General features: G+C 44.2%; 1 protein-coding gene across 2 annotated transcripts; it reads right to left on the minus strand.

Annotated features, from left to right (window-relative positions):
- Positions 1 to 51,787: 51,787 nt before the first annotated feature.
- Positions 51,788 to 107,739, minus strand: LOC122554857 (lipase member H-like). Of its 2 annotated transcripts, XM_087992450.1 has the most exons (10): positions 107,560 to 107,734; positions 101,594 to 101,967; positions 94,604 to 94,712; positions 88,429 to 88,530; positions 81,491 to 81,580; positions 77,493 to 77,648; positions 68,497 to 68,586; positions 65,484 to 65,595; positions 53,128 to 53,301; positions 51,788 to 52,040 (listed from the first exon to the last, which is right to left on the minus strand). In XM_087992450.1, exons 1-10 carry the CDS (start codon positions 107,606 to 107,608, stop codon positions 51,953 to 51,955), a joined length of 1,344 nt encoding a protein of 447 aa, XP_087848576.1. In that variant the 5' UTR covers positions 107,609 to 107,734; the 3' UTR covers positions 51,788 to 51,952. The 2 variants fall into 2 exon arrangements, with proteins under 2 accessions (XP_087848576.1, XP_087848577.1); XM_087992451.1 differs by lacking the exon at positions 53,128 to 53,301 and having other exon boundaries at positions 107,560 to 107,739.
- Between the last annotated feature and the right edge of the window lie 15,792 nt (positions 107,740 to 123,531).

Here is a 123,531-nt window from a genome sequence, read left to right on the forward strand (position 1 = left end):
TGCAGCAAGATCTGGACGATATCCAGACTTGGGCTGTCAAGTAACAAGAAACATTGTGAAGCAATGATCAGTGCCATCAAGACACATTATAACCGAACATTCAATAGTATCACTGAATCCTGACTGTTAAGATTCTGAGGCTTCGTATTGACAAGAAACTGAACTGAACTAGACCTATAAATACAGTGGCTACAAGAGTAGGTGAGAGACTAGGAATATTGCAGCAAGTAACTCACCTTCTGACTCCCCAAATTCTGTCCACCATCTTCAAGACACACGTCAGGAGTGTGATGGAATACTCCCCACTTGCCTGGATGGGTGCAGCTCCAACAACACTCAGGAAGCTTGACACCATCCAGGATAAAGCAGTCCACTGAATTGGCACTATATTCCCCAAATATCCACTTCCTCCACAATCGACTCTCAGTATGTACTATCTACAAGATACACTGCAGAACTCCTTCTGTATCACCTACCAAATCCACAACCACTTCCATCGAGAAGGACAAGGACAGCAGATACATGGGAACACCACCAACTGCAAGTTCCCCTCCAAGCTATTCACCATCCTGACTTGGAAACATATCGCCATTCCTTAACTGTCGCTGGGTCAAAATCCTGGAATTCCCCCCCCCCCCCTAAGGATGTATGGACTGCAGCGGTTCAAGAAGGCAGCTCCCAACTCAAGGGCAACCAGTGATGGACCAGGGATGCCCATGTCCCCTGGGTGAATAAAATAAATTGCTAATCTTCTTGTTTCAATCAATTTTATTACTCTATGACCTCATGGAGCTGGATTCACTTGAAGTCCAATTAAAACCACATCAAAAATGTGGGAAAAGGTCCCACACAATTCACTCACTTGCAAACAAATATCTATGCAACCTTTACTGTACTAGTACCTGAGAGTGTTTGGTGCGGACAGTATGATGTAATGTGTCTGATTTATATATGTTTTAATGTCGTTTATTTTGATTTTTAAATTCTGAACTAGTCGTCTATGTGTGTCTGAAGAGTTTTAATGTTTATCTTGCAACTATTTCTGTAACCATGGTGATTTCTGGAAAATCTGGCCCCATATGTTTGGTTTATTTAAGTGTTAGATGTAAATAGTTCGGTTTATTCTATTTAATCTTTATTTCTTGTACGTAATAACCATATACTTTATTATTAAAAGTGAGTCTGCAGCATTGTGTGGTTGTGTTTCAGTGAAAGACCACCTCATTAAACCCCAAAATAATGATCTATCAAACCAGATTTCATTCTGGGATCTGCCATGTCCAGTAATAACATCAGTGGGATGATAACAACTGTTTAGTAGTACCTTTACTCTGTATCTAACCCAATGCTGTCCCTTTCCTGGGAGTATTTGATGGGGACAGTATAGAGGGAGCTTTACTCTGTATCTAACCCCATGCTGTTCCTGTCCTGGGAATGTTTGATAGGGGAGAGTGTGAAGGGAGCTTTACTCTGTATCTAACCCCATGCTGGCCCTGTCCTAGGAGTGTTTGAGAGAGAAATGTCAGGCCTTCAGAAGAATTGTATTCAGCAGCAATGATATTTCTCATGATGGGTAATGCAGAATGGATTTTAAAATAAACAACAGCAGTAAAATATCAGAGTTATTTGGTGAAGACTAGAAGCAGAGAGTGAATGGATGGAAAGATGACTTCTGAAATTCGATGGGAACATTGGAGGTCAGATTGTGATATTAAAGTGAGTGGGTGGGATTGAGGGACACAACAAGAAAGTGTGAGAGCGGGATTGAGGGATATGGAGAGGAAGTGGGATTGAGGATTACAAAGAGAAGATGGAAATAGGGGATTGAGAAGTATGGGGAGAATGTGGGAAAGTGAGATTGACAGACTTGCAAAGAGGTGGTTGCGTAGGGTTAATTGAGGAAACAAAACTAGTATTATTGGGTTAAGGGTGTTTTTCTATTCTGAGATATTGACTTGCTTTTGAAATTAACTCTGAATGGACTAGGTCCTGCTGCTTGCCTGTGCCTATAAAATGAGATGGTGGAGTCATACACTGTGAGATCATTGCTTTCTCACAGACATCTCTAGAATTATAGATGCTGTGGGTCAGACTAATACCCTCTAATCCAATAAGTGGCGTTCGACTGACATCACAGACCACAAGAGTGAAACTGGAGTGGTTTATGGATGGCATCTGAACATTCTCATTAAATTATAGCCTCTTACTCTCTCTGAACAATCTCTATGTTTTTTTTTCTAAGATGTACTAAGCTCTCAATAAAATGAAAACTATGTTAACAGCAGTTAAAAGCCAACCCCAAATTACATTGAATGAAAAATAAACCTGTCATGTCCAACAAGGCAGGATTCTCTTCTCACTTTTCCTGGAATGCTAAGCCATCCTCTGACATCTTTCAGCTTTGACAGGGCAGTAAAGGATCTTGACTTCCTCACTCCCTCTTATCGTGTAGCCAAGGCAGTGGGTTATGGTGTGCTATTTGACTGAGGGATGGAGACAGACTGAAGCTCATGATTACCTTGAGCATCTCACTGATACGCAGAAGAACACACAAGATTGAGGAGGTCATTCAGCCCCTCTAGCCTGTTCCATCATTTGATAAGATCATGGCTGGTCTCACTGAGGCCTCAACTCCACTTTCCTGACTGCCAACCATTATGCCCCTTGAATCCAAAACCAACTCCTGCCTCACAGCGCCAGGGACCCGGGTTCAATTCCAATCACAGGCAACTGTCTGTATGGAGTTTGCAGATTCTCCCCGTGTCTGTGTGGGTTTCCTCCGGGTGCTCCGGGTGCTCTGGTTTCCTGCCACAGTCCAAAGATGTGCAGGTTAGGTTGATTGGCCGTGGGAAACTGCCCATATTGTCCAGGGATACGTGGGCTCAGTAGGTTAGCCATAGGAAATGATTGATTGTAGGGTGGGTCCGGCCGGGATGCTTTTCAAAGGGTCAGGATGGGCTCAATGGGCTGAATGGCCTGCTTCCACACTGTAAGGATTCTATGATGATGGACAACTTCTGTCTACCGAAAGAACCCTTCTCAAAGAAATCACTCGATCAAGAGAAGGACAATGGAAGCATTTCATAGACTCCCTGAACGTTTCCCTCAAGAAATGCAGCACAAGGCGTCAATGCCTGGGAGACCTTCGTCAGAAGGGAACTCTGGTAGGAAGGGATACAATTCTCCCAAAACACCCATCGGCACGAGGAAGAATGGAAAAGCTTCCAGGAAAAGGAATGTCAGTGATCTCAAGGCCAAGGTCCAACTCCATCTCTTGGAAAGACATGCCAAAAGTGTGTTGGGAGATGTGGCTCTAGGATCCAGCTCATCAAGGACCCAAAAAACCGGTGACCAGTGACACGGAATTTCCTGGATGGACAAACATACTCACTAGTGATTGCCAGCAATGGCGATGATAACACTTGAATAACTAACATGCAGCCTGATTAAATCTGGCATGATTGCCTGTCATTCCAAAACCCTTTGAGGCAAAGAAAATACTTTTTGATAGCTGATATCGTCATAAGGATTCTGGGTAATCCAAGATGGAGGACGGGAAAAATTTCTGGCTGTAACAACTGCTCCTTTTTTGAGGTATTTTAGGTGCTGGAGGTGATTTCCTCGAATACCAGGAGCAGCAATTACTGTTTTATATGCTGTTGTATTGTTTTGGAACTTTGGAAAAAAAAAGTCAAAATAACAGCAGTTTTAAAAGGGAGAAGAGCAGACAAAGGAAGCACATGGTGAGGACAGTGCAGGGGAGAGAGAGAGAGAGACAGAGACCCTGCAATTACCGCCTTTGCTGTTTTTGAATTAATGTATCGCTGGATATCGGAGTGTGTCTGGGAAAATTAACAAACAGTGAAATTCACAACTAATCTTGGAGGAACTGTTGGGCAAAGTTCACAGCACAGAATCAGATAAGTTAATTGTTGTTTTAAGTGTGGCCAACAGAGAATCTGCAGTAGTGAGTAGAATGGGTTCTTTCTTGATTATATGTTTTTGGAGATGTCTCTTGATTAAACTTAAAATATAAGCCATAACTATTAATTTAACCTGGGGCAGTGTTTGTAGAGGAATACGACAGTGTTAATTTCTGAGTCTGTAGATTGTGAAGGAGCAAAAATGGCCTTTGCAGTGATATGTACTTCTTGTCAGATGTGGGAGTTTAAAGAGAGTTTAAGGGTTACTGCGGACTATATCTGCCATAAATGCTGTTGGCTGCGAATCTTATCAGATCGAATGGATCGGTTGGAGAGACAGTTAGAAGCGATGAGGAATTTGCAACAGCAACAGTATGTGATGGATGGCAGTTATCGGAAGGGGGGAAAGTCTCAGATACAGTCACATAGATGGGTTAACCCCAGGAAGGGTAAGAGAGTAGGCAGTTAGTGCAGGAGTCTTTTATGGATATACCCATTTCAAACAAGTATGCTGTTTTGGAAAATGGAGGGGGTGATGGATTCTCAGGGGAACGTAGCACAAACAGCCAAGTTTCTGGTATTGAGACTGGCTCTAATGCAATGAGGGGTATGTCGGGTTCCAAGAGATCAATTGTGTTAGGGGATTCTCTAGTCCGAGATACAGACAGGTGTTTCTGTGGCCAGCAGCGAAAAAACAAAATGGTATGTTGCTTCCCTGGTGCCAGGATCAAGGATGTCTCAGAGAGGGTGCAGAATGTTCTCAAGGGGGAGAGGGGCCAGCAAGAGGTCATTGTCCACATTGGAACCAACAGCATAGGAAGGGAAAAGGTTGAGATTCTGAAGGGAGATTACAGAGAGTTAGGCAGAATTTTAAAAAGGAGGTCCTCGAGAGTAGTAATATCTGGATTATGCAAGAACTTTCAAAAGCTGATTGGGAGCAGATGTTCGCAGGTAAAGGGACAGCTGAAAAATGGGGAGCCTTCAGAAATGAGATAGCGAGAATCCAGAGAAAGTATATTCCTATTAGGGTGAAAGTGAAGGCTGGTAGGTATAGGGAATGCTGGATGACTAAAGAAATTGAGGGTTTGGTTAAGAAAAAGAAGGAAGCATTGTCAGGTATAGACAGGATAGATCGAGTGAATCCTTAGAAGAGTATAAAGGCAGTAGGAGTATACTTAAGAGGGAAATCAGGAGGGCAAAAAGGGGACATGAGATAGCTTTGGTAAATAGAATTAAGGAGAATCCAAAGAGTTTTTACAAACACATTAAGGACAAAAGGGTAACTCGGGAGAGAATAGGGCCCCTCAAAGATCAGCAAAGCAGCCTTTGTGTGGAGCCTCAGAAAATGGGGGAGATACTAAATGAATATTTCGCATCAGTATTTACTGTGGAAAAGGATATGGAAGATATAGACTTTAGGGAGATAGATGGTGACACCTTGCAAAATGTCCATATTACAGAGGAGGAAGTGCTGGATGTCTTGAAATGAGTAAAGGTGGATAAATCCCCAGGACCTGATCAGATGTACCCTAGAACTCTGTGGGAAGCTAGAGAAGTGTTTGCTGGGCCTCTTGTTGAGATATTTGTATCATCGATAGTCACAGGTGGGGTGCTGGAAGACAGGAGGTTGGCTAACATAGTGCCACTGTTTAAGAAGGGCGGTAAGGACAAGCCAGGGAACTACAGACCAGTGAGCCTGACATCGGTGGTGGGCAAGTTGTTGGAGGGAATCCTGAAGGACAGGATGTACATGTATTTGGAAAGGCAAGGACTGATTAGGGATAGTTATCATGGCTTTGTGCGTGGGAAATCATGTCTCACAAACTTGATTGAGGTTTTTGAGGAAATAACAAAGAGGATTGATGAGGGCAGAGTGGTAGATGTGATCTATATGGACTTCAGTAAGGCGCTCGACAAGATTCCCCATGGGAGACTGATTAGCAAGGTTAGATCTCACGGAATACAGGGAACTAGTCATTTGGATACAGAACTGGCTCAAAGGTAGAAGACAGAGGGTGGTGATGGAGGGTTGTTTTTCAGACTGGAGGCCTGTGACCAGTGGAGTGCCACAAGGATCAGTGCTGGGTCCTTTATTTTTTGTCATTTACATAAATGATTTGGATGCGAGCATAAGAGGTACAGTTAGTAGTATGTTTGCAGATGACACCAAAATTGGAGGTGTAGTGGACAGCAAAAAGGGTTACCTCAGATTACAACAGGATCTTGATCAGATGGGCCAATGGGCTGAGAAGTGGCAGATGGAATTTAATTCAGATAAATGTGAGGCGCTGCATTTTGGGAAAGCAAATCTTAGCAGGACTTATCCACTTAATGGTAAGGTCCTAAGGAGTGTTGCTGAACAAAGAGAGCTTGGAGTGCAGGTTCATGGCTCCTTGAAAGTGGAGTCGCAGGTAGATAGGATAGTGAAGAAGACCTTTGGTATGCTTTCCTGTATTGGTCAGAGTATTGAGTATAGGAGTTGGGAGGTAATGTTGCAGCTGTACAGGACATTGGTTAGGCCACTGTTGGAATATTGCGTATAATTCTGGTCTCCTTCCTATTGTGAAACTTGAAAGGGTTTAGAAAAGATTTACAAAGATGTTGCCAGGGTTAGAGGATTTGAGCTACAGGGAGAGGCTGAACAGGCTGGGTCTGTTTTCCCTGGAGCATCGGAGGCTGAGGGGTGACCTTATAGAGGTTCACAAAATTCTGAGGGACATAGATAGGGTAAATAGACAAAGTCTTTTCCCTGGGGTATGGGAGTGCAGAACTAGAGGGCATAGGTTTAGAGTGAGAGGGGAAAGATATAAAAGAGACCTACGGGGCAATTTTTTTCACATAGAGGGTGATACGTGTATGGAATGAGCTGCCAGAGGAAGTGGTGGAGGCTGGTACAATTGCAACATTTAAGAGGCTTCTGGGTGGGTATATGAATAGGAAGGGTTTGGAGGGATATGGGCTGAGTGCTGGCAGGTGGGACTAAATTGGGTTGGGATATCTGGTTGGCATGGACGGGTTGGACCGAAGGATCTGTTTCCATGCTGGACATCTCTATGACTCTATACTGTAGAAAGTGCAGCAGTGAGATGCTGAGCTGCGAGATCCCTCAAGTAGGAACGTGGTGCCAGTTTATATTACCTGCCTTTGTTGAGATTACGGGCCAGGCCAGACCCTCTTGAAACATTTCAAGAAGTTAGCCTGGTCCCTAACTTTTCTAGTTTTTTTGAGTCGGTGTACAATGGATGTCCCAACCACTCAGTTTTAAACAAAGCCAAATTTATTTATAGACTGAAACACAAATGTAACAGAACTGAATTTAGAATAACATAACCTGTCTGAAAATCCACTCCACTCCATCGCAACTTAATGATGCTGTTCCAAATACTTGCAACATCCCCATAACCACCTCCTTGGCGATAAAAGATAAAATCAAATGCAGGTTCTGACAGGAGAGATGTCAGAGAGAGAGAGAGAGAGAAAGAGGCGTTGAGGTGGAAGTGGTCAGAGAGAGGAGCAGTTCCTCTGGGTTCCCAGCTGAAACCTGACCAGCAGAGGTAAACAAAACAGCTTACTAAATCCAAACCAAACCAAACCCTTCATTGGGAGAACTAGCCACTCCCCTTTCATTGTAGAAGTGTTTTAAAAGAAACACTTAAAAGCTATTTCAAATCGACATTTCCAGACGTCCTGGAACCTCTGCATTTACGGTCCCTTTGGAAAAAATACCAAGTACAACATAACCTTGTTAAAGAAGCAGCATCATCACAAGATGTAGAGAGAGCAGTTCATATGGATGATAATGTATAGCTGTTTGTGCTGTCAAATTAATGTGGTTGTCTATATCCATGCAACACGGGCAAGACCTCCTTGTGCATATTTGAAATGATTCCTTGGGATCTTTAATGCCCATGTCAAAGGGACGTAGAGCCTTACCGAGATGGTTCTTCCCAAAGGCCAAGCCTTTGACAATACAGAGTGATGGCACTGTAAAGGCAGGTCTCGGGAGTGTGACATCTAAAACCCATACCGTGAACAATCCCACTAAAACATATTACCCATTTAATCATCCTCTTTTGGTGGAATCTTGCTGTGTACTAAAGGTCCATCGCATTTCCTGCATTGTATCAGAGAATGCACTTCACAAAGTGCCCCGTAAGTGTCTGGACACTCCCATGAATGGCAGAAGCTATGATTTGAGCTAATTGACTGGGCAATGGCCTGTTAAATCTGGCTCGGCATTCCCAGCAGGAATGGGTCTTTCCCCCATCCTCCCAGTCCTCGTCTCTACTGCCTTCCACCCAATCACAGCCCTACACTTTGATTCTTCCCCTTGTCAATGTCTCTCCCCGTGTAAAGTCTTTTCCATGTGACCTGGCCTGGGGGTTTGCCAACTCTTTCAGCTTTTTTTTTTCAGATGTCAAGCATCTGCTGTATTTTGCTTTCGGACATCTCATTCTTTCTCCATTCTGTGGTTCACAGTTTCCTGTCAGATATGTTCCATATTCTACACAACAATAACTATGCACAGGGATTCGAGCCAGATATTTACAATTAAATATAATTGCAAATGATTGACTTTAACGACAAATATTTAGAAATCCCTGGAATTTGTCTTGTTGCAAGAGTCGACTTAAAGGGCAGGGTGGCAGTTACATCTGTACTCACAATCTTCAGCTACTGACACACAACAGGGCAGGACAGTGCAATGAGAATGTATGTACGTGGCTGTGATCACCCTGTCGTAAGCCAGTACAGGTAGAGCTGCGATTGGACAGCTGTCATCCAGGGGATGTGTCCTTATTATAGGGGTTACTGGTTAGGCCGGAATTTATTGTTGTCATCCATATTGCTGTAGGTCTACAGTTACATGTTGGCCAGACCAGTTAAAGACGACAGATTTCCTCCCCTACAGAGTATTGGAAACAGAGAAACATCAAAAACAGGAGCAGTAGTAGGCCCTTCGGACCTTCGAGCCTGCTCCACCACTCAGTACGATCATAGATGGTCACCCAACTCAGTCCCCTGTTCCTGCTTTCTCCCCCATACCCTTTAATTCATTTCGTCCTAAGAACCAGATCAAATTCCTTCTTGACAATATCCACATTTTGACCTTAACTAGTTTCCATGTTAGAGAATTCCGCAGAGGGTGCTCAAGGTGATGTTTTCCCCTCTTGTGGCAATCCAGAAAAATAGGTCATAGTTTTAGGATAATAGAACATAGAACATTACAGTGCAGTACAGGCCCTTCGGCCCTCGATGTAAGGGTTAGCAGATTTAAAGCAGAGATGAGGAGAAATTGTTTCTCTCAGCAAGTCGTGTGTCTGTGGAATTCACTCCCCCCAGAGCGCGGTGGATACTGGGACATTGAATAAATTTAAGGAGAAGTCAGACAGATTTTTAATCAATAGCAGTTTGAAGGGTTATGGAGAGCAGACAGGAAAGTGGAATTGAGGCCATGATGAGATTAGCCACGATTGCATTAAATGGCAGAACAGGTGGAGGGGCCGAATGGCCTACTCCTGATCCTAGCTCTGATCCTGTTCTCCATCCCACCCCCCAGCTCCCCCAGTTCCCCGATAAAGCAAGGACAGACAGAAGGAGTGGCAAGTCGGATTTTTGCTAAGATACCTCCCACTAGAACACCATTGCAAGTCAGAATCAAAGCTCATGAAATGTAGAATGACTATTTTGGCAGCTATGTCAGGGGGTCCTCATTACACGTTGGAGCCAGCCACAGCAGAAAGAGGGCAGTATAGACAAAAAAACGATTACTGGTGTAGCTTACAGAATATCAGCATAAGTATTAATCTTGGAGTAGGGACAAAAAAACGAGTGAGTGGATTGGGCCACCTGCAATGCACAGCGTCTGATGTTTAATTCCATTTAAAGACACGCAGTAAGGCTTTTCAATTAGCGATGGGAAATAAATATTGACTCCCCCCCCCACCACCAACCCACCAACCGCTTCATGCTCTGTCGGTGTGCCATAACATATCCAAACAGATAAATAACTGAGCCAGCAACATCCACTACTCATCAACAACTTTGAAAAGTCTGATTGGGTCCCTGCACAGAATTGAGACATGCTTTAATCAACATTTTGAGGTAGGTTACAACGCACTCCTGGGGTACATGGGGCTTGAACCAGGGCTTTCTGTCTCAGAGGTAGGAGCACGACGAGTCACACCAAATCTCTGATTTTAACCATTAAACTATATCTCCTCCAAGTCTCTGATTTTTGTTGCACTACCTCTTCCTCAATTCTCTTTGTCCCAATGACATTGACCACAATTCCCTGCTTGTACCGAATACCCCACATCTCACCAGTTCCCTCTTTCTCTCTGTTATATTGCTTTTCCTCCAGTTCTCTGATTCCGAATAATGGCTCTGCTCATTATACTACATTACCATAAATTCTCTGGTTCTGCTATTGTCCTGCATCTCCCCTATTCTATGATTCTACCCATTATACTGTTGTCCATTATACTCCATCTTCCCCCTTCTCTGACTGCACCTGTTAAACGATATCTCCCCCAAATCTCTGAGTCTATCCATTGTACTACATCTCACACATTTCCTGATCTTACCCGTTATACTGGGTGCAATCACGGTTGGATCAGTGGTTAGCACTGCTGCCTCACAGCACCAGGGTCCCAGGTTCAATTCCAGCCTCAGGCGACTGTCTCTGTGGAGTTTGCACATTCTTCCCATATCTGCATGGGTTTGCTCCAGTTTCCTCCCACAGTCCAAAAGATGTGTAGGTCAGATGAATTGGCCATGCTAAATTGTTTGGTGCATTAGTCAGAGGGAAATGTGTCTGGATGGGTTACTCTTCAAAGGGTCGGTGTTGGGCTGAAGGGCCTGTTTCCACACTGTAGGCAATCTTATCTAATTCTATCCATATTCTCTGATTCTACTCTTTATCATACAATTCTCTAACTCTGCCCATGACACACACCATCCCCACCCCACTCCCAAGTTCTCTGAGTCTACTGGTTACCCTCCATCTTGCTCAATCCTCTGATTTTACCCATTATTCTAAATCTCCCCAAATCTGATTATACTAGTTATCCTACATCTCCTTGAACGCTCGGATTCGACCCATTAAACTAACTCTCCCTCATTCTCAGATTCTCCATCATTGTAAGCTCCTGAGCGTCTTCTCTAACCCTGCCTACCTGCCTCCCAAACTCATTTCCTCTAAGCACTGTTTAAAATCTAAAACTTTGGCAAAATGCCTGCTGCACAATCGATTTCAGAGGCTCAGTTGTCAGTTTTATTTGTTACGGTTGCTGTGAACATCCCTGGGATATTTTACTGCTTTGTAAATGCTGCACAAATGCTTGTTGTTCAGCCAGTAGAAAATATGAACAGATATTTCCGTCATCAGCACAGGTAACTGTAACCTTGATGGAAACAGAAAAGAATTGATTAAACAACCCTGGACCTTGTTAGTAATAAAGTTTTCAGAAATCCCTGTGTAAATAGGCAATGAAAGCCAGCAGTAACACCAACTGATTTACTTGGAGTCTTGTTGTAGATGAGGTCAAGGAAAGTGAAGCTGACGGGGAGAAATGATTTGTAGAAGGAGAGGACAACCAGGGAACAGAGTCAATGCTGGATGGTGGAGAGAACGGATTGAACTGCATCATCTGAGAAATTCCTGGGAAAGTTTCCACCTACATACAGTGTGCACTCACACAAAGTTATTCGCACACTAACCCTCACATATACACACACTAACCCTAACACATACACACACACTAACCGTCACATATACACACGCACTCACACTCACATATACACACGCACTAACCCTCACATATACACACACACAAGCCCTCACATAAACCACACACTAACCCTCACATATACACATGCACTAACCCTCACATATACACATGCACTAACCTTCACTTATACACAAACACTGACCCTCACTTATACACATACACTAATCCTCACTTATACACACTCACTAACCCTCACATACACACACACTAACTCTCACATATACACACACACTAATCCTCACACACAAACACACTAACCCTCACATATACACACACACTAACCTTCACTTATACACACACACTAATCCTCACTTATACGCGCAGACTAACCCTCACATAAACACTCACTAACCCTCACTTACACACACTCACTAACCCTCACATATACACACACTAAACCTCACTTATACACAAACACTAACTCTCGCATATACACACACTAATCCTCACTTATACACACACTCTAACCCTCACAAGCACACATAGTAACACTCATATACACACACACTAACTCTCACTTATACACAAACACTAACCCTCACATATACATACACATTAATCCTTACTTATACACACACACTAACCCTCAGAAACACCCACACTAATCTCCAAATATACACACACTAATCCTCACTTATACACACACACTGACCCTCACATATAAACAAACGCATCCTCACATATACACACACTAACCCTCACATATCCACACACTCATCCTCACATATACAAACACACTAACCCTCACATATACACACACACTAACCCTCACATATACACACAGTCATTCTCACATATACTCACACACTAATCCTCACATATACACACACACTACTCCTCACTTAGACACAAAACCTAACACTCACATACACACACTGACCCTCACAAATGCACAAAGTCATCCTCACAAATACACACACACTAACCCTCACATATATACACACATTAACCCTCACATGCACACACACAATAACCCTCACATATACACACACTCATCCTCACATATACACGCACACAAACCCTCACTTATACACACACAATAATCCTCAGTTATACACACACTAACCCTCACAAATACACACACTAGGTCTCACTTATACACACACACTAACCCTCACATATACACACACTAACCCTCACATATACACACACACTAACCCTCACTTATACACACACAATAATCCTCAGTTATACACACACTAACCCTCACAAATACACACACTAGGTCTCACTTATACACACACACTAACCCTCACATATACACACACTAACCCTCACATATACACACACACTAAACCTCACATATACACACACTCATCCTCACATATACACACACAATAATCCTCACTTATACACACACACTAACCCTCACATATACGCACACACTAACCCTCACAAATAGACACACACTAATCCTCACTTATATGCGCACACTAATCCTCACATACACACACACACTAACCCTAACTTATACACATTCACTAACCCTCACATATACACAAACACACTAATCCTCAATTACACACACACACTAACCCTCACATACACACAAATTAACCCTCACTTATACACACACACTAACTCTCACATATACACACACACTAATCCTCACATATACACACACACTAACCCTCACATACACACACACTAACCCTCACACATACACACAGACTAACCCTCACATATACACACACACTAACCCTCACATATACAAACACTCATCCTCACATATACACACACATACTAACCCTCACATATACACACACACTAATCCTCACACACACACACTAACCCTCACTTATACACACACACTAACCCTCACTTATACACACATACTATTCCTCACACACACACACATACTAACCCTCACATATACACACACACTAACCCTCACATACACACAAATTAACCCTCACTTATACACACACACTAACTCTCACATATACACACACACTAATCCTCACATATACACACACACTAACCCTCACATACACACACACTAACCCTCACATATACACACAGACTAACCCTCACATATACACACACACACTAACCCTCGCATACACACTCACTAACCCTCACATATACACACACACACTAACCCTCACATACACACAAATTAACCCTCACTTATACACACACACTAACTCTCACATATACACACACACTAATCCTCACATATACACAGACACTAACCCTCACATACACACACACACCAACCCTCACATATACACACACACCAATCCTCACATATACACACACTAACTCTCACATATACACACACCCATTCTCACATATACACAAACACTAACCCTCACATATACACACACTCATCCTCATATTTACACACACACTAACCCTCACATATACATACACTAATCCTCACATGTACACGCACACTAACCCTCACTTATCCACACACAATAAACCCTCACATATACACACACTAACCCTCACAAATACACACACTAACCCTCACTTATACATACACACTAACCCTCACATATACACACACTAACCCTCACATATACACACACACTAATCCTCACTTATACACACACACTAACCCTCACTTATACACACACACTAATCCTCACATATACGCACACACTACTCCTCACTTATGCACAAAAACTAACACTCACATACACACACACTAACCCTCACATATACACACAGTCATCCTCACATATACGCACACACACTAACCCTCACATATACACACACATTAACCCTCACATACACACACATACTAACCCTCACATATACACGCACACTAACCCTCACTTATACACACACATTAACTCTCACATATACACACACTAACCCTCACAAATACACACACTAACCCTCACCTATACACACATACTAATCCGCACTTGTACACACACTAACACTCACATACACACACAGTAATACTCACATACACACACACTAATCCACACTTACACAGACACACTAACCCTCACATATACACACACTAACCCTCAATTATACACACACACTACCTCTCACATTTACACGCACACTAACCCTCACTGGTACATACACACTAACCCTCAATTATACACACACACCAACTCACACATATACACAAACGCTAACCCTCATTGATACACACACACTAACCCTCACTTATACACAGATACTATTGCTCACATACACACACACACTAACCCTAACTTATACACACTCACTAACCCTCACATATACACACACACTAATCCTCACACACACACTAACCCTCACTTATACACACACACTAACCCTCACTTATACACACATACTATTCCTCACATATACACACACTAACCCTCAATGATATACACACACAACTAATCCTCACTTATACACACACATTAACCCTCACATATACACACACTAACCCTCAATTATACACACACACTAGTCCTCACACATACACACACACACTAACCCTCACTGATACACACACACTTACCCTCAGAAACACCCACACTAATCCTCAAATATACACACACACTAATCCTCACCTTTATATACACACACAATAACCCTCATATAAACACACTAACCTTCATATACACACAAACTAACCCTCACATATACACACACACTAACCCTCGCATACACACACACTAATCCTCACTTATGCACACACACTAACCCTCACATATATACACACACACAAAGCCTCGCATACACACACACTAACCCGCACATATACACTCACACAAATCCTCACTTATACACACACACTAACCTTCACTTATACACACACACTAATCTTCACATATACACACACACACTACTCCTCACTTATATACAAAACCTAACACTCACATACACACACACTAACTCTCACATATGCACAAAGTCATCCTCATATATAACACACACACTAACCCTCACATATACACACACATTAACCCTCACATATACACACACTAACCCTCACATATACACACACATTAACCCTCACATACACACACAATAACCCTCACATATACACAAAGTCATCCTCATATATACACACACATTAACCCTCACATATACACATACTAACCCTCACAAATACACGCACACTAACCCTCACTTACACACACACAATAATCCTCACATATATTCACACTAACCCTCACAAATACACACACACTAATCCGTACTTGTCCACACACAGTAACACTCACATACACACATAGCAACACTCACATACACACACACTAACCCTCATTTATACACACACACTAACCCTCACATATACACACACAATAATCCTCATATATACACACACTAATCCTCACATATACACACACACTAACCCTCACATATACGCACACACTAACCCTCACAAATACACACACACTAATCCTCACTTATATGCGCACACTAACCCTCACATACACACACACTAACCCTAACTTATACACATTCACTAACCCTCACATATACACACACACTAATCCTCAATTACACACACATACTAACCCACACATACACACAAATTAACCCTCACTTATACACACACACTAACTCTCACATATACACACACACTAATCCTCACATATACACACACACTAATCCTCACACACACACTAACTCTCACTTATACACACACACTAACCCTCACTTATACACGCATACTATTCCTCACATATACACACACACTAACCCTCAATGATAGACACACACAACTAATCCTCACTTATACACACACATTAACCCTCACATATACACACACTAACCCTCAATTATACACACACACTAGTCCTCACATATACACACACACTAACCCTCACTGATACACACACACTTACCCTCAGAAACACCCACACTAATCCTCAAATATACACACACTAATCCTCACTTATACACACACACAATAACCCTCATATACACACACACTAACCTTCATATACACACAAACTAACCCTCACATATACACACACACTAATCCTCACTTATACACACATACTAACCCTCACATATATACACACACACTAACCCTCGCATACACACACACTAACCCGCACATATACACTCACACAAAACCTCACTTATACACACACACTAACCTTCACTTATACACACACACTAATCTTCACATACACATACACACTAATCCTCACATATACACACACACTAACCCTCACATATACACACACACTAACCCTCACATATACAAACACTCATCCTCACATATACACACACATACTAACCCTCACATATACACACATACTAACCCTCACTTATACACACACACTAATCCTCACACACACACACTAACCCACACTTATACACACACACTAACCCTCACTTATACACACATACTATTCCTCACATATACACACACACTAACCCTCAATGATACACACACAACTAATCCTCACTTATACACACACATTAGCCCTCACATACACACACACTAACCCTCACTGATATACACACACACTTACCCTCAGAAACACCCACACTAATCCTCAAATATACACACACACTAATCCACACTTATACACACACACAATAGCCCTCATATACACACACACTAACCTTCATATACACACAAACTAACCCTCACATATACACACACACTAACCCTCGCATACACACACACTAACCCTCACATATACACACACACTAATCCTCACTTATACACACACACTAACCCTCACTTATACACACGCACTAATCCTCACTTATACACACACACAATAACCCTCACATACACATACACTAACGCTCATATACACACACACACTAACCCTCACATATATACACACACCCTAACCCTCGCATACACACACACTAACCCGCACATATACACTCACACAAATCCTCACTTATACACACACACTAACCTTCACTTATACACACACACTAATCTTCACATATACACACACACTACTCCTCACTTATATACAAAACCTAACACTCACATACACACACACTAACTCTCACATATGCATAAAGTCATCCTCACATATACACACACTAACCCTCACATATATACACACATTAACCCCCACATACACACACAATAACCCTCACATATACACACACATTAACCCTCACATACACACACAATAACCCTCACATATACACAAAGTCATCCTCATATATACACACACACTAACCCTCACATACACACACACATTAACCCTCACATATACACACACTCATCCTCACATTTACACACACACTAACCCTCACATATACACATACTAACCCTCACAAATACACGCACACTAACCCTCACTTACACACACACAATAATCCTCACATATACACACACTAACCCTCACAAATACACACACACTAATCCGTACTTGTACACACACACTAACACTCACATACACATATAGCAACACTCACATACACACACACTAACCCTCATTTATACACACACACTAACCCTTACATATACACACACTAACCCTCACATATACACACACACTAACCCTAACTTATACACACACACTAACCCTCACTTATACACACACAATAATCCTCACATATACGCACACACTGACCCTCACAAATAGACACACACTAATCCTCACTTATATGCGCACACTAATCCTCACATACACACACACACTAACCCTAACTTATACACACTCACTAACCCTCACATATACACACACTAACCCTCAATTATACACACACACTAGTCCTCACATATGCACACACACTAACCCTCACTGATACACACACACTTACCCTCAGAAACACCCACACTAATCCTCAAATATACACACACACTAATCCTCACTTATACACACACACAATAACCCTCATATACACACACACTAACCTTCATATACACACAAACTAACCCTCACATATACACACATACTAACCCTCACATATACAAACACTCATCCTCACATATACACACACATACTAACCCTCACATATACACACACACTAATCCTCACACACAAACACACACTAACCCTAACTTATACACACTCACTAACCCTCACATATACACACACACACTAATCCTCAATTACACACACACACTAACCCTCACATACACACAATTAACCCTCACTTATACACACACACTAACTCTCACATATACACACACACTAATCCTCACATATACACACACACTAACCCTCACATACACACACTAACCCTCACATATACACACAGACTAACCCTCACATATACACACACACACTAACCCTCGCATACACACACACTAACCCTCACATATACAAACACTCATCCTCACACATACACACACATACTAACCATCACATATACACACATACTAACCCTCACATATACACACACACTAATCCTCACACACACACTAACCCTCACTTATACACACACACTAACCCTCACTTATACACACATACTATTCCTCACATATACACACACACTAACCCTCAATGATAGACACACACAACTAATCCTCACTTATACACACACATTAACCCTCACATATACACACACTAACCCTCAATTATACACACACACTAGTCCTCACACATACACACACACACTAACCCTCACTGATACACACACACGTACCCTCAGAAACACCCACACTACTCCTCAAATATACACACACACTAATCCTCACCTTTATATACACACACAATAACCCTCATATAAACACACTAACCTTCATATACACACAAACTAACCCTCACATATACACACACACTAACCCTCGCATACACACACACTAATCCTCACTTATACACACACACTAACCCTCACATATATACACACACACAAACCCTCGCATACACACACACTAACCCGCACATATACACTCACACAAATCCTCACTTATACACACACACTAACCTTCACTTATACACACACACTAATCTTCACATATACACACACACTACTCCTCACTTATATACAAAACCTAACACTCACATACACACACACTAACTCTCACATATGCATAAAGTCATCCTCACATATACACACACTAACCCTCACATATACACACACATTAACCCTCACATACACACACAATAACCCTCACATGTACACAAAGTCATCCTCATATATACACACACACTAACCCTCACATATACACACACATTAACCCTCACATATACACACACTCATCCTCACATTTACACACACACTAACCCTCACTTATACACATACTAACCCTCACAAATACACGCACACTAATCCGTACTTGTACACACACACTAACACTCACATACACACATAGCAACACTCACATACACACACACTAACCCTCATTTATACACACACACTAACCCTCACATATACACACACTAACCCTCACATATACACACACACTAAACCTCACATATACACACACTCATTGTCACATATACACACACAATAATCCTCACATATACACACACTTACCCTCACATATACATACACACTAACCTTCACTTATACACACACAAACCCTCACAAATACACACACACTAACCCTCACAAATACACACACACTAATCCTCACTTATACACGCACACTAACCCTCACATACACACACACTAACCCTCACTTATACACACTCACTAACCCTCACATACACTAACCCTCACATATATACACACACACTAACACTCACTTATACACACACTAATCCTCACATATACACACACACTAACCCTCAATGATACACACACAACTAATCCTCACTTATACACACACATTAACCCTCACATATACACACACTAACCCTCAATTATACACACACCAACACTCACATATACACACACACTAACCCTCACATATACACACACACTAACCCTCACTTATACATACACTAATCCTCACATATACACACACACTAACCCTCAATGATACACAAACGACTAATCCTCACTTATACACACACACTAACCCCCCACATATACACACACTAACCCTCAATTATACATACACACCAACTCTCACATATACACACACACTAACCCTCGCATATACACACACATTAATCTTCACTTATACACACACTAACCCTCACATACACACACACACTAACCCTCAGAAACATCCACACTAATCCTCAAATATACACACACAGTAATATTCACTTATACACACACACAATAACCCTCACATACACAAACACTAATCCTCACTTAAACACACACTAACCCTCACATACACACACAGTAACACTCATATATACACACACACTATCCCTCACTTATACACAAACACAAACCCTCACATATACATACACACTAATCCTCACTTATATACACACACTAAACCTCACATACACACAGTAACACTCATATACACACACACTAATCCTCACTTATACACACACACTAACCCTCAGAAACACCCACACTAATCCTCAAATATACACACACTTATCCTCACTTATACACACACACCAACCCTCACATATACACACACACCAACCCTCACATATACACACACTAACTCTCACATATACGCACACCCATTCTCACATATACACAAACACTAACCCTCACATATACACACACTCATCCTCATATTTACACACACACTAACCCTCACATATACATACACTAACCCTCACATATACACGCACACTAACCCTCACTTATCCACACACAATAAACCCTCACATATACACACACTAACCCTCACTTATACACACACACTAACCCTCACATATACACACACTAACCCTCACATATACACACACACTAATCCTCATTTATACACACACACTAACCCTCACTTATACACACACACTAACTCTCACATATACGCACACCCATTCTCACATATACACAAACACTAACCCTCACATATACACACACTCATCCTCATATTTACACACACACTAACCCTCACATATACATACACTAACCCTCACATATACACGCACACTAACCCTCACTTATCCACACACAATAAACCCTCACATATACACACACTAACCCTCACTTATACACACACACTAACCCTCACATATACACACACTAACCCTCACATATACACACACACTAATCCTCATTTATACACACACACTAACCCTCACTTATACACACACACTAATCCTCACATATACGCACACACTACTCCTCACTTATGCACAAAAACTAACACTCACATATACACACACTAACCCTCACATATACACACAGTCATCCTCACATATACACACACACACTAACCCTCACATATACACACACATTAACCCTCACATACACACACATACTAACCCTCACATATACACGCACACTAACCCTCACTTATACACACACATACTAACCCTCACATATACACGCACACTAACCCTCACTTATACACACACATTAACTCTCACATATACACACACTAACCCTCACAAATACACACACTAACCCTCACCTATACACACACACTAATCCGCACTTGTACACACACTAACACTCACATACACACACAGTAATACTCACATACACACACACTAATCCACACTTACACAGACACACTAACCCTCAGTTATACACACACACCACCTCTCACATTTACACGCACACTAACCCTCACTGGTACATACACACTAACCCTCAATTATACACACACACCAACTCTCACATATACACAAACGCTAACCCTCACTGATACACACACACTAAACCTCACATATACACACACAGTTACCCTTACATACACACACACTAACCCTCATATACACACACACTAACCCTCACTGATACACACACACTAAACCTCACATATACACATACACTTACCCTTACATATACACACACACTAATCCTCACTTATACACACACAATAACCCTCATATACACACACACTAACCTTCATATACACACACACTAACCCTCACATATACACACACACTAACCCTCGCATACACACACACCAACCCTCACATATACACACACACTAATCCTCACTTATACACACACACTAATCCTCACATACACGCACACACTATTCCTCACTTATGCACAAAAACTAACACTCACATACACACACACTAACCCTCACATATACACAGTCATCCTCACATATACACACACTAACCCTCACGTATACACACACAATAACCCTCACATATACACACACTCATCCTCACATTTACACACACACTAACCCTCACATACACACACACTAACCCTCACATATACACACATACTAACCCTCACATATACACACACATTAACCCTCACATAAACACACACTAACCCTCACAAATACACACACTAACCTTCACCTATACACACACACTAATCCGCACTTGTACACACACAATAACCCTCATATACACACACACTAACCTTCATATACACACACACTAACACTCACATACACATACAGTAATACTCATATACACACACACTAATCCACACTTACACACTTACACACTAACCCTCACTTATACACACACTAACCCTCAATTATACACACACACCAACTCTCACATTTACACGCACACTAACCCTCACTGACACACACACACTAAACCTCACATATACACACACACTAACTGTCACATATACACACACACTTACCCTTACATACACACACACTAACCCTCAAAGACACACACTAACCCTTACATACACACACTAACCCTCATATACACACACACAAATCCTCACATATGCACACACACTAATCCTCCCACATACACACACACTAACCCTCACATATACACAGACACTATCCCTCATATACACACACAGTAACCCTAACATATACACACACACTAACCCTCACAAACACACACACTAACCCTCACTTATATGCACACACTAACCCTCACATATATACACACACCAACCCTGACATTCACACATCCACTAGCCCTCACATATACACACACACTAACCCTCACATATACTTACACACTAATCCTCTCTAGTACACACACACTAACCCTCACAAACACACACACTGGCCTTCATATATACACACCCCCAATCCTCACATATACACACACACACTAACAATCACATACACACACACTAACCCGCACATACACACACACTAACCCTCACATATGCACACTCCAAAACTGACATACACACACCCACTAACCCTCACATATACACACACAAAAACCCTCACATATACACACTAACCCACACATATACGCGTAACTGATCCTCACATATACACACTATCCCTTACTTATACACACAAACTAATCCTCACATATACACACACTAGCCCTCACATATAGACACACTAACCCTCACTTCTACACACACTAACCCTCACATATACACACACTAACCCTCACTGATACACACACACTATTCCTCACATATACACACACTAACCCTCACTTGTACACATACTCTAACCCTCATATATACACACACTAACCCTCACTTATACACACACACTATTCCTCACATATACACACACTAACCCTCACATATACACACACATTAACCCTCACATACACACACACTAACCCTCACATATACACACACACATCCTCACATTTACACACACACTAACCCTCACATATACACGCACTAACCCTCACATATATACGCACACTAACTCTCACTTATACACACACAATAATCCTCACATATACACACACTAACCCTCACAAATACACACACTAACCCTCACCTATACACACACACTAATCCGCACTTGTACACACACACTAACACACACAGTAACACTCACATACACACACACTAATCCTCACTTATACACACACACTACCCTCACATATACACACGCTAACCCTCAATTATACACACACACCAACTCTCACATATACACACACACTAACCCTCACTGATACACACACACTAAACCTCACATATACACATACACTTACCCTTACATATACACACTCACTAACCCTCACATATACACACACTAACCCTCACATATACACACACTAACCCTTACAAAAACACACACACTAACCCACACTTATACACGCACACTAACCCTCACATACACATACACACACACACTAACCCTCACTGATAGACACACAATCTAACCCTCACATATGCACTCACACTAATCCTCACATACACACACGCTAACCCTTACATATACAAACACTCATCCTCACATATACACACACATACTAACCCTCACATATACACACATACTAACCCTCACATATACACACACACTAATCTTCACACACACACACTAACCCTCACATATACACACACTAACCTTCACCTATACACACACACTAATCCGCACTTGTACACACACTAACACTCACATACACACACAGTAATACTCACATAGACACACACTAATCCACACTTAAACACACACACTAACCCTCATATATACACACACTAACCCTCAATTATACACACACACCACCTCTCACATTTACACGCACACTAACCCTCACTGACACACACACACTAAACCTCACATATAACATACACTAACTGTCACATATACACACACACTTACCCTTACATACACACACACTAACCCTCATATAACACACACATTAACCCTCACATACACACACTAACCCACATATACACACACACAAATCCGCACATATACACACACACTAATCCTCCCTCATACACACACTAACCCTCACATATACACAGACACTATCCCTCATATACACACACACTAACCCTCACATATACACACACACTAACCCTCACTGACACACACACTAAACCTCACATATAACATACACTAACTGTCACATATACACACACACTTACCCTTACATACACACACTAACCCTCATATAACACACACATTAACCCTCACATACACACACTAACCCACATATACACACACACAAATCCTCACATATACACACACACACTAATCCTCCCTCATACACACACTAACCCTCACATATACACAGACACTATCCCTCATATACACACACACTAACCCTCACATATACACACACATTAACCCTCACATACACACACACTAACGCTCACTTATATACACACACTAACCCTCACATATACACACACACCAACCCTGACATTCACACATCCACTAGCCCTCACATATACACACACACTAACCCACACATATACTAACACACTAATCCTCTCTTATACACACACACTAACCCGCACATACACACACACTAACCCTTATATATGCACACACACGAACCCTCACATATTCACATACACTACCCCTCACATCCACACAAACTAACCCTCATATACACACGCACTATCCCTCACATATACACACTCCCCAACTCTCACATACACACACACTAACCCTCACATATACACACACACTAATCCTCACTTATACACACACACCAACCCTCACATATTAATCCTCACTTATACACGCGCACTAACCCTCACATATACACAATCACTAATCCTCATTTATATACACACACAGTATCCCTCACATATATACACACTAATTCTCACTTATTCACACACACTAACCCTCACATAGACACACACTTACACTAACTTATTCACACACACTAACCATCACATATACACACACACTAACCATCACATATACACACACACACTAGCCCTCACATATATGCACACACAGGAATACTCACATGCACACACACCAACCCTGACTTATGCACTCACACTAACCCTCACATATACACAGACTAATCCTCACTTGTACACGCACACTAACCCTCACTTATACACACACCATAATCCTCACATATACACACACTAACCCTCATAAATACACACACTAACTCTCACTTATACACACACACTCACCCTCACATATACACACACTAATCATCACTTATACACACACTAACACCTATATACACACACACTAACCATCACATATACACACACACTAATCCTCACTTATACACACACACTAACCCTTACATATGCACACACACACTAACCCTCATATACACACACACTAACCCTCACATACACACACACTAACCCTCACATATTCACACACACCAGTCCTCACATATACACACACACTAATCCCCACTTATACACACACAGTAACCCTCACAGACACACACACTAAACCTCATACACACACACACTAACCATCACATATACACATACACTAACCCTCACATCCACAAACACCCTCATATACACACACACTAACCCTCACATATACGCATACACTAACCCTCACATCCACATACACTGACCCTCATATACACACGCACTATCCCTCACATATACACACACACCAACTCTCACATATACACACAATAACCCTCACATATACACACACACTAACCCTCACATATACTTACACACTAATCCTCTCTAGTACACACACACTAACCCTCACAAACACACACACTAACCCGCACATACACACACACTCACCCTCACATATACACACTCCAAAACTGACATACACACACCCACTAACCCTCACATATACACACTAACCCACACATATACGCGTAACTGATCCTCACATATACACACACTAACCCTTACTTATACACACACACTAATCCTCACATATACACACACTAGCCCTCACATATAGACACACTAACCCTCACTTCTACACACACTAACCCTCACATATACACACACTAACCCTCACTTATACACACACACTATTCCTCACATATACACACACTAACCCTCACTTATACACACACACTAACACTCACTTATGCATGCACACTAACCCTCACTTGTACACATACTCTAACCCTCATATATACACACACTAACCTTCACTTATACACACACACTATTCCTCACATATACACACACTAACCCTCACATATACACACACTAACCCTCACATATACACACAGTAATTCTCACATATACACACACACTAACCCCCACATATACACACACATTAACCCTCACATACACACACACTAACCCTCACATATACACACACTAACCCTCACAAATACACACAATAACCCTCACCTATACACACACACTAATCCGCACTTGTACACACACACTAACACACAGTAACACTCACATACACATACACTAATCCTCACTTATACACACACACTACCCTCACATATACACACGCTAACCCTCAATTATACACACATACCAACTCCCACATATACACACACACACTAACCCTCACTGATACACACACACTAAACCTCACATATACACATACACTTACCCTTACATGTACACACTCACTAACCCTCACATATACACACACTAACCCTCACATGTACACACACAACAACCCTCGCATTTAAACACACTCATCCTCACTTATACACACACACTAAACCTCACTTATACACACACATTAATCCTTACATATACATACACTGACCCTCACAAATACACACACTAACCCTCACATATATACACACTAACCCTTACAAATACACACACACTAACCCACACTTATACACGCACACTAACCCTCACATACACATACATACACACACTAACCCTCACTGATAGACACACAATCTAACCCTCACATATGCACTCACACTAATCCTCACATACACACACGCTAACCCTTACATATACAAACACTCATCCTCACATATACACACACATACTAACCCTCACATATACACACATACTAACCCTCACATATACACACACACTAATCTTCACACACACACACTAACCCTCACATATACACACACTAACCTTCACCTATACACTCACACTAATCCGCACTGGTACACACACTAACACTCACATACACACACAGTAATACTCACATAGACACACACTAATCCACACTTAAACACACACACTAACCCTCACATATACACACACTAACCCTCATATATACACACACTAACCCTCAATTATACACACACACCACCTCTCACATTTACACGCACACTAACCCTCACTGACACACACACACTAAACCTCACATATAACATACACTAACTGTCACATATACACACACACTTACCCTTACATACACACACACTAACCCTCATATAACACACACATTAACCCTCACATACACACACTAACCCACATATACACACACACAAATCCTCACATATACACACACACAAATCCTCCCTCATACACACACTAACCCTCACACATACACAGACACTATCCCTCATATACACACACACTAACCCTCACATATACACACACACTAACCCTCACTGACACACACACACTAAACCTCACATATAACATACACTAACTGTCACATATACACACACACTTACCCTTACATACACACACACTAACCCTCATATAACACACACATTAACCCTCACATACACAGACTAACCCACATATACACACACACAAATCCTCACATATACACACACACTAATCCTCCCTCATACACACACTAACCCTCACATATACACAGACACTATCCCTCACATGCACACACACTAACCCTCACATATTCACATACACTACCCCTCACATCCACACAAACTAACCCTCATATACACACGCACTATCCCTCACATATACACACTCCCCAACTCTCACATACACACACACTAACCCTCACATATACACACACACTAATCCTCACATACATCCACACATACTAACCCTCACATATTAATCCTCACTTATACACGCGCACTAACCCTCACATATACACACACACTAATCCTCATTTATATGCACACACAGTATCCCTCACATATATACACATACTAACCCTCACTTATACACACACACTAACCCTCACATATACACACACTAATTCTCACTTATTCACACACACTAACCCTCACATACACACACTTACACGAACTTATTCACACACACTAACCATCACATATACACACACACTAACCATCACATATACACACACACACTAGCCCTCACATATATGCACACACAGGAATACTCACATGCACACACACGAACCCTGACTTATGCACTCACACTAACCCTCACATATACACAGACTAATCTTCACTTGTACACGCACACTAACCCTCACTTATACACACACCATAATCCTCACATATACACACACTAACCCTCATAAATACACACACTAACTCTCGCTTATACACACACACTCACCCTCACATATACACACACTAATCCTCACTTATACACACACTAACACTTATATACACACACACTAACCATCACATATACACACACACTAATCCTCACTTATACACACACACTAACCTTTACATATACACACACACACTAACCCTCATATACACACACACTAACCCTCACATACACACACACTAACCCTCACATATTCACACACACCAGTCCTCACATATACACACACACTAATCCCCACTTATACACACACAGTAACGCTCACAGACACACACACTAACCCTCATACACACACACACTAACCATCACATATACACATACACTAACCCTCACATCCACAAACACCCTCATATAAACACACACTAACCCTCACATATACACACACACCAACTCTCACATATACACACAATAACCCTCACACATACACACACACTAATCCTCACATACACACACACTAACCCTCACATATACACACACACTAACCCTCACATACATACACACTAATCCTCACTTATACACACACACTAACCCTCACATATTAATCCTCACTTATACACACACACTAACCCTCACATATACACACACTAATCCTCACTTATACACACACACTAATCCTCATATACACAAATTCTAACCCTCACTTATACACAAACACCAACCCTCACATATACACACACACTAATCCTCACTTATACACACACACTAACCCTCACCTATACACACACTAACACTCATATACACACACATTTACCCTCACATATACACACACACTAACCCTCACATATACACATACACTAACCCTCACATCCACACACAGTAACCCTCACATATACACACACTAATCCACACTTATACACGCACACTAACCCTCACTTATACACACACAATAATCCTCACATATACAAACACTGACCCTCACAAATACACACACTAACTCTCACTTATACAAACACAGTAACCCTCACATATACACACATTAATCCTCACTTATACACACACTAATCCTCACATACACACACACTAACACTCATATACACACACACTTATCCTCACTTATACACACACACTAACCCTCACATATACACACACACACTAACCCTCACATACACACACACTAACCCTCACATATACACACACCGGCCCTCACATATACACAGACACTAATCCCCACTTATACACACACACTAACCCTCACATACACACACACTAACCCTCATATATGCACACACACTAACCCTCACATATTCACATACACTACCCCTCACATCCACACACACTAACCCTCATATACACACGCACTATCCCTCACATATACACACTCCCCAACTCTCACATACACACACACTAACCCTCACATATACACACACCGGCCCTCACATATACACAGACACTAATCCCCACTTATACACACACACTAACCCTCACATACACACACACTAACCCTCATATATGCACACACACTAACCCTCACATATTCACATACACTACCCCTCACATCCACACACACTAACCCTCATATACACACGCACTATCCCTCACATATACACACTCCCCAACTCTCACATACACACACACTAACCTTCACATATACACACACACTAATCCTTACATACACCCACACACACTAACCCTCACATAAACACACACACTAACCCTCACATGCATACACACTAATCCTCACTTATACACGCGCACTAACCCTCACATATACACACACACTAATCCTCATTTATATACACACACAGTATCCCTCACATATATACACACACTAACCCTCACTTATACACACACACTAACCCTCACATATACACACACTAATTCTCACTTATTCACACACACTAACCCTCACATACACACACACTTACACTAACCTATTCACACACACTAACCATCACATATACACACACACTAACCATCACATATACACACACACACTAGCCCTCACATATATGCACACACAGGAATACTCACATGCACACACACTAACCCTGACTTATGCACTCACACTAACCCTCACATATACACTGACTAATCCTCACTTGTACACGCACACTAACCCTCACTTATACACACACAATAATCCTCACATATACACACACTAACCCTCATAAATACACACACTAACTCTCACTTATACACACACACTAACCCTCACACATACACACACTAATCCTCACTTATACACACACTAACACTTATATACACACACACTAACCCTCACGTATACACACACTAATCCTCACTTATACACACACAGTAACCCTCACATACACACACACTAACTCTCATACACACACACACTTAGCCTCAATTATACACACACACTAACCCTCACATATACACACACACTAACCCTCACATATACACACACCGGCCCTCACAAAAACACAGACATTAATCCCCACTTATACACACACACTAACCCTCACATACACACACACTAACCCTCATATATGCACACACACTAACCCTCACATATTCACATACACTACCCCTCACATACACACACACTAACACTCATATACACATACACTAACCATCACATATACACACACACTAAACCTCACTTATACACACACAGTAACCCTCACATACACACACACACTAACAGTCATATACACACACACTTATCCTCACTTATACACACACACTAACCCTCACATATACACACACACACTAACCCTCACATACACACACACTAACCCTCACATATACACACACCGGCCCTCACATATACACAGACACCAATCCCCACTTATACACACACACTAACCCTCACATACACACACACTAACCCTCATATATGCACACACACTAACCCTCACATATTCACATACACTACCCCTCACATCCACACACACTAACCCTCATATACACACGCACTATCCCTCACATATACACACTCCCCAACTCTCACATACACACACACTAACCCTCACATATACACACACACTAATCCTCACATACACCCACACACACTAACCCTCACATATTAATCCTCACTTATACACGCGCACTAACCCTCACATATACACACACACTAATCCTCATTTATATACACACAGTATCCCTCACATATATACACAAAATAACCCTCACTTATACACACACACTAACCCTCACATATACACACACTAATTCTAACTTATTCACACACACTAACCCTCACATACACACACACTTACACTAACTTATTCACACACACTAACCATCACATATACACACACACTAACCATCACAGATACACACACACACTAGCCCTCACATATATGCACACACAGGAATACTCACATGCACACACACTAACCCTGACTTATGCACTCACACTAACCCTCACATATACACAGACTAATCCTCACTTGTACACACACACTAACCCTCACTTATACACACACAATAATCCTCACATATGCACACACTAACCCTCACTTATACACACACTAACTCTCACTTATACACACACACACACCCTCACATATACACACACTAATCATCACTTATACACACACTAACACTTATATACACACACACTAACCATCACATATACACACACACTAATCCTCACTTATACACACACACTAACCCTTACATATACACACACACACTAACCCTCATATACAGACACACTAACCCTCACATACACACACACTAACCCTCACATATTCACACACACCAGTCCTCACATATTCACACACACTAATCCCCACTTATACACCCACAGTAACCCTCACATACACACACACTAACTCTCATACACACACACACTAACCCTCACATATACACATACACTAACCCTTACATCCACAAACACTTACCCTCATATACACACACACTAACCCTCACACATACACACACACACACTAATCCTCACATACACACACACTAACCCTCACATATACACACACACTAACCCTCACATACACACACACTAACCCTCACATATTAATCCTCACTTATACACACACACTAACCCTCACATATACACACACTAATCCTCACTTATACACACACAGTAACCCTCACATACACACACACTAACAGTCATATACACACACACTTAGCCTCACTTATACACACACACTAACCCTCACATATACACACACACACTAACCCTCATATACACACACACTAACCCTCACATATTCACATACACTACCCCTCACATCCACACACACTAACCCTCATATACACACACACATTAACCCTCACATATTCACATACACTAACCCTCACATACACACACACTAACCCTCATATACACACGCACTATCCCTCACATATACACACACCCCAACTCTCACATACACACACACTAACCCTCACATATACACACACACTAACCCTCACATATACACACACCGGCCCTCACATATACACAGACACTAATCCCCACTTATACACACACACTAACCCTCACATACACACACACTAACCCTCATATATGCACACACACTAACCCTCACATATTCACATACACTACCCCTCACATCCACACACACTAACCCTCATATACACACGCACTATCCCTCACACATACACACTCCCCAACTCTCACATACACACACACTAACCCTCACATATACACACACACTAATCCTCACTTATACACACACACTAACCCTCACATATTAATCCTCACTTATACACGCGCACTATCCCTCACATATACACACACACTAATCCTCATTTATATACACACACAGTATCCCTCACATATATACACATACTAACCCTCACTTATACACACACACTAACCCTCACATATACACACACTAATTATCACTTATTCACACACACTAACCCTCACATACACACACACTTACACTAACTTATTCACACACACTAACCATCACATATACACACACACTAACCATCACATATACACACACACTAACCCCCACATATTCACACACACCAGTCCTCACATATACACACACACTAACCCCCACTTATACACACACAGTAACCCTCACATACACACGCACTAACTCTCATACACACACACACACTAACCCTCACATATACACATACACTAACCCTCACATCCACAAACACTTACCCTCATATACACACACACTAACCCTCACACATACACACACACACACTAATCCTCACATACACACACACTAACCCGCACATATACACACACACTAACCCTCACATACATACACACTAATCCTCACTTATACACACACACTAACCCTCACATATTAATCCTCACTTATACACACACTAACCCTCACATATACACACACTAATCCTCACTTATACACACACACTAATCCTCATATACACACATTCTAACCCTCACTTATACACAAACACCAACCCTCACATATACACACACACTAATCCTCACTTATACACACACACTAACCCTCACACATACACACACTAACACTCATATACACACACATTTACCCTCACATATACACACACACTAACCCTCACATCCAGACTAATCCTCACTTGTACACACACACTAACCCTCACTTATACACACACGATAATCCTCACATATACACACACTAACCCTCATAAATACACACACTAACTCTCACTTATACATACACACTAACCCTCACATATACACACACTAATCCTCACTTATACACACACTAACACTTATATACACACACACTAACCATCACATATACACACACACTAATCCTCACTTATACACACACACTAACCCTTACATATACACACACACACTAACCCTCATATACACACACACTAACCCTCACTTATACACACACAATAATCCTCACATATACACACACTAACCCTCATAAATACACACACTAACTCTCACTTATACATACACACTAACCCTCACATATACACACACTAATCCTCACTTATACACACACTAACACTTATATACACACACACTAACCCTCACATATTCACACACATCAGTCCTCACATATACACACACACTAATCCCCACTTATACACACAGAGTAACCCTCACATACACACACACTAACTCTCATACACACACACACTAACCCTCACATATACACATACACTAACCCTCACATCCACAAACACTTACCCTCATATACACACACACTAACCCTCACACATACACACACACACTAATCCTCACATACACACACACTAACCCTCACATATACACACACACTAACCCTCACATACATACACACTAATCCTCACTTATACACACACACTAACCCTCACATATTAATCCTCACTTATACACACACACTAACCCTCACATATACACACACTAATCCTCACTTATACACACACACTAATCCTCATATACACACATTCTAACCCTCACTTATACACAAACACCAACCCTCACATATACACACACACTAATCCTCACTTATACACACACACTAACCCTCACATATACACACACTAACACTCATATACACACACTAACACTCATATACACACACATTTACCCTCACATATACACATACACTAACCCTCACATCCACACACACTAACCCTCACATATACACACACACTTATCCACACTTGTACACACACACTAACCCTCACTTATACACACACAATAATCCTCACATATACAACCACTAGCCCTCACAAATACACACACTAACTCTCACTTATACAAACACAGTAACCCTCACATATACACACATTAATCCTCACTTATACACACACTAATCCTCACATACACACACACTAACACTCATATACACATACACTAACCATCACATATACACACACACTAAACCTCACTTATACACACACAGTAACCCTCACATACACACACACACTAACAGTCATATACACACACACTTATCCTCACTTATACACACACACTAACCCTCACATATACACACACACACTAACCCTCACATACACACACACTAACCCTCACATATACACACACCGGCCCTCACATATACACAGACACCAATCCCCACTTATACACACACACTAACCCTCACATACACACACACTAACCCTCATATATGCACACACACTAACCCTCACATATTCACATACACTACCCCTCACATCCACACACACTAACCCTCATATACACACGCACTATCCCTCACATATACACACTCCCCAACTCTCACATACACACACACTAACCCTCACATATACACACACACTAATCCTCACATACACCCACACACACTAACCCTCACATATACACATACACTAACCCTCACATACATACACACTAATCCTCACTTATACACAAACACCAACCCTCACATATTAATCCTCACTTATACACGCGCACTAACCCTCACATATACACACACACTAATCCTCATTTATATACACACACAGTATCCCTCACATATATACACACACTAACCCTCACTTATACACACACACTAACCCTCACATATACACACACTAATTCTCACTTATTCACACACACTAACCCTCACATACACACACACTTACACTAACCTATTCACACACACTAACCATCACATATACACACACACTAACTATCACATATACACACACACACTAGCCCTCACATATATGCCCACACAGGAATACTCACATGCACACACACTAACCCTGACTTATGCACTCACACTAACCCTCACATATACACAGACTAATCCTCACTTGTACACACACACTAACCCTCACTTATACACACACGATAATCCTCACATATACACACACTAACCCTCATAAATACACAAACTAACTCTCACTTATACATACACACTAACCCTCACATATACACACACTAATCCTCACTTATACACACACTAACACTTATATACACACACACTAGCCATCACATATATACACACACTAATCCTCACTTATACACACACACTAACACTTACATATACACACACACACTAACCCTCATATACACACACACTAACCCTCACATACACACACACTAACCCTCACATATTCACACACACCAGCCCTCACATATACACACACACTAATCCCCACTAAAACACACAGTAACCCTCACATACACACACACTAACCCTCATACACACACACACTAACCCTCACATATACACATACACTAACCCTCACATCCACAAACACTTACCCTCATATACACACACACTAACCCTCACATATATGCATACACTAACCCTCACATCCACATACACTGACCCTCATATACACACGCACTATCCCTCACATATACACACACACCAACTCTCACATATACACACACTAACCCTCACACATACACACACACTAACCCTCACATATATACACACTAATCCTCACTTATACACACACACTAACCCTCACATATTAATCCTCGCTTATACACACACACTAACGCTCACATATACACACACTAATCCTCACTTATACACACACACTAATCCTCATATACACACATTCTAACCCTCACTTATACACAAACACCAACCCTCACATATACACATACACTAATCCTCACTTATACACACACACTAACCCTCACTTATACACACAATAACACTCATATGCACACACATTTACCCTCACATATACACACACACTAACCCTCACATATACACATACACTAACCCTCACATCCACACACAGTTACCCTCACATATACACACACACTAATCCACACTTGTACACGCACACTAACCCTCACTTATACACACACAATTATCCTCACATATACAAACACTAACCCTCACAAATACACACACTAACTCTCACTTATACAAACACAGTAACCCTCACATAGACACACGTTAATCCTCACTTATACAAACACTAATCCTCACTTATACACACACAGTAACCCTCACATGCACACACACACTAACAGTCATATACACACACACTTATCCTCACTTATTCACACACACTAACCCTCACATATACACACACACACTTACCCTCACATACACACACACTAACCCTCACATATACACACACCGGCCCTCACATATACACAGACACTAATCCCCACTTATACACACACACTAACCCTCACATACACACACACTAACCCTCATATATGCACACACACTAACCCTCACATATTCACATACACTACCCCTCACATCCACACACACTAACCCTCATATACACACGCACTATCCCTCACATATACACACTCCCCAACTCTCACATACACACACACTAACCCTCACATATACACACACACTAATCCTCACATACACCCACACACACTAACCCTCACATAAACACACACACTAACCCTCACATGCATACACACTAATCCTCACTTATACACGCGCACTAACCCTCACTTATACACACACTCTAATCCTCATTTATGTACACACACAGTATCCCTCACATATATACACATACTAACCCTCACTTATACACACACACTAACCCTCACATATACACACACTAATTCTCACTTATTCACACACACTAACCCTCACATACACACACACTTACACTAACTTATTCACACACACTAACCATCACATATACACACACACTAACCATCACATATACACACACAGACTAGCCCTCACATATATGCACACACAGGAATACTCACATGCACACACACTAACCCTGACTTATGCACTCACACTAACCCTCACATATACACAGACTAATCCTCACTTGTACACGCACACTAACCCTCACTTATACACACACAATAATCTTCACATATACACACACTAACCCTCATAAGTACACACACTAACTCTCACTTATACACACACACTATCCCTCACATATACACACACACTAATCCTCACTTATACACACACTAACACTTATATACACACACACTAACCATCACATATACACACACTAATCCTCACTTATACACACACAGTAACCCTCACATACACACACTAACAGTCATATACACACACACTTAGCCTCACTTATACACACACACTAACCCTCACATATACACACACACACTAACCCTCATATACACACACACACTAACCCTCACATATTCACATACACTAACCCTCACATACACACACACTAACCCTCATATACACACGCACTATCCCTCACATATACACACACCCCAACTCTCACATACACACACACTAACCCTCACATATACACACACACTAATCCTCACATACACCCACACACACTAACCCTCACATATACACATATACTAACCCTCACATACATACACACTAATCCTCACATACACCCACACACACTAACCCTCACATATTAATCCTCACTTATACACGCGCACTAACCCTCACATATACATACACACTAATCCTCATTTATATACACACAGTATCCCTCACATATATACACACACTAACCCTCACCATTACACACACACTAACCCTCACACATACACACTTACACTAACGTATATACACACACTAACCATCACATATACACACACACACTAGGCCTCACATATATGCACACACAGGAATACTCACATACACACACACACGCTTACCCTGAGTTATGCACTCACACTGACCCTCACATATACACACACAATAATCCTCACATATACACACACTAACCCTCATAGATACACACACTAACTCTCACTTATACACACACACTAACCCTCACATATACACACACTAATCCTCACTTATACAAATACTAACCCTCACATACACACACACTAACACTCATATACACACACACTAACACGCATATACACACACACTTACCCTCACTTATACACACACTAACCCTCACATGTACACACACACTAACCCTTACTTATACACACACAACTGATCCTCACTTATACACACACTAACCCTCACATACACAAACACTAACCCTCACATACATACACACTAATCCTCACTTATACACACACACTAACCCTCACATATTAATCCTTACTTATACACGTGCACTAACCCTCACATATACACACACAGTAATCCTCACTTATATACACACATTATCCCTCACATATATACACACACTAACCCTCACATATACACACTCTTACACTAACTTATACACACACACTAACTTCACATATACACACACACTAACCATCACATATACACACACTAGCCCTCACATATATGCACACACAGGAATACTCACATACACACACACACTAACCCTGATTTATGCACTCACACTAACCCTCACATACACACACACTAATCCTCACTTGTACACGCACACTAACCCTCACTTATACACACACGATAATCCTCACATATACACAGACTAACCCTCACAAATACACACACTAACTCTCACTTATACACACACACTAACTCTCACATATACACACACTAATCCTCACTTATACACACACTAACCCTCACATACACACACACTAACACTCATATACACACACACTAACCATCACATATACACACACACTAATCCTCACTTATACACACACACTAACCCTCACATACACACACACTAACGCTCATATACACACACACTTACCCTCACTTATACACACACACTAACCCTCACACATACACACACATTAATCCTCACATGTACACACACACTAACCCTTACTTATACACACACAACTAATCCTCACTTATACACACACACTAACCCTCACATACACAAACACTAACCCTCACATACACACACACTAACCCTCACATATACACATACACTAACCTTCACATCCACAAACACTGATCCTCATATACACACGCATTATCCGTCACATATACACACACACACAGCAACTCTCACATACACACACACTAGCCCTCACATATACACACACACTAATCCTCACATACATACACACTAATCCTCACTTATACACACGCACTAACCCTCAAATATACACACACACTAATCCTCACGTATATACACACACTAACCCTCACTTATACACACACACACACACTAATCCTCACTTATACACACACTCTAACCCTCACATACACACACACTTACACTAACTTATACACACACACTAACCCTCACTTTTTCACACACACTCGCCCTCACATATATGCACACACAGGAATCCTCACATACACACACACACTAACCCACACTTATACACACACACTAACCCTCACATATACACACACTGTAACCCTCATATACACACACACTAACCCTCTCATACAGATACACACTAATTCTCACATATACACACACACTAATCCTCATATATACACAGACACTAACCCTCACTTATACACACTAAACCTCACATATACACACACACTAACCCTCACATATACACACACACTAATCCTCACTTATACACACACTAACACTTATATACACAAACACTAACCCTCACATATACACACACTAATCCTCACTTATACACACACAGTAACCCTCACATACACACACTAACAGTCATATACACACACACTTAGCCTCACTTAAACACACACACTAACCCTCACATATTCACATACACTAACCCTCACATACACACACACTAACCCTCATATACACACGCACTATCCCTCACATATACACACACCCCAACTCTCACATACACACACACTAACCCTCACATATACACACACACTAATCCTCACATACACCCACACACACTAACCCTCACATATACACATATACTTCACATACATACACACTAATCCTCACATACACCCACACACACTAACCCTCACATATTAATCCTCACTTATACACGCGCACTAACCCTCACATATACACACACACTAATCCTCATTTATATACACACAGTATCCCTCACATATATACACACACTAACCCTCACTTATACACACACACTAACCCTCACACACACACACTTACACTAACGTATACACACACACTAACCATCACATATACACACACGCTAACCATCACATATACACACACACACACTAGGCCTCACATATATGCACACACAGGAATACTCACATACACACACACACGCTAACCCTGACTTCTGCACTCACACTGACCCTCACATATACACACACAATAATCCTCACATATACACACACTAACCCTCATAAATACACACACTAACTCTCACTTATACACACACACTAACCCTCACATATACACACACTAATCCTCACTTATACAAACACTAACCCTCACATACACACACACTAACACTCATATACACACACACTAACACGCATATACACACACACTTACCCTCACTTATACACACTCTAACCCTCACATGTACACACACACTAACCCTTACTTATACACACACAACTGATCCTCATTTATACACACACTAACCCTCACATGCACAAACACTAACCCTCACATACACACACACTAACCATCACATATACACATACACTAATCCTCACATATACACACACACACTAACCCTCACATAAACACATACACTAACCCTCACATACATACACACTAATCCTCACTTATACACACACACTAACCCTCACATATTAATCCTCACTTATACACGTGCACTAACCCTCACATATACACACACATTAATCCTCACTTATATACACACATTATCCCTCACATATATACACACACTAACCCTCACATATACACACTCTTACACTAACTTATACACACACACTAACTTCACATATACACACACACTAACCATCACATATACACACACTAGCCCTCACATATATGCACACACAGGAATACTCACATACACACACACACTAACCCTGATTTATGCACTCACACTAACCCTCACATACACACACACTAATCCTCACTTGTACACGCACACTAACCCTCACTTATACACACACGATAATCCTCACATATACACATACTAACCCTCACAAATACACACACTAACTCTCACTTATACACACACACTAACTCTCACATATACACACACTAATCCTCACTTATACACACACACTAACCCTCACATACACACACACTAACGCTCATATACACACACACTTACCCTCACTTATACACACACACTAACCCTCACACATACACACACATTAACCCTCACATGTACACACACACTAACCCTTACTTATACACACACAACTAATCCTCACTTATACACACACACTAACCCTCACATATACACATACACTAACCTTCACATCCACAAACACTGATCCTCATATACACACGCATTATCCCTCACATATACACACACACACAGCAACTCTCACATACACACACACTAGCCCTCACATATACACACACACTAATCCTCACAGACATACACACTAATCCTCACTTATACACACGCACTAACCCTCAAATATACACACACACTAATCCTCACGTATATACACACACTAACCCTCACTTATACACACACACACACTAATCCTCACTTATACACACACACTAACCCTCACATACACACACACTTACACTAACTTATACACACACACTAACCCTCACTTTTTCACACACACTCGCCCTCACATATATGCACACACAGGAATCCTCACATACACACACACACTAACCCACACTTATACACACACACTAACCCTCACATATACACACACTGTAACCCTCATATACACACACACTAACCCTCTCATACAGATACACACTAATTCTCACATATACACACACACTAATCCTCATATATACACAGACACTAACCCTCACTTATACACACTAAACCTCACATATACACACACACTAACCCTCACATATACACACACACTTATCCTCACATATACACACAAATTAACCCTCACATGCACACACACTAATCCTCACATATACACACACTCATCCACACATATGCACAGACACTAAACCTCACATATTAACTCACACTCATCCACACATAAACAGACACACTCATCCTCACTTACACACACACACTAATCCTCACATATGCACACACATTAACCCTCACATACACACACACACTAATCCTCACGTATACACACACTCATATACACACACACTCTTCCTCACATATACACACACACTAATCCTCACATATACACACACACTAATCCTCACATATACAAGCACACTAATCCTCACATATACACACACACTAATCCTCGCAAATACATGCACATTAATCCTCAGATATACACACACACTCATCCACACATGTACACATACACTCATCCTCACATATACACACACACTAATCCTCACATATACACGCACACTAATCCTCACATATACACGCACACTAATCATCACATATACACACACACTAATCCTCGCATATACATGCACATTAATCCTCAGATATACACACACACTCATCCACACATACATACACACACTACTCCTCGCATAGGCATGCACACTAATCCTCACATATACACACACACTACTCCTCTCACATATGCACACTGACACACTCATCCACACTTACACACTCACACACTCATCTACCCATATACATGCACACTAATCCTCACATACATACACTCATCCACACATATACGCTCACACTAATCCTCACATACTCACACTCATCCAAACATATACACACACACTAATCCTCACATATACACACACACTACTCCTCTCACATATACACACATACTCATCCACACATACACACACACTACTCCTCTCACATATACACACATACTCATCCACACATATACACAGATACTCATCCACACATATGCACACACAATACTCCTCTCACTTATACACTCACTAATCCTCTCACATATACGCTCACACTAATCCACAAATATATACAGTCATACAGTAACCTCCTCACATATATACATACACACACGTGTCAATCCACACATATACAAATGCACGCTCACGTACTAATCTTCACATGTATACACTCACATACTAATTCTCACACGTACATATGAACTAATCCACACAAATTGACTCTCACACACTAATCCCCACATGTACACACTCACACAGGTACCCTATCAATGTACACACTAGTCTTCTCACATGCATACATGCTAATCCTCTCACACATATACATTCCTGCAAAAATGCATGTACACACGTATGTATGTTCAAATGCACACCGTATGCAGACACACACAAATGCACACACATTTACTCACATCTTCATAAACACACTACCCACTCATCTCATCCGTACAGGCAGTCTCTCATGAACACATTACACATACTCTTATACGGTATAGATACGCCCTCTCAGACACAAACTGTTCACACACTGAATCATTCCCACACAGTTGCACTCAAACAACACTGAGCCACACAGACATACACACACTCAGACACATACACACGCAATCACCCAACATACCTCACACACCTACACATACGGTGCACACACTGAACCATTTCACCCTCAAATATACACATTCACACTCTCTCCCCACACACTCAGTCGACACACTCATGTCCGAACCATCTCATAGAGCATACAATTACACAAAGAGACACACAAAATCACACATGTACTTCTACACATGTGTATTTAAACACTCGAACATTGCCTTTTGAAGGATGATCATTCCCTCCATCTGCTTATGGTGATGCATCATTCACCAGTCACATGAGTAAGGTTCCTGAGATCTGCTGTCAGATTCATGCCTGTCTGATGGTCATCCTTTCTGGTGAGCAGACAGGAGATGTCCATCAGGTGGAAACATAGCAAAATGGAAAGTAGGAGAAAGAGTAGGCCATTCAGCCCAATCTGTTGAGCCTTCTCTGCCATTCTACGTGATCATGGCTGATTCTGCATCTCAACACCTGCTGTTTCCCCATACCTCTTGATGCCTTTAGTGTCTAATAATGTCTCAGTGTAACAATACATGTCTCCCACTTGCCAAAGGCAGGCATACCTTGGAGGTTCACACAGCAGCAGAAAATATGACAGGCATGTTGTCCACTGACTGAGCCAGTAGTAATGGCCAGTCCCCAGTTCCCCTTGAGAAGGTGGTGGTGAACAGCCTTTTTGAGCTGCAGCAGTCCATTCGATGTGGGTGCCCCCCAAAAAGCCAACAGAGTGACAGTGAAGGAACGGCAATTTCCAAGTCAGGATGGTGAGTGACTGAAGAGCAACTTGAAGGCAGTGGTGTTCCCATGTATCTGCTCCCCTTGTCCTTCCAGATGGAAGTGGTTGTGACTTTGGAAGGTGGTCTCTGAGGATCTTTGGTGAAGTCCTGCAGTGCATCTTATAGATAGTACACACTGCAGCCACTGAACGTCAGTGATGGAGGGAGTGGATGTTTATGGAGGTGGCACCAATCACATGGCTGCTTTGACCTAGAGGGCAAAAGTGAGGACTGCAGATGCTGGCGATCAGAGTCGAGGTTAGAGTGGCGCTGGAAAAGCACAACAGTTCAGGCAGCATCCGAGGAGCAAGATAATTGACATTTTGGGCAAAAGCCCTTCATCAGCCCTTTCCTGATGAAGGGCTTTTGCCCAAAACATTGATTTTCCTGCTCCTCGGATACTGCCTGACCTGATGTGCTTTTCCAGCACCGCTTTCATTTTATCCTAGAAGGTGTCAAGCTTCTTGAGTGTGGTTGGAGTTGCACGCATCCAAGCAAGTGGGGAGTATTCCATCACACTCTTAACTTGTGTCTTGCAGATGGTAGACAGTCTTTGGGAAATTAGGAGGTGAGTTTACTCATGACAGTATTCCTAGCTTCTGACCTGCTCTTGTAGCTGCAGTATTTATGTGGCAAGTCCAGTTCAGTTTCACCATTGAATGTCAAGTGATTATTAGTTTCTCTGTTGTTGGAGATAATAATTGTCCACAGTTATAGAGTCATAGAGTCATAGAGTCATAGAGTCATAGAGATGTACAGCATAGAAACAGACCCTTCGGTCCAACCCGTCCATGCCAACCAGATATCCCAACCCAATCTAGTCCCACCTGCCAGCACCCAGCCCATTTCCCTCCAAACCCTTCCTATTCATATACCCATCCAATTGCCTCTTAAATGTTTCAGTTGTACCAGCCTCCACCACTTCCTCTGGCAGCTCATTCCATACACGTACCACCCTCTGCATGAAAAAGTTGCCTCTTAGGTGTCTTCTTTATCTTTCCCCTCTCACCCTAAACCTATGCCCTCTCGTTCTGGACTCCCTGACCCCAGCAAAAAAAGACTTTGCCTATTTATCCTATCCATGCCCCTCATAATTTTATAAACCCCTATAAGGTCACCCCTCAGCCTCCAATGCTCCAGGGAAAACAACCGCAGCCTATTGAACCTCTCCCTATAGCTCAAATCCTCCAACCCTGGCAACATCCTTGTAAATCTTTTCTGAACCCTTTCAAGTTTCACAACATCTTTCCGATAGGAAGGAGACCAGAATTGCACGCAATATTCCAACAGTGGCCTAACCAATGTCCTGTACAGCCACAACATGACCTCCCAACTTCTGTACTCAATACTCTGACCAATAAAGGAAAGCATACCAAACACCTTCTTCACTATCCTATCTACCTATGACTCTACTTTCAAGGAGCTCTGAACCTGCACTCCAAGGTGTCTTTGTTCAGCAACACTCCCTAGGACTTACCATTAAGTGTATAAGTCCTGCTAAGATTTGTTTTCCCAAAATGCAGCACATAGCATTTATTTAAATTAAACTCCATCTGCCACTCCTCTGCCCATTGGGCCATCTGATCAAGATCCCGTTGTAATCTGAGGTAACCCTCTTCGCTGTCCACTACACCTCCAATTTTGGTACCACTGTGACCACTGTGTACCCCTGTAATTTTCATTTGTCAGAACAGGTTTGTGTATTGTTCAAACCTTATTGGATTGTCAGTATCTGAGGAGTTGCGAATGGTGTTACATAATGTGCAATCATCAGTGACCATCTTCATTCTGACCTTATGATGGAGAGAAGGTCATTGTTGAAGCAGCTGAATATGGTTGGGCCGAGGACACTATCCTGAGGAACGTCAGCAGAGATGTCTTGGAGCTGAGATGATTGATCTCCAAAGACCACAGCCATCTTTCTATGAGTCAGGTATGACTCCAAATAGTGGAGAGGTTCCCCCCCGATTTTTGTGAACACTAATTGTCCTCGGACTCCTTGATGCCATGGTTGGTAAACTGTGTCCTTGATGTCAAGGGCTCTCACTCTCACCTTATCTCTGGGATTCTGCTCTTTCGTCCATGTTTGAACCAAGGCTGTAACGAGGCCAGGACTGAGTGGCCTTGGTGGAACCCAAACTGAACGTCACTGAGCAGGTTGTTGCTGAGCAGGTGCTGATTGGTAGCGCTGTTGAAAACACCTTCCATCACTCTACTGATTAAGAGTAGACTGCCTTTTATGTATAGGACATATACGGGCAATTTTCTATATTGGAGAAAGTGAGGACTGCAGATGCTGGAGATCAGAGTCGAGAGTGTGGTGCTGGAAAAGCACAGCAGGTCAGGCAGCATCTGAGGAACAGGAGAGTTGAAGTTTTGGGCAAAGGTCCTTCATCAGGAATGTGATGAAGGGCTTATGCCTGAAACATTGATTCTCCTGCCCCTTGGATGCTGCCTGACCTGCTGTGCTTTTCCAGCACCACACTTTTTGGCGACAATTTTCTACATTGTTGAGTAGATGATGGTGTTAGAGCTGTACTGGAGCAGCTTGGCAAGAGGAGTGTCAGGTTCTAGTGCACAAGTCTTCAGTACTGTAGCCAGAATGCTGTCAGAACTCATAGCCCTTGCAGTATCCAGTGCTTCTAACCCTTTCTTGATATTCCACGGCGTGAATCAAATTGGCTGATGACCACTGGAGGAGACTGAGATGGATCATCCACTCAGCACTTCTGGCTGAATTTTGTTGCAGATGCTTCAACTTTATATTTTCCACTTAATTACAGAAGTTTTTACCATTTGTTTTTATGTTTCTTGTAAGTTTTCTCATATATGATGTAGGGGGTTATGGGGGAAGGAACTCTAAGATTGTGACCCAGTGAAAACTACATCGTATGCAAGGTTTAATAATAAACAGCTTGGTGATGGTTGGGTATGCTAATAATTGGCGGAAATGTGGAATTATGACACAAACATTGATGTGGGAGCCAGCTAAGACTCAGGGAATTGGGAGGTTGTGGGTTCAAGACCCAGTCCAGAGCCTTTAGAACAAGATCCAGATTGACCAGCCCAAGGCACTACTGAGGGGGTGCTGCACTGTCAGAGGATCCACCTCGTACACGAGATATTAAACAGACATGCTGCTTGCTCTCTCCACAAGACATGAAATAATTGTTGGTGGGAAGTCCCACTGAGTATTTATCCCTCAATCCATATCATAAGAAAACAGTATTTGGTCTCTGCTGTTTGCAGGAACTATAAAATTCCAGGTTAGCTGCTGTGTTCCCTACATTCCAACAGTGGCTCTAGTTATTTAATTTCCCGCACTGTAAAGTGTTTTGGGATGCCCTGAGATTGTGAAAACTGAATATTCTTTCTCCCAGTTACAGACAGCCTCCATAGTCCAGGGTGCTTGGTATTTATCATGTGCATATACTGCCCCCATGTGGCAATATCAACATCTGGAGCATGATTGATTTTATTCAAATCTTGGTTTGCTCTCCAATGTGTTCCCTCCCCCTGTTATTTAAACACCTTCAAAACCTATAATCCCACACCTCAAAACAGGAGCAGACACATAGGAGCACCACCACCTCCACACACACACACACAGACACGCACGCACACACACACACACAGACACACACACAGACACACATGCACACACAAACACCTGGGACTCCCTTCATCACAGCAACAAACACATCCCATGAAAGAACAAAAATAAAGTTTGGATTCTTAAGGGTGGACCCAGTGCAGGAAAAGCTGTTCCCACCCCGGTTATAATCCCATCCTCTTCCGTTGGGTAGAGGATACAAAGACTTAAATACACATACCAACAGATTCAAGAACAGCTTCTTCCCCCGCTGTCATTATTTCAGGGCAGCACGGTGGCTCAGTGGGTCAGCACTGCTGTCTCACAGTGCCAGGGCGCTGGGTTCGATTCCAGCCTCAGGGTGTGTGTAGCTTGCACCTTTTCACCGTGTCTGTGTGAGCCTCCTCCCGTGGTCTAAAGAGGTGCAGGTTGGGTCAATTGGCCATAGCTGGTGTAGAAAGTTCTAGAAGCATGGATGCTGTTATTGGGGCACAAACCCGATTCTGAGTACCACCCTTCTCTCCCTAATCGACAATTAACTATGAGTATAGGGTGGGGGCTGGGATGCTCTCGGGGGGTCTCTGCGCAGACTTAGTGGGTGAATAGCCTCTTCCTGCACTGTAGAGATTCTATGATTACCAACATGTAGGAGGTAATGGCATTATCACTAGATTATTAGTCCAAAGACCCTGAGAACCTGGGTTCAAATCAATCTGGAATTAAGTGTCTAATGCTCGCTATGAAACTATTATCCTATGTGGTTCACTCATGTCCTTTAGAGAAGGAAATCTGATATCTGGTCAAGGCCTACATGTGACTCCAGACCCTCTAGAATGTGATTGATTCTAAGTACCCTCTGGACCAATAGGAATGGGTAATAAATATTGGCCAAGCCAATGAATTTGTTTTCAAAATGACACAATGTCAGGAAGCCCTTCTTTGCAAAAGGTAGAGTGGGAATCTAGAATTCTTCCTCCAAAGTTAAGCTGGAGATCACAAGGTAATTTTAGAACTGAGGTTGATAAATTTGTGTTAAGTAAGTTATTAGGGCTGGATAGATTGGGACTGTTTTCTCTGGAGTGTCAGAGGCTGAGGGCATGACCTTGTGGAGGTTTGTAAAATCATGAGGGACGTGGATAAGGTCAATAGTCTAGTTTTCTTTCCTCCAGAGTTGTGGAGTCAAAAACTAGAGGGCATAGGTTTAAGGTGGGAGGGGAAAGATTTAAAAGGGACCTAAGGGGCAACGTTTTCACACAGAGGGTGGGGTGTGTATGGAACGAGCTGCCAAAGGAAGTGGTGGAAGCTGGTTAAGAGTGAGCATTTAAAAGACAGTTGGACAGGTACATGGACAGGATGGGTTTGGATGGACACGGGCCAAATCACCACAAAATGCATTTGCATATTGGCCAATCTCCAATTAGTTTCCCGCTTAATATGGAGTCCTATCCACAATCGAGGCACTCTGGTGTCCATTATAAAACTGCTGGACACTCTGAACCACAATCCAGAAAGTTCAGGAAGCACAGCTGCTGCTAATGGGACACAAACTCGATTCTGAGATGTACTCTCCTCTCTCCAATCGAGAACTAACCCTTTCCTGGTCCAAGGCTGATGAGGGCATGTTGCGTTTTTAATTACAGCAAGAGGAAGCAGAATCTGTGGATAAAATTCACATGGCAGCAGGAGTTTAATGATCACCTTACACATCAGAGATAGCGTGTGGGACGGACTGAGGAAGTGCTCCGAGGCAGCACTGCATAGGAGTGAGAGCATTCAACCCATCAAGTCCATGCCGACAAGCACACAGCAAACAATGGAGGCAATACATCCAGTCTACATTTCCGGATCTTGACACTCAATTAGTTGAAACTCCTCCTCCAAGTCCTTATGTAGAGCTATGTCGTATCTGCACAGGTGAGGCCTATGAGTAAAAGAAATTGAGTACGTTTTATTTCAGTTTTTGTTTTTTTTTCCAAGTGTGTTTTTCTTTGAACTATGAACATGGTTACTCTGTCTGGGGATGAGGTCCGCTGAGGACCATTAGAGACTCCCACACAAAGTGACTGTCCTTTAGGAGCCTGTCATTGGGCGAATCTGTCAGTTGGAGGAGACTCACTCTCACCCTCAGGTTCACATACCTCCCCGCAATAGAGTCAGAGAGGCCAACAGCACAGAAAAGGCCCTTCGACCCATTGCATCCCTGCTGGTCAAAAACAACTTACTGTTCTAATCCCATTTTCCTGCATTTGGCCTTGGTATTGCAAGTCCAGCTGGAGTCAGTGGGGGCAGGGCTCTGAGTTGGATGGTCAGCCATGATCATGTTGAATGACAGAGCAGCCTCAAAGGGCTGAATGGCCTACTCCTGCTTCTAGTTTCTGCTTCTGTGTTTGACAATTACTGACACGGCTATGGACTTCCTTCCATCAACACGCAGATGTTCTCTTTCTCTCGTCACACATTCCGTGAGAGAATAGAGAACAAAACCCCACCAGCTAGTGACTAAATATACTGGCTGTGAAAGTGTGTTAGATGTATCAAATCCCTACAGTGTGGAAACAGACTATTCAGCCTAACAAGTCCTTACTGACCCTCCCTTGGGACCCCGCATTTCGCATAACTAATTCACCTGACTCACACATCCCTGGACACTATAGAGCATTTCAGCATGACCAATCTACCTAACCTGCACAGCTTTGGACTCTGGGGAGAATCTTGGGCACTCAGAGGAAGCCCACGCAGACACGGGGAGAATGTGCAAGCTCCACACAGACAGTCGTCCGAGGCGGGAATCAAACCCGGGTCCCTGGCACTGTGAGGCAGCAGTGCTAACCACTGAGCCACCGTGCCACCCAATGCTATCTTGTTTTGCTCTGAAAAGTTATAGAAAAAAATGCAAGCGCTTCCTTTCTCATCTCCATTGGCTCCTCTCTCTCGCTCTCTCTCTCGCTCTCTCGCTGTCTCTGTGTCACTTTGAACTCTGACAATTCCAGCCCTCCCCTGTGACTGACCTGTGGGGATACGTTATTGACCTCAGTTTCATTCGAAGAATTCCCAGTTTTAGTTTGGGTTCCACCACATTGGCCGAACTGAAGGTCAAGGAAACGCTGGAGATGTCTCCTACGTCTTTATCGACGCTGACAAGCAGAGTGACTTCCTTGAACCGCTCAAACAATTTTGCATATCTGCGGAGAAAAACTGGAGTTGGAGCTACTGTGTTGATTGGAAATAAACCAGAGAGCTGTGAAGGTCAAAGTGGGTTGTAAATGAAAAAGGATATCAGGGCATGTCTGACTGAAAACAGGCCAACGTAGCAGCAAACGTACACATTGGGTGCATTAGTAGGCCTTTTGGCCCTTCAAAATTGCGCTTCTGTTTAATAAGCTCATGGTTAATCTGTTTGCGCTCCAACATCCATATCCCACAGCCTTTGATTCTCTACCTAACTGTTCATCTGCCCATCTTCACCTTAAACTACATTCAATGACTATGTCTTTTTGAGGAAGAGAGCTCCAAAACGCCACAACCCTCTGACAGGGACAAACATCTCCTAATCTCTGTCCCAACAATTTTAAATCCTAGTTCAGGACTGACCCACAAGAGGAAGCATCCACTTTGGTACCTCCTCTGCCATAGGAACGTGGTTGAGGCCAAAACCATTGAATGTTTTCTATAAGGAGTTAGATATAGTTCTTTATGGCTAAAGGGATCAAAGGGTATGGAGAGAAAGCAGGAACTGGGGACTGAATTGGATCATCAGCCACGGTCATATTGAAGGGTGGGGCAGGCTCAAAGGGCCGAGTGGCCTACTTCTGCTCCTAGACTCTCTGTTTCTTAGACAATTCAGGATCTTGCATGTGTCAGTCAAGTCACTACACTCTTGTAAACTTAGCGAATGTTGAGAAGATTTGTAGCTCACTTTGAGGTTTTGGATGTAGGTTTGCTCGCTGAGCTGGAAGGTTCATTTCCAGACATTTCGCCACCCTACTAGGTAACATTTTCAGTGGGCCTCCGGGCGAAGCACTGCTGGAAATTCCTGCTTTCGATTTATATGTTTGGGTTTCTTTGGGTTGGTGATGTTATTCCCTGTTGTGAAGTCACTTCCTGTTCCTTTCCTCAGGGGATGGTAGATGGGGCTTAACTCGATGTGTTTATTGATAGAGTTCCGGTTGGAATGCAACGCTTCTGGGAATTCTACTTACTTCATGGGAAATAGGTGTTGCTCGCTAGGTACGCATTTATTATCAATCTGTAGTTGCCCAATCTACTCAACTCTCCTCATGAGAAAATCCCTCAATGAATAAATCTAATGAACCTTCTCTGGACCTCCTCCAATCCGAGTATGTGGTTTGTTAGATAAGGAGACCAAAACTGTTCACTCTCTTCCAACGGTGGTTTAACTCGTGCCTTGTATAGGTTTAGCAAGATCTTCCTATTTTTATACCCCATTCCCTTTAAAATAAACACCAAATTATACATTTACCAGTCTTATGAACCAATGAACTTGGATGCTAGCTTTTTGTAACTCATGTGCACGACTTGCAAATCCCTCTGTTCTAGAGCTTTCTACAAGTCTTTACCAATTTACATAGAACACAGGAATATAAAAATATAGAAACAGGAGGAGATGATTGAGCCTGTCTTGTTGTTCAATAGGTGATTGAACACTTCAGGACCTTTTACAAACATTATCCTCATAACCCATTGGCAATCACAAATGCATCAATCTCTACCCGAAACACTCTGAAAAACTGAATTTCCACAACTCTGTGTGGTAGAGGATTCACAAATATCTGAACAAAAAACATCCTCCCATCTCACACCGAAGTGGCAGACCCTTTTTCCAATATTGTATCCCCTGATTCTAAGGTGCCCAACCAGGAGACACATCCTGCCTGCACCTACCCTATCTAACGATTTAAGCAGTTTTAAAGTTTCAATGAGATCACCTCTCATTCAAAATTCTAGAAATACAGACCAAATTTCCCCAATTTCTCTCCAGGTCCTATTATCTTGGAACAAGCCTGGTGTACCTTCATCGCACTCCCTGCAGAGCAATAATATCTTTCCTATGAAATGGAGATCAAAACCGCACACAATAGTCCAGGTACAGTTTAACCACACTCTTATCCAGTTGAACCAAGACTTCCCTACTCATGTGCTCAAATCCTCTTGCAATAAATGCTAACTTAAGTCACTTGGACCTATAGTTCTGGAAGGTTTCTTGTATCTTTCTCAGTAAAAATAAAGTCATAATTCAGCTTCTCCACCACTTCTCTTTTCCCCATTGTAATTTGACTGTCTGTAATGGACCAAATTTTGCTTTAGCTGGTTCTGAAGAAGCGTCACCAGACTTGAAACATTAGCTCTGCTTTCTTCCCACAGATGCTGCCTGACCTGCTGCGTTTCACCAGCAATTTCTGTTTTTGCTTCAGATCTTCAGCAACCGCCATTCTTAGTTTTATTTTAACTCACTGTTACATCTTTTCCAGGCACGCCCACCTTGATGAATATCTGCTCCTCTCTCTGACAGGATTTCTGTTCTCATCTTTCTGCTTGTTCACTGTTACTTTCATTCTCACTGCTAGTCCGTGACAAAGTCTTTGCCAAAATCACCTTCCAAATCTCTCTCCCCAGGAAATGACACTGGCTCAGACTCATCCCACGTGGATTGGAACTGATCTTTAATCCTCACCTTTCTAATTCACCCAGGATCACAGTTCTGAAGAAGACTCACTGGATCTGAAACGTTGCTTTCTCTCTCCACAGATGTTGTCAGGCCAGCTGTGTTTCTCTAGCAATTTCTATGTTTGCTTTAGCCACATATTTCCTTCCTATGTACCTAGAAAAGCTTTTACGGGTCTGTTGTATTTTTGCTGGATTGCATTAATATTCTAATCTTCTTTCTCTTATGAATTTCTTGAATCTCCTTTGCTGTGTTCTTCAAACCTCCTAATATGCAGATTCATGGTTATTTCTGGTAACTTTATAGGCTTTACTTTTAATCTTACATAAACTTGAACTTCATTTGTTAGATACAGTTGACTGACCTTTCTTGTACTTCAGTACCTTGAAGTTTAGTTGCTGCAAGTCATTAATAGTTATTAAGAGGCTCTCTGTTGCCTATGTGCAGGCCTGCTTTTTGATGCATTTTCCCAAGCCACCTCAGTCAACTTCTGCCTCATATACAATATCCCTTATTCAATTTAATTCCTTTGCTTCAGACAGAATTACATCTACATACAGAATGTAGGTTTCTACAAGATTTTGGTCACTAATCCCTAAAGGTTCGTTTACAACTTTACAGGGAGGTGATGGCCTAGTGGTATTATCGCTGCCTGTTCTGGATGTACCTTTGCTTGCTAAGCTGGAAAATTCATTTTCAGACATTTCGTTACCATACAAGGTAACATCATCATTGAGCCTCTGGTGAAGCATGGGTGTTTGTGACCTGCTTTCTATTTAATGTGTTTTAAGTTTCCTTGTGCCGTTGATGTCATTTCCTGTGGCGATGTCATTTCCTGTGGTGATGTCATTTCCTGTTCTTTTCTCAGAGGGTGGTAAATGGGGTCCAAGTCAGTGTGTTTGTTGATAGAGTTCTGGTTGGAATGCCATGCTTCTGGGAATTCTCATGCATGTCTCTGTTTGGCTTGTCGTAGGAGGGATGTGTTGTCACAGTCGAAGTGATGTCCTTCCTCATCTGCAGGTAAGGATACTGGTGGGAGTGGTCATGTCTTTTTGTGGCTAGTTGATGTTAATGTATCCTGGTGGCTGTTCTGTTAATCCACAAACTAAACTAATGTTCCAGGGACCCAGGTTCAAATTCCACCTTGGCAGATGGTGGAATTTGAAATTGGGGAGGGGAGAACAAAATCTGGAATGAAGAGCCTAATGATGGCTATGAATCCAATGTCAACTGTTGGAAAAACCCATCAAATCTGCCATTCATAGCTGGTCTGGTCTACATGTGACTCCAGACCCACAGCAATGTCAATGACTTTTAACTGCCCTCTGGGCAATTAGGGATGGGAAACAAATGCTGGCCTAGACAGTGACACCTTCATCCCGTGAATAAATAAAAAACACAAGATTGTTAATTAGCTCTTCATCATTACACAATGCCAGATCTAAAATAGCACATCCAGTAGTTGGTTCTTCAACATTTTACTCTAAAAGACATCCTAACATTGTCCAAAAGTTCATATGCCACAGCTTTGGTGTTCAGTTAGTGCACCCAGTCTATCTGAAGACGGAAGTCACCCATGATATCCATGTTGTCCATGCTACATGCTTCTGTCACCTCCTGTTTAATGACATACTACTCACGAGAAACTGCAGGTAGCTTCATTATGGAACTGTCGCACACCTCCCCTTCAATGTACACAAATTCATGTAATCTCTTCAGGGGTTGATCCCAACACTTCTGGTCTGAGAATCACATCAACTCCTCCGAAGACAACGTTCTTCACCAGGGCATGAGTATCCTGTCATAAGGACTTCACAAGATCACCCGACTCAAAGAAACGCTGAAAGCCAAATGCCTCCTTCCAAGGTTTGGGTGTGTTCCTTACACTGAAGAAAAATGTTCCAGATGTCTTATGTCCCCTTTATTTACATTTCTGGCCATTAACACAATCCAAAATGAACTAAAGTCCATCAGCTCGAAACCCATTCAGTCTAAACCAAAACCTCAAAAACTATTTGAAAAGAAATCAAGCTAAAATAAAATAAAGAACTGCAGATGCCGGCATCCTGAAACAAAAACAGAAATTGCTGGAGAACCTCAATAGGGAGGTTTTGTAGAGAGAGAAATAGAGTTAATATTTTGAGTCCAGCGACCCTTCTTCAGAGCATAAAAGAACATCACAACTACAAAAATACTAATGGATAACATTTTTAAAATGAACAGTTAACTTTACACCCATAGAAACTCCATGGGTTACTAACTCAACCCTCAGAAATCCCAACTTAAATAATATCAAAAATACGGAAAGTAATCCCACACTTTACCTCACATTGTACATGCTGTTGCCACATGGGGGCAGTATATGCACATGATAAATACCAAGCACCCTGGACTATGGAGGCTGTCTGTAACTGGGAGAATGAATATTCAGTTTTCACAATCTCAGGGCATCCCAAAACACTTTACAGTGCGGGAAATTAAATAACTGGAGAGGTGTAGCCACTGTTGGAATGTAGGGAACACAGCAGGTAACCTGGAATTTTATAGTTCCTGCAAACAGCAGAGACCAAATACTGTTTTCTTATGATATGGATTGAGGGATAAATACTCAGTGGGACTTCCCACCAGCAATTATGTTATGTCTTGTGGAGAGAGCAAGCAGCATGTCTGTTTAACATCTCGTGTACGAGATGGATCCTCTGACAGTGCAGCACCCCCTCAGTAGTGCCTTGGGCTGGTCAATCTGGATCTTGTTCTGAAGGCTCTGGACTGGGTCTTGAACCCACAACCTCCCAATTCCCTGAGTCTTAGCTGGCTCCCACATCAATGTTTGTGTCATTATTCCACATTTCCACCAATTATTAGCAAAACCACACCCCAACCCCCACCCCCACCCCCACCCCACCAACCATCACCAACCTGTTTATTAAACCTTGCAGGTGATGTAGCTATCACTGGGTCACAATCTTAAAGTTCCTTCCCCCATGACCCCCTACGTCATACGGACTGTCAGTGATTAAACCTTAAGATGCAGGTCAGTAGGTCTAGGGATCTTTCTTCACACCATCCCATTAATTTCTCTGGTACTTGTGAAGAAACAGGAAATATATTTCCATGTCAGGATGGTGAGTGGATTGGGAGACAACATGGAGGCTGACACGTCATCTTCAGGTATGCCTGGTGCTGCCCCTGGCATGTCCTCCTGCACTCACCATTGAACCAGGGTTGATCTGCTGGCTTGTTGGTAATGGTGGAGTGGGGGATATGCCAGGCCCTGAGGTTACAGATTGTGCTGGAGTACAGTTCTGCTGCTGTTGATGGCCAACAGCACCTCATGGATGTCCAGTCTTGAGTTACTAGACTTGTTCAAAGTTTGTCCCATTTAGCACGGTGATCGTGCCACACAACATGATGGAGGGTATTCTTAATGTGAAGGCAGGACTTTGTCCCCACAAGAACTGTCCAATGGTCACTCTTACTGATACTGTCATGGACAGATGCTTCTATAGCCGGCAGATTGCTAAGGACAAGTATGTTTCTCCCTCTTGTTGGCTCCCTCACCACCTCCCCACTGACCCAGTCTAGCAGGGATGTCCTTTAGGACCCGACCAGCTCGATCAGTAATGCAGCTGAACATTGAAATCCGCCACCTAGACTACATTTTGTGCCCTTACCATGCTCAGTCCTTCCTCCAAGAGTTGTTCAACACAGAGGACTACTGATTCATGAACTGAGGGAGGATGGTATGTGGTAATCAGCAGGGGCTTTCCTTACCCACGTTTAACCTAATGCCATGAGACTTCATGGGTGCAGAGTCACTTGTGAGGATTCCCAGGGCAACTCCCTCCCGACTGTATCCCACTGTGCCATCATCTCTGTTGGGTCTGTCCTGCCAATGGGACTGGATATGTTCATGGATGGTGATGGTGGTATCTGGGACATTGCCTGCAAAGTTTGATACCGTGATTATGACTTTTTCAGGCTGTTGCTTGACTAGTCTGTGAGACAGCTCTCCCAATTTTGGCAGTAGCCCCCAGCTGTCTGTACAGAGGATGGTGCAGTATTGGCAGGGCTGTTTGTGCTTTTCTCATTTACTTCAACTATTCAGAAGAGCTGCAGGACGAAGATACTGAGAGTATTCCTCATTGTCACAACAACTTGAGAAGACTGAACGGACCTGAACTCTAATGAAGCACTACTCCTTTAGACAGAGATGAGGAGACTTTGTTTCTCGCAGCAGGTCATGAGCCTTTAGAGCTGCCTTCTTCAAAACATGGTGGAAGAGAGGTACTTGAACAGATTTAAGGTAGATGTAGAGAAATTATTGTCCAGCAACATGGAGGCTGACACGTCATCTTCAGGTATGCCTGGTGCTGCTCCTGGCATGTCCTCCTGCACTCACCATTGAACCAGGGTTGATCTACTGGCTTGTTGGTAATGGTGGAGTGGGGGATATGCCAGGCCCTGAGGTTACAGATTGTGCTGGAGTACAGTTCTGCTGCTGTTGATGGCCAACAGCACCTCATGGATGTCCAGTCTTGAGTTACTAGACTCAGCCTCCATGGGGTGAAAGGTTATCAGGAATAGACATGATTGTGGATTTGAGGTTGCAATCAGATCAGCCATGGTCCTGTTGAATGGCAGAACAGATTCAAGGGGCTGAATGGCCTAGATTTGCTTCTAGGCAAGATTGAGGACTGCAGATGCTGGAGATCAGAGTCTAGATTAGAGTGGTACTGGAAAAGCACAGCAGGTCAGGCAGCATCCGAGGAGCAGGAAAATCAACATTTCGGGCAAAAGCCCTTCATCGATTTTCCTGCTCCTCGGATGCTGCCTGACCTGCTGTGCTTTTCCAGCACCACTCTAATCTAGACTGCATTTGCTTCTAACTCACTTGTTTGACTGTTCATGTGTCTGAAATGATGAAAGCTCTTGATATGCTCAACCTGGGGGAAGATATGACTAGTTGTGGAAGAATCCAACATTTGGGGCCATACATACAGATCGTTCTGCTACAATGTGCGTTTCGGTAACATGAATTTGCTAAAACCCGATCGACAAATTGGAGATTCTGTTTCTAAAGGGCGAGCTTTTAAAACATGTGTTGGCTGTAACACGATTACAACACCAACACTTTAAGTGCTCTTTCTGAAGTGTGATTTTTCTATAATGTGGGGTTGCACAAGAACTAGACAGGAAATAATTAATCTAACCAAGGACTTTAGGGGAAATATCTTCAATGCAGAAATGGATTGGTATCTGGAACTCACCGGCACAGGAGTAATTGAGGTGAATAACAAGTAATGTTTGAAGGGACGCTATGGATAAATAGATGATTGAGAAAGGAATGTTAACTGCATGAGGTGAAATAAGTTGCCAAGAGGCTTCTGTGAAGCATAAATACTAGGATGGACCAGTCGGGCTGAATGGCCTTGTACTATAATGTCATTATCACAAGCGTACAGACTGAGAGATGAAATGGTTGTCTGCACAGCATTCTCTGGTTGAGTGATATTGTGTGTCACAGCAATGTGTTCCTGCAATAACATTACAACATGATTGAGATAATTCATTTGAATGAAATGAGGGACGTAGAACAAAAACAAATGGAAGAGGTGAATCACGATGTGGTATTTGCCTAGAATGCCACTACTGGCACCTCCTGGCAATGACCACCTCTGCCAGTTCAGAACAAGTGTTGTTTGAGATGATTCACTGTCACCAATCCACCTTGTGTATACTCTGTCCAGGGTCTGTCTGTTTATAAGTGAACTGATCACTGAGTAGTCCATGCAGAAGGCGCACTTGTCTGAGTTAAAGGATGGTTAATTGAATCATAGAAAAAGGTGCGCTCTCAATTGTTAATCAGGCATAATTAATAAAGACTCTCAGGAACTAACTCTGCAGGGGAATGGGAACCTAGACTGTAGCTTTAGGGTGCAGGACCTGGAGTGTAGGGAGGTTAGGAACATGGCATCAATCTCAAAGGAGGGTGCCTGTAAACAGGAAAGTGGCTCGAAGTGTGTATACTTCAATGCAAGAAGTATACGAAATAAGGTAGGTGAACTTGCAGCGTGGGTTGGTACCTGGGACTTCGATGTTGTGGCTATTACGGAGACATGGGTAGAACAGGGACAGGATTGGCTGTTGCAGGTTCCAGGGTTTAAATGTTTTAGTAGGGTCAGAGGTGGGGGTAAAAGAGGGGGAGGTGTGGCATTGCTTGTCAAAGATCGTATTACAGCGGTGGAAAGGACGATGGATGAACACTCTCCATCTGAGGTAGTTTGGGCTGAGGTTAGGAATAGGAAAGGTGAGGTCACCCTGTTGGGAGCTTTTTACAGGCCTCCTAATAGTCCTAGAAACATAGAAGAAAGGATTGCGAGGATGATTCAGGAGAAGAGTGAAAGTAATAGGGTGGTTGTTATGGGGAACTTTAACTTTCCTCATATTGATTGGGAGAGCTATAGCTCTAGTTCGTTAGATGGGTCGGTGTTTGTCCAATGTGTGCAGGATGGTTTCCTGACACAATATGTAGATAGGCCAACAAGAGGTGAGGCCATACTGGATTTGGTTCTGGGGAACGAACCAGGACAGGTGTTAGAATTAGAGGTAAGTGAGCACTTTGGGGACAGTGACCACAATTCGGTGACTTTTACTCTAGTGATGGAGAGGGATAAGTGTGCACTGCAGGTCAAGAGTTATAGCTGGGGGCAGGGAAATTATGATGCAGTGAGGCATGACTTAGGATGCGTGGCTTGGAAAAGTAGGCTTCAAGGCAAGGGCGTAATTGATATGTGGAGCTTGTTCAAGGAGCAACTATTGAGTGTCCTTGATAATTATGTACCTGTCAGGCAGGGAGGAAAGGGTCGTGTGAGGGAGCCGTGGTTTAATAAGGAATTGGAATCCCTTGTTAAATGGAAGAGGGTGGCCTATGTAAAGATGAGGCGTGAAGGTTCAATTGGGGCGATTGAGAGTTATAAGGTAGCCGGGAAGGACCTGAAGAGAGAGCTAAGAGCAGCAAGAAGGGGACATGAAAGGTCCTTAGTTGGTAGGATTAGGGAAAACCCTAAGGCTTTCTATAGGTATGTCAGGAATAAAAGAATGACTAGGGTAGGAATAGGTCCAGTCAAGGATAGTAGTGGGAAGTTGCGTGTGGAGGCTGAAGAGATTGGGGAGATACTGAATGAATACTTTTCGTCAGTATTCAATCAGGAACAGGGCATTGTCATCGATGTGAATACTGAGTCACAATTAAGTAGAATGGATGGCTTTGAGGTATGTAGAGAAGAGGTGTTGGAAATCCTGGAAAAGGTGAAAATAGATAAGTCCCCTGGGCCTGATGGCATTTATCCTAGGATTCTCTGGGAAGCAAGGGAGGAGATTGCAGAGCCATTGGCCTTGATTTTTATGTCCTCGTTGTCTACAGGAGTAGTGCCAGAAGACTGGAGGCTAGCAAATGTGGTTCCCTTGTTCAAGAAGGGGAGTAGGGATAACCCTAGTAACTATAGGCCGGTGAGTCTCACTTCTGTTGTGGGCAAAGTCTTAGAGAGAATTGTAAGGGATAGGATTTATGAACATCTGGATAGGAATAATGTGATCAAGGATAGTCAGCATGGTTTTGTGAAGGGCAGGTCGTGCCTCACAAACCTTATTGAATTCTTTGAGAAGGTGACTAAGGAGGTGGACGAGGGTAAAGTGGTAGATGTGGTGTATATGGATTTTAGTAAGGCATTTGATAAGATTCCCCATGGTAGGCTACTTCAAAAAATACGGAGGTATGGCATTGAGGGTGAGTTGGAGGTTTGGATTAGGAATTGGCTGGCTGGAAGAAGACAGAGCGTAGTAGTTGATGGTAAAGGTTCATCTTGGAGTGCCGTTACTAGCGGTGTTCCGCAAGGATCTGTTTTGGGACCATTGCTGTTTGTCATTTTTATAAATGACCTGGAGGAGGGACTAGAAGGTTGGGTGAGCAAGTTTGCGGATGATACGAAAGTCAGAGGAGTTGTTGACAGTGAGGAAGGATGTGTCAGGTTACAGCGGGATATAGATAAGTTGCAGAACTGGGCAGAAAGGTGGCAAATGGAGTTCAATGTAGCTAAGTGTGAGGTGATTCACTTTGGTAAGAGTAACAAAAAGATGGGGTACTGGGCTAACGGTCGGATACTTGGTAGTGTGGATGAGCAGAGGGATCTTGGTGTCCATATACACAGATCTTTGAAAGTTGCCACCCAGGTAAATAGTGCGGTGAAGAAGGCATATGGCGTACTGGCTTTTATTGGTAGAGGAATTGAGTTCCGGAGTCCTGAGGTCATGTTGCAGTTGTATAAGACTCTGGTGCGGCCACATCTGGAGTATTGTGTGCAGTTTTGGTCGCCATACTATAGGAAGGATGTGGAGGCACTGGAACGGGTGCAGAGGAGGTTTACCAGGATGTTGCCTGGTATGGTAGGAAGATCGTATGAGGAAAGGCTGAGGCACCTGGGGTTGTTTTCATTGGAGAAAAGAAGGTTTAGGGGTGACTTGATAGAGGTGTACAAGATGATTAGGGGTTTAGATAGGGTTGACAGTGAGAATCTTTTTCCACATATGGAGTCAGCTATTACGAGGGGGCATAGCTTTAAATTAAGGGGGGGTAGGTATAGGACAGATGTTAGGGGTACGTTCTTTACTCAGCGAGTCGTGAGTTCATGGAATGCCCTGCCAGTAGTAGTGGTGGACTCTCCCTCTTTATGGGCATTTAAGCGGGCATTGGATAGGCATATGGAGGATAGTGGGCTAGTGTAGGTTAGGTGGGCTTGGATCGGTGCAATATCGAGGGCCAAAGGGTCTGTACTGCGCTGTATTCTTCTATGTTCTATGTTCTATGTAACTGTACAGAACACATCTGTGCCCTACAAAGGCTAGTAGAACTCCTGCTATTGTGTAAAACAGTATTTGAAAGGTTTAATCTACTGTGGGCCAGGCATTGGAAAATGGGATCAGAATAATTAGGTTGACTGGGGCAGATGTGTTGAGCCAAAGGGTATTTTTCTGTGCTATAGATCTCTATGACTCTATAACATAAACTCCACCAAAATAATATAAAGGACTGTTCCTGGATCAAGACCCAAACCAGAGTTGTGTATGTGTGCATTCTACTGGTGTTCCATGTGTTTGCCAGAGAACGTATAATGCTCAGGAACTGTTCTTAATGTTCACAGCTTGTCGCTAAAGTAACAATGTGCACTTGTTCTTAGGTTCAGCCACAGGCCTCACAAGAGACATTCATATATTTCAGTCATAATGTAACTAGTGACTAAGTAATATGCAATAAATGTGTTTATTGCTGATCAGGATTGATCAGATCTGAAGTGTGTAAGTGGGCATCCTTTCCCACATGGTATCAGGAGCTGAGACTTACACCAACGAGAAGAATTGGGAACAGCGAATCTACCCAAAGCATCTGAGCTGCTCCCAACAGAAACCAACATCAATGAGATTCTGGTAAAGCTGGTATTCAAGTTTACAAGACCCATCTGCACCCAATGGCAGTCGGTACCATCATCAGATTGGGTGGAACTGTTACAATTTTGACATTAACCCTTTCAGAACCATGACCTTCACAGGCCTTGCCTCAGGGGAACCTTCCTGTATGGTGGAGTTTTCGAAGTGGACTGTATCATTTTTGCTGGTCATACTCACTGATTGGCTTCTGCTTTCACTACGTCCCCATTCAGTCCAGTCATTCCAACTGTGATGTAACCTCTCCGAGTATTTCTGTTCCAGGTGATGATATCCAGAAGATAATAGTACACTGCACGAGGAACATAGAGCATCTCAAAGCACAGTTTCTGTCAACATATTACAAAAGGGATATTGAGGCACTGGTGCTGGTACACACATTGAGTTACAAGAAAGGCACCAGAACTGAGAGCTTATAACAGTCAGGGAAGCACCCAGAAGGGGTGACTTGATCATTTTATTTCTACAAAAGGATTAGATTAGATCCCTACAGTGTGGAAGTAGGCCCTTCGGCCTAACAGGTCCACACACACCTTCCGAAGAGCAACCCACCCAGACCCATTCCCCTCTGACCAATGCAATTTCCCATGGCCAATTCACTTGACGTGCACATCTTTGGACTGTGGGAGGAACCCAGAGCACCCAGAGGAAACCCCCGCAGAACGTGCAAACTCCACATGGGCAGTTGCCCGAGGTGGGAATTGAACCCAGATCCCTGGCGTTGTGAGGCAGCAGTGCTAACCACTGATCCACGGTGCCGCCCATGGTAAAGGTTCACTATGATGGATGGAGAGGTGTCTACTTCCGGGAGAATCTAAAACTCTGATCACAAATGTAGGAAATCCAAATGGGGAATTCAGGAGAAACTTCCTTCCCCTGAGAGCTAGCAACAGCACAGCCAATCATGCCGACTATACTATGGTACAGGCAGAGTCTTGTTCAGGGCACTCAACCTATTTAATTTATTTAAATATGGGGAGGGGTCAGCAGGTTTCTGCATGTGCTTGTCTCTGGTATACTGAGATCAGCTTGGGGCTGGAGGGGAGATGCTAGAATCATAGAATAGAATCATTGAATCCTTGAATGGAAGCAGGTCATTAGGCTCATCAAATCCACACCAACCCATGGAAGAGAATCCCACCTAGACCCATAGATTCCATCCCTATAACCCTGCAGTTCTCATGGCTAACCCACCTAGCCTACGCATCCCTGGACAAAGTTAAAAATCACACAACACCAGGTTAATTTTTCCAAATAAATCTGTTGGAGTATAACCTGGTGCTGTGTGATTTTTAACTTTGTCCACCCCAGTCCAACACCGCACCATCCCTAGACACCGTGGGATAACTTAGCATGGCCAATTGGACTGTGGGAGGAAACTGGAGCACCCGGAGGAAACCGGGTAACAGGGAGAATGTGCAAACTCCACACAGACAGTCACCCGAGGATGGATGCGAGCTGGGCTGTCTGGTGCTGTGAGGTAGCAGTGCTAACAACTGAGCCACTGTACCACTCCCTGATCTAGTGTACACATCCCTTCCTCCCCTCCACCTACTGCTAACACATCCCAGGTACACACATCAATTCACACAATAGTGTAGGGTCTTAGCAGATTAGTCCATTGATAAATCCTGACCAATGGAAATCTGGCAGTGGAAGATAGTGTTACCTTACATTTCAATTGGTCATTCACTGGTTTATACTGAGATTAGATTCCCTACAGTATGGAAACAGGTCCTTCAACCCTACAGTCCATACCGACCCTCTGACGAATAAACCATCCAGACCCATTCCACTACCCTAGATTTAACTCTGACTAATGCACCTAACACTATGGGCAATTTAGCATGGCCAATTTACCTGACCAGCACAGCTTTTGAATGGTGGGAAGAAACTGGAGTACCTTGAGGAAACCCACGCAGACACTGGGAGAATGTGCAAACTCGCCCGAGGCTGGAATCGAACCTTGTCTCTGGTGCTGTAAGGCAGCAGTGCTACCAACTGAGCCACTGTGCCGCCCTCAAAATGAGTCAGTGTCACGGTCTGCAGGTTTGAAAAGGGCTGGTGTCTCTTTGGGGAACTAGCCTGGCATCCAATCAAGTGTAGATGCTCGGAGAAAGAGCAAGCCATTCGACCCCTTCAGACCTGCTTCAGCATTTAATATGACTGTAGCCCAGTGTCCACACTCCTGCCATTTCACTCACCTGCCAGCTCACCAACACTCCACCTCATCCACTGACAATATAACTGACCTGTTGCCTGCCCACCACCCACATCACCACTTTACCCCCACTCCACTCCCATTGCCATTGACTCCCTTTATCTAAGTCTGCATTAAAATTTTTCAATGACCCCTACCCCCATTGTTTTCAGGGGAAGAAACTTCCAAAGATTAACCACATGGAAAAAGATCATTCTTATCTCCTTCTTAAGTGGGGGGGGAAGCTTCATTTTTAAACGGTGTCACTTATTCTAGTCTCTCCCACAAAAGGAAATACCTTTTCCAAATCCACCCTTAGCAAGCCCCCTCAGGAACTTAAGGTTTTAATAAGACCACCTCTCATTTTTCTCAACTCCAACGAGTCTTGGTCAATCTTTCCTCACAATTTAACATCGTCACCTCCCTCCAAACCCTCCCATCCCAGGTCATGTGAAGCTTCTCTGAAGTATTTCTCATTCATTTACATTCTTTATGCAAAGAAACTAAAATTATAGACAGCATCCCTGATGTTTCCTCAACAGTGTTCTGTACAACTAGTTAACAACAAACCCTTATTTTTATATTCCATTCCCATTTCCAGTAAACGCAATTACTCCAAAGCCTTTCTAATAATTTGCTGGAGCTGCATATTAACCTTTTATGATTCATGTACTAGGGGTATGGGATTGAGAGATATAGGGCCAAAGTGGGGAGGTGGGATTGAGAGATATGGGGGGAAGGTGGGGAGGTGGGATTGAGGGATATGGAGAGAAGGTGGGGAGGTGGGATTGAGGAATATGGAGAGAAGGTGGGGAGGTGGGATTGAGGAATACAGGAGAAGGTGGGTAATTGTGATTTAGAGAAATAGGGAAAAGTTAGGATTAGTTTGTCCAGGGAAAGGAGAACAGTTGATGGGCCATTTTCTGTTTCTCAAAATCTTTGAGTTGTAAAATCCTCACAGTATAAAACATGTATTAACAAAATAAGACTTACTGCAAAATGGATGTTCAGTGGAGGTTTGAAAGAACACCTTATTTGGAAACTTCATTAAATGGTTGTTTTTCCACTTGTCAATGTGATAACCTAGAATGAAATGTGAAGAGATTGAACCTTGAGCATTAATGAAGGACATCTGAGAAAATAATGACAAACACCAAAGTGTTATAGTCATCACAATGCATGGGATGGATGGAATCAGATTCCAGGATGCCTGCAAGTGTCACCTGGAGGAAGTTACACCTGAATTGTTTTACACAGAACGAGAGGGTGGAATTGATACTAGGGTCTGCACCTCAGGAGGAACAATCATCAAAGGGATTCCCCTTTTCCTCAACGGTGCACCACACCCTCCAAAGGCCTTTGATGCCTGGCCTTTCCAGGGATGCAGGGCATAGCATCCCCTAGAGAGCTCCACTGTAACAGACTAACGTTGAGGACATGTATCTTCTAATGTGTGAGTGAGTGAGTAGGTGAAGTGTCAATTTGGGTGAGATATGTCTATCAGTGTGTGTGTGTGTGTTTTGGTGAGTAGGGAGTAGGAGATAATTTGATGAAGTGTTATGTGCCCAGAGCGGTAGATTTGATTTGATTTAATTTATTATTAAATGTACCAAGATACACTGAAAAGTATAGCAGTGCATGTTAACCAGACAAATCATACCTTACATAAGTACATCAGGCTAATAGAACACATTGCAGAGTATGATGTTACAGCTACAGAGAAGATGCAAAGAAAGACGAACTCTAACATACGAGAGGTTCATTCATAAGTCTGATAACAGCAGGGAAGAAGCTGTTCTTAAATCTGTTGTTGCAATAGTTGAGGTAGGTGGTATGCAAAGTGGTAAATGGCAGGTGGGTAGGGACATGTGGGTGAAATTGAAGGTAGGCGAGGTGGAAGTTTGATGAGTTGGTAAGTGAATAAGTGGCAGGTGGGTGAGGTATTAGGGGGTGAGGTGCCAGGTGGGTGTGGTGTCAGGTGGGTGAGGAGTTGGGCTGAGGTGTGAGGTGGGTGGGGTGTGAGGTGGGTGGGGTGTGAGGTGGGTGAGGTGTGAGGTGGGTGAGGTAACAGGTGGGTGAGGTATCAGGGATGAGGTGTGAGGTAGGTGAGGTGTCAGCTGGGTGAGATGTAAGGGGGTGAGGTGTCAGATGTGTGAGATATCAGGTGGGTGAGGTGTCAGGTGGGTGAGGTGTCAGGGGTGAGGTATGAGGTGGGTGAGGTGTATGGGGGTGAGGTGTGAGGTGGGTGAGGTGTCAGAGGGTGAGGTGTCAGGGATGAGGTGTCAGGTGGGTAAGGTGTGAGGTGGGTGAGGTGTAAGGGGATGAGGTGTCAGGTGGGTGAGGTGTCAGGTGGGTGAGGTGTCAGAGGGTGAGGTGTCTAGTAGTGATGTGTCAGGGGTGAGGTGTCAGGGGGTGAGGTGTCAGGTGGGTGAGGTGTGAGGTGGGTGAGGTGTCAGGGAATGAGGTGTCAGGGAGTGAGGTGTCAGGTGGGTGAGGTGTCAGGGGTTGAGATGTCAGGGGGTGAGGTGTCAGGGGGTGAGGTGTCAGAGGGTGAGGTGTCAGAGGGTGAGGTGTCAGAGGGTGAGGTGTCAGAGGGTGAGGCGTCAGGGGTGAGGTGTCAGGTGGGTAAGGTGTCAGGTGGGTGAGGTGTAAGGGAATGAGGTGTCAGCTGGGTGATGTGTCAGGGGGTGAGGTGTCAGGTGGGTGAGGTGTAAGGGGATGAGGTGTCAGGTGGGTGAGTTGTCAGGTGGGTAAGGTGTCAGGGGGTGAGGTGTCAGGTGGGTGAGGTGTAAGGAGATGAGGCGTCTAGTGGTGATGTGTCAGGGGTGAGGTGTGAGGTGGGTGAGTGTCGGGGTGAGGTGTGAGGTGGGTGAGGTGTGAGGTGGGTGAGGTGTGAGGTGGGTGAGGTGTCAGGTGGGTGAGGTGTCAGGTGGGTGAGGTGTAAGGGGGTGAGGTGTCAGTGAGTGAGGTATCAATGGGTGAGGTGTAAGGGGGTGAGGTGATAGTGGGTAAGGTGTCAGGGGTGAGGTTAAGGGGTGAGGTTAAGGGGTGAGGTTAAGGGGGTGAGGAGTAAGGGGGTGAGGTGCCAGGTGGGGAAGGTGTCGGGGGAGAGATGTGAGGTGGGTGAGGTGTCAGAGGGTGAGGTGTCAGGGGGTGAGGTGTCAGGGGGTGAGGTGTCAGAGGGTGAGGTGTCAGAGGGTGAGGTGTCAGAGGGTGAGGTGTGAGGTGGGTGAGGTGTCAGGGGGTGAGGTGTCAGGCGGGTGAGGTGTAAGGGGGTGAGGTGTGAGGTGGGTGAGGTGTCAGGGAGTGAGGTGTGAGGTGGGTGAGGTGTCAGAGGGTGAGGTGTCAGGTGGGTGAGGTGTCAGGTGGGTGAGGTGTCAGTGGGTGCGGTGTCAGTGGGTGCGGTGTCAGTGGGTGAGGTGAGAATGGGTAAGGTATCAGGGGTGACGTTAAGGGGGTTTGGTGTAAGGGGATGAGATGTCAGGTGGGTGAGGTGTCAGGTGGGTGAGGTGTCAGGTGGGTGAGGTGTAAGGGGATGAGGTGTCAGGTGGGTGAGGTTTCAGGGTGTGCGGTGTCAGTGGGTGAGGTGGAAAGGGGTGAGGTGTCAGGGTGTGAGGTGTCAGGGTGTGAGGTGTCAGGGTGTGAGGTGTCAGGGTGTGAGGTGTCTGTGGGTGAGGTGTAAGGGGGTGAGGTGATAGTGGGTAAGGTGTCAGGGGTGAGGAGTAAGGGGATGAGGTGTCGGGTGGGTGGTGTGCCAGGTGGGTGAGGTGCCTGGTGGGTTAGGTTTCAGTGGGTGAGGTGTCAGAGGGTGAGGTGTCAGAGGGTGAGGTGTCAGGTGGGTGAGGTGTCAGGTGGGTGAGGTGTCGGGGGTGAGGTGTCGGGGGTGAGGTGTCGGGGGTGAGGTGTCGGGGGTGAGGTGTCGGGGGTGAGGTGTCAGGTAGGTGAGTTGTCAGAGGGTGAGGTGGGTGAGGTGTGAGGTGGGTGAGGTGTCAGGGGGTGAGGTGTCAGAGGGTGAGGTGTCAGAGGGTGAGGTTAAGGGGGTGAGGTGTCAGGTGGGTGAGGTGTAAGGAGATGAGGTGTCAGGTGGGTGATGTGTCACAGGGTGATGTGTCAGGGGGTGAGGTGTCTAGTGGTGATGTGTCAGGGGTGAGGTGTGCGGTGGGTGAGGTGTTGGGGTGAGGTGTCAGGGGGTGAGGTGTGAGGTGGGTGAGGTGTCAGGGGGTAAGGTGTTAGGGGTTAAGGTGTCAGGGGGTGAGGTGTAAGGAGATGAGGTATCAGGTGGGTGAGTTTAAGGGGGTGAGGAGTAAGGGGATGAGGTGCCAAGTGGGTGAGGTGCCAGGTGGGTGAGGTGTAAGGGGATGAGGTGTCAGGTGGGTGAGGTTTCAGGGTGTGCGGTGTCAGTGGGTGAGGTGTAAAGGGGTGAGGTGTAAGGGGATGAGGTGTCAAGTGGGTGAGGTGTCAGGGTGTGAGGTGTCAGGGTGTGAGGTGTCTGTGGGTGAGGTGTAAGGGGGTGAGGTGATAGTGGGTAAGGTGTCAGGGGTGAGGAGTAAGGGGATGAGGTGTTGGGTGGGTGGTGTGCCAGGTGGGTGAGGTGCCTGGTGGGTTAGGTTTCAGTGGGTGAGGTGTCAGAGGGTGAGGTGTCAGAGGGTGAGGTGTCAGAGGGTGAGGTGTCAGGTGGGTGAGGTGTCAGGTGGGTGAGGTGTCAGGTGGGTGAGGTGTCAGGTGGGTGAGGTGTCGGGGGTGAGGTGTCGGGGGTGAGGTGTCGGGGGTGAGGTGTCGGGGGTGAGGTGTCAGGTAGGTGAGTTGTCAGAGGGTGAGGTGGGTGAGGTGTGAGGTGGGTGAGGTGTCAGGGGGTGAGGTGTCAGGGGGTGAGGTGTCAGAGGGTGAGGTGTCAGAGGGTGAGGTTAAGGGGGTGAGGTGTCAGGTGGGTGAGGTGTAAGGAGATGAGGTGTCAGGTGGGTGATGTGTCACAGGGTGATGTGTCAGGGGGTGAGGTGTCTAGTGGTGATGTGTCAGGGGTGAGGTGTGCGGTGGGTGAGGTGTGGGGGTGAGGTGTGAGGTGGGTGAGGTGTCACGGGTAAGGTGTTAGGGGTTAAGGTGTCAGGGGGTGAGGTGCAAGGAGATGAGGTATCAGGTGGGTGAGTTTAAGGGGGTGAGGAGTAAGGGGATGAGGTGCCAAGTGGGTGAGGTGCCAGGTGGGGAAGGTGTCGGGTGGGTGAGGTGTCAGGTGGGTGAGGTGTCAGGTGGGTGAGGTGTCAGGTGGGTGAGGTGTAAGGGGATGAGGTGCCGGGTGGGTGAGGTGCCAGGTGGGTGAGGTACCTGGTGGGTTAGGTTTCAGTGGGTGAGGTGTCAGGTGGGTGAGGTGACAGGTGGGTGAGGTGTCAGGTGGGTGAGGTGTCGGGGCTGCGGTGTCAGTGGGTAAGGTGCAAAGGGGTGAGGTGATAGTGGCTAAGGTGTCAGGGGTGAGGAGTAAGGGGATGAGGTGCCAGGTGGGTGGTGTGCCAGGTGGGTGGTGTGCCAGGTGGGTGAGGTGCCAGGTGGGTGAGGTGTAGGGGGTGAGGTTTCGGTGGGTTAGGTGTCAGGTGGGTGGGGTGTCAGGTGGGTGAGGTGTCAGGTGGGTGAGGTGTAAGGGGGTGAGGTGTCGGGGCTGTGGTGTCAGTGGGTAAGGTGCAAAGGGGTGAGGTGATAGTGAGTAAGGTGTCAGGGGTGAGGTGTCAGGTGGGTGAGGTGTCAGGTGGGTGAGGTGTCAGGTGGGTGAGGTGTAAGGGGGTGAGGTGATAGTGGGTAAGGTGTCAGGGGTGAGGAGTAAGGGGATGAGGTGTCGGGTGGGTGAGGTGCCAGGTGGGTGAGGTGTAGGGGGTGAGGTTTCAGTGGGTTAGGTGTCAGAGGGTGAGGTGTCAGGTGGGTGAGGTGTAAGGGGATGAGGTGTCAGGTGGGTGAGGTGTCGGGGGTGAGGTGTAAGGGGATGAGGTGTCAGGTGGGTGAGGTGTAAGGGGATGAGGTGTCAGGGGTGAGGTGTCAGGGGTGAGGTGTAAGGGGATGAGGTGTCAGGTGGGTGAGGTGTCAGGGTGTGAGGTGTCTGTGGGTGAGGTGTAAGGGGGTGAGGTGATAGTGGGTAAGGTGTCAGGGGTGAGGAGTAAGGGGATGAGGTGTCGGGTGGGTGAGGTGCCAGGTGGGTGAGGTGTAGAGGGTGAGGTTTCAGTGGGTTAGGTGTCAGAGGGTGAGGTGTCAGGTGGGTGAGGTGTCAGGTGCGTGAGGTGTAAGGGGATGAGGTGTCAGGTGGGTGAGGTGTAAGGGGATGAGGTGTCAGGTGGGTGAGGTGTCAGGTGGGTGAGGTGTCAGGTGGGTGAGGTGTCAGGGGTGAGGTGTAAGGGGATGAGGTGTCAGGTGGGTGAGGTGTCAGGGTGTGAGGTGTCTGTGGGTGAGGTGTAAGGGGGTGAGGTGATAGTGGGTAAGGTGTCAGGGCTGAGGAGTAAGGGGATGAGGTGTCGGGTGGGTGAGGTGTCAGGTGGGTGAGGTGTCAGGTGGGTGAGGTGTCAGGTGGGTGAGGTGTCAGGTGGGTGAGGTGTCAGAGGGTGAGGTGTCAGAGGGTGAGGTGTCAGAGGGTGAGGTATCAGGTGGGTGAGGTGTCGTGGCTGCGGTGTCAGTGGGTAAGGTGCAAAGGGGTGAGGTGATAGTGGGTAAGGTGTCAGGGGTGATGAGTAAGGGGATGAGGTGTCGGGTGGGTGGTGTGCCAGGTGGGTTAGGTGTCAGGTGGGTGAGGTGTCAGGTGGGTGAGGTGAAGGGGGTGAGGTGATAGTGGGTAAGGTGTCAGGGGTGATGAGTAAGGGGATGAGGTGTCGGGTGGGTGGTGTGCCAGGTGGGTTAGGTGTCAGGTGGGTGAGGTGTCAGGTGGGTGAGGTGTAAGGGGGTGAGGTGTCAGGTCGGTAAGGTGTCGGGGCTGCGGTGTCAGTGGGTAAGGTATCAGGGGTGAGGTTAAGGGGGTGAGGTGTAAGGGGATGAGGTGTCAGGTGGGTGAGGTGTCAGGGGGTGAGGTGTCTGTGGGTGAGGTGATAGTGGGGAAGGTGTCAGGGGTGAGGTGTCAGGGGTGAGGTGTCAGGGGTGAGGTGTAAGGGGATGAGGTGTCAGGTGGGTGAGGTGTCAGGGTGTGAGGTGTCTGTGGGTGAGGTGTAAGGGGGTGAGGTGATAGTGGGTAAGGTGTCAGGGGTGAGGAGTAAGGGGATGAGGTGTCGGGTGGGTGAGGTGCCAGGTGGGTGAGGTGTAGGGGGTGAGGTTTCAGTGGGTTAGGTGTCAGAGGGTGAGGTGTCAGGTGGGTGAGGTGTCAGGTGGGTGAGGTGTAAGGGGATGAGGTGTCAGGTGGGTGAGGTGTAAGGGGATGAGGTGTCAGGTGGGTGAGGTGTCGGGGGTGAGGTGTCAGGTGGGTGAGGTGTCAGGTGGGTGAGGTGTCAGGTGGGTGAGGTGTCAGGGGTGAGGTGTAAGGGGATGAGGTGTCAGGTGGGTGAGGTGTCAGGGTGTGAGGTGTCTGTGGGTGAGGTGTAAGGGGGTGAGGTGATAGTGGGTAAGGTGTCAGGGCTGAGGAGTAAGGGGATGAGGTGTCGGGTGGGTGAGGTGTCAGGTGGGTGAGGTGTCAGGTGGGTGAGGTGTAGGGGGTGAGGTGTCAGAGGGTGAGGTGTCAGAGGGTGAGGTGTCAGAGGGTGAGGTGTCAGAGGGTGAGGTGTCAGGTGGGTGAGGTGTCGTGGCTGCGGTGTCAGTGGGTAAGGTGCAAAGGGGTGAGGTGATAGTGGGTAAGGTGTCAGGGGTGATGAGTAAGGGGATGAGGTGTCGGGTGGGTGGTGTGCCAGGTGGGTTAGGTGTCAGGTGGGTGAGGTGTCAGGTGGGTGAGGTGTAAGGGGGTGAGGTGATAGTGGGTAAGGTGTCAGGGGTGATGAGTAAGGGGATGAGGTGTCGGGTGGGTGGTGTGCCAGGTGGGTTAGGTGTCAGGTGGGTGAGGTGTCAGGTGGGTGAGGTGTAAGGGGGTGAGGTGTCAGGTCGGTAAGGTGTCGGGGCTGCGGTGTCAGTGGGTAAGGTATCAGGGGTGAGGTTAAGGGGGTGAGGTGTAAGGGGATGAGGTGTCAGGTGGGTGAGGTGTCAGGGGGTGAGGTGTCTGTGGGTGAGGTGATAGTGGGGAAGGTGTCAGGGGTGAGGTGTCAGGGGTGAGGTGTCAGGGTGTGAGGAATAAGGGGGTGAGGTGCCGGGGGGGTGAGGTGCCAGGTGGGTCAGGTGTCAGGGAGTGAGGAGTAAGGGGATGAGGTGCCTGGTGGGTGAGGTGCCAGGTGGGTGAGGTGCCAGGTGGGTGAGGTGGTAGTGGGTAAGGTGTCAGGGGTGAGGTGTCAGGAGGTGAGGTGTCAGGTGGGTGAGGTGTCAAGTGGGTGAGGTGTCAGGGGTGAGGTGATAGTGGGTAAGGTGTCAGGGGTGAGGCTAATGGGGTGAGGTGTCAGGTGGGTGAGGTGTCAGGTAGGTGAGGTGTCAGGTGGGTGAGGTGTCAGGTGGGTGAGGTGTCAGGTGGGTGAGGTGTCAGGGGGTGAGCTGTCAGGTGGGTGAGCTGTCAGGTGGGTGAGCTGTCAGGTGGGTGAGCTGTCAGGTGGGTGAGCTGTCAGTGGGGAGTGGTGGCTGTAGTCCTAGCCTCTGACCTGCTCTTGTAGCCACTGTGTTTAAATGGCTCGTACATTTGAGTTTCTCGTCAATGATAGCCCCAGGCTTTTGATAGTGGGGGATTCAATGATGGCAATGACATTGAATGCCAAGGGACAATGGTTTGGTTCTCTCTCATTAGAAATGTTCATTGCCTGACATCCGTATGACACAAATGTTTAGGGTCACTGTTAGCTCGAGGTAGTCAGTGAGGGCTGATCAGTGGCACCAGTGAGAATAACAAGGGGACAGTCCTGTTTTCCCAAAGAGGACTATATGAGATGAATGACTTATTCATTATAAGAAGGTCCACTCCATTGATTCCAGAGGCGAAGGGTTTGCGTTCTGAAAAAGAGACTGTGTAGCTTAGGCCCACAATCTCTGGGCTTTAGAACAATGAGCGGTGATCTACTTGAGGTCTGTAAGATGCTAAAGGGGATTGAGAAAGTAGACATAGAGAGGATGTTTTCTCATGCAGGGCAATCTAGAGCAAGAGGAGAAAGTGAGGACTGCAGATGCTGGAGATCAGAGCTGAAAATGTGTTGCTGGAAAAGCGCAGTAGGTCAGGCAGCATCCAGGGAGCAGGAGAATCGACGTTTCGGGCATGAGCCCTTCTTCAGGATCACTGAAGACCCAATCTAGAGCAAGAGGTCATTGTTTTAGGGTAAGAGGTAGCAGATTTAAAACATATTTGAGGAAGAAGTTGCTGGAAAAACTCGGCAGGCCAAGCAGCATGTGTGGAAAGAAATGCAGGTAAATGTTGTTGGTCCAGACCTGCTGAACACTCCCAGCAACTTCTGTTTTTGTTTCTGATTTACAGCATCCGCAGTTCTTTCGGTTTTTATGTGAAGTGGAATTAACTTCTGTCAAAGGGTCAGGAAGCTGTGGAATTCCCTATCCCAGAGTGCACTGAATAAATTTATGGAAGAAACAGACAGATTTTTAATGAGTAACGGGTTGAAGGCTGATGGAGAGTGGGCAGGAAAGTGGAGTTTAGGCTGAGATGAGATTAGCCATGATCCTATTCAATGGCAGAGCAGGGGCTGAATGGCCTCCTCCTGCATCCAACTATTACCTTCCTGTTATTTTGAATGCCTCTATTAATTTTCCACTGAACACCCTTTGCTTAGAGAATAGCGGTTTTGAGTCTTGGCAGTCTATCTGGATTGAGGCAGGATGGACGAGGACCTTATGTGAGACAGCGGAGGTGGGGAATTATCGGGTATGAATGGAACTTCGACTCCAAGATAAGTCAGTCCATTAAAACACAAGAGGAGGCAGCTGATGACAACAGAAACCTGATCCAGCAAGATGCTTACCAAATATTGGATAGGTCTTGTCATGTTCCGTGCAAAAGGCGTCCAGGAATTCTTTGTAAGATGTGCAAGGATAAACGGTAATGTTACAGGTTGAGCTGATGGAGCTTATATACAGGTAGACAGATCTTTGATGGTCGCACACCATATACCTTTTGCCTGGAGGGACAGAATAGTTTTAAAAAGTGTCATGCACGTACAAACTGACCAACTAGATGCAACTTATACTGAACGTTGGTCAGATCCACGCAAACTATTCCGGGTACCTCGGATTGCCGGGCAGCTCTTGGTGATCGGACATTGTGCCGAGGGGGCTGGATCCACAACTTTTTCTCAATGATGTAATGGCGAAAAGGACTTCTCAGAGGAAGGATGAGGGAGGATCTAATTGAAACCTACAGAATACTGAATGGCCTGATCAGAGTGGATGTTGGGGAGATGTGTCCATTGGTAGAAGAGACTAGGACCCAAGAGCACAGCCTTAGAGTAAAGGGAGGACCTTTTAGAATGGGGATAAGGAGAAACTTCTTCAGCTAGAGGGTAGTGAATCTGTGGAATTCATTGCCACAGAAGGCTGTGGTAGTCAGGTCATTGAGTATATTTAAGATGGAGATAGATAGGTTCTTGAGTGTCAAGGGAGTCAAGGGTTACAGGGAAAAAGCAGGAGAATGCGGTTGAGAAACTTATCAGCCATGATTGAATGGCAGAGCAGACTCGATGGGCTGAATGGCCTAATTTCTGCTCCTACGGTCTTTTGGTCTAAGTGGCTCTGATTGCATAGTGTTCAATCTGAAATTCTGGTGAACTTATATCGAACTGTGGCATTGTAGGTCTACCGACACCAAATAGACTACAGCAGTTCAAGAAGACAGCCGATTATCATCTTCCCAAGAGCAGTTGGGGACAGGTAATGAGTACATGCCCAGCCAGCGATGCCCACATCCTGTGAATGAATTTCAGAAAAATCATATCAAAGAATAGTGTGTGAGGCTGCAAGGCAAGAACAGGGCAAGTTTGACCAACTGGATAGCACTAAGAGTTAGCTGTAATATAATGGGCCAAATGGTCTCATTCTATGCAATGCAATTTGATGACACATTTTGCATTTCATTGCTCCAAAGTGAACCACTTGAGTAGTAAGAACAGAAAGTGCTAGAGAAACTCAGCAGGTCTGGCAGCATCTGTGGAGAGAGTCTGAACTCCAGTGACCACAGAATTAACAGGAACACTGGGAAATTGATGGGGGTTGCTTGTCCCTGAAGTTTTTCCAAAAATTGTGTAACGCTTTTGATCTCAGGTAATACATTCATGAACACACGGGTCAGGAAAAAGCTCAAAGCTTTGATTATCCATATTCACACACATGGGGGCTGAGGAGGGCTCCTCCGCCATGATAACTGGGTCTCTGCTGCTGCTGCTAATGGAATATTAAACTGATGGAAACTGTGAGATAAATAACAGAACGAAAAACCAAGAGAACAAATCAACTGTTTCACAGGCCCGTTAGGACAGATCAAAACCCTACTCACATCATTTGACAACAAATTGCAATTTAAATACAATAGCCTTACAATAGGGTGGGATCAGATTTTTATGTACTAGATTAACCTGATGTGAGATGGATAAACTTGGTTTTAAAAGGCAAATTTAATTCCTTTTCATAGAGGATGGAAATAAAAGATTAACGAGTCCCCTTTTCCCACTTCCCTTTTTTTGGTCTGCACTGCCTTTTCTATCCAACTGATGGAGATGTGGCCATATTCACTTGGATTGAAAATGCAGGAGACAAAACACTCTCAGAATGGCCAAAGCAATTCCAAAGCAACGATTTCGGTGCAAAGTAGTGCTGCAAATTATGGCTAGTGCTTAGTCACTGCTGTAACGTAGGGAAGCAAAGTGACCAGTTTGTGCATGGTACGATCCCACAAATGGCAATGAGAGAAATGAGCTGTTGGTTGAGGGCAGATTGTTCTTGGGAGAGCTCCTCCACTTGTCTTCTAGAAGATTGACACATTCTTGAATGTGTACCTGAGAGGACAGATAGGGTGTCATGAGAAAGATGGTGCTTTCATTAGTGTATTGCTCCCTCAGGACTGGGACTAGGGGTGCCAACCCGATTAGGCACCAGAGCCTCGGTGGTGAGGTCCCCGAACATATTAACATCTGAATCAGAGGCAAAGGTGTTCCCAACTGAGCAAGGCTGACAACATAGAGATGGGCTGAACTCCACATACAAGGCAGGAGTGAAAAGCCTCGGTTGAGGTAATGGTTCTCATCTTTTTGATGGAGTCATTTAACTGATCAAATGGGCCAATGGGCTGACGAGTGGTAGATGGAGTTTCATTTAGATAAGTGTGAGGTGTTGCATTTTGAAAAATCAAATCAGAGCAGGACTTATACACTTAATGGGAAGGCCCTGGGGAGTGTTGCTGAACAAAGAGACCTTGAAGTGTACGTTCATAGCTCCTTGAAAGTAGAATCGCAAGTAGATAGGATAGTGAAGAAGGCATTTGGTATGCTTTCCTTGGTTGGTCAGAGCATTGAGTATAGGAGTTGGGAGGTCATGCTGCGGCTGTAAAGGACATTGGTTAGGCCACTGTTGCAATATTGTGTGCACTTCTGGTCTCCTTCTTATCGGGAGGATGTTGTGAAACTTGAAAGGGTTCAGAAAAGATTTACAAGGGTGTTGCCAAGGTTGGAGGGTTTGAAATATGGGGAGAGACTGAATAAGCTGGGGCTGTTTTCCCTGGAGCGCTGGAAGCTGAGGGGTGATCTTTAAGATATTTATAAAATCATGAGGGGCATAGATGGAATAAATAGAAATGGTCTTTTTCTTGGGTGGGGTAGTCTAGAATTTGTGGGCATAGGTTTAGCATGAGAGGGGAACAATTTAAAAAGCACCTGTGGGGCAACTTTTTCATGCAGAGGGTGGTGTGTGTACGGAATGAGCTGCCAAAGGAAGTGGTAGAGGCTGATACAGTTACAACATTTAAAAAGCATCTGAATGGGTAAAGGAATAAGAAGGTTTAGAGGGATATGCTGACAAATGGGACGAGATTATGTTCGGATATCTGATCAGCATGGACGAGTTGGCTCGAAGGGTCTGTTTCTGTGCTGTGCTTCTCTCTCACTCTATGTACGAATGATCAGTTAGGTACATATCAGTCACAATTCCTAATATCCTCTCATTTCCTGCTGAGAGACAGTAACATTTCCAATGACAGAATGTTTGTCTCCATAAGGTAGACATTACCATGTGGGAGAATGTCACACTGTGACTTCACTTGATGAAGGACTATTGTATGTTCATTTCACCTGATGAAGAAGCTGTGCTCTGAAAGCTTGTAATTTCAAGTAAACCTGTTGAACTAAGGTCAAAATTAGAGTGGTTCTGGAAAAGCACAGCAGGTCAGGCGGCATCCGAGGAGCAGGAAAATCGACATTCTGGGCAGAGCCCTTCATCAGGAATGAGGCTGGGAGCGTCCAGAGTGGAGAGATAAATGGGAGGGGGGGGGGGGTGGGGCTGGGGAAAAGGTAGCTAAGAGTGCAATAGGTGGATGGAGGTGGGGGTAAAGGTGATAGGTCGGAGAGGAGGGTGGAGCGGATAGTTGGAAAAGAAGATTGGCAGGTGGGACAGGTCGTGAGGATGGTGCTGAGCTGGCAGGTTAGAACTCGGGTAAGGTAGGGGGGAGGGGAAATGAGGAAACTGGTGAAGTCTACATTGCTCCCCTGGGGTTAACGTATTCCAAGGCGGAAGATGAGGCGTTTTTCCGTTAGGCGTCAGGTGGTGTAGGAGTGGTGATGGAGTAGGTCCAGGACCTGCATGTCCTCAGCAAACCTGGAGTTGTATGACTTCTGACACTGTGAGAGTTTCTGACCAAGTTTTGCATGAAGCTGGTGGAGCTATTTGAGAGGAAGCTTGATCTTTAACCTCGAGTGGCCATTTAACAACAACTTGAAAGAAATAAGGAACAAGAATAAAACTGAGTGTCAATACAAACCAGCTATTATAGTGGCAGGACATCCTGGTTGGTCAGTTCCTCCGTTGGCATAGTAGTCGATGTGCCCCAAAAACTCTTCATACCCAAGAGCTACAAGAAGAATAATTATAATTGAGATGTTGCTTTTGCTGTCACTTTAATTACTGTCACACTAATAGATCAATAAGGTGGACCTGGAGGTTGGAGTCAGATACTACAGGAATGATCAGAGAAGGGAGAGTTACGGATGGGAGTGGGCTTTGATGAGAGAGTTAAGGTGCCAGAGAGATCTTTGATAGGAGGGTTTGGCCACAAGGTAAGTTGATATCTTTGGAGAAATGCAGTAGCATGGAAACAGACAAAAAACTAAGTAGGCCATTCAGCCCTTCAAGCCTGCTCTGCCATTCATCACAAGCATGGCGAATCATCCAACTCAATAGCCTATTCCCGCTTTCTCCCCATATCCTTTGATCCTTTTAGCCCCGAGACCTATATCCAACTCCTAGTGAAATTATACAATGTTTTGGCTTTGACTACTCTCTGTGGTCGTGAATTCTGCAGGCTCACCACTCTCTGGGTGAAGGAATTTCTCCTCATTCTCAATCCTAAATAGTTTATCCCTGTATCCTTAAACTGTAACTCTGGATTCCCCATCATCAGTAACATCCTTCCTGCATTTACCATGTCTGGTCCTGTCAGAATTTTACAGGTTTCTGTATCCCAAAGAGTAGTAGGTAGTTTATTATATTACAGTAACGTTAACAATAATGTGGTATTATTTCTACATTTCTATATTTTTATACTTTTATAACGTTTTGTTTTTCTTTTTGATCAGCCAAATTCAGTAGGTGATAGGGAAGGAAAATTGGCCTTTATTTTAAAGGAAGAAGGATTCTGGGTAATCCAAGATGGAGGACGGGAAAATTTTCGGCTGTAACAGATGCGCCTTTTTTGAGGTATTTTAGGTGCTGGAGGTGATTTCCTCAAATTCCAAGCGCAGCAATTACTGTTTTATATGCTGTTGCATTGTTTTGGAACTTTGGGAAAAACAAGTCAAAATAACAGCAGTTTTAAAAGGGAGAAGAGCAGACAAAGGAAGCACATGGTGAGGACAGTGCAGGGGAGAGAGAGAGAGACAGAGAACCTGCAATTACCGCCTTTGCTGTTTGAATTCATGTATCATTGGATATCAGAGTGTGTCTGGGAAAATTAACAAACAGTGAAATTCACAACTAATCTTGGAGGAACTGTTAGGGCAAAGTTCACAGCACAGAATCAGATATGTATATTGTTTTAAGTAGCCTACAGAAGGTCTGCAGTAGTGAGTAGAGTGGTTTTTTTTCTTGATTATATGTTTTCAGAGATATGTCTCTAGATTAAACTTAAAATTTAAGCCATAACTATTAATTTAAGCGGGGCAGTGTTTTGTAGAGGAATAAGACAGTGTTATTTTCTGGGTCTGTAGATTATGAAGGAGCAAAAATGGCCTTTAGGAGAGTGATATGTGCTTCTTGTCAGATGTGGGAGTTTAAAGAGAGTTTAAGGGTTACTGCGGATTATATCTGCCATAAATGCTATTGGTTGTGAATCTTATTAGATCAAATGGATCAGTTGGAGAGACAGACGCAATGAGGAATTTGCAACAGCAACAGTATGTGATGGATGGCCGTTATAGGAAGGGGGGAAAGTCTCAAATGCAGTCACATAGATGGGTTAACTCCTGGAAGGGTAAGAGAGGTAGGCACCAAGGGCAGGAGTCTTTTGTGGACATATCCATTTCAAACAGGTATGCTGATTTGGAAAATGTAGGGGCTGATGGATTCTCTGGGGAACGTAGCACGAACAGCCAAGTTTCTGGTATTGAGACTGGCTCTAATGCAACGAGGGGTACGTTGGGTTCCAAGAGATCAATTGTGTTGGGGGATTCTGTAGTCAGAGGTACAGACAGACGTTTCTGTGGCCAGCAGCGACAAAGCAGAATGGTGTGTTGTTTCCCTGGTGCCAGGATCAAGGATGTCTCAGAGAGGGTGCAGAATGTTCTCACGGGGGAAAGGGACCAGCAGGAGGTCATTGTCCACATTGGAACCAACGACATTGGAAGGGAAAAGGTTGAGACTCTGAAGGGAGATTACAGAGAGTTAGGCAGGAATTTAAAAAGGAGATCCTCGAGGGTAGTAATATCTGGATTACTCCTGGTGCTACGATCTAGTGAGGGCAGGAGTAGGAGGATAGAGCAGATGAATGCATGGCTGAGGAGCTAGTGTATGGGAGAAGGATTCACATTTTTGGATCATTGGAATCTCTTTTGGTGGAGAAGTGACCTGTACAAGAAGGACGGATTGCACCTAAATTGGAAGGGGACTAATATACTGGCAGGGAAATTTGCGAGAGCTGCTCAGGAGGATTTAAACTAGTGGGGTGGGGGGAGCTGAGACCCGGGGAGATAGTGAGGAAAGAGATCAATCTGAGACTGGTACAGTTGAGAACAGAAGTGAGTCAAACAGTCAGGGCAGGCAGGGACAAGGTAGGACTAATAAATTAAACTGCATTTATTTCAATGCAAGGGGCCTAACAGGGAAGGCAGATGAACCCAGAGCATGGTTAGGAACATGGGACTGGGATATCATAGCAATTACAGAAACATGGCTCAGGGATGGGCAGGACTGGCAGCTTAATGTTCCAGGATACAAATGCTACAGGACGGATATAAAGGGAGGCAAGAGAGGAGGGGGAGTGGCGTTTTTGATAAGGGAGAGCATTACAGCTGGACTGAGGGAGGATATTCCTGGAAATACATCCAGGGAAGTTATTTGGGTGGAACTGAGAAATAAGAAAGGGATGATCACCTTATTGGGATTGTATTATAGACCTAATAATCAGAGGGAAATTGGGAAACAAACTTGTAAGGAGTTCTCAGTTATCTGTCAGAATAATAGGTTATGGTAGGGGATTTTAACTTTCCAAACATAGACTGGGACTGCCATAGTCTTAAGGGTTTAGATGGAGAGGAATTTGTTAAGTGTGTACAAGAACATTTTCTGATGCCGTATGTGGATGTACCAACTCGAGAAGATGCAAAACTTGACCTACTCTTGGGAAATAAGGCAGGGCAGGTGACTGAGGTGTCAGTGGTGGAGCACTTTGGGGACAGTGACCATAATTCTATTAGATTTAAAATGGTGATAGAAAAGGATAGACCAGATCTAAAAGTTGAAGTTCTAAATTGGAGAAAGGCCAATTTTGATGGTATTAGGCAAGAACTTTCAAAAGCTGATTGGGGGCAGATATTCACAGGGAAAGGGACAGCTGGAAAATGAGATAATGAGAATCCAGAGAAAATACATTCCTGTTAGGGTGAATAGAAAGGCTGGTAGGTATAGGGAATGCTGAATGACTAAAGAAATTGAGGGTTTGGTTAAGAAAAATAAGGAAGCATATGTCAGGTATAGACAGGATAGATTGAGTGAATCCTTCGAAGAGTATAAAGGCAGTAGAAGTATACTTAAGAGGGAAATCAGGAGGGCAAAACGGGAACATGAGATAGTTTTGGCAAATAGAATTAAGGAGAATCCAAAGGGTTTTTACAAATGCATTAAGGACAAAAGGGAAACTAGGGAGAGAATAGGGCCCCTCAAAGATCAGCAAGGCGGCCTTTGTGGGGAGTTGCAGAAAATGGGGGAGACACTAAACGAGTATTTTACATCAGTATTTACTGTGGAAAAGGATATGGAAGATATTGACTTTAGGGAAATAGATGGTGAGACCTTGCAAAATGTCCATATTATATTGGAGGAAGTGCTGGATGTCTTGAAATGCATAAAGGTGGATAAATCCCCAGGACCAGATCAGGTGTACCCTAGAACTCTGTGGGAAGCTAGAGAAGTGATTGCTGGGCCTCTTGCTGAGATATTTGTATCATTGAAAGTCACAAGTGAGGTGCTGGAAGACTGGAGGTTGGCTAATGTGGTGCCATTGTTTAAGAAGAGTGGTGAGGACAAGCCAGGGAACTATAGACCAGTGAGCCTGACGTCGGTGGTGGGCAACTGGTTGGAGGAAATCCTGAAGGACAGGATGTACATTTATTTGGAAAGGCAAGGACTGATTAGGGATAGTCAACGTGGCTTTGTGCCTGGGAAATCGTGTCTCACAAATTTGATTGAGCTTTTTGAAGAAGCTCGAGCAAGTGTCTGTGTGGAGTTTGCACATTCTCCCCGTGTCTGCGTGGGCTTCATCCGGGTGCTCCGGTTTCCTCTTGCAGTCCAAAGATGTGCAGGTCAGGTGAATTGCCCATAGTGTTAGGTGAAGGGGTAAATGTAGTGGAATGGTTCTGGGTGGGTTGTTCTTCGGAGGGTTGGTGTGGACTTGTTGGGCCGAAGGGCCTTGTTGGGCCGAAGGATGCAAGCATAAGAGGCACAGTTAATAAGTTTGCAGATGACACCAAAATTGGAGGTGTAGTGGACAGCGAAGAGGGTTACCTCAGATTACAACAGGATCTTGACCAGATGGGCCAATGGGCTGAGGAGTGGTAGATGGAGTTTAATTCAGATAAATGTGAGGTGCTGCATTTTGGGAAAGCAAATCTTAGCAGGACTTATACACTTCATGGTAAGGTCCTAGGGAGCATTGCTGATCAAAGAGACCTTGGAGTGCAGGTTCATAGCTCCTTGAAAGTGGAGTCGCAGGTAGATAGGATAGTGAAGAAGGCGTTTGGTATGCTTTCTTTTATTGGTCAGAGTATCGAGTACAGGAGGTCGGAGGTCATGTTGCGGCTGTACAGGACATTGGTTAGGCCACTGTTGGAATATTGCATGCAATTCTGGTCTCCTTCCTATCGGAAAGATGTTGTGAAACTTGAAAGGGTTCAGAAAAGATTTACAAGGATGTTGCCACGGTTGGAGGATTTGAGCTACAGGGAGAGGCTGAACAGGCTGGGGCTGTTTTCCCTGGAGCATCAGAGGCTGAGGGGTGACCTTATAGAAGTTTACAAAATTAAGGGACATGGATAGGATAAATAGAAAAAGTATTTTCCCTGGGGTGGGGGAGTCCAGAACTAGAGGGCATAGGTTTAGTTTGAGACGGGAAAGATATAAAAGAGACCTAAGGGGCAACATTTTCACACAGAGGGTAGTACGTGTATGGAATGAGCTGCCAGAGGAAGTGGTGGAGGCTGGTACAATTGCAACGTTTAAGAGGCATTTGGATGGGTATATGAATAGGAAGGGTTTGGAGGGATATGGGCCGGGTGATGGCAGGTGGGACTAGATTGGGTTGGGATATCTGGTCAGCTTGGACGGATTGGACTGAAGGGTCTGTTTCCATGCTGGACATCACCACGACTCTATCTATGACTCTAAAGACTGCAGAAAGAGACAGACTTTGGGTATCTTCATTCAAGAATCACAAAATGTGATCAGCCAAGTTCAGCAGGTAATAGGGAAGGAAAATTGGCCTTTATTTCAAAGGAAGTGGAATATAAAAGTTAGGAGGCTTTGTTAAAACTGTACATAGCACTAGACCACAGCTAGGATACTGTGAAGAGATTTTGATCCTTTATGTTCAAAAGGATTGTTACGGACCAGGCCAGACCCCCACAAAACATTTTAAGAAGTTAGCCCAGATATTCCAGAAGTGATTCAGCTGGTCAGACCATTCTGTTTTAAACAAAACCAAATTTATTTACAGACTACCGAATGAAACACGAACAAAACAGAACAGAATAGAGAATAACTTAACCTGTCTGAAAACTCAACAGACTCTATCGCAACTTAATAATGCCGTTCTAATTTCCTGCAACGTCCCCATAAACACACACTTTGGCAAAAAGGTAAATTCAAACCCAGGTTCTTACAGGAGAGATGTTAAAGAGAGAGAGAGAGAGAGAGAGTCAGCCAGAAACATTTGTTGAATCAGGGAACCTTTTCTCCCAGCAGCTTTCCTTGACCAGCAGCTTTCAGCAGACTGCTTGCTAAAATCAAACCAAACCAGAAAACCCTGAGCTGGGAGAATTGGCCACAGCCCTTTCATTGTGCAAGAGTTTTTAAAAAACTAAGGGCCTCCACAGTTGTTGCCTCAGGCAATATCTGTCGGCCATTAGCAAAGACCCCCAAACCCCAGACAAATCGGAACCTCTGCCTTTTACAACCCCTCTTGAAAAAACATCCAATGACAACATAGCACACAAGATATACTGGCATTGGAGGAAGCTCAAAACAAGATCACGACATTGAGTCAGGGTTTGGAGGGACTGTTTTATGACAGGTTGAGGAGGTTGGACCTGTACTCATCGGAATTTAGAAGAATGAGAGGCAACGTTGTTGAAACACATAAGATTCTTTGGGTATCTGGTGGGATAGATACAGAAAGGTTCTGGAAGAGCCTCAGACCAGAAGGCAAAATCTCAGGGTATAGGGTCACACATTTAAGACAGAGAGGAGGAGGAATTCCTCCTGTCCGAGAGTGCTGATTAGTATATTCAAGACTGAGATAGATAACTTTTTTAATCAGTAAGGAATCGAGAGTTATGGTGAAAAGGCAGGAAAGTGACTTTGACGATTATCAGATCAGCCATGATCCCATTAAATTGCAGAGCAGATGGGTTGAATATCTTATTTCTGCTCCAATATCTTGAGGTCTCAGTCCTATGTGATCTGACATCATTGTGACATAGATCCATGCTCAGTAGCTGTTATTAGAATAGCAGGATAATTAACCCTTTACTCCACTGGGGTTGGAATTGATATGGGTCTTGTGGGATTGGGTTTTGAAGTGAGAATTAGAGAGGTAGGCTCCAATGAGGTGGTATGGCTATTGGAAGAATGGACTTCAAAAGGGGAGTCAGGTTTGCCCGAAATCAGGAGCTTACTGTGTGGCTAGGTGGCAGGTACACTGAGGGCTCCAGATTTTAATCAACCCACAATTTTCAAACTAAGTGATAAATTGAACATGGATCTGAATAATACCATCAATGTCTGTGTGGAGGACATCAACCAGCTGAGCGTCAGAAGGATCTAGTCTGTTTTCCACTCCCTTCCCCCGGAACAAAGGTCCAGCCGGGTCAAGACCTTCAAAAGGAAGCAAAATGAACCAACTTATCACTGATGTGTTGTCCAATGCACTACACTAAATGAAAGCAAAATATTGCAGATGCTGGAATTCTGAATTCAAGCCAGACAGTGCTGGAGAAACTCAGCAGCGTTTGTGGAGAGAGAGGGAGAGAGGCAGAGTTAACGTTTCAGGTCCGAAACGACTCTCCTTCTGCACTATTCAACATATTTCTACTGGCACCGGGGGCATTTGTGGTCATTGTGGCATGACTCCAATCAGTTAATGCCAATAAATGAATTGACTGTGCCTTAATTATGATACACAGCAGTGGCCAGTCAGTCAGAAATGGGCTGACTGAATCATACAAGATAGAATGAGGTCATTTGACCCATCATGGTCAGAGCCAAATGGACAGCACATGGTGTTTTGGGGCTGTATTTGATTTGATGTATTATTGTCACAAGTACCTGGGTACAGTGAAAAGTTTTGTTTCGCGAGCAGTACGTGTAGATTACAACATACAAGATCATAGGGTGGTAGAACATAGCAAGAAATACAAAGTTACAGCTGCAAAGAAGGTGCACAAAAAGCAAGATCAACATTAAATTTGAGAGGTCCATTCAGAAGCCTAATAACAGTGGGGAAGAAAGTGTTTTTGAGCCTATTGGTAAACATGTTTAAGCTTTTGTATCTTCGACCTGACAGAAGAGGTTGGAGGAGATTGAGGGGTATCTGATGATATTGGCTGCCTTTCCAAAGCAGTGGGAAGTGTCCATGGAGTCAACGAATGGATGTATAAAATGTCAACTGCTGCTCAGTTGCAATACTTTCTCCCCTGACTGTGGATTCAAGTCCCAGTCTTGAGGATTCAATATGAAAAGCAAAGTTTGTACCATTTACTGTGGTGATGATGGTGCTGTCATAATGTCAGCAGGTTAGCAATTCAGATGCATAGGTTAATGTATTAGTTATAGAGATGCGAATCCCACTATGGCAGATGGTGAAAATGAATTCAACTAATACATCTAGAATGAAAAGCTAATTGACATAAAGGTGACTATGAAACTAGGGTCAACTTTAGGAACCCCATACGGTTTACTCATGTCCTTTAGGGCAGGAAATGTGTGAACCTTAGTTGATCTGATGCAAAAGTGACTCCTAACTTACAGCAATGTGGTTATTACTTATTACTTAAAGACCTCATGAAATGACCGAGCAAGCCACTCAGTTCAAGGGAAATTCGGGACCTTGGCAGTGATACCCACACCCTGTGAACAAATATAGAAACTCAAACCCCAGGGTCATTCTGGATATTGGCAGCAGAAGTGACAGTATTGAATTTTGTTCTCTCGGAGTAGAAATCAAGTCAACAATCTTCTGACTCAGTGGGTTAATGTGTCACGTTGCAACTGCACCTTGTGATTTACTGTAGTCACATGTACCTAAGTACAGTGCAAAGCTTTGTTTTGTGAGCAATACCGGCAGATCATAGCAAACAAGGACATATAGACAAAGTGAGGCATACAAGGTTATACCTACACAGGAGGTCCACAAGGCAATTTTACATTAGGAAGAGCAACATTTTTTGAAGTTAGAGAGATTCATTCATCGATCTAATAACAATGGGGAGGAAGTTGTTCTTGAACCTGTTGGTGCGTGTGTTCAAGCTTCTGTACCTTCTGCACTTTTTAGTATTAGACCCCAGCAAATTGTCAAGCGATAGGAACCGGAGACAGTAAATAAAGGGGAAAGGGTCAGCCTTGGATAATTGAGTAGCGCTCTTGTCTCTTGGTCAAATATTTGTGGGTTTCAGCCTCATTTTGAACAGATAACCTCGGCTCACCATCGAGTGCAGTACAATGGGAGGACTGATAGATTTTGGCTTCAGATGGGACATCAAACTAAGGTCTTAGATCGATGTACATGAGAACATAAGAACATAAGCGATAGGAGCAGGAGTAGGCCATCAGGCCCTTTCAGTCTTCTCTGCCATTCAATCAGATCATGCCTGATCTTTTTGTGGCATCAGTCCCACTATAACTCTTAATTCCTTTACTGTTCAAAAGGTTATCCAGCCTAGCTTTAAAAACATTTTATGGGGAAATCTTAGCTACTTCACTAGGCACGTAAAACACCCTCAGGCATTATTTCAAAGAACAGCAGGGTCCTCTATGTGCCCATGCTAGTATTGGCAGGCCACCTTACTGGGAAAGTTGCAAATCACACAACACCAGGTTATAGTCCAACAGGTTTATTTGGAAGCACTAGCTTTCGGAGCGCTGCTCCTGATGCTCCAAAAGCTGGTACTTCCAAATAAACCTGTTGGACTATAACCTGGTATTGTGTGATTTTTAACTTTGTCAACCCCAGTCCAACACCAGCACCTCCACATCATATCTTACTGATATTTAGCACATTGGTATTTGTAAATTACAACAGGGGCTACACTTTAAATATCACTTAATTACCTGTAAAGCACTTCAGGGCATGCAGAGCTTGTGTCAGATGCTATATCAATGTGAGCCTTTCTCCAGTTTAAATAATTACCTTCAAGACAAAGAAGCTAACAGTTTCAATCCTGTTCTGCAAATGACTGGAGTCAAGAATCCTTTATTCTGAACTTCCCATGTTATTACTCTGTGTCACTAGTTGTAATTGATCATTTTAAATTATTGATGCCGCACGAATCTGTTTCCTTCCTGGATTAATTCACAACTCTAACCTTAGTTAGAATTAACAAAGGAAATCTTCCAAAACCATTCGAAGGAAACAGGGGGTAGATCAGATGTTAATATCCAGTGCACAGGAAACAGAGGACCAACCAAAAAAACACATGTTACAGATGTGGAAAAGTCTGGAAATGCTTGGCAGGTCAGGCAGAACCCGTGAAGAAATAGAAAAGAGGTAATGTTGCAGGTCAATGGTCTATCACCACTACTTATAACAGTAAGAGTCATATCAGGTGCTAAGCAGATTCAGAGACCGGAATGGAAGGAGGCAAAAAGACCACAAAATGGGTGGTGTGTGTGACAGGGTGAAACAACAATGAATGGTGGGCAAGGACAAAGGGGTTGTTAATAAGGCAAGGAACAGAAGATGGGTCCAGAGGAGATGTGGGTAAGGTAGCCAAGAGTACAATAGGTTGATGGAGGTGGGGATGGAGGTGATAGGTCGGAGAGGAGGGTGGAGTGGATAGGTGGGAAGGAAGATTAGCAGGTAGGACAGGTCATGAGGATGGTGCTGAGCTGGCAGGTTGGATCTAGGGTGAGGTGAGGGGAGGGGAAATAAGGAAACTGGTGAAGTCCACATTGATGCCCTGTGATTGAACTGTTCCGAGGCAGAAAATGAGGCGTTCTTCCTCCAGGCGTCTGGTGGTGAGGGAGCGGTGGTGAAGGAGGCCCGGACCTCCATGTCCTCAGCTGAGTTGGAGGGGGAGTTGAAATGTTGGGCCACAGGGCGGTGTGGTTGATTGGTTCGGGTGTCCCAGAGATGTTCCCTAATGCGCTCTGTGAGAAGGCATCCAGTTTTCCCAAAGTAGAGGAGACCGCATCGGGAGCAACGGATACGATAAATGACATTGGTGGATGTGCGGGGCATTAATGTGGACTTCATCAGTTTCCTCATTTCCCCTCCCCCCACCTTACCCCAGTTCCAGTCTTCCTGCTCAGCACCGCCCTCATGACTTGCCCGCTCCACCCTCCTCTCTGACCTATCACCTCCATCCCCACCCCCATCCAGCTATTGTACTCTTTGCTAACTTCTCCCCAGCCCCAAACCCCTCCCATTTATCTCTCCACCCCAGAGGCTCCCTGCCTTCATTCCTGATGAAGGACTTCTGCCCGAAACATCGATTTTCCTGCTCCTCAGATGCTCCTAACCGCTGTGCTTTTCCAGCACCACTCTAGCCTAGACTCTGATCTCCAGCATCTGCAATCCTCACTTTCGCCTAGTTGGTTTCCTCCTTACCTGGTGACAGTCTAGTGAACCTTCTCTGGATTGTCTCCAATGCTAGTATATCTTTCCTCAAAGTCCGAAAATTGTTCACTGTATTCAAACTGTGACCTGACATGGTGTCTCTGAAGAAATGTAATTGGTGATTACAACCTATAATTAGTGATAAAGATCTAGGAGTTGGCCGGAGTTGATTGGAAGGGGAGCCTAGCAGGGACTATGGTGAAGCAGCAATGGCAGGAGTCTCTGGGGGTAATTCAGGAGAAATTCATCCCAAGGAAAAAGAAACACACTGAGGACAGGAATGAGGCAATCATGGCTGACAAGTCTGGGATAGCCATAAAAGCAAAAGAGAAAGCGCATAATGTGGTGAAGGTTAGTGGGAAGCCAAAGAATTGGGAAGTCTTTCAAAGCCAGCAGGAGGACAACAAAAAAAGCAATATGTGGGGAGAAGGTGAAACATGAAGGTAAACCAGCCAGTGATATAAAAGAAGACCGCAAGAGTTTTTTTTTTAGTCATCTAAAAGGTAAGAAAGAGACAAGAGGAGACATGGGACCACTGCAAATGAGGTTGCAGATGTTCTCATGTGGAACAAAGAAATTGCAGCAAGGGGTATTTGCCTTTGTTTTCGCAGTGGAAATCTGAAGCAAAAAGGGACTTGAATGTCCTAGTTCAGGATTCTCTGAAGGTTAAAGTGCAGGTTCAGTTAGTGGTTAAGAAGTTAAATGCAATGTTAGCATTCATTTCAAGAGGGCTAGAATACATAATCAGAGATGTACCACCGAGTCTGTATAAGGCTCTGGTCAGACCAGATTTGGAATATTGTGACTTGGGCCCTGTATCTAAGGAAGGGTGTGTTGACATTGGAGAGGGTCCAGAGAAGGTCTCCAAGAATGATCCCAGGAATGATAGGCTTGCATTCTGAGGAGCAGTTGAGGACTTTGGGTCTAGAAGGATGAGGCAGAATCTGATTGAAACTTTCGGAATACTGAGAGCCCTGGGTAGAGTGGACGTGGAGAAGATGTTTCTACTCATAGGACCTGACAGCACAGACTCAGAGTGAATGGATGACCCTTTACAACTGAGATGAGAAGGAATTTCTTCAGGCAAAAGATAAGGAATCTGTGGAACGCATTGCTGCAGACGGCTGTGAAGGCCAAGTCATTGAGTATACTCAAGATGGAGATAGATAAGTTCTTGAGTGGCAAGCGGATCAATGCTTTTGGGGAGGGGGTAGGAGAATGGGTTTGAGAAACACATCAGCCATGATGGAATGGTTGAACAGACTCAATGAACCAAACGTCGAAAAGTGTGGTCCTGGACAAGCACAGCCGTTCAGGCAGCATCCAAGGAGCAGGAGAGTCGACATTTTGAACATAAGCCCTTCATCAGGAATGTGATGGCATTCCTGATGAAGGGCTTACGCTCTAAACGTCCATACTCCTCCTCGGATGCTGCCTGACCAGCTGTGCTTTTCCAGCACCACACTCTTTGACTCTGATCTCCAGCATCTGCAGTCCTCACTTCCTTAATGTGGCCTAGTTTGGCTCCTATATCTTATATTCTTATCATCTGGGAGGGCATAAATTGCCCAGCCAAGAAACAAGTGCTTGTATTGAACTTCACCGAAAGGAATTGGAAAGTCAAAAGCTGAGATGTCAAAAACAACGTGGGGTATGAAAACATAGGCAACAAGGAGCATAGGAGCACACATGCGGATAGATGGGGGAGGTCCCCAAAGCAGTTACTAATCAGTGTTTGCTTCCTCCATGTGGAAGAGACGGCATTGTGAGAAGGGAAATACATACGTGTAAATCGCTGTTTCACCAGGAGTAAACCTGTAGTGTTCCAGACGGCAGGGAAGGGTTGAACGTTGGCACAGGAGTAGGGCATTCAACCTTCTGAGCCTGTTCCACCAGGCATAGAGGGGTAGAGGTGGACTTACCAGCTCAGTGTTTGCTGAGAACCTGTTATCTTTTCCAGTTCTGAGGAAAAGTCACCAACTTCAAACATTAACTCTCTTCCTCTCTCCACAGAGACTGCCTTGAATTGCTGACCATTTGCAGCATTTTCTGGCTGAGATTTCAGATTTCTGGCACCCATAGTGTTTGGCAAGAAGTTGAATTAATGTTCCTCACCTGTAATTCGCCCAATCTGTCCATGAAACCTACTTCCAACGAAACCAGAAATGTGCGCACCTAGGCTCACACCAATCAAATGGATCAAGTCAAAGGAGCCTCCAATTTTCTAAACAAACAGTATTGATTAATATAAGAGTTAGTTAGATGATAAAGGGTAAATAATGATTTTTATATTCAAAATACAGAGTTCTTCAGGCCAATGTCCATAAGACAATAAGACCATAAGACATAGGAGTGGAAGTAAGGCCATTCAGTCCGTCACGTCCACTCTGCCATTCAATCATGGCTGATGGGCATTTCAATGCCACTTACCCGCACTCTCCCCGTATCCCTTAATTCCTTGCGAGATTAAGAATTTATCAATCTCTGCCTTGAAGACATTTAACGTCCTGGCCTCCACTGCGCTTTATGGCAATAAATTCCACAAATGTCAGGAGAATCTTTCGCAGAAGTCTCGGAGGGTACAAAGGGTTTGAGACAGACAGATACTGAAAGGGAAGGGAGCAACTGGCATCAGACAGAGCCAGGCAAGGATAAGATTAAATGGTTCCTGTCTGGTTGAATATTAACCTGGGATAAGAATAAACAGTTTCTCATGTGTTTATATAATACAAGATTGGAATCTGGGTAATGAGATGCCTTTGTGACTGAAACAGAATAAAGGCATTGAGTGTTTTGCACTCCATAACATTATTCTAGTGTAGCGTATACTCTCCCCATGTTCACTTGGATAAATGATTGCGAACCTGTACTAAAACTCCTGTGATTAATCATTAGGAATTGCTACAAGAATGATCAATAATTGAACATTATATTACAGCTAAACTGTAAATACAGAGTGTGCCTCCATGTGTAACTCTTGGGGATTTCAGTGCTGCTGTATTTTCTAATTTTGAGGTGTTAACATTCAGTTATTTGATTCAGCAGCAACATGGGGGAGGGAATGCTGCACTGTCAGAGGTGCGTCCGACATGTATAATAAACTATTATCATTTGTGAATTTGGAATTTTTGAATCAAAATAGAACTGTAGTTTCAGTTCTGTGAAGATAATAATTTTTCATAGTTCTTTGAAAGTGGCCTTGCAGGTAGATAAGAAAGTGAAGGAGGCATTTGGTATGCTTGTCTTTATTGGGCAGTGCATTGAGTATAGGAGTTGGGAGGTCATGTTGCAACGATTCAGGACATTGGTTAGGCTGTTACTGGAATACTACATGCAGTTCTGGTCTCCCTGCTATAGGAAAGATGTTGTGAAATTTGAAATGGTTCAGAAAAGATTTACAAGGATGTTGCCAGGATTGGAGGGCTTGAGCAACAGGGAGAGGCTGAATAGGGGCTGTTTTTCTTGGTGCTTTGGAGGCGAAGGGGTGACCATGTAGAGGTTTATAAAATCATGAGGGGCATGGATAGATTAAATAGATAAAGTCTTTTCCCTGGGGTGGGGGAGTCCAAAAGGTGAGAGGAGAAAGATTTAAAAGGGACCTGAGGGGCAACTTTTTTTACCAGAGGGTGTTGTGAGTATGGAGTAAGCTGCCAGAGAAAGTGATAGAGGCAGGTACAATTACAACATTTAAAAGGCATCTGGATGGGTATATGAATATGAAGGGTTTAGAGGGATATGGACCAAGTGCTGGCAAATGGGACTTGATTAGTTTAGGATATCTGGTCAGCATGAACGTGTTGGACTGAAGGGTCTGTTTCTGTGCTGTATATCTCAATAACTCTATGGCTAAAAGATCAGAAAATCAATTTGAACAGTGACCTAATTATAATTTTTTCTCTAAGGATTCAGCGAAGTGTCTGGCAGGACGCCTGTGATGTTACTGATGGATTGCTTGTACTGCTGGGTTTCGGACAAATCAGAGGCATAACTTCATCATTTGACTTCGGTTCAGATGAAACAGAAGTTTTGCTCAGATTGGAGAATAGTTTTTTTCCAAGTTGAATCAAGTGTTCAGCTCGAGCCGACTACAGTCAGGCAGAAGTGGTTTTAGTTTTAGAAGTTTCCAAGCTGGGAAAGTTTGTACACAAAGTCTTCAAGTTGTTAGAACTGAGAAAAGGTTTAGGTCATCAAAATTGAAAATGGTTTATTGAAGATGTTTTGGAAAGAAGATGTAAAAACTCTATTAGCAGCACAAAAATAAGAACTGAGAAGAGTCAGTTAAATTTAGAAATGAAAGAGTTGAGGTGGGAGTAATATTTTTCTGGGATCTAATGGATATTGCTGAGGACCAGGGTTTTTATTTTGGTTTTTTACATCAAAATCTGTCCAAACTTTATATAGCTTTGTTTCTTTCTTTGTTTATGTAATAACATACATTCTGTTCTTGAAGAACCATTTGCTGCCTTGAAGATTTTGTTTCAGTGACTCACCTCATGGTAACCAACAGCAAAATAAAAATTAATCATACATTTTAATTATATATATAAATTATATATTAATACAGAAATAATTCATATGTTAATTGCATATGCATATTAATGAGGAGTAGAAGTAGGCCATTCGACCCCTCCAGTGTACTTGCCTTTTGATGCGATGATGACTGATCTAATTGTGTTTTGAATTGATTTTGATCTATTCCCTTGGCCAAAAAAAATCTATGCAGCTCGACTATATAAATATTCAGTTCAGCCTGCACTGCCTTCTGAGACAGAAAATCCCAATATCACACAGTTCTTAGAAGAATTTCCACCGAACTCTAACTGAAAAGCGTGACCTACTAAATTTAAAACTGTGCCTCCTAGGTGTGGGCTGGCTCAGAAAAAAAAATCTTCTTTCTCTATCCATGATTTGGAGATACCGGTGTTGGACTGGGGTGTACAAAATTAAAAATCACACAAAACCAGGTTATAGTCCAACAGGTTTATTTGGAAGCACTAGTGTTCAGAGCGCTGCTCCTTGTGATGAAGGAGCAGCACTCTGAAAGCTAGTGCTTCAACATAAACCTGTTGGACTATAACCTGGTGTTGTGTGATTTTTAACTTTCTTTATACATACTGTCAAGAGCAGAATCATATGCACTTCAATCAACTCACTCTTTGCTCTTCTAAACTCTTGTGGAAACAAGCCCTGCCTGTCCAAAATTTCTTCATTGGACAACCTACTCAGTCCAGGTGCTGATCTATGAAATCGAGTACTAATCAAAAAATCGATTGGTCTTAACCACTTCAAATGCATTGTCATCCCTCATTCAACAAGGGGACCAAGGCTGCACATAGTATTTGACATGTGGTATCAGCAATGCCCTATATAACTCAAAGTTTGCGTAAAGATTTGTAGCTCAGGAGCCGGTTGCCATACTTGTGGGTATGTTCGTTGAGCTGGGAGGTTGATTTGTCAACATTTCATCCTGTGTCAGAGTGACATTTTCATTGCTTTGGAGCCTCCTGTGAAGTGCTGCTGTCCTGTGAATTTATTTGGTTTCACTGCTGTTGCTGCCCGGTTGCTGGTTCCAGTTATTCATTGCAGTAGTTGGTATATTGGATTTAGGTCAATGTGTTTGTTGATGGTGTCCATAGATGAATGCCATGCTTTTAGAAATTCTCTGGCTGTCCTCTGTTTCCGTTATCCTATGGTCATTGTGTTGTCCTGGACTGACAGCCAAATGTCTCCGACCACTGGGATTCCTGACAGCCCATAAACCGACAGCCATGCTCTGCCAACAACTCACCAGAACAGAAGACCCTGTACCCATCATGTGCAAGACTAGTGTAATTTACAGGATTCCACGCAAAGACTGCACGAAACACTATTTAGGGCAAACGGGCAGACAGCTAGCAATCCACATCCGCAAACACGAACTAGCCACTAAACACCACGACCAGCTGTGCCTAGTGGCCATACACACAGATGATCACAAATTTGACTGGGACAACACAACGATCATAGGACAAGCTGAACAGAGGACAGTCAGAGAATTTCCAACAGCATGGCACTCATCCATGGACTTCATCAACAAACACATTGACCAAGACCCAATATAACGCACTACAATGAACAATTGGAACCAGCAACTGGGAAGCAGCAGGAGCGGAGCCAAATAAATTCCAGAGGACACAGTACAGCAGCATTTCACAGGAGACTCCAAAGCCCTGAGGATATCAACTAGACAGGGGATGAAATGTCTGCAAATCAACTTCCCAGCTTGGAGAACATACCCACAACTACAGTCCTGTATAATTGAGTTAAATTCCATTAGCCTTCTGGATTACGTGCTGTGCCTGCATTCTAACATTTTGTGACTCATGCACTACAATACCTAAATCCCTCTGCACATCAAAACTCTACAGCTATTCTCAGTTTAACTAATACATTCCCATTCACCGTTTCTGCCAAAGTCAATAATTTCCTATTTTCCCACATTATCTTCTATCTGCCAGATCTTTGCCCATTCATTCAACCTATCTATACTAATCTGCATTTTAGTTATGTCATCTTTACAACATAACTTCCTACTATTGAGTGTCATCCACAAGCGTAGACATCATGCCTTCAATGCTCTCATCTCAGTCATTGACATTAATTTTAAGAAGTGGACATCAGAGACTTTGGGACTTCACTCATCACAGCCTACCAATGTGTAAAAGACTTATTTGTTCATGCACTCTGTTTCCCAACAGGCAGCCAATCATCAATCCATGTTTGCATGTTACCCCTATAATAACCTACAATAACCTTTAATGTCAAACCACGTTGAGTGCCTTTTGGAAATCCAAGTATAGTACATCAATAGGCCCCATTTTATACAAAATGCACATTACTTCTTCAAAGATTTCCCAGAAATCTATGATCTGTCAAGTCAGGTTACTTTCTGGGGTCTGGCCTTTGCAGTATTATGATCAGTTGGGTTTGTTCCAGAAGGACTATCTTGTAGATTAAACATTAAACTGACCTTCCTTTGTCATTTGAAGTGAATGTACAAGTGTTCTGGCCAACAATTATTTTGGAGAGCATCCAAGACTAATTATTTGACCATTCTCCTGTTTATGAGATCTTATGTGTGCAAATTGGCTGCTCTATGTCCTATCGTTCAACACTAACTGCACTTTAATTGTGCTTAACTGGCTGTAAGATGCTTTGGAGTATGAAATGAATCTAATAAATGCACTTTACTCTTTCCTTTCCCTAAACTATAAAACAAACTTCCCTGATTGAATCACAAGGAATCTAGGAAAGTGACAATTAGGAACTGCCAAACAGCTCCAGAAAATGTGAAAAAAGCTCAAGAAAGCTGGCAACTCTAAAACAGCTCCAACACATCAAACTAAGTTGATAGATACACTTTGCACCTTGGGTTCTGTCAGTATATAGAACTGGTTCCCACCCAGCTTTCCATTTTCCACTCCAAACTGCCCTTTATTTCTTTCCCATCATTCCTCTGCCCTGTGTGTAATTCTGGTATAGTTCATCTGTTTCCTGTTTCAAATAAACCTGTTGGACTATAACTTGGTTTGTGTGACCTCTGACCTTGTCCAGCCCAGTCCAACACCAGCACCACCACATCCTCACTTCCAGTTCATTGTATCAGTCTTCCTCCTTGCTCCCTCTTGACTAACATGAACTCTCTTCTTCCTCCCCCAGCTTCTCGTTATCTTTCCAGGCCAGTAATCTCATCAGTTCTGACGAAAGGTCGCTGGTTTTGAAATGTTGGTTGTATTTTGTCCCCACAGAAGCTGCCAAACCTTCTGAATTTCTCCAGCATAGAGTCATAGAGATGTGCAGCACGGAAACAGACCCTTCGGACCAACTCATCATTACCAACCAGATACCCCAACCCAAACCAGTCCCAACTGGCCCATATCCCTCCAAACCCTTCCTATTCATATATCCGTCCAGATGTCTTTTAAATGTTGCAATTGTACCAGCCTCCACCACTTCCTCTGGTAGCTCATTCCACACACGCACCACCCTTTGAGTGAAAAGGTTGCCCTTTAGGTATCTTTTACTTTTTTCCCCTCTCACCCTAAACCAATGCCCTCTAGTTATGGACTCCCCGACCCCAGGGAAAAGACCTTGACTATTTACCCTATCCATGCCCCTCATGATTTTATAAACCTCTATAATGACACCCCTCAGCCTCCGATACTCCAGGGAAAACAGCCTCGGCCTATTCAACCTCTCCCTATAGCTCAAACCCTCCAACCCTGGCGACATCTTGTAAATCTTTTCTGGACCCTTTCAAGTTTCACAACATCCTCCCGATAAGAAGGAGATCAGAAGTGCACACAATATTCCAAAAGTGGCCTAACCAATGTGCTGTACAGCTACAACATGACCTCCCAACCCCTGTACTCAATATTCTAACCAATAAAGGAAAGCATACCAAATACCTTCTTCACTATCCTGTCTGCCTGCAACTCTACTTTTAAGGAGCTATGAACCTGCACTCCAAGGTCTCTTTGTTCAGCAACACTCCCTTGGACCTTACCATTAAGTGTATAAGTCCTGCTAAGGTTTGCTTTCCTAAAATTTCTTCTTTGGTTTCAATAATCTCAGCATCTGTCCTATATCTTTCTCCACCAATACCACCTATTTCACTTCTCTTTCTATTTTCCCCTTTCACTGCCGTTTATTCTTTCATTTTGCTTTTATTGCCATTCCTTTCTCCCACATCTTCCCACACCCTTTTCCTACTTGGGTTCAATCCAGCAAACAAAGCACCTGTCTCCTCTATCTGCTGCTATTGTGTTTGATGGCCAAGTACGCAGACTCTGTCCACTCTATTGCTGGGGTGTAGGCTTTCCAACTATATTATGGAAGCTTGCCCTTAGCAGAAAAGCATAGTCCAGTGTCAGGAGGTCAGAGATTGGGGGACTGAGGGATTCAGTGCAGTAATTTTCTTCAGCAAACATTGCTCAATAGTTTCTTCTGCTGTTGGTTAGAAATTTAAAATTGGTGTAACAAGACTGAGAAATGGCTAAATTCACAGACACACAGTCATCACTTGTCCAAAGGGATCCCATTCAACAATAAACCAAAACTTCTTACCAGTATGCTATCAATCACATGTCCCAAAATTTCAGCAACTTTCTTGGTGTTGGCGACGGCAACTGAATAATTAATAGTGGTTGCTCCTCTATTCCAGTCAACAATGATGAGGTTTAAGTCATCCACATTTTGTAGCGCCTTTATCGTCTTGTTTAACCAATTTGGAGGTGATCCAAATGGTCTGTACCCATGGATAAGGAAGATAATCTTCTTGTTGATATCCAGCAAGCCGGTATGAGTGGCATTGATCAAAGTGGCGCAACTTGAGTTCTTCCCGGTGTAGAGGAGAAGTCTCACCTCCAGGTCCGTGCCGATGATTGTATCAGTCACTGGTAGTTTTGTGAAGCTGTGGCACCTTGGTTCTTGACCCACGACTGAATGGGAGTAGGATGATTCAAAAACATAAAGGAAAAGAAAGCACTTGGAATGATGTGATGCTGAGTACACAGGCACTGCATTATGAACTTCCAGGCTTTTTAAAAGCTGCACTGCAACAGGCTTTTCAAACGACTGCCGCAAATCATTTGACTTTTGCAATTTGAGTTACAAAGTCTGAAATAAGTAACTCGTTAAATATAAATATGTACCAACCTCTGCAGAATTCACACAGTTAAGTTTAAGGATGGGGCAACACAAAACGACGAGGTAATATTCAGACTTCCTGTCTCTCTCTTTCATACTGGACAAAAGACAAACTCCATTTGTGGCAGATAGGAATTAATGGATATTATCAACTTTCCATTATATCTTGATGCTTTTACCATCCAGACTAGACTGGGTGAACTTGAAATGTTTTAAACCATTGCATATTTTGTGGAATCAACATGAACACCATTTCCTTATTTGGAAAAAAACTTTCAAGTCCTGAAAGGTATCATGGTGAGATAGCCGTGTTTTTTTTTAATCGTCATAAAGGAACAGCGAGGTGTTGTTTGTGGCTAGAATCACCTAAGCCATCAGAACCATTAGTTAAACTGGCCTGTGAATCAAACTTGGGTAAATGCTACATTTCATCATGTAACCAAAGTCCATAAACTGCTCCAGTCCAATTTAGGACATAGAACATTACAGAGCAGTGCAGGCCCTTCGGCCCTCAATGTTGCACCGACCCCTGGAACCAATCTAAAGCCTGTCTATCCTACACTATTCCATTGGGGAGAAAGTGAGGTCTGCAGATGCTGGAGATCAGAGCTGGAAATGTGTTGCTGGAAAAGCGCAGCAGGTCAGGCAGCATCCAGGGAACAGGAGAATTGATGTTTCGGGCATAAGCCCTTCTTCAGGAATCCTTCCTGAAGAAGGGCTTATGCCCGAAACGTCGATTCTCCTGTTCCCTGGATGCTGCCTGACCTGCTGCGCTTTTCCAGCAACACATTTCCTACACTATTCCATTCTCATCCATATGTTTATCCAATGACCATTTAAATTCCCTTAAAGTTGGCGAGTCTACTACTGTTGCAGGCAGACCGTTCCATGCCCCTCCTACTCTCTGAGTAAAGAAACTACCCCTGATATCTGTCCTATATCTATCACTCCTCAATTTAAAGCTACGTCCCCTCATGCGAGCCATCGCCATCTGAGAGAAAAGGCTCTCCCTGTCCACCCTATCTAACCCTCTGATTATTTTGTATGTCTCAATTAAGTCACCTCTCAACCTTTTTCTCTCTAACAAAAACAGCCTCAAGTCCCTCAGCCTTTCCTCGTAAGATCTTCCCTCCATACCAGGCAACATCCTGGGAAATCTCCTCTGTACCCTTTCTAAAGCCTCCACATCCTTCCTGTAATGCAGTGACCAGAACTGTTTCATCTGGGAATTTAGGAATTTGATTGCAAGAAACCTCACAATCTGCTGAACAAACTTCACTTTAAAAGAACTTCACTTCAACTAAAATGTATCAAATTCATTTAAGAAACTAGGCTTGACGCATGAGAAACTGCAGATGGTCAAGCAAACAGAGGTAGTTTGAGAGGAGAAAGATTTAAAAAAGACAAGAGGAGCAAATCTTTTACACAGAGGGTGGTTTGCATGTGGAATGACATGAATTGAATCTCTATCTATACCCCTCATTATTTTATAAACTTCTACAAGGTTGTCCTTTCAACCTCCTATAATCCAGTGAAAAATACCCCAGCCTATCCAGCCTTTCTTTGTAACTCAAACTTTCCATGCCCAGCAACATCCTGGTAAATCTCTTCTGAACCCTCTCCAGCTTAATAATATCCTTCCTGTAACTGGGTAACCAGAACTGGGCTTAGTATTCTAGAAGAGGCCTCACCAATTTCCTGTATAATCTTAGCATGACTTCCCAACTCCTATTTCGAAGGACAGAGCAATGAAGGCAAGAGCACCCAAATGGCTTCGTAACCTCCCCGTCTACAAACGTCGAAGAATTATGTACCTCTATCCTTAGGTCTGTCTGTTCTACAAGACTACCCAAAGCTCTCCCATTAAGTGTAAAAGCCCTGCCCTTGTTGGTCCCTTGAGCTTGCTCTGCTATTCAATAGGACTCTGGCAGATCCATTATTCCTCATTTCTAGCTCTTTCCCGTAACCCTTAAACAAGAAGCCCCAACTGATCAAGAATCTATCTCAGCCTGAAATATCCACACGGATTCTGTCCCCACAGCTCTCTGTGACAAGGAGTTCCAAACTCTCAACCCTCTGAGAGAAGAAATTTCTCCCCATCTCAATCTTAAATTGGTGCCCCTTCATTCTGTGCCCTCTGGCCGTAGACTCTGCCATGAGGGGGAGCATCCTCTCAGTTTTTACCCTGTCAAGCCCCTAAAGAATTCTGTACATTTCAATGAGATCACCTCTCATTCTTCTAAACTGTACTGAGTAGAGGCCCAACCAATTTAGCCTTTCCTTACAAGACAATCCTTCCAAGTGGGGACCATCTCAGTGGACCTTCTGTGAATTGTCTCCAATGAAATAATATCATTCCTGCAATAAGGGGACCAAAACTGCTCACAGTGCTCCAGATGTGGTCTCCTCAGCACCTTATACAGTTGCAGTAAGACTTCCCTACTCTTATACTCCAACCCCCTTGAAACAAGGGCCAACATTCTGAGTCCTCTGCTGTTTGTAATTTTTATTAATGACTTGGATGAGGGAGTCAAAGGGTGGGTCAGTAAATTTGCAGATGATACGAAGATTGGTGGAGTTGTGGATAGTGAGGAGGGCTGTTGTCGGCTGCAAAGAGACTTAGATATGGTGCAGAGCTGGGCTGAGGATTGGCAGATGGAGTTCAATCCTGCCAAGTGTGAGGTTGTCCATTTTGGAAAGACAAACAAGAATGCGGAATACAGGGTTAACGGTAGGGTTCTTAGTGAGGTGGAGGAACAGAGGGATCTTGGGGTCTATGTTCATAGATCTTTGAAAGTTGCCACTCAGGTGGATAGAGCTTGTAAGAAGGCCTATGGTGTATTAGCGTTCATTAGCAGAGGGATTGAATTCAAGAGTCGTGAAGTGATGTTACAGCTGTACAGGACTTTGGTTAGGCCACATTTGGAGTACTGTGTGCAGTTCTGGTCACCTCACTTTAGGAAAGATGTGGAAGCTTTGGAGAGAGTGCAGAGGAGATTTACCAGGATGTTGCCTGGAATGGAGAATAGGTCGTACGAGGATAGGTTGAGAGTGCTCGGCCTTTTCTCGTTGGAACGGCGAAGGATGAAGGGTGACTTGATAGAGGTTTATAAGATGATCAGAGGAATAGATAGAGTAGACAGTCAGAAACTTTTTCCCCAGGTGCAACAGAGTGTTACAAGGGGACATAAATTTAAGGTGAAGGGTGGAAGGTATAGGGGAGATGTCAGGGGTGGGTTCTTTACCCAGAGAGTGGTGGGGGCATGGAATGCGCTGCCTGTGGGAGTGGCAGAGTCAGAATCATTGGTGACCTTTAAGCGGCAATTGGATAGGTACATGGATGGGTGCTTAAGCTAGGACAAATGTTCGGCACAACATCTTGGGCCGAAGGGCCTGTTCTGTGCTGTATTGTTCTATGTTCTATGTTCTATTCAATGAGCCTTGCTGATGACCGGCTGTACATATGTGCTAGTTTTCTATGTTTTGTGCACAAATACTCCCAAGATCCCTTCTATTGAAGCTTTATACTGCTTTTCTCCATTTAAATACTACTCTGTTTCTTTGTTCTCCCTTCCAAATTGAACAACTTCACATTTCGCCACAGTATACTCTAGGACGAGACCATGAACAATGTTGATGATGAACTAGCCACAGATTCCCAAGGGAGATGGTGGCACTGAGGTACCGTCATGGGGCTCATTAGGCAGATGCCCAGAATAAAGCTTTGGGATCAGCTGGTGGAATCTGAAACATAAGTCATGGTGATCATTGGTTGTGAACTCATCTGAGTCAGTTATGCCCTTCAGGGAAGGAAATCCACTGTCTTTACCTAGTCTCGCCTACATGTGATTCCAGATCCATAGCCAATATGGATGACTATTAACAGCTCTCTGAAATGGCCCAGAAAGAGACTCAGTTCAGGGGCAATTAGGGATGGGCAACAAATGTTGGCCTAGCCAACAATGTTCATATCCCATGAGAGGAAAATTCAGTAAAACTGTCCATTCTGTATTTCATTTCTTGCTTCTGCTTGAACTGTTGAGAGTATTATGTCCCGTCTTTAGTCTCTTTACTTGAGGAAGGATATGGTGGCATTGGAGGCAGTTCACAGGAGGTTCATCAGGTTGATTCCAGGGATGATAGGGCTGTCATATGACCACCAGATGAATAGCTTGGGCTTGTACTTGCTGGAGTTTGAAAGAATGACTGGGTGGGGGGGGGAATCTGATGGAGGTACATGAAATGCTAAAGGGGATTGATAAGGCGGATGTGGAATAGATGTTCCACCTTGTGGGACAGTCTTGAACAAGAGGGCATAGAGATAGAGTGAGAGGAGTCAGGTTCAAAACAAAAATAAGGAGCAACTACTTCTCTCAGAGAGTCGTGAATCTGTGGAACTCACTGTCCCAGAGTGCAGTGGGAGGCAGGATCAATAAACAGATTCAAGAAAGGAATCAATGTGTTTCTGATAAAGTGAGATAAAGGATGAAGGGGAGCAGCGAAGACCAAGATAAGGTCAGCCATGATTATGTTAAATGGGCTGAATGACCTATTCCTGCTCCTCAATCCTATGTTCCGATCCATCCACAAAACCTGTGTTTTCATTTGAATAATGTTAATTATTGGACTACCTTACCCTAAACAATAAAAGGAGAGTGAAAATGAAAACCTTACCCTCACTGGAAATTGAATCTGGAAATCATTATCCAGATTTCAAGAGAAATCCTCTCTGCTCCCAGTCTTTCTTTCCTCCTGTCCCCTTACCTGTTCTGGGCCCCAGGGTTAGATTAGATTCCCGACAGTGTGAAATGAGGCCCTTCGGCCCAACAAGTCCACACCGACCCTCCGAAGAGTAACCCACCCAGACCTATTCCCCTCTGACTGATGCACCTAACACTACGGGCAATTTAGCGTGGCCAATTCACCTGACCTGCATATCTTTGGATTGTGGGAGGAAACCGGAGCACCCAGAGAAAACCCACGCAGACACAGGGAGAATGTGCAAACTCCACACAGACAGTTGCCCAAGGCCAGAATCGAACCTGGGTCCCTGGTGCTGTGAGGCAGCAGTGCTAACTTTGATTACTTTGATTAGTTGCAACAGTGCTGTATCCAGTCCAAGCTGGGACCAGCAAACCCATTCAGAAATGGTAATTGCCACTAGGCCTTGTCTATCTGCATCTCACCATGAATTGGAAAATTATTCACATTAACCAGCTCTGGTATTGCTCTCCGCCATCTAAACTCGCTTGAGATGAATCTGGGATATTTTCCTATATCCCGATGCCTCACCTTTGAACTCTCAGCACAACAAACTACGCATTAAGTGAAAGACTATGAGCGCACTGCAGTGTAATCTGGAGAAAGGAAGCAGAGACAGTTACCTGGTGGAATGGCTGTGGCACACAGACAGAGCAGCAACCAATGGAACATAATCCCTGGGGCCACAAGGTGGAAAAACTGGACAGTAAAAGAAATCCGAAACACCGCTGGTATTGGGAGCCAAACAGAGTTCAGTGTATCAGTCAGATGGAACGTCCGTTTACAAAAGACCAACAGCAAAAACAAACTTCAAACAGGGTCAATCAACAGTCAAGTATCAAGTGGAGTTACCATAGAGACAGGATTGAAAAGAGTAAATGAACTCAACTGATTGACAGAGATAAATACAACATAAGTCAGCCAATGTCGCATGGTGGATAAGATGGAGGCGGAGGTGCAGGGAAGGAGGATTGCTGGTGCATTAATAAATATTTACAAGGCCCATTCAACTGATTTCAGGTGAAGGGCTGTCAAATTCTTGACACTGTCCTCTGTCAGTTGCGGCTTGTTCAAATGTGTTGCCTTTTCACAAGGCAAGCCTACTTGGGTTAATTCAGAGCAAGCACAAAGGAATGGGCAGTGAGCCAACCAAAGGGAAGAAACAAATTTAGAAAAGCTGGCCAAAGGACTGGACAGGGTAAAAACAAGGACTGCAGAAGCTGGAAACCAGAGTCTAGATTAGAGTGGTACTGGAAAAGCACAGCTGGTCAGGCAGCATCTGAGGAGCAAGAAAATCGATGTTTCGGGCAAAAGCCCTTCATCAGGATGCTGGTGAAGGGCTTTTGCCTGAAATGTCGATTTTCCTGCTCCAAGGGATTGGACAAACTGGTGATTTTCAAAGAATATTTTATGAGGTTCCTGGAGAATTCCATGAGGCTGTGAAGCCCCTAGCCTCAGAGGCAGGGACGCTACCCTCTGTGTCACAAGTCCTTCCAAAGCAGCGGTCCACCTCCACCTTCTCAAGGGGCAACAAGGGATGAAGGGCTCATGCCCGAAACGTCTCCTGCTCCTTGGATGCTGCCTGACCTGCTGCGCTTTTCCAGCAACACATTTTCAGCTCTGATCTCCAGCATCTGCAGTCCTCACTTTCTCCGCAACAAGGGATGAGCAATAAATGCTAGCCCAGCCAACGATGCCCATGCCCCGTGACTGAATAAAAAAAATTCCAGCCTTAGAACAGAAGATATCAGCAAGGGCAAACAGATTGTAACAACCTAATATCAAAGAGATCAAATAATGTGGAGAAAGCAGAAACAGGGGACTGAGTTGGATGACCAGCCATGATCGTATTGAATGGTGGAGCAGGCACGAAGAGCCGAATGGCCTTTTCCCGCTCTTAGTTTTCTATGTTTATGAACATGATGAGTGGAAATAAGAAACAGAAAAAGAGAAATTACTCTTGTTGATGGATTGTCAGATGTGAGTTAAAACAAGGGGATATATAAAAGCAGAGATCAGAGAAGACAAGGAAATAAAGACAGAAGGCTGTCTGGAGTTGGCGTGAGAGGGATCAAGGGCAGGCAAATAATGGGACGAGTTGGCTCCGGTGAGATAGTCAGCTCCTTTGCACCCATCGCTAATTTAGTTCCTGGTGAGAAGATCCATGGGTGACGTTCCTTACTTGCCAGGAGCTAAGGCTTTTAAGTGGTCAATTAATGACAGTTTAAGGGCCTCAAGCCTCCAGTTCGCCTGTTACCAATTGACAGGGCAGATACCATGAAGTTATGGGGAGAGGAGGGTCAGGGGTATTAGAGGCAAGGGCAGGGAGATGCGATTCAGAGGTCCCCCACCTGGTTTCCCTCTCTACATAACCCTCACCCCTCAAGAATAGGGTAAAACATCCTTAGGATCTCACCACTGGATTCCTGAAGAGTGAATTCAATTGGCAGTCCTCAGGATTTCACACTTACCCAGCTCTGATTGGCTGGCATCTTCTGGTAACCTGGAACACCACAATAGATTGGGAGGGTTATTAAAAGACAGGAAATTATCGATGAGCAGTTGAGGTGTTCAATAAAGTAGTTGGTGACATACAAGGCAGGAGTTCCCCATGCCTAATTTCACAATGGAAATGACAGATCATATCTGACTGATGGCCTTTAATTTTTGAGAGATCTCAAAAGAGGGATGAACTCAAAACATTTTATCTTGTGCTCGACAGGACTGAAACTCAACTTGGACAGGAAATAACAATTTATACAACTTGAGAAGATGGTGACAATAAAGCTCATTCATTCATTCATAATTGATTAGCCTATCGTTGGTAGACAGAATTGATAATTGCATTAGTTATCTGATTAAATTCAAAGCAAGCAAATCAGCTCTGATTGATCAGGGCATTGCACAGCAGAAATGGCAATGATTAGTTGTCTCCAAAGTGCTTTTGTCAGTGAAAAGGATACAATGGTGTGGACATATTCTATATGCTTATAAAGAACAGGCCCCTTTGTGTGAGTCAATGTAACATCTAACACTTGCATGTGAATCACTTGGTGATCTTGCCTGATAAACTTAATTGGGGTTTCTGGTGTGATTTTAATGCAGTCTGAAATGTTGAGCAAATGTCAATTCTCCTGCTCCTTGGATGCTGCCTAACCTGATGTGCTTTTCCAGCACCACACTTTTCGACTACACGTGACTCCAGACTCAGAGCATGTGGTTGACTCTTAACTGCTCTCTGGACAATTAAGAATGGGCAATAAATAGCACAATCACATCTTAACATTATATTCTGAAGTTTGCAAATTGAATTGGGCAGTTTGAGCATGGTCTGCACACTGGTCCGTGGACAGTCTAGGTGGCATGGGGGAAGTGATGGACTAGTAACATTATTGCGAGACTATTAATCCTGAGACCCCGCTCTGTGGACCGTGTTTGAATTCCACCATGGCTGATGGTGGAATTAATCTGGAATTACGAGACTAATGATGATTGCCGATTGTTGGGAACACCCCTTCTGGTTCACTAGTGCCCGTTAGGGAAGGAAATCTGCTGTCCTTACGGGTCTGGCTGACATGTGACTCCAGGAGAAAGTGAGGACTGCAGATGCAGTCAAAATCAGAGTTGAAAAGTGTGGTGCTGGAAAAGCACAGCAGGTCAGGCAGCATCTGAGGAGCGGGAGAAGCAAGGTTTTGGGCATTTGGGCAATGGTTGAAGGGCTTATGCCCAAAATGTCAATTCTCCTGCTCCTCGGATGCTGCCTAACCTGCTGTGCTTTTCCAGCACCACACTTTTCAACTACACGTGACTCCAGACTCAGAGCATGTGGTTGACTCTTAACTGCTCTCTGGACAATTAAGAATGGGCAATAAATGCTGGCCTAGCCAGTGAAATCCACATTCTGATGCAGCCTGCCAGCTGTTGAGATGTATGATGTACTTGGCATCACACAGGCAATGAAACTCACATACAATTGAATGGTAGGGGAAGTGGATTTTTGGATTGAAGGCAGCATCCTGCCAGGGGACGATACCAGTTGGTTACAATAAGTTAACAGCATGAGACATCTAGTTCCACCTGTTTGTCAAATTTCCCTCTCCCTCCTGTGCAATCTAAAGTAAACAGGTGAAGAGGTGATACAAAAGCAATGAGCAGTAATATTCCCAGGGTTTGGGGTGAGATGTAAAGAACTGCAAAGGAAAATAATGAAGTTAGTAAATGTCATGCAAGGAGAGAAAAAATGCAAAGGATGTAAAGGACCATGCTAAAGATTTAATAACCATAACAGAGGGAGTGGATGTCAATGAGTAAAGCGATCTCTTAACCATAGAGACAGCTGAAACTATGAATCCAAAGCAGGTAACAGCACTTACTAAATGATGAATTTCTGTCAGCCTTGGAGGATACACAGCCTCTGGAAATACACAGAAATCTAAAAATAAATAATGGGCAGGAACTAACCAGGTTTAATATAATTTAATACAAAGAGAGAGAAATCTTCTGCACCGAATGGTTTCCACTCTAGATCATTACGAGATAAAGAAATTGTCAATGCATTAGTTACGAATTCAATTCACATGCTTTCAGTTCAATAATTGTCCACTCGGAATATAAAACTGCAACTGGCATTCTATTATTTCAGAAGAAGAGGAGAGATAAACAAAATTATCTGTTTATTAGACTAATGCCTCTGTGGTAGAGGTTGCACGAGAATGTATTATGAGGAACAGAACCACTGAAAACTTAGGGAAATTTGTGTTATTCAAACGCAGACTGGGCAAATCCAAATAATTTTGACCATTGATTGGAGACATAGAACATAGAATATAGAATAATACAGTGCAGAACAGGTCCTTCAACCCTTGATGTTGCGCCAATCTATGAATAATCTAAGCCCATCCCCCGACACTATCTCATCATCATCCAAGCGCTTATCCAAGGATTGTTTAAATGCTCCTACTGTGGCTGAGTTAACTACATTGGCAGGCAGGGCACTCCACACCCTGACCACTCTCTGAGTAAAGAACCTGCCTCTGACATCTGTCTTAAGTCTATCACCCCTCGAATTGTAGCTGGACCCCCTTGTACAAGCTGACATCATCATCCTCGGCAAAAGACTTTCACTTTCTACCCTATCTAATCCTCTGATCATCTTGTATGTCTCTATGAAATCCCCTCTTAGCCTTCTTCTTTCCAATGAGAACAGACCCAAGTCTCTCAGCCTTTCCTCATAAGAGCTTCCCTCCAGACCAGGCAACATCCTGGTAAATCTCCTCTACACCTTTTCCAATGCTTTCACATCCTTCCTGTAATGGGGCGACCAGAACTGTACACAATATTCCAAGTGTGGACGCACTTGCGTTTTGTATTTTTTGCAGCATGACAAATACGGCTCTAGATCTCAATCCCTCTCCCAATGAAACCTAACACACCGTATGCCTTCTTAACAGCACTATCAACCACTTTCAGGGATCTATGTACATGGACTCCAAGATCCCTCTGCACATCCACACGACCAAGAATTTCTACATTGGCCCAGTACTCTGCCTTCCTGTTATTCTTCCCAAAGTGCATCACCTCACATTTAGCTGCATTGAATTCCATTTGCCACCTCTCAGCCCAATTCTGCAGTTTATCCAAGTACCCCTGTGTGGTGTAAAATTATGTCCCAATACATGTGTGAATCATAATGTAACACATGTATTGGGCCAAGCAGTGGAATGTGGTGAAACGGTTAAAAATTATGTCCCAATACATGTGTGAATCTAACCGGAATGGAGGTGTTGCTTAGTCCCGTGTGAATCTTATTACACACCTCCCCGTGTGAATCTTCTTATCTGTATGTAACCAGAATGGAATGTGTTTTTTAGCCTTGCTCTGCTGTTCACATGAATGTTTATATCTGGAAAAGAGTATATCAGCTGGAAAAGTCTCCAGTTCGGTGAGTCTGCTCCGGGGTTACGTTTAACCGCCGAGCGTGGGTTGTTGGCAACCGCTCTACGAGAACTGACGGCTCCCAGTTCCGGTAACATGTAGAGTGAGTATAAGCCAGACCCGGGAGTCTGCTCCGGGGTTACGTTTAACCGCCGAGCGTGGGTTGTTGGCAACCGCTCTACGAGAACTGACGGCTCCCAGTTCCGGTAACATGTAGAGTGAGTATAAGCCAGACCCGTTGTAAGTATGAGACCTGGTTGTGGCGACGCTGCGGGGAATAAAATGCTCATATTCTAGCAGACTCGCCTCTTGGTCGTTTGTTCTGTGTCAGACTACTCTCCTACGAACCTGACCTTGAGAATTTTTTTAAAACACCCTGCAATCTGTAACATTCTTCCAAACTGTCCACTACTCTACCGACTTTAGCTTGACAAAGCTTTTCACTGTGCCTCGGTATATGTGACAATAAATTCAATTCAATTCAATAAATCTGCTCCCTCTAATCTTGAGGCTACGCCCTCTTGTCCTAGTTTCACCTGCTGGCGTAAACATCCTCTCTACTTCGATCCTATCTATTCCCTTCATAATTTTATATGCTTCTGTAAGATCCCCCCTCATTCTGCTGAATTCCAATGAATATAATCCCAGTCTATTCAGTCTCTCCTCATAAACCAACCTCCTCAACTCCGGAATCAACCTAATGAAACTGCTCTGCACGCCGTCCAGTGCCAATACATCCTTTCTCAGATGTTAGCCGTGGTTTTCTTGTGATTAGAGTTGACCTACTCTTGGGGAATGATTTTGAGTGAAATCATTAACTTCTCCAGTAATTACACAAAGGCCAATTGAGATCAAGGAGGACAAGAAATTGGTTCTAGAAAGATTTCGTTCCTGATTGGTATCCTGGGCAATGGCTAAGCCAAGACCATTATCAGACATCACATTGGCAGCACAGGCAGATATTTGGTCATCTGAAACCTTTGGCGGTGTGGGTTTGGATGATCTGAAGGAAATGTTCAACATGTCTACTCACAGAGAATGGTGGAGCCTGTGGAATTAGTGAAATAGTTTGGTGAAACAGGAAATTGAATGAAAGAGGGAGGAGGTGATCAGTCCCTCCTTTTCCCTCATTGGTAAGTACATCTGCTCTTCAACATTCAGATGAGGTTTTGTAAAATTTGGGCATGATGGGGGAAAAAAGAGTCAACCGGGCAGGACACTGAGGCTGAGCAGGAAATAACAATTGAGGCCAAGGCTTGAGGCCTACTCACATATCTGGGACCCTGGACAGAGACAGAGGCACCAGCAGGGGAGGAGACCCAGGGATAAGATACAGTGAAAAAAATAGAATCATATCACAGGAAAGGCTGTACATTCATTGGTTGGTTAGTAGCTATGACAGGCCACTATAAATGCCGGAGAAAACACCACAGAAGCGCTTCACAGGAGGCTCCCAAGCACTGAGGATGTCACCTAGACAGGGGACGAAACGTTTGCAACAAAAACTTCCAGCTCGGCGAACAGAACCACAGCAAGTAGCTATAAATTTGAATACCTATTTTCAGTTGCTATCAGATTAAAGATAAATTGGAGAAATAATTTATAGATTAAAAAATAAAGAACAGTGGGAAATATAAAAGTTTTTTTTGATTCAAAAATATACTTTATTCATAAAAGAAATCTTTACATGTGTATATTGTGACAAACACAGTTTGGTTGTAGCATATCAAGGAAACAATGGAGTTTGACTCCATCCAAACAAGCCAAAGGCAACTCTTATTTGAATCAGGTCTTAGACGACAGAACACGAGAGAGGCTGGACCAGCCGCTATCTCTGGACAAGCTGACCAAGGCCCTCGAGTCCTTCAAAAAGAATAAAACTCCCGGAAGCGACGGCTTACCGGTCGAGCTCTATTCCGCTCTGTGGGACTTGATTGGCCGGGACCTGCTGGAGGTGTATGTCAGTATGCTTCGGGCAGGTACCATGAGTGAATCCATGAGGAAAGGCATCATCACCCTCATCTTCAAGCGGAAGGGGGAGAGGGAGGAAATCAGAAATTGGAAACCAATCTCACTATTGAATGCAGATTACAAAATTTTGTCAAAGGTAATTGCCAACCAGGTCAGGTCTGCTCTGGGGTCGGTAATTCACCCCGACCAAACCTGTGCTATACTGGGCAGGAAGATCGCTGAGAGTCTTGCACTCCTCAGGGATACGATCGCCTACGTGCAGTACAGGGGGTTGGACACCTGCCTCATCAGCCTGGACCAGGAGGAAGCCTTTGACAGGATATCGCACACGTATATGAGAGATGTTCTCTCCAAAATGGGCTTTGGGGAGGGAATCTGCAATTGGATCAGACTGATCTACACCAACATTGTCAGTGCAGTTTCAACCAATGGGTGGGAAATCAGATAGCTTCCCAGTCAGATCTGGAGTCAGGCAGGGCTGCCCTCTCTCTCCTGCCTTGTTTGTGTGCTGCATAGAGCCATTTACCGAGTCCATCAGAAAGGATGTGAGCCTGAGAGGGGTGACTATTCCTGGCAGCGGGGGCCTGCAGGTTAAGGCCTCCCTGTACATGGATGACGTCGCCGTTTTCTGCTCGGATCCGCTGTCCATGCGCAGATTCATGTGCTTCTGTGACCAGTTCGAACAGGCCTTGGGGGCCAAGATAAACCGAGGCAAGAGCGAGGCCATGCCCTTCGGGAACTGGGCCGACCAATCTTCGATCCCCTTCACCATCAGGACCAACCACCTGAAGGTGCTGGGTATTTGGTTCGGGGGGGCTGGGGCGTGCGCCAAGTCTTGGGAGGAGCGTATCAGCAAAGTGAGGCAGAAACTGGGCAGATGGAAGCTACGGTCGCTCTCCATCGCAGGAAACAAGTGGTCATCAGGTGTGAAGCACTGTCATTGCTGTTATATGTGGCACAGGTCTGGCCTATTCCCAGAACCTGTGCCGCTGCAGTCACCCAGGCCAACTTCCAATTTATATGGAGATCAAAGATGGACCGGGTCCAAAGGGACTCGATGTATAAAGACCTGGGCAACGGGGAAAAAAACACATCCAATGCCACCTTTGTGTGTGGCTGCATCAAGCTGTGTGTGGATCCCCTGTACGCAAATGTCAAGTGTCACTACGTACTGAGGTTCTACCTGTCCCCGGTGTTGCAAAGGATGGGCCTGGCCTCGCTGCCGCGGAACGCTCCGAGTAGTTGGATCGTTCCGTATCACCTGTCCTTCGTGGAGAAATTTATGAAGAAAAACACCTTTGACCTCAAGTCCATCAAGAAGTGGTCAGCACGTAGTGTCCTTGAGACCCTTTGGGAAAAGGAGAGGGCGGATCCTATCGAGCGGTTCCCTGAGCAGACTGTCAAAGCCATTTGGCAGAATGCCTCATTGCCAGAACTTTCCAACAAGCACCAAGACATGGCTTGGCTGGTGGTGAGAAGGGCTCTGCCTGTGAGATCGTTTATGCACGCCCGGACTCTCAGCGCACCGCACGCTACCCTCGAAGCGGCTGCGGGGGGGACGAGACTGTCACACACCTCCTTCTGGAATGTGCCTACGCAGAAGAAGTCTGGAGAGGAGTGCAGTGGTGTTTGTCGAGGTTCGTCCCGAGCAGCGCTGGGACTCCGTGCTCTACGGCCTGTTCCCTGGGATGCACACCGAGATGAACATCAACTGTGCCTGGAGGATCATCAACTCGGTGAAGAACGCTCTCTGGGCGGTCTGAAACCTGTTGATCTTCCAGCTGAAGGAGTTGACCCCGACTGAGTGTTGCAGACTGGCACATTCCAAGGTCTAGGACTACGTGTTGAGGGACACGCTGGAGCTTGGGGCAGCTTCCGCCAAGGCGCAGTGGGGAAAGACCACCGTGTAGCATCTGCCTGCCTAAGAAGAACAGGGGGCCCACCCAGTCATTTGGGCTCCGCTGATGCCTCAGCAGAAGAGCTGGATAGTAAATGTATATAGGACTTGTATATAGGAAAAATACATTTCGATGTCTGGATATAAAGCAATGTAATGTGTGCACAAGAATGGCATGACCAATTGTATAGAGAGCCAAATAATTTTATGAATAAAGTATATTTTTGAAATTAAAAAATACTCTTATTTGAACCACACTATATTTACACACATTTCCATGAGAAATCTCCATTTTTTATTTCAAAAGTATACTTTATTCATAAAAACTCTCTTTATGTATACATATAATTACAAACACAGTTCGGTTCTGTACAGTAGCATATCAAGGAAACAAGGACATTGAGAGTTTGACTCCATCCAACAAACAAACCAAAGACATCTCTTCCACATACAGGCTATATTTACATGCATCTGAGGCATCGGAAGGGTCCAATAACTGAATGAACCTTCAGTAGGAAATTTAAAAATACAAATTAAATACTCAATAAATAATTTGGAGATACAGGGCCAGGCGATGTGATGTACCTGCATGATGTGGGAGCTGGTGGACACCAATGTGGTTCATACTGACCACATCTGTAACGAGTGTTCGTTACTTAAGGAACTCCAGCTCAGAGTTGATGAGAGGGAATCTGAGATCGCACTGTGACACATCAGGGAGGAGGAAGGTTAGCTGGATGCTGTGTTTCAGGAGGCAGTCACATCCTGTAAGTTAAATTTGGCGAGTAGTCAGGGACAGGAGGGTGTAACTACCAAAAGGAAGGTGGATGGATCCTGAATTTAGCATTGGAAGTGCCTCAGCTCTTGACCTTGTCCAATAGGATGAGGGGCTTCCTGCATGTTGAGGAAAAGGGAGGATGAGCAAACTGACCACTGCACTGTAGTACAGGAGGCCATGCAAGTAGGGGGAGCAAAAAGAAAAGTGGTAGCGATCGGGGACTCCATGATTATGGAGACAAAGAGCATCCTTTGGAGGCAGAATATGGGGCTCCCCATGGCATGTTGCCGACCTGGTGGCAAGCTCAGGGGTATCGCAAAGGAGGGGATGAATCCAAGGAATTAGGAACAAAATTAAAGAATGGGACCACAAGGGCTATGTCTCTGCATTATTACTCCAGTCATATGCACATTGGCAGAGTTAAAAATAAAATCAGGGAAATAAACTTGTGGCTAAAGGAGTGATGTGGGAAAGAGATGTTCTGTGTCTTGAGGCACTGGCATCAACATTGGGACAGGAGGTAACCGTATCTTTGGGACAGCTCCACCTGACCCTTTCTGGGACCAGGACCCCAGTGAAAAGGCTAAATAGGATGGTCACGAGGATTTCAAACTAGTTAAAGGACGGGGGGGGGGGGATTATTGAAGTTTCCAGAACAAATAATCGGACAGAGGGTATGGAAAAGGTCAGGAATCTAACTACAGGCACAGCAGATGTGGAGACAACTATGAGAAGAAGGCAGTCAATGCAGGACTGAGGGTGTTGTACTTCAATGCACAAAACAAGATAAATGAGTTTGAAAGCAGATTAAAATTGGCAAGGACAATGCTATGGGTATCACAGAGACGTGGTTGCAAGGGGATCAGGACTGGGAGTTAAATATCAAAGGAAACACGTCCTAGTGAAAGGGCAGGCAGATGGTCAGAAGGGATGGAGTTGCTTTGTTAGCAAGAAATGACGTTAAGTCAATAGTAAGAAGTGATATAGGGTCAGAAGGCATTAGAATCTGTGTGGGTAGAGTTGAGGTATTGCAAAGGCAAAAAGACCCTGATGAGAGGTATGTACAGGCCTGCTAGCATTGGTCAGGATGTGAGATAGAAAATAACTCAGGAAATAGAAAAGGAATGTAAGAAACACACTGTTACAATAATCCTTGGGGAGTTCAATATGCAGGTGGACTGGGAAAATCAGGTTGGTAGCGATTCTAAGAAATTCACAAAATGTCTACAGAGATGGTTTTTGGAGCAGCTTGTGATACAGCCCACTAGGGAATGGGCAATTCTAGTTTGGTGATGTATAATAAGGCAGACTTAGAGTCATAGAGATGTACAGCATGGAAAAAGACCCTTCGGTCCAACTCCTCCATGCCGACCAGATATCCCAACCCAATCTCGTCCAATTTGCCAGCACCAGGCCCATATCCCTCTAAACTCCTCCTATTCGTAAACCCATCCAGATGCCTTTTAAATGCTATAATTGTACCAGCTTCCACCACTTCCTCTGGCAGCTCATTCCATACACGTACCACCCTCTGCGTGAAAATGTTGCCCTTTAGGTCTCTTTTACATCTTTCCCCTCTCACCCTAAACCTATGCTCTCTCGTTCTGAACTCCTCCACCCCAGGGAAAATATTTTGTCTATTTATCCTATCCATGCCCCTCATGATTTTGTAAACCTGTATAAGGTCACTGAATAGGGTGCTGAAGGTGAAGGAACTGCTAGGATCAGTGACCACAATATGACAGAATCCACCCTGCAGTTTGAGGGAGAAGCTGGAATCAGATGTAAAGGTAATACAATTGAGTTAATGGAAGGGGTTGCCTGGCAAGAAAGATGGTGAAGCAGTAATGGCAGGAATTTCTGGGGTAATTCAGGAGGGACAGCAGAAAAGAAATCCAAGGAAGAAGAAGTGAAGGATGAGGCAACCATGCCTGACAAGTGAAGTCAAGGACAGCAGAAATGCAAAAGATAAAAACATATAGTTTGGTGAAGATTAGTGAGAAGCCAATGGATTGGGAAGCCTTTAAAAGCAACAAAGGACAAGTAAAAAGTAATAAGAGAGCAGAAGGTCATGTATGAGCAGAAGTGAGCTAGTAATATAAATGAAGAATGCAAAAGTGTCTTAGATAGATAAAAAGTAAGAAAGAGGCAAGAGTGGACATTGGACTGCTGTAAAATGAGACTGGAGAAGTAGTAATAGGGAATAAAGAAATGGCAGAGGAACTGAATATGTATGTTGTATCAGTTTTCACGGTAGAAAAGAGCAGCAATGTATCAGAACTTCAATTAGAGTCAGGGGACAGAGGTGAGTGTAGTGGCCATCACTATGGAGAAGGTGCTGGGGAAGCTGAAAGGTTTGAAGGTGGAGGTGAGGGTGAAGGTGATAGATTGGAGTGGAGGGTGGAGTGGATAGGTGGGAAGGAAGGTGAGCAGGTCAAGAGAGTGGTGCCACGTTGGAAGGTTGGATCTGGGGCAAGATGGAGGGAGGGGAAATGAGGAAACTGGTAAAATCCACATTTCCGACGCATGAAACAACTTTACCAACCTGTGGCCAAACAATTTAACTCCCCCTCCCATTCCCCCAAGGTCAAGCAGATCTTGGGCCTCCTCCATCGTCAAACCCTTACCACCCGCCACTTGGATGGGACCGTCCAACCACATGGAATCAATGTGGATTTCATCAGTTTCCTCATCTCCCTTCCACCCACCTTATCCCAGATCCAGCCTTCCAACTCGGCACCACCCTCTTGAACTGTCCTACCTGTCCATCTTCCAACCCACCTATCCACTCCACCCTCTGCTCCGACCTATCAACTTCCCCCCCCCACCTTCATCTACCAATCACATTCCCAGTTACCTTCCCCCCAGCCCCACCCCATTCCCATTTATCTCTCAGCACCCCCATCCCCCCCACCCCCAACCGGCCCACAAGCCTCATTCCTGATGAAGAGCTTATGCTCGAAACATTGATTCTCCTGCTCCTCGGATGCTGCCTGATTGGCTGTGCTTTTCCAGCACCACAATCTCGAATGAGAAATTATAGGCCAATTAATCTGACCTTGGTAAGATTTTAGAGTCCATTATTAAGGATGAGATTGTGGAGTGTTTGGAAGTATATGGTAAAACAGGACTGAGTCAGCATGGCTTCATTCAGGGAGGTCATGCCTGACAAATCTACTAGAATTCTTTGAAGAGATAATGAGCAAGTTAGACAAAGGTGAGCCAGTGGATGTGATCTATTTGGATTTCCAAAAGGCCTTTGACAAAGTGCTGCAGAAGATGCTGGTAGCGGCAAAATTGTGGCATGGAGAGAGGATTGGTTGACTGCCAGAAGGCAGAGAGCAGTTATAAAGGGGCCTTTTTCAGGATGGCAGCTTACCAATGATGTTCTGCAGGGATCAGTGTTGGGACCACAAATATTCACGTTATACATTAACGATCTGAACGAAGGAACTGAGGGCACTGTTGCTACGTTTGCAGATGAAATAAAGTTGGAGGGATGGGTAGCATTGAGGAAATGAGGAGGCTGCAGAAGGACTTAGACACGCTAGGAGAGTGGTAAAATAAGTGGCAGATAAAATGCAGTTTGGAAAAATGTGAGGTTATGCGCTTGGATGGAAGGAATAGAGGCGTAGGCTATTTTTGAAATCAGAACCGCTTTGGGAATCTGTAGGACAAAGGGACTAGTTCACAAATCTCTTAAGGTTAACATGAATAAATGAATGAATGTATTAGCTTTTTTATCACATATGTCGCCACTTCCAGTGCCATCTTATGTGCAAAGGTACCTCGGTACAGCCTCTTTAGTTCCAAGATCTTAGAAAATACAGAAACAAAATGTCTAGGTTTGTAGAAATAAAGGTTCAGGACAATGGTCTTCCAACCCAGACTGGGCTGGCACCTCAGCTCCAGTCCACACTGGGCCCTAGCTCTACATTACACTGTGCCCTAGCTCCAGTCCACACTGGGCCCTAGCTCCAGTCCACACTGGGCCCTGGCTCCAGCCTGCACCGGGCCCCTGGGTGGTGTCCACACTGGGCCCTGGCTCCAGACTGCATCGAGGCGTGGCTCTAGACCGCACTGGGTCCTGGCTCCAGTCCAAACTGGGCCCTGGCTCCAGACTGAATTGGGCCCTGGTTCCTGACTGCTCTGGGCCCTGGCTCCAGACCGCACTGAGCAATGACTCCAGACCGCACTGAGCAATGACTCCAGACCACACTGGGCCCTGGCTCCAGTCCATACTGGGCCCTGGGTCCAGTATACACTGGACCTTGTCTCCACTCCACACTGGACCCTGGCTTCAGACTGCATTGGCCCCTGGATCCAGACCACACTGGGCCCTGGATCCAGACTGCATTGGGCCCTGGCTCCAGACTGCATTGGGCCCTGGCTCCAGTCCACACTGGGCCCTGGCTTCAGATCGTACTGGGTCCTGGCTCCAGTCTGCACTGGGCCCTGGCTCCAGTCCACACCAAGCCCTGGCTCCAGACTACAATGGGCCCTGGCTCCAGACCGCACTGGGCCCTGGGTCCAGACCGCACTGGACAATGACTCCAGTCTGCACTGGGCTTCACGCTGAGGATTATGAGGCTGGGCAATCGCTTCAGACTGCCACATGGGCTGAGAGAATGCCACCATGGGAGGCGGCTGCAATATGCGGGGAGTCTGCCACCCCACGCTGATAGGTTGGCACACCACATCATGCCAGCATGCCACCACAGGAGGCCCCTGTGCCAAGTCAGGAGGCTGCTACGGCCGCTATGCTAGGCAGGGAGGTTCAGTTGGCAAATAGAAAGTCAAATGCAATGTTAACATTCAGTTCAACAGGACTGGAATGGAAGTGCAGAGGTGTATTTCTGAAGCTGTATAAGGCTCTGGTCAGACCTCATATGGGATATTGTGAGCAGTTTTGAGCCCCATATCTAAGGATGGATGTGCTGGCCTGGGGGTCCAGAAGAGGTTTACAAGAATGATTCCAGGAATGAGGGATTGTCTTATGAGTAGAAGTTGAGGACTCTCGGTCTGTACTCGATGGAGTTTAGAAGAATGAGGGGGAAACAAATTGAAACTTACAGAGTACCAAGAAGCCCAAATAGAGATGATGTGGAGGAGATGTTTCCATAGTAAATGAGACTAGGACCTGAGGGCATAGTCTCAGCATAAAGAGATGACCTTTTAGAACTGAGATGGAAAGGAATTTCTTCAGCCAGAGGTTCAGTAATCTGTGGGACTTATTGCTGCAGAGGGTTGTGGAGGCCAGGTCACTGAGTGTATTTAAGACAGAGATAGATAGGCTCTTGATTGGTAAGGGGGATCAATGGTTACAGGAAGAAGGCAGGAGAAACATATCAGCCGTGGAGTAGACCCTGATGAGCTGACTGGCCTAATTATAGAGTGATAGTCATAGAGATGTACAGCATGGAAACAGACCCTTCGGTCCAACCCGTCCACGCCGACCAGATATCCCAACCCAATATAGTCCCACCTGCCAGCACCCGGCCCATTTCCCTCCAAACCCTTCCTATTCATATACCCATCCAAATGCCTCTTAAATGTTTCAGTTGGACCAGCCTTCACCACTTCCTCTGGCAGCTCATTCCACACACGTACCACCCTCTGCGTGAAAAAGTTGCCTCTTAGGTCTCTTTTCTATCTTTCCCCTCTACCCTAAACCCTCTAGTTCTGGACTCCCCAACCCCAGGGAAAAGACTTTGTCTATTTACCCTATCCTTGCCCCTCATAATTTTGTAAACCTCTATATGGTCACCCCTCAGCCTCCAACGCTCCAGGGAAAACAGCCCCAGCCTGTTCAGCCTCTCCCTATAGCTCAGATCCTCCAACCCTGGCAACATCCTTGTAAGTCTTTTCTGAACCCTTTCAAGTTTCACAACATCCTTCTGATAGGAAGAAGACCAGAATTGCATGCAATATTCCAACAGTGACCTAACCAATGACCTGTACAGCCGCAACATGACCTCCCAACTCCTGTACTCAATACTCTAACCAATAAAGGAA

The sequence above is a fragment of the Chiloscyllium plagiosum genome, unplaced genomic scaffold, assembly GCF_037043375.1.
Source record: "Chiloscyllium plagiosum isolate Xiang-an unplaced genomic scaffold, Cpla_swu_hap1 HiC_scaffold_12, whole genome shotgun sequence".
Classification (NCBI taxonomy): Eukaryota; Metazoa; Chordata; class Chondrichthyes; order Orectolobiformes; family Hemiscylliidae; genus Chiloscyllium; species Chiloscyllium plagiosum.

What these genes read in the sequence shown, in the direction of transcription:
- LOC122554857 (XM_087992450.1), bottom strand. Translation starts at nt 107,608, where the DNA reads ATGTTCCATTGGTTGCTGCTCTGTCTGTGTGCCACAGCCATTCCACCA. An exon ending in ACAGATTGGGCGAATTACAG is followed by an intron (nt 88,531 to 94,603) that starts GTGAGGAACATT and finishes TTCCTTTTGAAG; the next exon opens with GTCTTGACCCGGCTGGACCT. An exon ending in CCTCCACACAGACATTGATG is followed by an intron (nt 81,581 to 88,428) that starts GTATTATTCAGA and finishes TTCTTCTTGTAG; the next exon opens with CTCTTGGGTATGAAGAGTTT.